Here is a 142407-nt window from a genome sequence, read left to right as displayed (position 1 = left end):
GTGATTTCAAATCTTTAGCTAACATAAAACTATACTAGTGAAATGCAACACAGATATTGAAAGGACACCTGATCAATTATTGCTGATTCGTCTGTGTCCTTATTGGGCGGACTGCCAGCGGGAGAGGTGGGGCTCTGAAACAAACAAACAAACAAACAAACAGGTTAACCCTCTGATGGTAAAGCTGCAGGTTGCCACGGGTTACAGAGACACTCACTGAGCTCGGGGAAAGGATGCCCACAGCCTGAACTTTGACTTTTCCTGAGATGCTGATGGTGTCAACACGCTCCAGCTCCACTCTGTGTTTGTACTCCAGCAGGTGGGCGCCATTCACAGCCACCTGAACACGCACGAAAACAACACATCGCTGGACACCAGTTTGACTTGCATTGAACAGTTAAACTCTGCCGTGCTGACTCTTCTCTGACACCTGATTGGTCGGCTCGTCTCTCACCTTGAACTGGTCTTGGAGGATGAGGATGATGAGCTCGAAGTCGACCTCGAGCCTGAAGGGCATCTCGTAGTGGATCTGTTCGCGGCCCCAGCACTCTTTCGTCAGCGTGTTGCACACGATGGACGACTTTTTGATCCTCGGGTTGAAATGGAACGCTACGTCGGCCCGCGGCTTCACGCTGCTGCCGCAGGTGAAGTCCACCTGGAACCTGTGAGACAGCGAACAGAGAGAGAAGATCCCGCTTTAAGAATCTGCACCCCGACTCTGACGTTTGTTTTTTTTTTAAATATCCGATTGATGATGAAGATCGGCATCCTCACCTGTCAGCACCAGACGGCACAGAGCCCTTGATTAGAACCATCTCACCTGGCAAGAACCCACCCAGGATCGTCCCAGCAAAGGGAATCGACTGTGGACAGAACACCACAAACATGAGGAGGGTCAGATGACCACAGAGAACACCTAGAAACACCTGAGAGGAGGGACTAGATCGGTGTGAATGAACCAGAGCTCAAAGCTCCGTCAGCAGCTGATCAGATTAGAATCTGAAATTAGAATGTAACAGGAGAATCACAGAAATTCTCCTGCTTTCACTTAGAGACGCTCAGAGAAAACCTCCACCTGTTTAAATATATGAAATTTGTAGATACGTGTAGAGGTTTTTCCAAAAGTTTGATTTGGCACAGATTTTATGCCGAATGTCCTCCCTGACACAACCCTCCTGTTTACCTGGGCTCTGACCCGGGGATGGGTGTGTCTCCCCTCCTGGGCTTGAATGTGTTACCCTGTATGCAGCACAGATCCACGTCTGTGGATTTGAAATAAAGTGAAATAAACGTGTCTAAACAGATTCAAGAAACGTGAAGAAGTGAAGTGAAGAAGCTTTTCCATGAGACGAGGTGAAACGTCTTCAAGAAACTTAAAGATGTCCAGTCGCGTTTCTTTCCAAGCTCCTTAGACTACCATGACCTGGATCACTGCGAACCTTCACAGACAGCTTTGATTTGATTATAAAAAGATAACTAAAATAAAAGCAGAGCAGTAAATAATCTGCTCTCAGGTCTTTGGACTGTCTGTCTGTATCAGGCCGTCAGTTCCGCTTTCAAGTCCAAAGTATTCTCATTAAGCTTGTTCCGCACTTGTAGTCAAACGATTCTGACTCCAGGTAAAGACACCTGCTAGCTCACTTGAGTCACCACAGTAAGACTGTGTGACGAGTCATGTGCAAAGGTGGCAAAAGTGCTCGCTCATCTTGGCTAACTAGATGCTGAAGTACAGCAAGCGCAGTTTACGGACACCTGCAGTGGTTCTGGTCTTCATGTGACATCCTCAGGGGACTAATAAACGAATAGGACTGCCTGTCATGTGTTTCTGTTCAGGCTCAGATAAGTTTGATGTTTGAGGCTCACAGTGATAAAATAATAACTCCCCCAAAGACGTCAAACCTGAAGTCCGTTCTGAAAATGTGAGGAGCAGAAGGTTCAGGTGTTTGTTTCAAATGTAGGGAGTGAAAATAAAAAGAAGTCAGAAAAAAAAAAAAAACTACTCAAGTACCAACAAAGTATTTGCACTTTACGTCCCACCTCTGGTCATGTGATCATTATTATTAAACTTCAAACAGTACTCCACCTGCAGGAGAATATATAAGTTTATAGGTGGATCTGAATTGGGTGACCTGTCCACCCAAAGACGACTGTAATTGTAAACTGGTGCTAAAGAAAGAAAGTTGAATTGAATTACAGTCCTCAAGTTACTTTACTTTTGCCCACAGCTCTGCTAACATCCCAACAAAGAATCTCTGTTGTTTCTCACATGTTTGAGCTGAATTCAAACCTTTTTCTTTTTGACTGTTAATAATCATATCAGCAGTTTTATGAAGGGCAGCTTTCAGCAGCTGAGTCACTGATTTAAAGCTGGTTTTGTTCTCTCAGCAGGTCGAGACTTCCTGCAGGTTTTATTTGTCTAGATCTGAAGGCCTGTTTTTACCTCCTCTTGTTCACTGTGAACATTTTCTTCCTGCTTTCATTAGTAGATTTTATCCTGGCGGGTGACTGAATTTTTTGCACGAATCACATGTTTTATTCATATTGGAGTTTTTTGCTTTTAGTTTGAATCATTTAAAAAAAAACTTCTCCATTCTCAATCTTCATGCACAAATATCTCCTCTACATTTCAGAAGAAGTTATAAAAAATGTAACAGAAAGACAGAGCAGATTTCTCCTATACTGACTTCCCTTCATTGGCACTCTGTTAAATACAGAATTCAAAATCCTGCTCCTCACATACAAGGTCTTAAACAATAAGGCCCCAACTTATCGTAATGACCTTATAGTACAATATGTACCATATATCACACTGTTCCTAGAGTATTTAAAAGTTGAATGAGAGGCAGAGCCTTCAGTTTTCAGATCCCTCTTCTTCTAAACCAGTTTTCAGTTTGAATTCAGGAAACAGACACCATTTCTACTTTTAAGTTCAGGCTTCAAACTTTCCTTTTTGCTAGTTACGGCTGGATCAGGTGACCCTGAATCCTCCCCTAGTTGTGCTGCAATAGGTGGAGGCTGCTGGGGGATTCCCACGATACACTGGGCATTTGTTCTTTGCTCACTATGTGTTAATAGACCTCTCTGCATTTAATTATTAGTTATTATTAATATCTGGCTCTCTTCCACAGCATGTCTTTGTCCTGTCTTCCCCCACAGAGCAGATAGCCGCCCCTCCCTGATCCTGATTCTGCTGGAGGTTTCTTCCTGTTAAAAGGGAGTTTTTCCTTCCCACTGTTGCCAAAGTCCTTGCTCATAGGGGGTCATATGATTGTTGGGTTTTTCTCTTTATGTATTATTGTAGGGTCTGCCTTACAATACAAAGTGCGAATGCCGTTGTAATTTGGCACTGTATAGACAAAATTGAATTGAAATTAATTGAACTCACTCCTTAAACTAGACGAAAACCCACTAAAATTTTTGCATATTTTAAATTTTCTATATATCCAACCCACCAGATCAGATCAAATCAAACTGTGCCGACCTGTTCTTTAATTCGGTCTAAAATAAAACACGAACAGGGTGACATGCGACTCTAAAAATGATGCTGGGCGGAGGCACTAATCTTTAACACAGTTTGTCCAAAAAGGTTGACGAAACAAAGTTTTCAGTGGATGACACTAAAGCCGGAATCCCAGGGGTCAGTTATTATATTTACACGATGTCACACGTGATGTAGAAGAACGATTCATGATAAATAATCAGTGTCAAACGAGCCAAAACACCGTCGCCAAACTGAATACAATTTTGAAGATATTTTACAAATTGTCTCAGATGTGTTCACATCTAAACTCAAACATACTTAAAATCACACTTTAAATACATGGTCTCTAATTCAACCTGAAAAAACAAAACAAAAACACGCTTAACCCACACAGCATCTCATGTGACCGAAACTCATGTCAAGCCAGCCTCTCTGAACGTGTGTTCCGCAGTGCGGCAGTACCAAAGGTTTCCTATAAATAAAGTTTTTAGCGGATGATATTGAATCCGAACTCTTTCCGTTGTTTGTCAGTGTATTTAAAACACTTCGAATATTTTTTAAAAGAATGTTTAACATAAGATAGTCATTGTTTAAGGCTGTTAGGTGAGCTAAAATGCTAACTGGTCCCTTCACAGAAGCATCGTCGATCAACAATCGATTTATCCTTGAAAATGAGAATGAAAACTGATGATAGAGATCAATTCGAAACCATAGGATATCTTACCGGGTTGTGGAACACCTGCCTCGGGTTGGAAATCGACATTTTTGCGCAGAATAGCGTCTCCGCAGCTCTTTCTGACTACTTCGTTTGTTTACTTCCGTTTATGACGTCACGCGGATCACGTGTTCAAAGATAAGACCAAAGACTACAGACCCGAAGATAAAATCAGAGCACACAGTAATGTCAACTGAATTCTCGTAGAAATATAGTTAAACCCACTTTAAACTAAAAAGCGTGTTTTTGGTCTAAACTGTTGTTATGTAAAACACGTTGTGGTCCTTGGTGATGACGTCACTGTCCTCTCCTTAGAGACTGCGGAGGTGGAAAAATCAGTCTCGTGGTTCCAATAAATGATTGATGGGAGACTGCGAGGTTTCCGATTGACCTCTGAGAAAAAAAACAAACAAAAAAAAAATATGAGGAAATCATCTCAGTGAACATTATTGTCAAAATGTGGTTTGCTGAGTGATTAACACTGAAAAACTTCTGGAAAATGTTTTTATTTATTTTGGAATAAAATGTATAACTGCTCAATTATCTCCAAACCTGCTGTCAGCCACCAGGACAAACAAGACATGAATATTATCATGTCTGAGTCACATGTTTATAACGTATGAACACTGAAGCGCCAGCCTTTGAATTTTATCCAGAACAGAGACAGGTTATATCCTTCCTTACATCCTCCTGTGAGTGACAAATTAAAGGAAAATCCTTAACCTTTGACCCTCCACATCACATGTTGCTGGCGGCCTTGACATCAACTTGATGCAGCCTGTTAGTTTAACAGATACAACACTGGACCTCAAAGTGTACACTGAGTACAAACTACATATCCCATGAGTACATCCAATTCTGTCTCACAAAGAGATGCCATCCCACCACTGGACTGCAGGGTTTTTGTTAAACTAGAAACACCAGTGCTGTCTTCATTATGAAAATAAAATATTCTCAAAAATGATCAATATCTGAAATATTTAAATGTGCAGATTACCGCTGTTGTTTTAGGACAAACTGCCACGGCTGTTGTTCCCTCTACAACTCATTGTGTAGAGAAGTCAGTGCATTGTCTTCATTTCAAGAGGCTGCAACCATGATGGGTAAAAACTTTGGGGACACTTGGGGAAACTTTTGTAGATTCTCGGAAAACTTGTTTAAGACTAAACAACCCCAAAAGTCTATTTATACACGGCTGTGGTTGCTCAGCCTCAGAGTCTTAATTCAGATCAGATGAGTTGTACAGAAATGAAGATCATCTCCATTTCTGTACAACACATCTGCAACTGTGACAGCAGCAGCACATCATTGGCTAGGCTGTCCAGTGCAAGTCGCTCACTTCCAGCCTTGTCCGGCCTGAAATGATGGGACTACGGTGATTTAGAAAGATGTTACAGATGTGAAACTGAAGAGTCTGCTTTTTACAAACAGTTGCTTTATTACAAAAATGTACATATTTAAAACTATAATAAGACTTAATAAAAACTCTACAAAGTCTATGTACAAAAAGAAAGAAAAAACAAACAAACAAACAAACGTTTGAACCCGACTGCAGTCCTGCCTGCAATCCAACTGGCTGAAGTCCAAAGAGCAGCCGCCGCCTCAGAAGTCAGCGTCCAACCGGAAGGTGTTGTCCGTGGGCGTCGCCATCACGCCCATCCTCTGGTACTCGCCCACCCGCTTCTCAAAGAAGTTGGTCTTTCCCTCCAGGGAGATGTTCTCCATGAAGTCAAAAGGGTTCTCCACCCGGTAGATCTGCACACAGAAACACCATGTCAGTCAGCTCCACCCACTGCCCCCACCCTGAGGTCACCCGCCCCCACCCATGGGCGAGTTCAGATAGGCGTCTGTGTCGCACTGCCGCTGCCCATCAGAGAACCACTCGTCCTCTGATCAGACTCTGCAGCAGCACTCAGCCCCCATCACTGGCTGAGGTCCGTACCCCTGCGCACTTCATCATCACTCACACCATCACTTTCATCATGTTGCTCTCTGAGGTCAAAGAGTTCCTGAAATGTGTCTGTGTGGAGAACTGATCATGTTTTATTTTAAGTTTAGCTTGTCACTGAGATGAGTGTTGTGATGCTGTTTTTCTGCCTTTAAGTCAGTCACATGATTACATGACCTGTGTGGGGCGTTACCTTGGAGAAGCCGAGCTCCAGCAACAGTCTGTCGGCCACGAACTCGATGTACCGTTTCATCATGTCGCAGTTCATCCCGATGAGCTTGACGGGCAGAGCGTCAGTCAGGAACTCCTGCACACAAACCAATAAACCCATTAAAGCCATCCTGAACCAGTAAATCCACCATGAACCAGTGGGCCCAGCAGAGCAGCTTCACCTGCAGCTGGGACTCACCTGCTCGATCTCCACGGCGTTCTTGATGATGCTGATGACAGTTTCCTTGGGCGGTTTGTTCACCAGGTGTTTGAACATCAGACAGGCAAAGTCACAGTGCAGACCCTAAACGCGGCAGGCACACAAACACACGTTAAGAGTGACATCATCACTGGATCAATACCTGCAATCTGACACCAACAGGGCGCCTCACCTCGTCTCTGCTGATGAGCTCGTTGGAGAAGGTCAGGCCGGGCATCAGGCCTCTCTTCTTCAGCCAGAAGATGGCGGCGAACGAACCCGAGAAGAAGATCCCCTCCACAGCGGCAAAGGCCACCACGCGCTCTCCTGCAGATCAATAAACAGACAATAATCAATGAAGCTGCTTGAGGTGGAACCATTGCGTCAGGTGGCCTAATGGGCAGCAGCTTATTTACCGTAGGTGGCGTTCTTGTTGCCGATCCAGTTGAGCGCCCAGTCAGCCTTCTTCTTCACGCACGGCAGCGTCTCGATGGCATTAAACAGGTACTCTCTGAGGGCGGGAACACATCGTGACTCACCAGTTAGATCAGTACAGGCCAGTTAAGCCACTACAGAACAGTATTTGGCCCCGCCTCCTGCGTACCTCTCTTTGGGGTCCTTGATGTACGTGTCGATCAGCAGGCTGTACATCTCTGAGTGGATGTTCTCCATGGCGATCTGGAAACCGTAGAAACACCGGGCCTCCGTTACCTGCACTTCCTGCATGAAGCGCTCCACCTGTTGGTCAAAGAGCGACAACAAGAGTGTTACAGCGGTCCGTGACCTCAAAACCATCTGTAAGAGCAGGCGCAGCGGCTCACCAGGTTCTCATTGACGATGCCGTCGCTGGCGGCAAAGAAGGCCAACACGTGGGAGATGAAGTAGCGCTCTTCGTCCTTCATGGCATCCCAGTGCTGCAGGTCCTTGGACAGATCCACCTGCACAGAAAGAGCACGTCAGCATCACGGCGTCCAGCATCAAGCCCCGCCCCATTACAGCTCTACCTACCTCCTCTGCCGTCCAGAAGGACGCCTCTGCCTTCTTGTACATCTGCCAGATATCGTGGTACTCGATGGGGAAGATGACGAAGCGGCGAGGGTTGTCCTTCAGCAGAGGCTCCTCCTCCTGCGAGCTGCTGCTCTTTTTCACTTTGGGCTGAAGACAAAGATCATTGCTCAGGATTATTGATTAGCTTATTCATCGATTCTGGAGCAAAAACAGTGAAAAGTTAAAGTTTGTGCAGATTTGCTGCCTGTATCGTTCACTGATCTGAAGGTGGTGGACAAAATAACAGAAACGGCATAAAACCTGAACACCACAGCAGCTCTTCCTAATAAACTAGAACCCTGAACCGACCTCAGCCCTGCCGCTCACTGTTGGCGCCACGGCCACAGTTTAGGCGCCACATCTGCTGCCGTCAGTGAGCTCAGCATCAACTCGGTCCGCTGATATGAGGAATCCGCTAAATGTGCGAAGCTTCCTGCGGCTTTTCTCTCACTTACCGCAGCAGCGTCGAAGATCCTCCGCGCGGTTTTGGACGCCAGGATGCGGCTGCTGTTCGGGCCCGGAGGCTGAAAGGAGACACAGACCGTCAGCACACACAGCGACTCTTTATCGATACCTGTAATTGTTCGGTGACGTTAAAGAATCGGCGGCCTCTGTGAGCGGGAACCTGAAGCAGCCTCACCGTGTTCTCTTTGTCCAGAGACATTTTGTCCAGCTGCCCGCTGAGGGTCTGCTCGTTCTTCATGGAGAGCGGGGAGCGCGCGGTCAGCATTGTGACTTTTCGGGTTCAAACGGACACAAAGAAAAAACACTAAGAAGCTAAAAGGAGCAGAAAGCTAAAGCTTAGTAGCTGCAGATAGACGGAGACAGTAGAGGGCTTCCGCTGCTCGCCCTTTTATTGGAATCTTGGCGCTAGAACTGCTGGCCAATGGGCACGCAGCTAAATGAGCCCCTTTAAACAGTCGGGAGGGACCGAGCCAATCAGGTCGCGAGAAGTGCTCTCGTGACCCCTAAACGATTGCGGGAAATTCAAACTCTTTGTTTGTGCGGGTTACAAAACCTTTCGTAACTGCTGTTTACAAAATGATTAAAACGAGTGCTTACGAAACCTTTCAGACTTTGATAAAAAATATTGCATTGGTTCATATTAAACATTTTATACTGTGATTCAAAAACACTTTAGAATGTTTCTCAAAGAAAAAACGCTTCTGTAATAATGAGACTTTAGCGCCTAAAGAATCAAGAATTACATCTATTTTCGTGCAGGTTAAGTTCAGCGGGTTGTTCTAAATCATGTGGCTGGATCCACACATATTAACGGATACTAACCGATTTCTGCTTTAAAGGGTCTACCATCAACTCGCCGTTATTTAACCTGAATCAGTCTTTATTTCTGCTGCCGCCATTTCTGATTTCCTCTCATCTAAATGAGCTGTCATATCAGAAAACAAACACTTGCATCAACAAAAAATGTAAAAGCGCCAAGAGGATTCTGGAGGAATGTCGGTCACTTGAGCAGAAAAAATGGATTTAAAAGGAGATTTATTGAGTCTTTCTGGCTCCCATCACCTGAATGTGTTGTAACTGCGGTCTGAGTAGCTGTCAGCCTCTGGAGACAAACTTTGAATTTCATTTTCCTCATGAATCCGATCTTATTAAACCTACATCTCCTTCCAGCTTGAGAGCTTCGTGTTACTGCTTCCGGGTTACATCTGACGAGATCGGGTCGCTCAGTTTCGCCCCCTGTTGTGCGGGATGGACTTAGTGACTCAGTTTTCCAGTTGTTGTCGGCAACAGTCATGATCCTTTTGATGCATTTTGTAATCAAACTGTAAACATATTTGACTATAACTAAATCTGTCTGGATGAGAAACCCTTATCTGACCCTTTATCTCCAAATAACAAAAATATCTTCAGTAATAATAAACAACTATGAATCAATGAATCAATGAAAGCTTTAATAAAAGACTTAAGTCCATGATTACACAAAGCACAACTTATAAAACCAAAATGAAAATATAAAAATATATTTAAACATTAAACCATATTACAAATATAATGAACACAGGCCCAATGCTACAAACAGTACAATTAAAAGAAATCAGTTTACACATAAAGTCTTAAACCAGCTTCCTCAGACTGGATAAATGATGGGAATAACTCACAGTAGGATTTGTGAGTGCTGAAATCATAGCGTTAGCCGGAGCATCCAAATACTCTACAAAAGTGAACATTAACTTCTTCAAAAGTACTTTAAAAGTACAAACACCCTAACCTAACATAAACATCTGACTGGCACTCCCTCCTCTAGGTAGATGGTAGGTAGGATTCTCATTGCATCATTGTAAGTGAAATGCAACTTCTGCATGCTATGAATGCTGAATGACCAACAAAACATTTTTTCTCTTTCATTTATGTCACACAATGCTGTATGAAACATTTCTCGCGGGCACTTCTCGTACTTATAGTACGCACCGTACGTAGTACGCGTAGTGCACGTACTTCAAGCATGCACATCCTGAATTGGGACACAGCCATAGTCTAGTAAAGTACCAGGAAGGGGTGGGGCTTCCTGAAAACTCCAGATACTTTATATTTAAAAAAGTTTTCTTTACTCTGCTAATGCATTTCTAAGTAATGTATAGTGGTTGTTTTTCATGTGGATGACTGTCTTCTGGCTGGATTTATAAATGGGTAGGCTATTAATAGAAATATTATGATTGTGCTGTTTTGTTTTTAAGACTCTAATGACTCATTTCATCACACTGATATTCGGACATTCCTTCTTGTTAAGCATGAAGGTGCTCCGTTTACACTTCACTCTGTCCGAGCATAAATGTATTTTTTATTGTTAATTGATTTGTGTTCATTTTATATTCAGTGTTTCACATGATGGTAAATGGCCTGCATTTGTATAGCGCTTTTCTAGTCCCTAAGGACCCCAAAGCGCTTCACACTACATTCAGTCATCCACCCATTCACACACTGGTGAAGGCAAGCTACATTGTAGCCACAGCTGCCCTGGGGCGCACTGACAGAGGCGAGTAATTGAATAATGATAATTGATAAATGTAATTGAATAATACTTTTAAGCTGGTCAGATTTCATAACTCATTCATTTGAGCAATAGTCATATGCAAATTAGTTATATTATATCTCCAACAACGATGAGGCGGGCTACATGGATGAAGTGAAGAATCTGGCATCGTGGTGCCAGGACAACCACCTCCAGCTGAACGTCGGCAAGACCAAGGAGCTGATGGTGGACTTCAGAAGGGGTCAGCAGGGACTACAAGCCCATTATCATTAATGGAGCTCCAGTGGAGAGAGTGCAGTCCTTCAAGTATCTCAGTGTCCACATCTCCTCAGACCTGACATGGTCTGCCCACATTCAGGTCCAGACCAAGAAGGCTAGGCAGCACCTGTACCACCTACAACAACTGAGGAAGTTCAGGGTCTCTCCAGTGATCCTCAGGACTTTCTATACAGGCGCTGTGGAGAGCATCCTCACACAGAACATCACATCCTGGCATAGCTGGACTGGCCATCGGGCATACCGGGCATTTGCTCGGTGGGCCGCTGGCGATTTTTTGTTTTTATGGGCCGATGGATTTTTTTTTTTTTTTTAGGAAGGGTATATATAATGAAAGGTGTTGGATTGGCCAATTGGTCATGATCGACTCTGGGCTGGACCAATTACAGCCGAGGAGGCCGGATGCACCCTCCCCCTTGTTTAGCAATCACGTGATTTTTGCGCATTGCATGCCGGGAACTCGTGGCAAAACAATCCAAACACCGCATCAAATGCAAGCATTTGCAGCACCGCAAAACGTTCATTCTCCGGTTCCAATACCTTCTTGTTTTTTTCTTTGCAGCACAAAAAAGGAATGTACAAAACAAAAGGAGAACAATGCCGGTCCGTACAAAGACAGACTCGACAAAAAGACAAAGAAAAGATACGAGGAAAAAATAAAAGGAGTGAAAGGGTCAGACCCTTAGGAGCACACAGAGTGGACAAAAGACGTTAGCGTGCTGCCCAACTTTCACCACGCTCAGATTTATAATTATACGGTTCTTGGAGTGAGTGCATACACTCATGAAGTTTAGTAACTTCAGGTCACTGCAACAAGCCCAGGTACAGTTTACCGACGGATGGGACAGGACCTTGAAATGCACCGTGTAGAACGAAAGACCATCGTACGAACAAAGGTAAGTTTACCAGTCTCACAAATCATCGTCATAAATACACATTCGTTAATCAAAGGAGCTTGTAAAGAAAGGTGTCTGGACTTCTTTAAGTTACTTGAAGACGTTTCACCTCTCATCCGAGAAGCTTCTTCAGTTCTAAGGTCAAATGGTGGAGAGTCCCAGATATAAACCTAGTGGGAGTAACCCCCCACAGAGGGACAAAAGGACCCCCTGATGATCCTCTAATCGCCTGAGCCAAGGTGTGAAACTGGGTGTGGGTCCCAATCAGCCAGAGTTTTGGGTGTGTTCATTGTGAAACCTGGCCCCACCTTATCATGCGAATTCCTGAGATCAGATGGCCCAGGATGTGAGTGGGCGTTAAGGCGTCTGGGAAGGGATCTCAAAACTGGATTATAGATGGCAGAGAGTTGGTGTCGTAAACCACCGCCTCTGTTCAAAGATGGTCGCTCACAGTGGACATAGATGGCTTCTTTCACTCCTCTTTCAAACCATCTGTCCTCTCTGTCCAAAATGTGAACATTGGCATCCTCGAAAGAGTGTCCTTTATCCTTAAGAAAGATGCAGATGGACAGCTGAGTCTTGTCCTGTGGAGGTGGCTCTTCTGTGTTGTGCCATGCGCTTGTGAAGTGGCTGTTTGGTCTCTCCAATGTAGAGGTCTGAGCATTCCTCGCTGCACTGTACAGCATACACCACATTGTTAAGTCTGTGTTTTGGCGTTTTGTCTTTCAGGTGAACCAGTTTTTGTCTGAGCGTGTTGCTGGGTCATGCTTGGAGAAAACTCTCCTGAGTTTTTCTGATACACCGGCTACATAGGGGATGACAATGTTGTTGCGTCTGTCTTTCTTATCCTCCCTCGCTGGTGTCTGGACTTCTTTTCTGTGCCTCTTTGCTGACTTTAAGAACGCCCATTTAGGATAGCCGCACGTTTTGAGTGCTTCCTTTACATGTGTGTGTTCCTTCTTTTTTCCTTCAGGCTTAGAGGGAACATGTTCTGCCCGGTGGTGTAGGGTCCTAATTACTCCAAGTTTGTGTTCCAGAGGGTGATGGGAGTCAAAGAGGAGGTACTGGTCCGTGTGTGTGGGCTTCCGGTAAACTTCGATGTTGAGGTTGCCGTTCTCTTCAATGTGTACAGCGCAGTCCAGGAAAGGCAAACAGTTGTCCTTTGTGTCTTCCCTGGTGAACTTGATGTTTTTATCCACCACGTTAATGTGCGCAGTGAAGGATTCCACTTCTTGTGTCTTGATTTTGACCCAGGTGTCGTCCACATATCTGTACCAGTGGCTGGGTACTCTTCCTTTGAACTTTCCACTTTCCTTTCCACTTCCTCCATGTAAAGGTTGGCTACAATAGGTGACACGGGGGAGCCCATGGCACAGCCATGTTTTTTTCTGTAAAAGCCTTCGTTGTACTTGAAATATGTAGTGGTGAGGCAGAGGTCTAACAGTGTGCAGATCTGATCGGGTGTGAAGTTGGTCCTGTCCTCTAAGGAGCTGTCTTCTTGTAGTCGTTTTCTGACAGTCTCCACGGCCTCCGTGGTGGGTATGCAAGTGAAGAGAGAGACTACATCAAAGGACACCATGGTTTCATCTGGATCCAGGGTAAGTTTCTGGACCTTGTCGGTGAAGTCGGTGGAGTTCTTGATGTGGTGTGGGGTGTTCCCCACAAGAGGAGCAAGGATGGTAGCAATTTTTGCCATTTCTCCACAACAGTTGCCCATAGTGGACCTCATCACAGCCACAGAATCTGTCATACGGATTAATAAATTATCACAGACAGAAGCAGAGCAAATCAGGATGAAAGTCTCAGCCACGCTCCCTCCATCCAACCTCACAATACAGGAAAAGAAGGCCGTCGCTTCCCTGAGCAAAGACCACAACATCACTGTTTTACCAGCTGATAAGGGAAGATGCACCGTGGTCCTAAACACTACAGATTACCATACAAAGATCACTACTCTCCTCAGTGACAACAATACCTACGAAGCCTTAAAGCGAGACCACAAGCAGCTACAAAAAGAAAGTTATAGCTTGCCTTCAAGACTTTGAAAAGGACAAAATTATTGACCACCTTACATATCACCGCCTTTACCCAAGCTCCTTTGACTACGATGACCTGGATGACTGAAAACCTTCACAGACATACACATTTGTTAACCGTTTATTAATATAACCTTTGAGCTCAACGGTAATTAGGGGGGCGATCGTGGCTCAAGAGTTGGGAGGTCGCCTTGTAATCGGAAGGTTGCCGGTTCGAGCCCCGGCTTGGACAGTCTCGGTCGTTGTGTCCTTGGGCAAGACACTTCACCCGTTGCCTACTGGTGGTGGTCAGAGGGCCCGGTGGCGCCAGTGTCCGGCAGCCTCGCCTCTGTCAGTGCGCCCCAGGGTGGCTGTGGCTACAATGTAGCTTGCCATCACCAGTGTGTGAATGTGTGTGTGAATGGGTGGATGACTGGATATGTAAAGCGCTTTGGGGTCCTTAATAATAATAATAATAATGGATTGGATTTATATAGCGCTTTTCAAGGCACCCAAAGCGCTTTACAATACCACTATTCATTCACTCTCACATTCATACACTGGTGGAGGCAAGCTACAGTTGTAGCCACAGCTGCCCTGGGGCAGACTGACAGAAGCGAGGCTGCCATATCGCGCCATCGGCCCCTCTGGCCAACACCAGTAGGCAAGTAGGGTAAAGTGTCTTGCCCAGGGACACAACGACCAGGACAGAGAGCCCAGGGATCGAACCGGCGACCTTCCGGTTACAGATGCGATTGAGCCACGGTCGCCCCCTTAGGGACTAGTAAAGCGCTATATAAATACAGGCCATTTACCATTTAATTAATTAGTAGTGGAAATAATTTCTGGTAGCATTACAGAAATGTAGCAGTGACAATAATATTGTATGTTGTAATCGCAATGGACAATTAGTGATACAAAACAACTGTTTTATCCTGTGAATAAAAGTATATGTTTTTGTCAATGTACCATAATAACAGAAGCGAAACGCAATATTGTGTCAGGACAATTCACTATTTATGCACAATAAATAAAGGAGCATAGCGCGACAATTTCTGTTCAGCGCCAGACTTGCTTGTAACCTATATCACCAATTATGTTAAGAAAAATGACGTATTAACTACTACAAAACTCTGACCTTTGTGGGAATGCTTGGAGCAGACTAACATGTGAGCTGGAGTGTTCTGAGACGTTATATTTGGTATATCCAGACCATCCGTCGCCTCTTTGTTACTTCGGAAACATGGCTCGAACAATTTCTCTTCAACGACGTAATCCGATAACAACCGATCTCTTTACCCGTCGGCTTCCCGTGGCTGTCATGCGACCGGCTATTGCAGTTAATAATACAACAGCTTCTTGCCATCTTTTGGGTTTCTTTTAAGCGCTGTGTAACTGAGTTCAATTGAAAGCCTGCGTGCGCTAGTACCTCTTGCCACAAGTTCCCAGAATCCTTTGCGGTTTTACCCCTGAATGACATCACATTTTCAATCTTTATCCTGGTGGGCCGGTCTCTAGTCAAAATGCCCGGGCCGATTTTTTGTCCCAGTCCAGCCTTGCATCCTGGTATGGAAACAGCTGTGTCAAGGATAAAAAAGCTCTTCAGAGAGTGATCCGTATGGCAGAATGCTGCTGCAGGACTGCTCTCCCTTCCCTACAGGTCATTTACTTCAGGAGATGCTGGACTAGAGCAGCTCAGATTTTGAAGGACCCATCACATCCCAGTAACGAAATGTTCCAGCTTCTGAAATCAGGCAGAAGGTTCCGCATCATCCGAACAAAAACAGAGAGGCTCAAGAGGAGTTTTTATCCTGAGGCCATTCGTGCGCTGAATCCCCAGGATATGGTGTCAGTGTGTATCGAGGGTAATTTAAGGAGAAGGCATTGCATTCCAGAACTGCAACATTAATATCAGTTAGGCAAGCATAAATTTAGATTTGTTTATAGATTGGTTTACTTAAATTTTTCTTTTGTTTGCAGATTTTTTTTTTGGTACATAATGACATAAAGATGTGGCTTAACATTTTAACTTCAGGAGGAGACAACACAGTGAATAGGTGGGGGTCTAGGAAGGACAAACAAACAGGTTTGTGCGTCTGTGTCATCAGGGTTATATAGTAGACCTTATTTTATGAGATGGTCATGCAAAGTTTGGAGCTTCAGAAAATCAACAGTTTGTTGTATGTATGTAAAATCCCTCGTATGTAATATGTGAGGTTTTCAAACAGAGAGGCAATACTTTGAAAACCTTGAAAGTCATAAAACTGTATGAAACTGTTCATTGTGTTCTTCTGGCTACAGTATTAGTACATATATATACTTTTGGTTGACATGAAAATCTGGAGTGCCCAGAAGACATTTTTTTCCTGTGTCCTCTATGCCTTCGCTGCCTGGTCCCTCATACCCTGGGTTGAGGATCGGGTCCTGACTGTCGTTTGAGTCCCCAGCCTTCCAGTCATTCAGTACCATCAGGCCAACCCTTCTGGATGATACGCTGACAGCGTTGCAGGTGGATGTGTCTCTCATGTCCCAGATTGTTGATTACCTGTCAGGAAGACCACAATGTGTGCATCTTCAACATTGTGTGTCTTACAAGGTGATCAGCAACACAGGGGAACCACAAGGGACCGTCCTCTCCCCCTTCCTCTTCACCCTCAGCACCACAGACTTTAGCTACTGCACAGAGAGCTGCCATCTTCAGAAATTTTCTGATGACTCTGCAGTGGGTGGATACATTAGTGAGGGTGTTGAGATGGAGTATTGGGCTGTGGTCAACTCCTTTGTCACATGGTGTGAGCAGTATCAGTGTGACAAATAACAAAGACTTGATTGTGGACTGTAGGAGGACCAGGAAACGTGTGACCCCTGTTTCAATTCAAGGGGTTGATGCGGACATTTTGGAGGACTATAAATACCTCGGGGTACACACAGATAATGAACTGAACTGGGTTAAAAACACCACCACAAAAAATATCAGTCTGTTACTGTTATTATTGTCTTGGAGCAACTGTAACCATATAATTTCCTTAGAAATTCATTGTGACACATGACCCACAGACGGACACTTCTGCGTTTGTCAGTTCAGTAGTGCTTTATTTACAACTGTGATTTTTTTTGGAAGGTCACTTCTCTGGTGGGGAAGGAGCCTGAGTTAGTGCATGAGGCTGAGAGGTACTAGATATAGTCAGGCTCACCTCAATGCATAGCTTGGGCTCTGGAACCATTCTCCTGGAGAGGGGTTGGACTCTATCTTAGTCTGGAGTTGCTCTTGGTGATAGGCGGTGGGCTGGGTTGGGTATCCTAGTATCCCCTTGGCTTGCTGCCTGTACTTTAGGGTTTCTCCCAGTGGACAAGAGGGTTTGTTCCCTGTGCCTTCGGGTTGGGGAACGGGTCCTGACTGTGCTCCACCAGGGGACTCTGTTGTCCTACTGGGAGACTTTAACACTAATGTGGGCAACAAGAGTGAGACCTGGAAGAATGGCCTTCCGGATCTGAACCCGAGCAGTGTTTTGTTCTGTCCAAACCACAATTTGTCCACACCATGTTCGAACATAAGAGTGTCCATAAGTGCATGTGGCACCAGGACACCCTAGGCTGCAGGTCGATGATTGATTTTGTAATTGTATCACCAGACCTGCGGCCATATGTTCTGGACACTCAGGTAAAGAAAGGGGCTGAGGGGTCAACTGTTCACCACCTGGTGGTGAGATACATTGGGTGGTGGTGAGTTGGATCGGGTGGTGGGGGTGGATGCTGGACAGACCTGGTGCACCTAAACGTATAGTATATACCTGGGAATGCCTGGCAGAGGCCCCAGTCCGCGAGATCTTCAACTCACACTTCCAGCAGAGCTTCAACAGCATTCTGAGGGAGAGTGGGGACATTGAGTGCACCATGTTCCACACCTTGTTTGCTGAAGCTGCTGACTTCGAATGAAAACATTGTTGGGCAGTGGGAGGAAAACTTCAAGGACCTCCTTAATCCCACTGGAACGTCTTCCGTGGAGTTAGCATAGTCTGGGGACGAGGGGGACGGCTCATCTATCTCTAGGGGTGAGGTGGCTGAGGCAGTTAAACAACTCCTTCGTGGCAGAGCACCAGGGGTGGATTAGGTCTGCCCTGGGTTCCTGAAGGCTCTGGATGTTGTAGGGCTGTCTTGGTTGACACGCCTCTACAATACTGTGTGGAGATCAGGGGTGGTACCTCTGGATTGGCAGACCGGGGTGGTGGTTCCTATCTTTAAGCAGGGGGACCGAGGGTGTGTTCCAGCTATAGGGGGATTACACTCCTCAGCCTCCCTGTGAAAGTCTATGCCAGTGTACTGGAAAGGAGAATCCATCCGTTAGTCCAACCTTGGATAGAGGAGAAACAATGCGGTTTTTGTTCTGGTCGTGGAACACTGGACCAGCTCTTTATCCTCTCGAGGATACTTGAGGGTGCATGGGAGTTTGCCCAACCAGTCTACATGTGTTTTGTGGACTTGGAGAAGACATTCGACTGTGTCCCTCGGAGTGTCCTATGGGAGGTGCTTCAAGAGTATGGGGTGTCTTGCTCATTGCTAGAGGCTATTCGATCCTTAAACAACCATTGTAAGAGCTTGGTCCACATAGCCGGCAATAAGTCGGACTCATTCCCGGTGGGTGATGGACTCTACCAGGGCTGCAATTTGTCACCAATTATGTTCATAATTGTATGGACAGAATATCTAGGCATAGCCAAGTTGCGGAAGGCTTTCATTTGGGTCTCAGAATGGGAATGAGAATCAGCACTTCCAAATCTGAGGCCATTGTCCTCAGCCAGAAAAGGGTGGAGTGCCAACTCCGGCTCAGGGACAAGTTCCTGCCCCAAGTGGAGGAGTTCAAGTATCTCCGGGTCTTGTTCACGAGTGATGCGATAAGGGAGCGGGAGATTGACAGATCAGAATCAGAATCGTGTTTATTGGCCAAGTATATGCACAGACACATACAGGGAATTTGGTTCTGGCAGATGGTGGCTCTCAAGCACAGCAATGTAAATCACACACACACACACACACACACACACACACACACACACACACACACACACACACACACACACACACACACACACACACACACGTGTCTATATACACACATTACACATACGTACACATACATACACAAAGCTGTGTAAACCAACTATAAATAACTAATCTAAACTTATATACATAAAATACAGAAATGAAATGAGGTGGAATGAATACTACAGAATGTACATAAGGTGCAGTTGCAGTCTGGCAGTGGGAGCAATGTGACAGGTCAACTGTTAAGAAGGGAGATGGCCAGGGGAAAGAAACTGTTCCTATGTCGGGTAGGCTTCTGTACCGTCTGCCAGAGGGCAGCAGATCAAAAAGTCTGTGTCCAGGGTGTGAGGGGTCTGTGATGATTTTCCCTGCCTGTTTCCTGGTTCTTGAGAGGTACAGATCCTGGATGGAGGGCAGGGGGGCACCGATGATCCTTTCTGCTGCCCGTACAGTCCGCTGCAGTCTGCTCCTGTCCTGTTTAGTGGCTGCTCCATACCAGACTGTGATGGAGGAGCACAGGACAGACTCAATGACCGCAGTGTAGAACTGGATCAGCAGCTCCTGTGGAAGACTGTACTTCCCCAGTTGTCTCAGGAAGTACATCCTCTGCTGGGTCTTTTTGAGGATGGAGTTGATGTTGGTCTCCCACTTCAAGTCCTGGGAGATGGTGGTACCCAGAAACTTGAAGATCTTCACAGTCGACACAGGGCTGTCTGATATGGTGAGGGGGAGCAGAGTTGAGGGATGTCTCCTGAAGTCCACTGTCATCTCTACAGTCTTCAGAGTGTTCAGCTCCAGATTGTGCTGACTGCACCAGAGTACCAGCCGCTCAACTTCCTGCCGATATGCAGACTCATCACCATCCTGAATGAGGCCAATGACAGTGGTGTCATCTGCAAACTTAAGGAGTTTAACAGCCGAGTTCTTGGAGGTGCAGTCGTTAGTGTAGAGGGAGAACAGTAGTGGTGAGAGAACACATCCTTGAGGGGCACCAATACTGAGGGACCGAGTTTCAGAGGTGATCTCCCCCAGCCTCACTTGTTGCTTTCTGTCTGTCAGGAAGCTGGTGATCCACTGACAGGTAGCTGGTGACACGCTGAGCTGGGAGAGTTTCGAGGAGAGAAGTTCAGGCACAATGGTGTTAAAAGCCGAACTAAAGTCCACAAACAGGACCCTGGCACAAGTTCCCGGGCGGTCAAGGTGTTGCAGGATGTAATGCAGCCCCATGTTCACTGCATCATCCACTGACCTGTTTGCCCGGTAGGCAAACTGCAGAGGGTCCAGCTGGTGGCCTGTAATGTCTTTCAGATGGGCTAACACCAGTCGATCGAAGGATTTCATGACCACAGACGTCAAGGCAACAGGTCTGTAGTCATTCAGTCCTGTGATGGTGGGTTTCTTGGGAACAGGGATGATGGTGGAGCGTTTGAAGCAGGAGGGAACTTCACACAGCTCCAGGGATCTGTTGAAGATGCGAGTAAAGGTGGGAGCCAGATGGATTGGTGCTGCAGCTGTAGTGATGCGGACGCTGTATTGGTCCGTTGTGGTGAAGAGAGAGTTGAGTGTAAAAGTGAAGCGTGCAATTTACCGGTCGATCTATGTCCCTACCCTCACCTATGGTCACGAGCTTTGGGTAGTGACTGGAACGAGATTGTGGATACATACTGTAGAAATGAGCTTTCTCTGAAGGATGGCTGGCCTCTCCCTCAGAGTAGAGCCGTTACTCCTCCTAGTGTAGGAGATGTATAAGCTGGAGGAGGTGGCCAGGGATAGGGAGGTGAATAAACTACACCAGCTTAATGTCAGTGATGCAGAGGAACAGAAACAAGCACCAGTACTCTGGATGTTGAATCTGTATCTTATAATTCACTGGACTTCAAACTTCAAAAAGTGTGTTTTGGGCAAACTTTCAGGACTCATCTTGGCTTGCTGCTCAGAATAGGTTAGAACATATGAAGGAAATACTTTTTACCTACATTTTATACCAGGATCATCTTGTAGCTGTGATTCCGTCTGGGTAAAAACAATTTTTGTATATATTGAAATTTTAAACATGGATGAATTTGGAGTCTTTAGTGCTTGTTTCCAGTCTTCTCTGACAGTGTTTTGTTCTTTTCCTGTCATCCTGGCTTCTATCATTATCTTATTTATTTCAGCTGCTCTACTTCTACTATCAGTCCATTAGATGGAGCCATGAAACTGCAGCATACATGATGCATTCATGGACACACACTGAGTCACTGTCACTGGAAACGTCAGTCCATTAATATTCAGTCAATTCAAAAGGATCAGCAGTGTTAAACCTTCACACCAAGTATTCTGGCTTCTGGTTTTCTTCTATACTGAATGTTTTCCCATCAAATATCAGTTAGAGGTTCCAGCAGCTGAATTCAGAGTCATCATTATGAAAATATTCAGTTTAGTATCATCAACAACAAATAAATCCATTAAACCCTGCCAGCACACAGCCTGTGTGAAGCACAAAATACAACCTGCAATCTGAATAATTAGGATTAATTTCCTGTCAATCAATTATCGAGTGACTCATCTGAAGGCTGCTGCTATACAGTCAGTCATCTATATTTCCTTCATATGTTCAGTAGGATGGAAAGCAGCCAGACAGTCACAGAAACACTGACAGAATCTTGGAACCATGTTAGCGAAACACTGTATATTAGGAAGAATGTAATAAACTGACAAGACACATTACAACTAACAACACAACTAACAAACATTGATGTCATCTTATTGCGTATAAATTTAATAGTGAGATGATGTTTTTCAAACAGTTTTCTTTCTAAAGAAATCAATAAAACATTAGCTATTCTTCAAACTGTTTGATTCCAGCCAATAAATAATCTACAGTTATCTGGATTTGTCTTCTAACACAGCAGTCCCCAACCTTTTTTGCGCCACGGACTGATTTATGCCCGACATTATTTTCACGGACCGGCCTTTAAGGTGTTGCGGATAAATACAACAAAATAAAACTAGTACCGGTACTGAATAAACGATTTATTCATAACACACGTGGAAAGACCCAGGAAAACCGAGTAAACGATAAAAACGATAACAAAATAACGCTGAAAACCGACAAAAACCCTGAAAACCATACATTTCACACCTGAGCCTCAACTCTCGCGGCACGGTACCAAACGACTCACGGACCGGTACCGGTCCGAGGCCCGGGGGTTTGGGACCGCTGTTCTAACACAACAGTGATATACATTTTGTCCTGAAATAAGATCTGAACATGAAACAAAAAAACTTTCTCAAAGGAGAGGAGTGAGAACATCACAAAGTCTGTGAGGGCCACCCAACATGGCGATCATCAGTGAGTCCATTTCTTCCCCTGCTGATGAAGACTCTGAAGGTGTCCTCACCAACCAACTGTTCAATTACTTTTATGGAAAGTTCTGAAAATGGGGACCATGAATAAAAATGGCTAAAATTCCAAAATAGCTAATGTAATACTTTTGTTAAACCCCTTAATTTAAAGCTGTCTTCATTTTCATTGCATCATTTTAGTTTTATTTAAAATCGACTATGGAGGTGAACAGAGGCAAAGTTTAAAAACTGTTTCTCATTGTCCAAAAACGTATCTTTAATCATGTGTTTTGTAGAATAAAGAGCACCCTCACCTGGTAGACTGAGATCAGTCAGAGAAGTTGTCACGCTTTTGTGATTGATATTTTTGCACAAGTCCTTTATCAGATCTGTTCTCTTGTTGCTTTTTAATTAGTGATGGATGATGACGACTTAAGTGCAAGATTGTGCATAACTGATAAACAGTATCTGAAAGTCCTGACCTTAAAAACTACTGAAACAGGAAAAAAAAAAAAAGACCTGAAACAGGACCCGAGAAATGATCTGAACCTTCAGCTGATCATCCACTGCTCACCGAAGCCTCTTCAGAAATGATCTCAGTGGAAGGACGCCTGTCAGGAAGCCGTTCTTAACGTAGGGGAACAGGAGGAAAGGCTGAGGTATGAAGATCAGAGGGACAGGTATGATGGAGAGATGGCTCCACATCATGGTCAGCGTGTATGAGGAGGTCAGGAGGAGGTCCAACACTGAGAGTCTGGCTTTTTTTTATGTGTATGTGATATTAAATTCATTTGATGATTTTATTATAGGACCATTTGGTGATTATTTTGGTTCTACAGCTTTGGAAAAGTGTGAAAATGAACTGAGTGTAAACTTGTTTTATTGGGTGGTTTATGTTGTATGAATAAAAGACAGGTTTGGTTCGTTGTCACTCCACACCACAAGCAAAGTTTTCCCAATGATTTAAAGGTGCTTTTTGTCATTATCCCCAAAAGCTTTCACCACCAGGGGGCAGCGTTTTACCAGCAGGTGTGTTTTTAGCTGTATCCCCATTTTCTCACAGACTTGACCTTTTACTTTGGTCGTCATTTTAAATAAAATTGTTCTTAACGACTTACTAGGTTAATTAAAGGTTTCCCTCAGGGACTGCACCATCATGTGGTAAGAGCTGGTATTACGTTAACACCCGGCCCAGCTAGCGTTCAGCTTGAGTTTACATCTCTTCAACACAACATATAAAGTCATACTGGCCATTTATTCGCCTAAAAACGAAGCAACTTTAAACGCAGGGATATCCAAAAAGCACCTGCAATCCTCGGCTGAACGTCTGGCAGTGTTGTTGCTTCCCTCCACTCAGATCTGCACAAGTTTTCCAGAAATTTCTTATCCTCAGAAATAAACATCTATATGGTAGGACAACATCTGCCTCAGCCAGTCAGTGTTCATGACAACACCCCTGTTATAAAAAGCTGCTGAGGATCGTCTTTGTGGCTTCTTAGCTCGTTCATTTGTACCATTTACTTGTCATGTGATAAACATCTGAGTAGGGATGGTACCGGTATCCGGTGCCATGATGGCACCAGTTCTGTCATAAACGGTAGTAACCAGACCGAAAAGCAGCGCACATTTCGGTGCTTTATTTCGGTGCTTTTTTTTCCTGAGCTGTGATACACTTTGAATTCTAGCCAATCATTTTACATTTCCGAGGATAGTAGGCGGGTCCAGGTACGTACGTTCTTTTAGAGCAGAGCTACAGATTAAAAATGCCCAAAGCGAAGCGGTCAAAAGTCTGGCTGTACTTCACAGCAAAAGATGCAAACTCAGCAGCAACAAGTGCTTTAAGGTGATACTGTGATACTGTCAAAGGAGGTAACACCTCAAATCCGATGAAACACCTGGCGACGCATAGCGGTTTTTTTTAAAAGCCGAAAAATGCGCCGTATTTGATAGCTTGCTGCGAGTCACACCGAGCGCATCTACTGCGGGTGTGGTCCCTGTTATCGGACCTGGAGTTAGCAACATCCCCCAAAAACACGAAGAGGAGAGTCCTGGCCCCTAGCCCTGCCAGTGTAGCAGAAATGATGACGGATGATGATGGCAGCAGCGTTCTTCTCTGCATGAGTAGCTTAATGTTGTCCGTGTGTAATTTACGTTGAGTAGGCTAACCACATTATTACATTAATGCATGTAAGGTGAACTAGCAAACACCGTCGTAGTTACGTGGCTGTCTTCTTGTTTGATGGCAGATTCTCCCTTCACCCTGGCTAAAAAGGCTAAAATGACCAAAGAAAAAGTGGGAAACAGTTAAACATGAGAGGTTTTTGGACAAAGTTTGTGTTTTTTCCATTATTTAAGCACTGCTTCCAGCCAAGAGTGATGCCATATGTGCCCTATAGCTGCAGAAAAGGCTAACATTGTTATCTTTTTACAAAATAAACAGCTGAACATGAGAGGTTTTTGGACCAATTTTGTGTTCTCCATTCTTTAAGTACCGGTTTGAGCACCGTTTGAGCACCGGCACCGTTTCAAAAGTACCGGTTTGGCACCGGTATCGGATAAAACCTAAACGATACCCATCCCTACATCTGAGTATAGCTTTTAATTGGAGGTTAATGGAATTTGTTAACTCATCCATGCAGCACACAGACGCCTACATGAAGACTCCACGTTGCTGTGGTGCATCTGGGCATCCTAACGCATGAATGTGTACTCAGGAAAAACACGCATGATGGATTCGTCCATCATTTAAACCAAACACTAAACCTTCAGTTTTCCTCTGACTCAGAAACATGATGACATGAAGACATTTGAATATCATCATGCAGCTCAAACTGATCTTTGAATTGGCTTTTTGTTTTTTATTTGTTGACATTGTATCACAAACATTGATTGGCTGAGGCAAATGCTGGTCTCAGAACACCAACCAGTTACCATCAGAACCAAAAAACAATCAAATATTATTTATTATATGTAATAAAATAAAAAGTCAGAGTTTGTAGTTTTGGTCCTGCTGCTGCTGCAGCTGAACGTTTGGCATTGAAGAAGCTTATTCTGGATTCAACGTTTTTAGCAGGAATTCAAAGAATGAAGGTTGGTCGAAGGATGAAACACGAACGGAAAGTGGACGAGGACCAAGTCCAGCTTTGGTCCTCAGACAGAAGTCCAAACAGAAAAGGTGCTTTTGTGCGAAAGTGTCTTGAGTTTACTAAAGTAATATTTAATACAGGACAAACGGGGCAGAACAGGTGGACTTTCTAAAAGCTGCCAAACAAAGTCACAAAAAATGTGAAATCGAGAAGCGTCAAAGACAAAAAGTCTAAAAGGGAGAAAGTGTCAGCGTTTCTCTGGCGTCTGGAGACAAGTCTTTGCTCTGAGGACAATCTTCACCCGAGACACCAGCCCATCAGCTGAGTTTGTGATCAGATGTTTTACTGAGGTGTGTTCGTTTTTATCATCACGATTTGGAAACAGTTTGTTTTATTTGTTTAGTTTTTTTTAACATAGACAGTAAAAATCTGTCCAACGGACGTCACATTCAGACGGAGCTGAGCTTCACTAGCCCCCTGACCGAGTCCTCGTGTAGAGCGTCCTGACTGGCAGGGTCGTACAGGGCAATGGGGGAGGGGATGGCAGGGTGGGGTTGGTGGTGGAGGTGCAGGTGGGCGGGGCAGGGCAGGGCACCCTGTGGCGTGGCACATGGCGTCTCCTCCGGACTCACAAAGTGGTGGTGGTGATGGTGGTGATGGAGGTGCAGGTGGTGGTGACAGCGGGAGTCGACAGCGGCGTCCCTCAGCGTCAGGACATCGCCTCCGCAGGATGGCAGGGACGGCTGGGCAGGGGCCAGGTAGGCGCAGGGGCCCCCCAGAGTGGTGGTCTTACCTGGCAGCGGGGCCAGCACGACGGGGTCGCTGTGCAGCAGAGGCGTGGTGGCAGCCTGCAGCACAAACTTAGTGCTCTGGATGCACTGATCCTGATCACACTGAGAGACATTCAACACCATAAAACTTTATTTACAACACATTCACCTGAATGGCCACAAAAGCTGCTCAAGTTTCCAGGATGAGTGAAAAGACCGAAACCAGCGCATCATCAGGGCTGAGCCCCCTGCTGGACCCAAGAAAGAATGCAGCTTTAAGCCAGGCCATCTTTAAATGAACAATCAGAGGTTTTTACTCTTTCGATGTTTACGTCATTCTGATCAGTTCATTCTGATCAATTTTGGAAGTTTAACATGTGCTGTATAATAATTAAAATAATTAAAATAAAGTCACATTTTACTGTTTTTTACTTATTTTTATCCCCTTTAACCTTTTATTATCAGTTTGTTTTATGTTACACCAGCCAAACAGCTTTAGCTTCTTTTCTACACCCAAGAAACGTAAAGAAAAACAAAAATCTACATTCAAACAGTTTTGAATACGTGCGTTTCAGATCCTTATGATGATTTTTCTCTGTGACGCATCAGTAACGGGCAGTATGACGGCGTCCTTCACCTACCATGTTGCTGTGGAGCTGAGTGGAGGCATAGCTGCTGTTGCTGGTGCCATTGGACTGGGAGACGGTCTGCGGCGTGCCGGACTGGATCAGACCTCTCCTGTCAATCAGACTGATAAAGAAGAATCACAAACAATCACATTCTGAGGAAATCAAAACCAGTAAAGAGACCAGGGGATCAGTTCAGCCTGGCCAGAAACGCACATCCCCGCCCTCCTGGGGGCCAAAACTGGCTTCAGGATCAAGTAATATCCTGTCTCTGGGGGGGTGGGGGAGCCTAGGCTAGAACATGAAGTTGAGAGACGTTGGGTCAAACACCCGGTCCAACATCATCCAGGCGACCTCGATCTGGTAGATTCAGCTAAATAAATCAGTCTGTGGCTGCAGGAAAAGTGAGTTTGACCTGAAACGTGTGTTTTTGTGTTTGTGAGCATGCAGATGGACGCCGCCACCTGTCGCCCTGTAAGCAGGTGGAGTCGACATGTTCAAACGCTGCGAGCAGCCAGCCATGAGTAAACAAGCAGACTGTATAATGAGGCTCCATATGCTCATCATCCTTTTACTTTGAAAATCCTCCTTGCATATCCTCCCAGAGGCAGCTCGCTGTTACACATCATCATCATTATTAATATTAATATTAAAGCTGGTGCCTCGTCAGAGAGCTCCTGCTGACCCGTCTGGACGCATCATCAGAGCCTCGTCTCCTCCGTCTGTGACCTCAGAGGACGAAACAACACGGACACAGAGGAAAACCCTTCGTCACTGTTTTCTTTTCACAGTTTTCTCTTTAACTGAATCTCCACAGAGGCACCGGGCTGCAAACACCAACACTTCTCTACACAACATTCTTCACTGACTGTTTAAAACACTCGAGACTCTTTTCAGTTGGATTCATTCAATAAACGATGTTTATTAAATAAGAGGCGTCCTTCAGTGAGCCGGATCAACGATCAAACCTGAAAAACCTGAAAAAATGTGAAAATATTACAAAACATTTTTCCTGGAGATAATTTCAAAAACATTCACAAAGATTAACGACAACAAAAAGAGAAATTTCATTTGCAAAAACAAACAGTCATTTTTTAAAAAGCAGCCGGATCACAGAGCGACTGAGAGACAAGAAAAGCTTCTGGCCGGCCGATCAACGTTTCCTTTGAGAGCTCCTGAAGAATGAAATTTACAGTCCGTGCACATTGCAGGGATCTGATCACTCAAGCTGCACACAGATACTTTCTGCTGCTCGGCTTAATTTTTTTCTTTTATCTAATTCTGTGTTGGACTAACTGTTTGCTGCTCTCTGTATGGATTAGTCCTGAATTAGGATATTAATGCAATCCTGTTCAAAGGATGAGTGATTTTAGTGCTAACCGTCGTGTCTTTTGGGGCTTACTGCAAAAATTCTCTGAAGAGTGCTCTGCAGGCCTGACTTAGTCCTGATTTCACCGGTTCATTTATTTCATTTAGACCACAAATCAGATCTTAGTCCTGCTAAGTGCTGAAGTCAGGTACTAGCATTCCTGACTGTAACCCTGATTAGTTTATTCTGTTTGGCTTTAGCTTCAGTGATGAATGCAGTCCTGAGCTAATGTTAAATGATTTCTACTTTTAGTTCCAACTTTAGTCCGGAATCAGTTTGATTCTGTTCAGATTATTTAATCTCTTAATCCTGTTTTTTGATTGTTTAGCTTTAAATTCACAGCAGAGAGACCTGATGTTAGCCCTGAAGTCAATAGAAGCTCATTGACCAGAGGTGAAATGATCAACAGCACAGAGAATAAAAGAAGGCGAGTATGCAGTATATATATCAGATAATTAAAAGCACTGGGATGCGGTCTGTGTCTGTTCCTGCGCTTAGTTAGAAACCAAAGCTTAACTTTGTGCTGAGCAAGACGTCATCGATCAGCTGCTTTGACAAACCGATAAAAAGTATCAGCAGCGTGTCGCAGAGTCCCAGCCCAGGTCTCCCGCTGTAATGATGATATACGGCAGGTGGGATGGAAACATAGGAGCTCATGGAAGCGGCGAGGAGGCGGTAACGATGAAGGAGAGCCATCGCTCGGCCGCTCTGATCGTTCTTTTGATTAATTCTGTGCAGAAGACGAGCCGACAGTCAGCTGAGAGACGGGAAGCCGTGAGGGCTGTAATTACTCTGTGCAAGGTCTCAGCTGAAGACTGTCCTCGTTAAACACAGAAACTTGGCGTCTGCGGAGAGGAGGGGGAAGAAGAGAGACCGCCTGAAGCACCTTTATGTTCAGAGACCGGCAGAGCGAAACATCAGCAGCTTCAGCAGGAGCAGCAAGGCAAAGTTTTCAGGCGTAAACCAAGAAAGAAAAGCTTGTTTGTTTCTTGGAGCTCCGACTTCCAGGAACAAACAACTGAGGCTGCAAAGCTCCAGCCATCGAATCCAACAACACGGCTGTTTGTTTATTACTGAAGTCATTTCAATCCTGACCTCAGTTCAGCTTTAAGCACAGATTACAGTGATTACAGGTCATTTCTAAATACAATGCAAAGTACTCCAGATTTTTTATTCCCAATTTTAGCTCAAAGTAAAGTCCTGAAGAACTCTCTTTAGTCCTGACTTTAGTTCTAAGCTTGGTGCTTAATTTAGTCATGGTTTCAGTGCTGATTTTAGTTCAAATGTTAATCCTGTTTTTAGTCCTAACTGTAGTCTAAATTTGAGCCCTGTTTTAGGACTAATGTCAGTGCACTTAAGTCTTTTATAATCCTGATCTATTTAATCCTTCTTAGACCGGGATTCATTTCATGTATTCCTGAAAACTATCAGTCGGTCCTGATTTTAGTAACACCTTCAGTGATCAGTGCAGAGCTCATGCTGGATTTCAGACTTTGATCAGTTTCACCTCAGAGCAGCCCAGAGTTACTCCTACTCTCAATTCTTCATTTAATCTCCTTTAGCCCTGCACATAACTCTCTGTATTCCTGGTTTTAGTCCTGATTATAAGCACAGAGTCTAGTCCTGTTTTTAGAGCTGGTTACTGACCTGGGAGGTAGAGGTCCACAGAGGGCAGCACAGCAGTTGGTCAGGATGTTCCCGTAGCTGTACGGGTTGTAGTTATCCTTCCCTCGTTTGGTGGACCAGGACCCTTTAATCTGGACCAGACAAGAGTATCAGAAACATTGCAGGCCCTTTTCACGTTTAGGTCCTCGAACCTCAGGTATACTCACGTCCTCGTTGGTGGTCTGGTTGGAGCTGATCAGGTAGGTGTGGAAGCCTGACAGGCCGACAATGGACCAAATGGAGAAGAAACACACCACCACCTCCAGGACGGTGCAGAGCAGGGTCAAGGACTGACTCGGGTCTTTGGATGGGGGATAAAGTGGAGCTACGGGAGGAATATCTGTGCGTCTGCATTAACGAACTGAAGTGATTTTATTTGCAGTAAAAACTGAAAATGGCAGAAACAGAAGATTTACTGTTTCTGGTGTGACAGGGTCAGCGAATTTGACCTTGGCAGTACATTGTGGGACATATTGACCAGTGGTCACAGCTGATGGTGACAGCAACAGACGGATTGATTTTGGAAGGAAGCCGTATGAGGGGTAATTAACGCCCGGGTTTGATTTTCTGTGGCGGCTGCAGGCAGACTCTACTCTTTATTTCTCCAACAAAACTGGAAAAATCACAACTGAGAAGCCGGAAGAACAATTACTGTAAGAAACACAAACTAACCTGATGTTAAATGTAATGCACGTCAGTGATGGAGGACCGGCTGGTGTCTTTATGGCTGCGCACCAAATGAATCAGACTGTAGATGCTTGAGGAGGTGAACGTGGCCATGACTGTGCTGATATTACAGAACCAAAACTAAATGCTTGCAATCATTTATGGAAAATGTAAAATGACTAAAGAGTACGAGTGCGTCCAAACCTTCCTGTAATACGAGGCATGTTTAAGTTCACAGTCTTCAAATGGAACCTGTTTTTATTTTTCTATGAAAATATCTGAATGTGTCCTCCATCAGCTCCTTACACACTTACAATGGAAAAGCACCGAGTGCTGCCCCTCAACAGGCTTCCAGAGGCTAGTAGAGAGTGGGCTGTCAGGGGGAGGAGCTACAACAGCTTGTTTCAGACAGAGGATGGTCTGAAGGGCTGCACCAAGATGGAGTAAAAGAAGAAGGAGGAATATTTTGCATGTGAACAATTGAAAGTTGTTTTCAGAATAAAAAGGAGCTGAAACTGTCCATGGGGAAGGATATCTGGCTGGGCTGTCTTTGAGCGCGCCCAGGAAACCCGTCTGGTTCGATCCTGCAGAACACAGAGAGAGAAAACCATCATCTGGGCTGAAGTGTTCAGTCCTCACTGCCTACAGTCTTGCTCTCATTATAAAGAACATTACAGCATCCAATCATTAAAGAGCCCTTTTCTACGTCCACATGAATACATTTCTGGGCTCAGTTGCTGCTGCGGATCTTCCTCTGCCTTGGTGTCAACCAACCCTCTGTTTTCCTGTGTATAGTGCATTTATGTTTGGGTGCGTCAGTGAGGATAGGCAACAACTGCTTATTCGGTCGTCATCTTAAAGATGTAAACTGCTGAAAACAGATGGCTAATGTCACAGCTCCCTGCATTTATATCAAAGTCACAACAGCCAAAAACAGAAAACCAGCGGCGCAGCCCTCAGAGGAAGCTGCGTCTTCATCTCAGCCAGTCTGCCAGTCATTAGTTTCAGACGGCGGCAGCTCGAGGCTTCGGGTTCCTGACGGTTTGGACCTGCAGGGCAGGAAAAAAACATCCGCAGCCTAAGTGCAAAATTAGGTCAGAGACAGAGAGAAATCAGCAGGCGCTTTTAGATCCAGAAACACAAAGTCAATGATCTGTGCTACAGTTCCTCCCAGGCAGCAACCAGTTTATGTGGATTTCCACAAAAACAGGAAAGAAGAGAATTCCACAAACATGGTTTCACAATCAAACATCTTTGTCGTCAAACAGGGATGAAGCTTAGCCTGAGAAACACCCACAGCAAAAAGACCACCAGGCAAGATTCAAACAAGGAAAATCACAATTAAGATCTGGACTAATCTTAATTTAAAGACTCACAAAACCAACACGAGACCCACAACACTGAAACAAGTCCGAGAACTCCTGCAAGGCCAGAATCAAAGTCACGACCAAACAAAGACTGGCACTAACCTGAGGACCCGGATTGAGACAAGAGGGACCAACGAGAATGAACCTATGATGAGACGACTGAACCTATTCAGACTGTTTGAGTCTATACGAGCCAGAAACAGAGACGGCAAAGAGAAGAACGACCTTTGGGTCAAAGTGAGGAAACGTTTAAATCAGCTGGTGAGTTTCTTCCAACAGGACTTTGATCTGCAGCTTTCTGAGCATAAAAAACTGGCCCAGTCTGTCTGACTCGCATTGATCAGCCTGTCAATCACAGGACAGTGGGTGGGGCTGAAGGTCACTGATGGGTGAGTTACATTACACAGATTAGAAACCGTTGCAGAGACACAGCGCTCGCTGGTCAACTGACCTCTTCCTGAACACTTCCTGATAGCTCTGCATATCCTGTCATCGTTAGCACAACAACAAAACCGTGTGCCCAGATATTTTATTTTATTTACTGTGGAGAATGATGATTACTTTCCTGTCTGATGGTTTTCTTCGGTTTCACTTGGTCACCAGGATCGTCTCTAAAAAGAACTTTGCTTTGGTTTGATCAGAGTCTTTATTTCGTCCACGTTTCTGCTTCTTCTCCTTTTTTCTTTGAAATATTTTCTCAGTTTTTACTTCCTGCCAAAAAGTATCAGAGGAGCTTCTATAAATAAAGTTTTTATGTCGTCTGAGCGCAAACATGCACAAATCTCTGCAGAACATTAACCTAACTAACAGAACTACGGTCGATGTAGAGACCACAGAGGAAAATGTGTGCGGGGGCGGTGCCGTTACTCACTGAGGATGACGTGTGTGATGACGAAGGCGAAGATGAAGACAGTGAGGAGGGACAGGGAGAGGATAAACAGGTAGAAAAAGCGATAATTCCTCCGCCCGACGCAGTTCCCCACCCACGGACAGTGATGGTCGAAGCGCTCTGTGGGAGGAAAATCATCAGAAAGTCTGATCTCATGTTTAATTTAAAGCTGGAATCAAGCAGCACAGCCAGCAGCTTTAGCACTGAGCTAAGGCTGTGACACACAGGGAGACACGCACTGACCCACACAGTTGTCGCACAGGCTGCAGTGCGATGCTCGGGGCGGCCTGAAGATCTTGCAGGTGAAGCAGTATTTCAGCTTGACCGCCTGCCCGTTGATGAGAACCTCTCGGGTCCGAGGAGGCGGCCTGGAGCATCCTGCAGAGTCTGAAAGCGCGCAGCAGATGGGTAATGTGACGACCCCGTACAGAGAGGCAGCCCGTGACATTTCGCCCTGACCTTTCAGATTCAGAACAGAATTATTTTTATTTTCTTTTTCAGTAAATCTGGAGTTTTGTTCTTCTTTCTAAGATAAAATCAGCTGATTTCACTCACACAGGAATGTATTTGGGCCTTTGTGGGGATTCTCATTAGTTTAATACCTTCCCGAGACCTTAATGGAAGTTTTTCCTTCCCACTGTCACCAAGTGCTCGCTCAAAGGGAGTCGTCTGATCGTGGGGCTTTCCTCTGTATATTGTAGGGCCTTTACCTTCAATATAAAACACTTTGAGACGACTGCTGCTGTGATTTGGTGCTTTGTTAACAGGACCTGAACAGTGTGCGACAGAAACGAGTGTGGGAGCCTTCAAACAGACTGTTAAAAGTCTGTCCCAAAGTGAGGATCTCACTTAATGCCCTCGTTTTCCAAACCAGTGTCCTAACTGGGCAGCAGTGGTCGCTCTTACTGATGACGCACATGTTTGATTTGGCAAAGATTTTATGCTGAATGGCTTTCCTGAAGCAACCCTCACTGGGACCAGCCTGTGGCCCTGCCTGGGAATTTCGAAGAAAATGGCCCCATTTTATGCAAAAAAACAAAAACAAACATGTTCCTCTCAGAAATGGGAGTGTTGACGATGCAACTGTCTTTCTCCATAAAGCAAAAGTTAAAAAATAATTCTGAATTTCCAAAAAATATCCCTGCCTTCCAGAAATGTCCTCATAGAGACTGAACACAAGTCTCCACAAAGACAGCTGTGCAGCAACACACACATAAAATTATACAAAATTATGAAATGCCTTTAAGTGTTTTTTAAATGATTTTCTGTGATGTTCCTGTAAATGTGCCAGAAAACCAAAAACCAGGAGCTAAAAGTGTCTAAAAGGGTTTAAAGATCAACGCCGTCTCTGTAAACAGTTGTTAAATTCACCTTTTTATTTTTCATATTGTAAAATTTTAAAGACTTCACCTTTGGTTTTTTTCCTGAAAAATGATGTTAGGATGTTGTTTTAAGTTGTGCGTCACAGAAAACACTCCTGACCTCTCTTTCTATTTCCATCCTTCTCTCATATTTCTCACACACTGAGCTGAGCGAGTTTTGCAGGCGATGCCTAAGTTTGGTCGTTCTGCGAGCACAGCGGCGGCATGCTGACCGGCAGCAGATTCTGGATCCAGCATGAAGGAAAAAAGTAAATAAATCAACCCAGAAAATTTAATAAAAGGCTTCTAAAAATATACAAGAGCTTCAGTTTCTGTGGAAACGCCTGAGACAGAGACGAGAGTGGAGACATGTGACTGAGCGCACACACACACACACACACACACACACACACACACACACACACACACACACACACACACACACACACACAGACAGACAGACAGACAGACAGACAGACAGACAGACACACACACACACACACACACACACACACACAGACAGACAGACAGACAGACAGACAGACAGACAGACAGACACACAGACAGACAGACAGACAGACACACACACACACACACACACACACACACACACACACACACACAGACAGACAGACAGACAGACAGACAGACACACACACACACACACACACACACACACAGACAGACAGACAGACACACACACACACACACACAGACCTGCAGTGACTCAGATAATTAGTGAGTCTGACAGACGCTGAACCTGTGAAGTTCTCATTATAATCATGAGAACTGTGATGAAGTGACTCGGCACATTCACCTTTATCTAATCCAAGCATTTTACTTTGAAAGGGTGCCGACTTTTATTTTGTTTTCAGCTCACCAGCTTTTTTATGGATGAACCAAACTAAAAATGTCCTCAAACACCAGCTCGTTCCATCATCCAGGAGCCGTCTGGTGATAGTCTGAGAATCGGCCAAAGACATCACTGAGAGGAGATCATCAAATCAGCAGTTTGGATTCACAGCCAGTAAAATGCCCAGATTTTAATCCTATCGAGAGTCTGTGATCAGTCCTTTTAATGATGAGGCGGGATCTCCATCAATCAGGATTTGGCCCAGAGGCTGCACACCACAGAGGACTGCACAAGTAACAAAGATGAGGACTGAAAATACAGACTGTTCACGTATGCCTCATTAAATTACCATAAACTGTAAAACTTATCGAATGTTTCTGATTGATCTTCACAGAAACATGTGAGAAAGCGAGCGAGCAGCAACTAAACCTCTGCATCAAGGTCACTTTCTAAAAATATTTTAATACAAATTTTTTTTGTGTCTTTTACAGAAAATTTCTTTCAGATTTTCATCCATTAATTTGTCTTCTTATAATCTTTAACATTTTTTCTTTCCTGTAACTTTATGCTGGGAAAGGTTCAGGAAAAACCTGTTAGCAAACTTTAAACAAATCTACAGTTTTTGTATGAATTCTGTTTTTTCTGTCAGAAACTGTTAAATGTTTATTAAATCAGACTTGTGAGTGTTGCAGAGGAACATGAACATATAACGACCATGTTTCTAACGTCTCGTAACGCCCGTCGCTCTTTGCTCACCAATCTGTCGCTCAAGGTCGGCGGCCTCGTCTGGTGTCGCTCGGGGTAAAATGCCGGGGTCGCTGAAACTTGCCCTGAACAGCATCCCCATCACGAAGATGAAGAGAACGCCGCCGACCGCCGGGATGGCCGGGGTCAGGTTGGACGCCAGGAAAGGACAGCTGAGGAAACACGGAGAGAAACATGAGAACAAATGTGAGTTCTTCAGGACACTTCAGGAGGCTTTTCTGTCTCTTCTTCGTTTTTTAGCTTCGAGGACAGAAACGGTTTTAAATCACATTTCTGGTGTTTTTTAAATTGAGTGAAAATGGTCGTGCCATTAGTATTTCACAGACTCTGTGGAATTGGGGCTTCTGGGTCATTCAGGAAGGTAAATGTGGGTATCAGCTGGATTTTGTTTTGGCCACAGTCTGGTGACATGGATCATGACATGAATCAGTACACTGTGATACTGGAAGGGAGGAAAGATACTCTTATTTTGTCCAATAAAGTGTTTAATAAATGTTTCAAATATATTGATAAAAACAACATATGCTGCTCTGCTGAAGCTTCTCAGTTACTACAGAGACTCGGTGCTTTTGTTATAGTCTGTTAGCAGTTTAAGCTAACTAACTGAGGCTAGCTGGTGAGGAGATAGAAGAAATGGGCTGTAGCCCAAAAATGGATCCCATGAGACAGTTTTCCTCTAAACTGATGTAAGAGTTTCTACAGCTGGGGACGAAGCTTCTTCCTGGTGGAGAAGAATAAAGTTCTGAAGGATGAACTGGAGGAAAAACTAATTTTCCTTTTTTATACAAACAGTCCCTGTACTCTGCAACACCACAGGACAACAGGAAACTTTGCAACTATTAGAATCAGTCATGGATGTAATCTACATTATTCTGATGATTGATTTATTCTTAAATAGGTGAAAAATGTAAATATTAAAAAGCAGAGGATCAATTTTCTGTTTGAAATGACTACAGGTAAGTTGTGTTCCCGGTACTTCAGCATCTAGCTAGTGCTGCAGAAGAGGAGTGAGCATAAAGGGAGTAACGTTTTTTTAGGTGTCAGGTAATCTGACACAGTGTGTTGCTAGGTAAAGATCCAGCTGCTGTATTTTACAGGGAGAGAAAAGAAAGAGAGCTTCACTCAGAGATGGAGAAAGATAAGAAAGACAGGACAGGAGAGGAAGAAGAGCGCTTAGATTTAAAGGGAAGGACTGCTCATTTACAGCTCACATGTAAGTCCTCGTGTTTTTAAATCTGTACATGTGACATGTGACAAACTGAGGCAGACTGTGTTATTTAAAGGCTGCATGAAAATCAGGTTAGTTTGCTGCACTGTGGTGGATTTACAGTAAAGAACAGTGTGTGACTGGTGCACAGTGGCTGTGGTTTCATGGTCACAGTTAGCTTATATCAAGTGTAGCAGAGATTCATATGAATTTCAGTTGATGATGGTTGTATAGTGTCTAATATAAAGACAGTACAAACAGTGTACTGTCAGAGTAGGACAACTCAGGAAACATCTGCTCACATCTGTTTGAATTCTGGTGTGTACATCCACAAAGAGAAGCAGGTCAGGTGATCACAGCCTGTACACTACAAAAACACACGCACACACACGCACACACACACACACACACACACACACACACACACACACACACACACACACACACACACACACACACACACACACACACCCCACCTGCTGAATCCACTTTAACCCATGAATGTACACATTTTCCTGTTTAGAGGTAAAGTCCCCCTCTACAGTGGAGGCACTAGAAAACATAAATATCTCTATTTTACTTTTCTTTTCTGCAGATTTAAGCTGAGTGTAATTAGCATCACAAGTTAAAGTAAAGTTTGTATTCCCATCTACTGATACTATTTTATTAGTACATTATTATAACACAAAGCTGTTAGCTTTTCCCAAAAACAGAAACGCCTTCCAAAGAGCTGCTTTTTTTCTTACTCTAAGTACATTTCAGAGCCAGTACTTTTTACTTTTACTCGAGTAAAGAAGTTGAATCAGTACTTCAACTTTTACTGCAGTATTTTTAACACTAGTATATGTACTTTAGTACTGAACCAAACACAGTGAACAAAAGTGACATGAATGATTTATTACATATATTTTACTCATTGGGTTACAGACTGGGGGCTGAGGGTTCATGTTTAAAATAAAGGATTATAAAGAGAATCTAGTCTACAGGCAGTGGAGAATTATTAGGCAAGTTGTATTTGTGAGGGATAATTTTATTATTGAACAACAACCATGTTCTCAATGAACCCAAAAAACTCATTAATATCAAAGCTGAATGTTTTTGGAAGTAGTTTTTAGTTTTAGCTATTTTAGGGGGATATCTGTGTGTGCAGGTGACTATTACTGTGCATAATTATTAGGCAACTTAACAAAAAACAAATATATACCCATTTCAATTATTTATTTTTACCAGTGACACCAATATAACATCTCCACATTCACAAATATACATTTCTGACATTCAAAAACAAAACAAAAACAAATCAGCGACCAATATAGCCACCTTTCTTTGCAAGGACACTCAAAAGCCTGCCATCCATGGATTCTGTCAGTGTTTTGATCTGTTCACCATCAACATTGCGTGCAGCAGCAACCACAGCCTCCCAGACACTGTTCAGAGAGGTGTACTGTTTTCCCTCCTTGTAAATCTCACATTTGATGATGGACCACAGGTTCTCAATGGGGTTCAGATCAGGTGAACAAGGTGGCCATGTCATTAGTTTTTCTTCTTTTATACCCTTTCTTGCCAGCCACGCTGTGGAGTACTTGGACGCGTGTGATGGAGCATTGTCCTGCATGAAAATCATGTTTTTCTTGAAGGATGCAGACTTCTTCCTGTACCACTGCTTGAAGAAGGTGTCTTCCAGAAACTGGCAGTAGGACTGGGAGTTGAGCTTGACTCCAACCTCAACCCGAAAAGGCCCCACAAGCTCATCTTTGATGATACCAGCCCAAACCAGTACTCCACCTCCACCTTGCTGGCGTCTGAGTCGGACTGGAGCTCTCTGCCCTTTACCAATCCAGCCACGGGCCCATCCATCTGGCCCATCAAGACTCACTCTCATTTCATCAGTCCATAAAACCTTAGAAAAACCAGTCTTGAGATATTTCTTGGCCCAGTCTTGACGTTTCAGCTTGTGTGTCTTGTTCAGTGGTGGTCGTCTTTCAGCCTTTCTTACCTTGGCCGTGTCTCTGAGTATTGCACACCTTGTGCTCTTGGGCACTCCAGTGATGTTGCAGCTCTGAAATATGGCCAAACTGGTGGCAAGTGGCATCTTGGCAGCTGCACGCTTGACTTTTCTCAGTTCATGGGCAGTTATTTTGTGCCTTGGTTTTTCCACACGCTTCTTGCGACCCTGTTGACTATTTTGAATGAAACGCTTGATTGTTCGATGATCACGCTTCAGAAGCTTTGCAGTTTTGAGACTGCTGCATCCCTCTGCAAGATATCTCACTATTTTTGACTTTTCTGAGCCTGTCAAGTCCTTCTTTTGACCCATTTTGCCAAAGGAAAGGACGTTGCCTAATAATTATGCACACCTGATATAGGGTGTTGATGTCATTAGACCACACCCCTTCTCATTACAGAGATGCACATCACCTAATATGCTTAATTGGTAGTAGGCTTTCGAGCCTATACAGCTTGGAGTAAGACAACATGCATGAAGAGGATGATGTGGACAAAATACTCATTTGCCTAATAATTCTGCACTCCCTGTAGAAGAGCCCCAAAAATAATTTGTTTTTTTCTTCACTTTTTACATTTCAGATCATTTAGGAAATTTAGTCTCGGTGTACTTTATATGGTAACGTATCAGTGCATGCGTATCTATACTGCCTATCAGCCTTGAATCTGGTTTGCAGACTTCTTTAGGTTTATATGTTTTTAAATTCATGTTACTCTCACCAAGCTTTTTCTTTCTTCGCTGGTACTTTGAGTCTTTGGCGGAGGCGTCAGAGACGTCTCAGGTTTACAACCCCCCCACCTCCCACCCCCATTCCATCTCCTGCTGTTACCGTAGTGACATGAGCTGCAGGAGACAGTTACCGTGGAAACGGGAAGCACGGGGATGCTGTTGAAGGGAAGTCACCAAGAGGAATGTGGGAGGAAGAAAAATAAAATAAAATTAACCCTCCAGACGTCCCTGAGGACTACTTTCTTTTCTTTTTTATTCACACTGTTATTAAATCAGGTCGGAGGTAAAACCCGGGATAATTAGCTCTGCATGAACCAAGGAACTAACCTGAAGGAGGATTTATTACAGCACCGCTTCATTTAGTTTGACTCTCATTTTCTACTAAAAAATAATTTATTATGAGCTGAAGCTGAACCTGAAACTGTTCACTGTTTTTACACAAAACCCAACAAAATCAGACACACAGGGCAAAGACCCAAAGCATCAAAGAGTCAAAGAGTGAAAGACTCAAAGCCCTTTTCAGTGTTTTCAGATTAACAGTCAGTAGGATTCGGTGTCTCCTTTTAGCTTTCATGAGTTCTAACATCAGGAAGAAACTGAAGATGACTTCAGCCTGATCTAGGTAAACACACCTGAGCTCAGAGACAAAACTGCTGCTCTTCTTCACCAAGCTGGACAAAAACTCCAAAATAAAAGCACCAGAATGATGGCTTCAAAATAAAAGAACATTCCTCCCACAACGATACATTAGACTTTAATCTTTCCGAACTACTTTGGTGAAATTATTGAAAACAGAACATTAAATTATTAAAATTATTAGGAAGTGCTGAAATTAACTTAGAAAATGTGAATTTAATCCCAGATTGATGACTCTGATCTGTTTATTTTAGTTCTTTTTAGTCATTCAGGAACAAAATATAATCCTCCCTGAAACTCTTAACCGGATATTTGAAGTTTTATTTTAGGGCCTTTTTATTTCTGTGACCTCACAGGGGCCTTCAGCTGGGGTCAAAGGTCACCTTCAAACCTTTACACGTTAGACTATAAGCTGTTGTTACTCACTCAAAGGTAAAGAAGAGGCCGCAGGTGAGCAGGATGAGGACCAGGGTCAGGTAGAAGACCCCGGTCTGCCGGGCCATCATGATCCTGCCGTCGCAGTAGAACCTGTTCCTGCCTGGGAACACCTGCCACTTCTTGCGGGGACTCCGGCTCCTGTGGCCGGGGCAGTGGGCCGGCTCGGAACCGTCTGCGGGGGGCGGGCAGCTGCCGCCACGGGTGCAGATCTGGTTGTACCGGCCCTGCTGGTCCAGAGCCGCGTGCTGGATCTGAGACATGCGTCCACACAGGTGAGCGCGCAGGTACAAAAGACTGAAACATAAACCGGAGGTGTACGCGCGCTGCCGGTGCCGCGTTCAGGGTCTCCGCGTGAATCTTTTAATAAGGAGTCGGAAAAAAGACAACGGATCCGTCATCTTAAAAGGAGAAACACGTTTTTTGTTTCGCGTTATTTTATAAACAAACACGAACTCGTGGTCAGACGCACGCGCGCTGGATCCACGTCCAAGAAGCTCCCCCAGCTCCCCCGCCTCGCACCCTGATCTGCCCCTCACAGGCTGCAGTCCAGGTTTAAATCCCGGGTTAAGGACGCGGGTCCGGGTCTGAGGACGGGAGAGGATCCAGGGTGTTGAATGGTCTGAGTCTGCGAGGAGGAGGAGGAAGAGGAGCAGCAGCAGGAGGAGGAGGAGGACATGGAGAGCATCCCGATCCTCCGCAGAGCTGCACAGATCCTCCACTGAGGTGATGATCCACTCTGACAGGAGAATAAACACGGAGGAGGTTCACCTCACAGACAAAGCAGAGGATTTAGCGAGCCCTCGATAATTAATAATAATTAATCATTGTTCTACTGTACTCTCTGGGCTTTGTCTTTCATGTTACTTAAACGCTGACTGGTGAGTTTCTATGAGTATCATTCGTATTTCCGGGTTCGCGATTTCTGAAAGTAACTGAAAGTGGTCGCTTAATAGACCCTATGCACGAGAAAATGCTAACTTCCTGGTTTGAGACCGGATGTGGGGTTGTACATTTCCGGTAGCTTTACTTTGCGGTCAATCGCTACTGCGAAGATATACTCCAAAATCATGTTCAAAAAAATTTGAAAACGGAAAGATCGTGTTAAGTTACAAAGAGCAGAAGGTGGGAACACTCACCAGTGTTGTGTCATAAAATATCTAATGATCAATTTTGACGTTTAAAGCATTTAGATCGATCAGTTGTTTACATCACTCAACACAAGCAGAACTGCATCACTACATGCAGAAGACACATCGTCCACATTCAGAAGCACATCTCTGTATAGTGACTGGTCTTATGATTTAAACAGGCAAATGTTCAGCATTCAAACTACAGGTGAAGAATAGTCAAACCAGATGTTTCCCGTTATGTCGAGATCAGCTAGTCAAGTACACACCTACACAGCATGTTAACAAACCGTGAAAAAAGCCACACAAAAAATGAATGATTGCTGGTAACGGTTTCTATACATTAGTATTTACAAAGGGTATTTTGTGACTTACCTTCAAAATTACAGCGGTCCCCCGCTATAACGCGGTTCACCTTTCACCTCACTGTTTCGCAGAATTTTCAGTGCAAGTTTGCATGCTTTTTTTTTTTACATCACATTGTGTCCTGCGTCCCGATTGCTGCAGACAATCTCCTCCGTGACGTCTCTCCTGTACAGTACAGAATCGCTGCATCGATCGCTAGCAGTGTGACTCTGAAGTGCAGTACTGTATGCTCACGATAAGGACGAAACGTTTTGCACCACAAAAAATAAAATTGGCTACTTGATTTCACCTATCGCTGGTTATTTTTAGAACATAACACCCGCGATAAACGAGGGACAGCTGAGAAATATAACATTTGAATCCCTTTTCTCTTTTGCTCTGAGGCGCGGGGGGAAAATATCGACAAGTCGATGAACATCATTTACAGATATATTGGGTAAATGCCCGAGACATCTATAGAAATGTAAATTGCCGCTTGATTCATTCATTTGCTTAACTTGTTTTGGACCGTAAACAGGGCACAAATAGGACACCGGAAACAAAGCTCCCCACAGGAGTTTCCGCACCGGAAGTAGCATATGCTAACGTGCACATTTTCTTTTAAATATTAAACTTTATTAAGAAATAGTATACAGAACATGTGTACAACCAGAACAAAATTATCATATACCAGGGGGTGTAATACAAAGAATTACAAACATTCAAATAATTGGTAATTACTACAAATAGTAATAGTTTTCATAGCCTTTTTGTTAAGTGATCCACTAATCAATTTTATGTAACATAAAACATCATTATAGTAATGTTTAAAATTAGGCTTTTTGTTACTGTATTTGCATTTGTGAAAATAAAATTTAGCTAAGATAACTAACAAGTTTATTATAAAGTAAACATCTTCTTTTTTTGCCTTCAAAAGAAACAAAATACAACATTTTCTCATTTCACAGTAAAGTCTTTATAGAGATGTCCAGCAATGAATCTACTGAAGTCTTTCCAAAATGTTCTAGCGTATGAACAGATCCAGAAGAGGTGTTGCACAGTCTCAGGATTGTGGTCGCTGTATCAGAATCATATCCGGACTACAGATTCCTTTTTGTGTCCTTTAAAATGTTTGGGAGTGAGACTTCCTGTATGAGCCCGACATCGAATCTTTTTTAAAAATAGACGATCTTTGGTTCGGGATTCCGTCTCTGTGGTTCTTTGCTCTGTGAAAAAAACAAAAACAAACTAAAAAATCATAAAATAAAGCTGTTGTACTATTTGTACATTTAAGTTTATTCTGTGTTCTCCTTTAACATAAACACACTTGTGTTCCTAGCTGCTTTGTTTCTGCTCGGACGTTTTACGGAAACGGACCGAAGCAACATGACAGCTGAGGAAGACCTGGATGTGACCGCGGGAGCAGAACGAGATGAAGAGGCCAAACTGCAGGTGTTAAAAGGTACCTGAGGGGGTCACCTGACCGGACTGCTGTCCACGCTGGCAGGAGGTGTTCGTAGGTTTCTGCTGTATGTTTTTCTGTTCGAGGCCACGACAATGTCGAGCTGCTGCGCCAGACTCCGCTGAAAAATCGGACATTTTCAGATTTGATTCGCTGTTAAAGGATTCCGCCGCATAGAAACACAAGATAAAGCATTTTTTCCTGAAGCTTAAATGTTTTCTGCTCAGTTCCGCTAAACAAAAAAGTCGAGTTGATTGGTTATTTCTGATGTAGTTACTAAATTATTTTCGTCTTCAGTCCCTTTCAGCAGATCAGACACTTGTTCTCAAATTCAAGTCAAATTATTTTAATGTCTAATCGAAAAGTAACTTCGGGTATCACGAGTTTTGGTGTTTTAGTACTTGTAATTAAAAATTGTAGAAATAAAGAACTTGCTTTGAGAGTTCTGCACAGAACAAATGTGATAGGGATTGTTGTCGTTGTTTTGAATTCACAGCAAGCCACCAGACCTCATTCAAAAAACATCAGTTTTCAGGAACGCCAGCATCGAGGACTCGTGTGTTCCTGCAAATAATATCTTTTTCTAGACGACGCCAGACTCAGTTCAGAACTATTGCATTTTAAGGGTTGTCTTTATAAAGGAGCATTTGAGAAATGTTATAAAGTTATTTTACTCAGGCTGTTTAATGAATTTTCTTTGGAACAAACAGTTATTTTAAGTCTGTGAAGGTTCTCAGTCATCCAGGTCATCGTAGTCAAAGGAGCTTGTAAAGAAGGGCGTCTGGACTGAAGAAGCTTCTCGGATGAGAGGTGAAACGTCTTCAAGTAACTTAAAGAAGTTACTTGAAGACGTTTCACCTCTCAGCCGAGAAGCTTCTTCAGTTCTAAGGTCAAATGGTGGAGAGTCCCAGATATAAACCTAGTGGGAGTATCCCCCCACAGAGGGACAAAAGGACCCCCTGATGATCCTCTAATCGCCTGAGCCAAGGTGTGAAACTGGGTGTGGGTCCCAATCAGCCAGAGTTTCGGGTGTGTTCATTGTGAAACCTGGCCCCACCTTATCATGCGAATTCCTGAGATCAGATGGCCCAGGATGTGAGTGGGCGTTAAGGCGTCTGGGAAGGGATCTCAAAACTGGATTATAAATGGCAGAGAGTTGGTGTCGTAAAACCACCGCCTCTGTTCAAAGATGGTCGCTCACAGTGGACATAGATGGCTTCTTTCACTCCTCTTTCAAACCATCTGTCCTCTCTGTCCAAAATGTGAACATTGGCATCTTCGAAAGAGTGTCCTTTATCCTTAAGATGCAGATGGACTGCTGAGTCTCTTCCTGTGGAGGTGGCTCTTCTGTGTTGTGCCATGCGCTTGTGAAGTGGCTGTTGGGTCTCTCCAATGTAGAGGTCTGAGCATTCCTCGCTGCACTGTACAGCATACACCACATTGTTAAGTCTGTGTTTTGGCGTTTTGTCTTTCGGGTGAACCAGTTTTTGTCTGAGCGTGTTGCTGGGTCTGAAATGCACCGGGATGTCATGCTTGGAGAAAACTCTCCTGAGTTTCTCTGATACACCGGCTACATAGGGGATGACAATGTTGTTGCATCTGTCCTTCTTATCCTCCCTCGCTGGTGTCTGGTCTTCTTTTCTGTGCCTCTTTGCTGACTTTAAGAACGCCCATTTAGGATAGCCGCACGTTTTGAGTGCTTCCTTTACATGTGTGTGTTCCTTCTTTTTTCCTTCAGGCTTAGAGGGAACATGTTCTGCCCAGTGGTGTAGGGTCCTAATTACTCCAAGTTTGTGTTCCAAAGGGTGATGGGAGTCAAAGAGGAGGTACTGGTCCGTGTGTGTGGGCTTCTGGTAAACTTCGATGTTGAGGTTGCCGTTCTCTTCAATGTGCACGGCGCAGTCCAGGAAAGGCAAACAGTTGTCCTTTGTGTCTTCCCTGGTGAACTTGATGTTTTTATCCACAGCGTTAATGTGCGCAGTGAAGGATTCCATTTCTTGTGTCTTGATTTTGACCCAGGTGTCGTCCACATATCTGTACCAGTGGCTGGGTACTCTTCCTTTGAAAGAGCCAAGAGCCTTCCTTTCCACTTCCTCCATGTAAAGGTTGGCTACAATAGGTGACATGATAAGGTGGGGCCAGGTTTCACAATGAACACACCCGAAACTCTGGCTGATTGGGACCCACACCCAGTTTCACACCTTGGCTCAGGCGATTAGAGGATCATCAGGGGGTCCTTTTGTCCCTCTGTGGGGGGATACTCCCACTAGGTTTATATCTGGGACTCTCCACCATTTGACCTTAGAACTGAAGAAGCTTCTCGGATGAGAGGTGAAACGTCTTCAAGCAACTTAAAGAAGTCCAGACGCTTTTCTTTGCAAGCTCCCTTGACAGTTATTTTAAATTTTTCATTTATTTAAGTAAACCTGCCAAAGCTCCTTTTTACAGTTCAGAACACTGACACTGAAATGGAACCTCGGTCATCTCACATCTCAGGTCTACACATTAAGCCTCTGTGTTTCCACCAGACTCGATTTATTAAGTCTAATTGTTGAATGTTGCCATTGTGTTTCTTAAATTTTTACAGTCTTAGTTCAAGCAGTAGGATCAAAGCCATTCCTTTGATCCTGACCACCTCTCCAACCACTCTGTGCTGGGGAAAGTTTAATTGTAGATACATCCTATCTGAAAGATCTGTTTCTTTTGATGTAGGCTTCCTGGGTTTACGACCCTTTGGTCAGCAGGAGGTCTGACACACACACACACACACACACACACACACACACACACACACACACACACACACACACACACACACATTCTTACAGAAGTTCACACACATATGCATACAAATGCCTTGTCTTAGGACCATGTGGGCGTGGCTTTGTTCTGACGTGTTTTGTGTGAACGGTCTCTCAATAAAAGGTAGCAGGAGGAGGTCAGATCTGGGGGTCATTTTCGTGGTGGACACAGACGAGGCCTCCCTTGCGCAAATAATCGATCGATCGACTGTCTTGTTTTCTTCATGATGAATAAGTCTAGAATTAGCGGGGTTTGTGGAAACACAGACCCAACACGATTCAAACTCTGTTCTATTTAAGGTTCTTGTGATTTCGGAAATACAGGGTGGGCCATTTATATGGATACACCGTAATAACATGGGAATGGTTGGTGATATTAAAGTCCTGTTTGTGGCACATTAGTATATGTGAGGGGGCAAACTCCTCAAGATGGGTGGTGACCATGGTGGCCATTTAGAAGTCGGCCATCTTGGATACAACTTTTGTTTTTTCAATAGGAAGAGGGCCATGTGACACATCAAACTTATTGGTAATGTCACAAGAAAAACAATGGTGTGCTTGGTTTCAACGTAACTTTATTCTTTCATGAGTTATTTACAAGTTTCTCTTTGTTCACAGCCATTGACATGTCGAAGAGGTTAACACGTGAGGAGCAGATCGAAATTGTGTTGATATCTGGTGAACGCAGTAACCGAGTCATTGCAGCAGATTTCAATGCAAGACACCCTACGAGACCACCCATCTCCCATGCTACAGTTAGCTTCACTCAGCAAGAACCCACAGCGTAGCACTCGCCGCATGTCACTGGAGAGTAGCATTAGTCGAAAATCCCTTTGGCAGATATTAGCTACTCACAAATGGCACCCTTACAAACTCCATCTACTGCAGCATCTCAGCGAGGATGACCCAGATCGGCGCACAGAATTTGCAGAATGGGCAAAACAAAAATTGGAACCGGACCCTCAGTTCACGCAGAAGATTTTGTTCAGTGATGAGGCAAACTTTTATGTGAATGGTGAAGTTAACAAACAAAACCACCACTATTGGTCTGACACTAACCCACATTGGATGTATCCCTCCAAGACTGTTGGAACAACAAAAGTGATGGTTTGGTGTGGTATATGGGGTACAACAATAGTGGGTCCATTCTTCATCAATAGAAACCTCAAGGCCACTGGATATTTGAAATTGCTACATGATGATGTTTTTCCCTCTTTATGCACTGAAGCTGGCACGTTCCCTGAGTTTTTCCAGCAAGATGGTGCACCACCACATTATGGGTGCCAGGTCCGAGCATTCCTAGATGAACAGTTTCCTGGAAAGTGGATTGGTCATCGTGGGCCAGTTGAAGGGCCCCCAAGGTCTCCCGATCTGACCCCCTTAGACTTTTATCTTTGGGGTCATCTGAAGGCAATTGTCTATGGTGTGAAGATACGAGATGTGCAGCACCTGAAACTACGGATACTGGATGGCTGTGCTGGCATTTCTCCTGCGGTGTTGCTATCAGTGTGTGAAGAGTGGGAGAAGAGGGTTGCACTGACAATCCAACACAATGGGCAGCACATTGAACACATTTTATAAGTGGTCAGAAACTTGTAAATAACTCATGAAAGAATAAAGTTACGTTGAAACCAAACACATCATTGTTTTTCTTGTGACATTACCAATAAGTTTGATGTGTCACATGGCCCTCTTCCTATTGAAAAAAACAAAAGTTGTATCCAAGGTGGCCGACTTCCAAATGGCCACCATGGTCACCACCCATCTTGAGGAGTTTGCCCCCTCACATATACTAATGTGCCACAAACAGGACTTTAATATCACCAACCATTCCCATTTTATTACGATGTATCCATATAAATGACCCACCCTGTACATCAGCAGCTGTGCAAAAAGATTCAGACTGTAAGGTGAAACTTCAGAGTGGCACCTGTTAGCCACTCTAACTCTTCCTCCTAAAGGTTTTTTGCTGTTTACATTTGAGAAGCTACATGTAGAAGCATGTCCTGTGTCTGCTTTAATGGAGTGGTTGTGAACTTGTGGCGATTTCTCACCTGAGTGAGATCACTTCCTGTGTGCAGGTGCAGCATTTCTGACTACGGTGGCGTCCGCAGGGATGATCGCAGGATTCGGCTCCACATTGGCGCTCGCCAAGAAGAAAAGCCCGGAGTGGTTCAACAAGGTAAACTTAACCTGAGCTCACAGTGCAGGTGTTTGTTTCTCTCTCAGAATCATAACTCAGTCAGAAACTCATTCATGAAGCACACATTTGTAGATTGTCATCACTAATAAACATCTATAAATCCTCTGAGAAACAGCAGGAAAACGTTCTAACTGCAGAACCTCACAGAGAATCTCCATATTTTTCACTTGTTAAAAGGTAGAAGGAGTAACGTTGTCACCCGGCGGGCGGGCGGCGTGGACACCAAAGTTTGTGAAAAACGAGGCGACATAGATTCTTCAAATTGTTACCTACTAAATTTCAAATCTCAGTGACCTCGACATCGACCTCAAGGTCAGACGTCAAGTTTCCCTAAAATGTTGTGAATGCGATACGATGATGCAGGATTTTGAAATTAATGCCGTAGGTATGTCTACTTGGAGGCAGCGCCGGCAGTATTTATAATTTTATTGAGCTGAGGCTAATCATCAGTCTTTGGAAACTTAAAAATTGTGGATATTTTAACTTGAAAATGTAGCTGGACTGAGGATCTGATGGATGGCACACACTACTTCCGGTCCTTTTCCCATCCATTCGGAGGTTTCAGCGGTGCTTGCGTGAGAAGCTACCGATGCTAACAGCAGCTTGTTTATGGCCTCAGCCTCCTGAAGACAATCGATGGCTGTCCGCACATCTGCGATGACGTCCGCCTTCCCTCCTGACTCGTCTCGACCTGAAAATAGACTTTCCGTGAAGTCCTGGCGCATGGCGGCCACAGCTGTTTGAGTTATTGGCGACTGGCGGGATCCGATTAATGCTGACGCACATGTGAGATAAATTTGGCGTGGAAGCACAGACGGATCTATTTCAGTCACAGACTCGTCTTTGTGGTCGTCTCTGAATCGAAGCCTCAGGCTGAGCTTCAGTTAGGAAATGTAAAATCTGATTAGAGGGTTGAGGTCATTAAAGTGCAGCTTTTACTCCGTTTCAGCTGAAAAGGAAAGACGTCAGCTGTGCTTCCTGTCCTCAAACATGGAGGTTGTAAATCCTTCAGGGAGGTGATGGAGGTGTGTAGAGAACATCTTGCACAGATGAGCTTTTATTTTTTCCTCAGATTTCCTTCTGAGGAAATAATGGCCACCAGCACCAAACTGTTGAAGAATTGGAGAACCCGAGCACTGGAGCATCCATTAAAACGAGATAAAGGTGTAACACTATTGCAGTTCATGGCGATTGTATGGGTCATTTTCACAATGAAGAAGTTAACCTGATGTCACTCAGAGCTTCAAGCACCTGTTAGCCATGAGTCACCAAAACACCTGAGTGAAGAGCTGAAGTTAGTTTTCGAGAACCCTTCAGGTTTGTCTGATTGGCGACCTTCAGCAGCAGCTCTTGGATTTTTTTTGCTCACTCTGAGGGTGAAAGTTACTTATTTTTCTATAAAGACAGGTTTTACAGATCTACTATAGTTTTTTTTTTTGCTTTACATTGCACTCTTGGCCCCAGAGAAGCTTAACGAGGAGATCGTGCTGCCACTCCTACTGCTAGGCCAGTTAGCCTCGAGGAGCTACAGAGATGTTTTTCTTTTAGAGCTGGAGCCGTCCAAGCGATCATCATGAGGTGTGAAGCGGATGAGCTCGGCGAGAGGGAGCACCGGGAGCTGATGCGTTAAAACGAGAGAGATTGCCACGCTCGGACCACATGTGATCGAACCGGGCTTCAGGATGCAGCAGGAAGTGATGTGGAGGGACGGCACAGACCGAGAGCTGACGCAGTCCAGGACATGCTGCAAAAACATTTCTGTGATTCTGTGATATTTATCTGTGAGCTGCTGGAAGGGGTTCATGTTTGTTGGAATTGTTCCAGTTTGGTTCAGCACAGTTCAGATTCCTCCATCATGTGACAGAGAGGATGACCTCACTCTGCTCCACCAACCGGACATGCAGCTGACACTTTAACGTCCGTTTCAGCTATTTGTTGAATTCCCTCATGTTTTTGGCTGTAAAAGTAATTTCACAGCTTCTGGGAGAAATAATTCCCGTAAGAAACGGGGAAACGTTTCTCCCACTGAAAACGCTACGTCCAGATGAACAGAATCAACTTTTGGAGAATTCCCGTAAGACCAAATGCAGCTGTAAAACCTGATGTCAGATTTTTTCCCTGCTTGTTTCCTGTTCAGGGCGTCACAGCGACGGCGGCAGTCCCGGAGAGCGGCGCATCTCTGGCCCTCAGAGCTCTGGGGTGGGGCTCGCTGTTCGCCTGGTGTGGAGTAGGCCTGCTCGGCTTCAGCGTGTGGAAAGTCCTCGGCGTTCACAGCGTATGTACCTGCAAATGGCTCAGTGCTGACTTTTATGTTTATTTCATAAATAATGAGCTTTATTCAGTCAGGATTTTATCACCTCTTTACCTGAACTTTTCTTTAAGGATTATAGTCTCTGAGAGGAAGAAAAATAAATTTTGTGAAATAAAGGCAATTTATTTATGAATAATTTCTACAATCCTACCAATAAAATTACAATTTGGACATAATGTTTGAAACATTTTCAGAAGAAAGTGTTGAACTAAAATTCTGAGAACGAATTTTAGTTGTTAAAGTAAAAAAAAAGGTCTAAAGAGAGAGTAGTTGATGTAGATGAGAAAGTTAGACTTCGTAAAACTAAACTAATTAAAACTTTCTTAATAAAGAAAAATCAAGTTGTAAAATTAAATTATTTAGAAAAATAAAATAATTGCACATTTTAATGTTATCAAATATTCAATTTACTGAAAGAATATGAAAAGTTCTCATTCTTGTCTTTATCTGTTTTTTCTTTTTTGTTGGTATAATGTTTCAGCTCCCAGAGTTCAGACAGAAGATGCAGTCCTTCTTCCCGTCCATCCCAAAGAGCGACATAGCTGGATCTGAACCTCTGGACTGGGATGCAGTCTTCAAGTCGAAGTGACTCAAATCATCAGTGGGGTGAAATCGAACGTGTACGCCGGCGTTTCTCAGACACTTGGCAGCTTTTTGTTTTTTTCTGGAAGCAGTGGAGGAGCCGAATGAACCTACGAACCACTTTGATCCCAGTTTGGTTCTAATTTGGTTCCAGCTTGTCGATAATGGATCAGCTGTAAGACGAACAGACTGAGTTCTGATTAGTTTTCCCCACCGATGGAAGCAGTTCTAGTAAAGACCATGGAAATGATATTTTTCTCTGAATGTGATTCTATAATTTCATTCTGAGTTGCTGCTTTCTTTGTGTTTTTTTTGCTGCTGGCAGTGTTCAAAGCTGTGAGATGAATGTAAAGAAGGTAGAACATTTCTGAAAATACTGTGTGAAAGGATCAAAATCAGGAATAAGAGGTTGAGAAAACGTTCAGTGGAGTTGAAATATTTAAGGAAAAGATAAATGCAGTTAATATTGAGCAGCTGCAGGCAGTTATTCTTTTACAACAGAAATCACTAATGAAATGTGCTCTTTGCACCTTTTTCTTTATGTATCGCTCTGATGCCTCAACTAATTTCTATTCAAAGTACTCAGGATGTTGACAGCGTCAATCAGCACGCTAAGGTTAGCTTAGCATACACAGCATGTATCTGACAGCAGCAGCTTCATCACATCCAAGTTATCTGTTTCTTCGTCATGCTGGTACTCCAGTATACAGTTTGTACATGCTGCATTCTCAGCTGCTGTATGAATTTATAACGTCTGCGTAGCCATGGATATCTGTTTTTCTAATAAAAGTAGAGGTCCCAGCACAGAGCCAAGGGGAACTCCACAGCTAACTTTTGTGGCTCCTTGTTCAACAAACTAAAATCTATCAGATGTACTGGTGTAATGTGGTTCTTTTAGGTCCTACATGAAAGTCAGCACCAAATTAAGGCCAAAGTAAACAAGCTCAGAGCTGCGCTCACAGTGCTCAACCAGAGTTCATGTACATTTATTCTTTAACATGTCGTGGAACATATAAAGATCTCATACTGAAGAAACAGCATCTGTCAAATCAAACAGGAGACGTTCTGGATGTAGAGATTTTCTTTTTTTCCTCTCTCTTTACATTTCTTATAACTGTTTTGATGTCAGCAACATGATACAAGTACAGTTCTGCCTGCCCTGCCCCAACTGACCCCCGTACCTCCTGTACATACAGTCTCTCAAATCAAACACACCCTGTCAGATCAGACCCCATGAAACATCCTGAAGATGAGTTTTTTTGTCCTTAAATACAGAAACTCGAATGTTCAGAGTTGTGATTATAAATTCATAGAGAGTCGGGACGCCATCTTCTGGAGCTCAATGCACATCAACTATTTACAGGAGGAGGATGACGGTGGAGGGATCTGATTGGTGGACAAAACAAAGTTCTTAAAAACCCATTGGCTGATACTGCTGTGGTTCGGCAAAAATACTGATGGTCAAACGGCAGATGGTCAAATAATTCACATTAAAAAAAAAACGCCCAAGCAAACATATTGCACCAGAACAAAGTACGTGACTGAACATCAGTATTTCCTCTGTCATACCACGTGAGAAAAAACAAAAAAGACCTATCTACAACACTATTTAAATAACCCCACCCCCCCCAAACAGCCTTGCAAACAGAAAGGAACAACCACAAATGTTTAAAAAAAAACATTGAAGAGAGCCGGAACCCGAGCCACCGTCACACTTTGGTTCAAACGAAACAAGAAACCGACGAAACAATTAGAAAATTAAAAATACAAGTATTAAATATTTTGTATTAAAATTACTTAAAAATTCCAAACAAACATTTGCAGATGGAGTCGGAGCTTTATAGATTCTATATATATTCATTTGTATGTAAAAACATTTCTTTTCTGTTCTTAAATAAAAATATAATAGGAGCCAGTTTGTCACACGGGCGGAGCTGCTTACAGTGCTACTGAGCACGCTCCGTGGTGGTGTTTGTGTCATGAGTGGCCGATTTTAAACAGTACTTCACACATGATGGCCGCCACAGAGGAGTTGAGTGCGGATGACAGTGAGATGTCGAGCAGCCGGCTCTCATATAGAACAAACTCCGTCCGGTTCTCCTCTACCCGTGCCATGGCCAGCAATGCTTTGGCGGCGCGGCACATCATGTTGATGCTGGGCGGCTCTGGCGGCACAGCAGTGTGCAGCAGGCTGTGCGGGTTCTGCTGGTACTGGGCCATGGCCACACAGTCCTCCAGGAAGCCAATGAGTGTGCCCACACTGCCTTTTTGTTGGGCAACCGCCCTTGCCGCCGTGGGGTCGCCCTGCGCAAGGTTGGACAGCACAGCCACTGCCATCTCCCGGCACACCTGACTCTTCCTTTCGCCCACCAAACGCACCAGTGTGGAGAAGAGCTTCTGCTGGCGAATAAAGGGCGGCGTGGCGAGCAGCAGGTCCACGTTGCAGTCCTTAATGCTCAGCTTGCACAAACACTCCAACACGAGTCTCTGTGGTGTGAGTGACGAGAAGCCGCCCATCGTGGAGAATGGGTCCTGCGCCTCGGCAGATGGGCACACGATCCAGTGCAGTAGCCCGTCCAGGATAGGCAGGCAGATGCTCTCTGGGTACAGCGACAGATCCAGCTGGCCCGAGATGTTGGCCAGCGTCACCAGTGTGTTCTCCCTAAGCGCCGCCAGGCAGTCCCACCACCACTCGTCCCGGCTGCATGCCAGACCTTGCTCCTCCTCCCGCTGGTAGGTGGGCGGAGTCCGTTTCCTGCGGGGGTGGCGGTGGTGCAGCAGCACAAGCCGGCCCAGGATCAGCACCAGCCCAGGATGCCGTGATAGCATGGCGTCGTTCCCGGGCACAAAGGAGAGGCCGCGCACGATGTTGGAGATGCAGACGCAGCGTTTGGCCAGCGCGTCCTGCCACGGCTCAGCGGTGGACAGCGGGGCCTCATCCCAGCAGCGAGGCTCATCCTCCAGCTGGCTGATGGGACTCTGAGCTTGTGAATCCTGACCTCTGACCTCTGAGCGGACAAAGAGAGCAGAGTGAGATTAAAGGGGCAACAGAGACACCTAGTGGTGGAACAAATTGTAGATTTTTAAAAATTAATTGAATTTTTTTTTTTAAATTGCAAAAAATGTAAATTTATAAATGTCAAAACATAATGTTCCATCAAATTAAAATTGAGAAACAAGTCATAACTTCATGATGTTAAGTACTAAAATTTTGCAATTAAAGAAAAATTCAAAAAATTTAAATACTGTGACATAAAAATTTTTAGAAATGTAAAATTTGTATTTAATGTAACTTTATTCCTCCGTCACTAAATTATATAATTTTATGTATTTTTTATTTATTGTAGATGTAAAATTGCAAAATGTAAGAAAGTTAGAGGATGCACAGTTTCAGGATTAAGGTGATAAAAAGTTTCCTTTAAAGTCTGACAATCAATAATCACTTGAATCATTTTATTGGTGATAATATTGATAAATGTCCATATCTCCTCTCTTCAGGTCTTACCTTCTCCTCCGTCTGGCTGGTTTTGCTCTTCTCCTCCGCCCAGCTCTTCCTTGCCTGTTTCACCCTCTTCCCACTCGGGTGGGTGCAGAGGGACAAAGTCTCCTGTGCGGGACTCGAAGTGTGTCAGGATGTGAGTGGTGGAGTCTCCTCCTCCGGCCTTCCAGTGGAGGAGGCCGCTGATGAAGCCATTGGGTCGGTTCAACTTGGCCCAGCGCTCCTCCACCTCCTCCCACCCATCGCCGGTCTCAACCCTGATTGGCAGCTTGTCGTACTTGCTGGCCTGCTGGAGGCGGGCCTCTGCTTCCTCCATGTGCTCCTCCTCCTTCACCTGTGCTTCTTCTTTGACCACAGGTTCTTTCACCTCCTCCTCAGAAGGCATGAGCAGCGGTGGCGGCATGTCTTCCGCCTGCTCAGCTGACCACCTCTGAATCTTCTGCTCCAACGCTGTCTGGCCGTTGGATTCTGACGCAGCGGCTAGCAGCTCCTCTGTCACCTCCTCCTCAGGGAGGGGCCCCAGCAGGGAACCCTGCCTCACAGTTCCCACTTCATATTCCTTGAGGATGCCGAAGATCTGGATCAGGCAGCGGCGGTAAAACTCCACAATGAGCTCCAGGAAGCCCGGCAGCTGCAGGAGGAAGAGGAGAAAGGTCAGACTGACAGACATCAGACACACGGACGATGAGCAGTGAGGAAGATGAGGCTCTGACCTGCGGGAGGCTAAAGGAGCCGACGGTGCTGTCATCGTACAGCAGGATGTTGATGGTGTCCAATGCCCATGTGCTCTCTGCTAACAAGCCAGACTTCAGTGACATCATCACCCGCCACGCCTCTGGGGTTCCTGACCAATAACAGCACAGAGTGAGTGTCAGCTGACCCCGGCTGCCTGCCGGCTGAATGAAAACCTGAAGAAGAAACAACTCCCTCTGATGTGTGTGTCTCTGTGTGTGTGCCGCACCTGTGTCCTTAGCGGTCAGTCGTCGCCGTGGTTTCAGTTTGGGGGGCGTGGCCTCCACAGAGCCATGGGGGAAACTGACCTCCCTGTTGATGAGTGAGACGGTTTGAGAGGTCAGCGGTCCCTGCGGCGCTCCCAGCACTGGTGGTTTCTTCATGGAGGGAAGGTAGGGTGCGCTGTTGGGTGACAGCGAGCTCCCCATGGGCCGGGGAAATGTGGAGGGGCTATGAGAGCGAGTCACGTGGTTGGGGATGGTGGGTGTGGCCTGGAAAGAAGCGGGAGGCTGTCTGGAGGGCAGAGGAGGAATGGAGGTGGCGCTGGCGGCTGAAGAGTGGGGGGGGTATGGAGTCTGGCGCTGGCTCGGGTGACCGGGGGCCCACTGGTCGTCCTGTGGAGCCCTGCTCTCCTGGTCATCCCCTCGATAGGCGGGTCCCTGACCCTGCCGGCTGTACGTATAGCCCATATCTGTCCTGGGGTGCCACATGTTGGCCTGCGGCACTTCCCCGGACCCCCCAGACACCGCCGCCGGCCCTGAGCTCATCATGCTGTGCTGCGGGGGGCCCTGGCGGTCGCGACTGTAAGGATACGGGTACTGGCCCTGGATGGGCCGGCGCTCAGGGCCCATGTAGCCCCCACCTCCTCCCCCATAGACGGGGAACATGTCGGGCTGCTGAGAGCCATACTGCTGCACGCCGAACGCCTCGCCCTCGTGACGCTTCGCTGGCGGGTACATCCCCTCCATTGGACGCTTGTATCCCTGCAGACAAACACCAGAAATGAATCCAGACCTGAAGTACCCCCAGACCCCTCAGTGACGTGATTTATCACACCAATCGGGACTCGTTTAGGAGGCGCTTACCTGCTGCTGAGGGTACAGGGACTGATGGGAACTGTAGGCCATGCCGTGAGGATACTGCTGCCCATAACCGTCATGGCCGTGCCTGAAGAGCCAACACAGGAAACTTAAATGATCCCATAATCATGTTAAACTGTTTAAACTTGGCCGGGTTTAGACTATGATCTGATATTTGGAGCAAATCTCCCGTGAACAGACAGTGTCACACAAATGACAAAGATGACATCACATGAAAGCTCTATAATTGAGGGCTGGTTACATCCACGCTCTCACCTCTGGTGGGGGAATCTGTTGGTGGGAAACATGCTGGCTTCGTTTGCAGACGGACCCATGCTGTTCTGGCCTCCGGGGGGCGCCATGCCTCCCTCAGGGCCCATCGCATGTTCCGGCCTGTGGGAAACAAACAGGTGAACTCCTGCAGTAGAGACACTTCAGCTGGTTTCCCGTGTTTAAAGTTGTCACCTAAGACTTTTTTAAAGCCTTGTTTGCACTTTGAGATTATTTCTTCTTCTAAAACATTTTTAATAATTGGTTCATAGAGTTGACAGTGCCATGATGATAAACAGTTACACGGCTAAACTTTTTAATACAAACAAAAAGAAACCAAACTGTGTGTGTACAAACAGCAGACGTGCTGCAGGGCAAAACTGAATCACTCACAGTTATGTGCACTTTTTCATTCATAGATTTTAAATACATTCAGAAAAACTGGACTCCTGTGAAACACGAAAGACATTTTTTTAGTCTAACTGGTGGGAATACAGTGGCTGAGTTCAGACAGACTCACATCTGTGTGGGGCTAACGCTTCTTTAAATCTTGAGCAGAATCTCACCTGCGCTCATAGCCGGGGCTGTAGGAGTACTGGGGTCTGGGGCCCATCCCTGCCAGCGGTCCAGAGGGTGGCCCACGGTGGTACATGTCCTGCATGGCTCCACCGCTGGGCATCTGACCGGGACTGAAGGCCTCGCCGGGACCCGGACCTGACGGCAGAATCAAAAACCTGCTGTGAACCCCAGAAAGACACACTGATCCTGAGCTATGTGTTAAACTATGAACCCTGATGTGAAACTGGCTCGGTGGTGATGTACGATAATGTGATGTAATCTGCAGCAGCTCCTGCAGTCAGACTGCAGTCAGACTGAAAGTTCAAGCTTCAACCACCAGGGGGAAGCAGTGGACTAAATACAGTAGAACTGCATGGATTACTGCTTCTTGAAAACACAAAGTGTTATCAGTGTTCCTGGTTCTCAAACAAACACGTCCTCCTCAGTTCTTCCCTCCTCACCCTTCCTCACTCCTCCATAAGGGTCTTTGTTGGCATCATACTGCATCCTCATAGGGTCTCCTGGACCACCTCCCTGCTGGTAGGGAGCACCGCCGGGTCCCAGGCCTCGTTTGCTGTGGAAGGCTGGATCGCTACCCTCAGAGAATGGGTCTTGCACACTGACTCCTCCCACGCTCCTAAACATAAAACACAGACATAAGAGTCACATGAAAGTGTTCGGGTTCACATCATTACCTCCACACGCAGCATAAAACCTGCAGATGGATGGTAACAGAGGCAGCTGTAACTGCTAGCTGTCTGCTAGCTTCACCTGAGCTGGTCCTTCTGGAGCCTTTTTAGTGACATCATGTGACCAATAACATGGCGCCTGTGAGGTTACTGCACCAACAGACTGAGCCTGATGTGTAATTCGGAGGCATCACAGTTGCAGCTGTGCAATCGTGATGCGAACGAAAACCTTTAAGTTCCACTCTGTTGTGGCTTCTTCATGTTCTTCATGTGCAGTTTGCTCAGGTGTGTTTAACACTGAAGCTCTGCCCCTACCTGTTTCCAGGCTGGGGGGCCATGTGGCTCTGCGGGGTGGAGGCGGGGGTCGGGGGCTTCAGGTCTCCGGGGGCATCGGTCAGGGAGCTGCTGCTGGACTGAGGGGTGTTTGGACCCTGCAGAGAGCCCGAGTTCGCTGCAGAGACACAGACCAGAGTTACATAATCATGTGACATCACACCGCACACCAGAGCTCAGACACGCCTTCTTCATCAGCTGCTGTCTAATCAATTGGCTGACCTACAAATTAGGGCTGAACGATATATCGCATTTGCGATAATATCGCGACATGATCAAGTGCAATTTTCTAACCGCAAAGGCTGCGATTATACTCTGGACATGTCCAAATTCATGGGCTGCATCCTCCTGAGGCCGCATTTGTAGACCGATTACGTCACAGCGACGCGCCGAAGGCTGTCCAAATTACTACCATATCCCAGAATTCATAGCGCGGCCCAGCCAAACTCCAGTTTCCAGCAATGGCGGCCGCTACTAAGTTTTAAAATTACTCATACTAATCTTTCTGGGTCACAAAATAAACTTTTAACATATTTTCAGGCGAGAAAGTAGTTGTGTAAACATCAAATATCTGCTCGGTTTATCAAGATATCCCATATTTGCAAAAGTGCTTCAACGTTTTCAGAGGCGTCTGCTACCCACCAGCTCGACAGCTAGCCGGGAGCTCGAGGATAACTGATGCGGCCGAGAACGGCACAACTCCCGGCACATCATTTTCAGATCACCGCGGAGTTTCGCTGCTCGGGTTAAACGTAATATATAAGTCACTTAGACAACCTAAAAATGTTATTGTTGGGCTTTTTTCAGTGTTTTGTTTGTTCGTGAGTAAATCGGTTTGGCTGAGATTAAAGTTATTAGATTAGATAAAATAAAACTTTATTAATCCCGCGGGTGGGTTCCTCCTTGGTTTTCACACAGCTGACTAAACGTCAAACAGAAAACTTATTAAACAGAAGTATGAGACAGTCGAGAATTTACACCAGTGTCTGGTTATATTTTAGATAGCAAGAAGCAGACGGCCGAGTTTATTAAACTCCACCGAGACAGCGGTGACGCTAATCAGAACTAGACCGTCCAATTTCACGCCTTTAAACTTTAAAGGCGTGTTTGTGTGTGTGTTTATACAATTGCTATTATGTTTGCACTTTATGTGTAATGTTACTGACTGCAGAGATCAGTAAGATGTGTGTATTTTTTATTTATTAGTTTTATTTATTTAATATTATTTTTTAATTGAATGACTGTCTAGTAGTTCACAGATGTCGAAAAACTGAGTGTGGTAAAGCCACTGATTTTGTTTATGTATATTTCTGCAATCTGCACATTGTACTGACTTTCATTTTAATGTTTACACCAGGGTTCCTTGTCAGCACTTTATGCTCAGATGTTTGTAAGCTAAAAATAAACTATTGTGTATGTTCAAATATACTGTTGTGATTGAAGAAGTTAAATAAAAATGTCAGTCATCAATTCATGCATCACCTCATGTTATCATAACAGAGGTCTGTCTTCCAGGAAAGAACAGTTTAAAATTAATGTAATATAGTATTGGCCATACTATATGATGTATTGCTTGTCTTTGTTTAATAATACAGAAGACAAAGACCTTAAAAAATAATCGCATATCGCATCGCAATCGCAATATTGGGGCAAAAAATCGCAATTAGATTATTTTCCATAATCGTTCAGCCCTACTACAAATCACTGAATTTTATATTTTCAAACAGTTTATAGGAACATTTTAGGTTTGTTTGCGTCTTGTAAGACAAAAATAAATAAAGTCGACTCAAACCTCATTTTACAAACCAAACATTTGATTGATTTGATAAGTGATGCGGCCGATAGCTGTGACCTTCACCACTCTGTGATAAATCAGTGCACAGGTTTCACTGTGCAGAGCTCTAAAAGTTACAACTAAAATTTTAAAATGAACCCTAAAATTTACAGGCAACCAATGAAGAGAAGCCAAAACTGGAGTAATGTGTGACCTCTTGTTTGTACCAGTTAAAAGTCTTGCCGCTGCATTCTGTACAGACTGAAGGCGATCCAGAGCTGATTTGTTGAGACACGTAAAAAGACCGTTACAATAATCCAAACGAGAAGAGATAAAAGCATGAAGAATCATCTCAAGTTCTGCCTTTGACACCAGTAGCCTGAGTTTAGAAATGTTTCTTAGATGATAAAAACAGTTCCGGGCAAGTTGTTTAGAGTGTTTCTCAAGAGACATTGAACTGTCAAATATAACACCTAAGTTTCTGAGACTCGACTGAAATGAAGGGTCTAAAAAACTGATATGCTGCCTAATTTCTGAGAGCATGTGATCAGGTGCAATAATCAAGGTTTCTGTTTTATCTGCATTTAACTGAAGGAAATTGTCATTTAACCATTGTTTGATTTCTGACAGACAATTATTTAAACAAGACAATTTATACAACTCAGAAGCTTTGAAAGAACAGTACAACTGAATGTCATCAGCATAGAGATGATAAGAAATATTATTGTAACGTCTGATAATGTGGCCTAGAGGGAGTATATACAGCAAAAAGAGAATAGGACCTAAAACAGATCCTTGAGGTACCCCAGAAGACAGAACTGATGTTTCCGACAGCACATGATTTATACAGACAGTAAAGGATCTCTCAGATAGATACGACATAAACCATTTTAAAACAACACCAGTAATCCCAAACAAGTCCTTCAGCCTATTTATCATGATGCTGTGATCAACAGTATCAAAAGCAGAGCTGAGATCCAACATAACCAGAACAGTGTACTCTCCAGAGTCTGCTGCCATCAGAATGTCACTAGACACCAGACTGGAAAATGTCCAGAACATTGTTCTTTTCCAAAAAGTTGTTAAGTTGTTCTGCAACTGTTTTTTCCAAGATCTTTGACACCAATGATAATTTTGATATCGGCCTGTAACTGCTTGGAAGAGATGGGTCCAAATTTGGTTTCTTTAATATTGGTTCAACAATAGCTTGTTTAAAATAGCTGGGAACTGAGCCAGTATAAAGAGAAGTATTAATTATTTCTCCGTCTCTGGGCTGGGGCCCTGGCCGGGCCTCGGGGGCTTGGGTCCTGGTTGGCCTGGGCCCCCTTTCCCTGGCGGGTCGCGGAGTATGGGGGTGCCTACTGGGGTCAGCAGGGGAGCTGGCCCCAGGGAGGGGTCACTTGCCCCTCCCTTCCTTCCCTCCCCATCTCCAGCAGCCTCCCTCTTCCCGCTCCACCACAACCACCCACACATGCAGGGCCTTGGAGTAGGGGTATGTCACCAGGGTGCAGAGGAGGCTACCCCCCGTCCCCTTCTGGCTGCCTCTGCCTCAATTTTATCCCACAACTTAGACATTCACATTACTCACACTCTCATTACACATACATATAGGATCTTGGGGGTGGGAACGCTACACGGACTCCAAAAGACCATCAGGGTGTACACCTCACCCCTGGCGTCGTTGCCCACCTCTCAATTTTAAATACATGTAGACATTGAGGGCTAGCAGGAGGGACTATGCGCTTACCTGCTGCTCTCTGGCAGGTAGCTCCATGCCCTCCTGGGTTTTAAATGCACCTTAGAACACACATGCATCAACACTACAATGGGTGTTGATGCATGTGTGGGTGGAGGGAGGTTTGGAGTCTTCTCTCACCCCCATTCTCTGCGACCTGCTGGAGCGGGGGGGCTAGGAGGAGTTGGCCGTCCGACTGCGGTCTGGAGTGTGGGGCCTCCCTGCTGCTGCGGAGTCGGGGCGGTCTGCCTCTCCCCACCGCAGGGAAAAGGGTAACACGGTCTGGGTGCAGTTCCCCCCTCCAGGGGCAAGGGTACCTAGACCCGGTTCGTAGAGTACGCTTGGGGAGTGTGATCGTGTGTACAGCGTCTCTTTATGTCTGTCTCCACGTTGGTTGAGTGTGGAGTAAGTGCATATGAGAGCATGAGGGTGGGAATGGATGTTTGTGTCTGTGTGTGCCTGTATGTCTGTGTCTATATGTCAGGTTGGGTGTCAGACGCCACCTCTCTGGGGACATCTCAGGCCCTCCAAGGTTTGGAGGTCTATCTCCCCCCCCCCACCACTTCCCCTGCCAGTGGCGGACTCCCTCAGACATCGGTGCGTTGGTGGTTCTTTGTGTCTGGGGATGGGCGTCCAGGTACACACCGGCTCACTCCTTGGCGGCCGCTTATCGGGGCCTGGAGCCTGGGGCTCGCTCGGGCCACTTCGGAGGTGGGGTGCCCCCGGCCTCTCGGCCTGGGGCTCGGTCACTCAGGCACGGCTGGCTGCCGGCGGAGCTCACGGGCGCATCACTGCAACCCCCCCTGGCTTCTGCTCCGCGGCTGCTGAGTGAGCCCTCATCTGGGACTCTCCTCAGCTCTTTCTGGGACAGTGGCGCGGCTGCCCCTCTGTTGGTCTTCCTTGGTCTCTTGTGTTCTGGGGGCCTCTGGATGTCTGGAGTTTTGATCTCCTCCATACCTGCTTCATGCCCTGGAGGACGGGGCTGTGGCCCCCCCACACCCTCTAGCAGATCATTACATGAAGGAACCTTTAAAAAAACAAGCGCGTCCATGCTCACAGGTGTACACACGGGTGATCACACCCACAAACTACACCCTTTTTGGCTCCTACCTCACTGTGTTCTGTTGATCTTATGTGCTGCACAATAATGTTTAATATTTAGTATTTACTGTCATATTCCCATATATCATTGTGATGTTGTTTATTCTATTACTCTTGTTCTCTTCTGCTTGTTTTCTTTTTTCTTTCTCAACAGGTGATCCAGGTGATCGATATATGCATTTTCTTTTCTTCTCTTTTTTTCTTTCTGCCCATTCTGTTGTTTTTTGCCCTTCTCCCCCGTCCCTCTTCTCAGCTGTTTTTCTTTCCCTCTTTCTTTCTCCCCTTCTTTCCTCCAGTCAAGTCTGTCCCGTATTCAGCAAGTGAAAATAAAATAAACAATAAAAGGTGAATCAAATGGACCATTATGGCAAGGCTGGGATGGTCAATTTGGTAAAGTAAATCTGTTGGGCATCTTTCTTTGCCTTTAGACAACAATTCTGATGGCAAAAGAGCCAAACGGGACAGGCAAAAAAAAAAAAAAAAAAAAAAATTATTCCCAGAATACAGGGGCCAATAGAGTCAAACACACTAATGAAAAATGATGGAGGAAGTACATCAAGGTGGCTTGAAGTCAGTTTCATTCAACCAAGCAGAGCACTGATGTCCTGTAAGGTAACAGGAGTAAAAGAGGACCAGGTATCAGAGGTAAGCAACGTGTCAGTGTGATACTGAGAGGATGATGGAGAAATATTAGACCTGACAGCAGCGACCTTATTAACAAAATAGTTTAAAAAGTCATTACAATCAGATTTAGTATAGACTGGTACATGAGGAATATCAGGAGAGACAATGTTTTTAATTGTATCAAACAATACTCTGGGATTTTTCTTTTTTGAAGCTTTTAGATTAGCAAAATATTCCGTTCTGGCATTTTTTATCATGTCGTTAAGTGAGAAAATTGATTCCTTGAGATGTACCCTATGGACCTCAAGCTTGGAAGCCTTCCATAAACGTTCTAATTTGCAACAATATCTCCTAAAATTTCGAATATTTTCATTTATCCAAGGACAGAAATTTGAAGAATGGACAACATTTAGTTTCAGAGGTGCCACCGTATCTAAAATAGATTTACATTGATTATTAAAAGACAAAATAAGTGAATCCATATCATTTTGAGCCATGCGAGGGACAAACATGGCAGAAAACCTTCTAGCAGCATCCTGGTTTATAATCCGCCTTTGGATCATCAATTTAGGAGGTGAAGGATCCACGTAAAATGACAAATTAAAGAATATACAACTATGGTCACTCACATGGACATCTTCCACACATACACACATACAAACCCAGGGAGAAAACAAGATCAAGAGTGTGGCCCTTTGTATGTGTGGGGCCAGAAACATGCTGCTTAAAGTTAACAGACTCAGTGATAGTGATGAGCTCAGCAACAGTGTTACAGGAAGCGTCATCAATATGAAGGTTTAAGTCTCCCAATATTACAACCTTCTCCAGTTTAATGATCGATGTCAGAAGGTCGTTAAATTCAGTTAGAAAGACCCCAGCAGGTCCAGGAGGTCGATAGATTAAAATACAGTAAAAGGTTTTCAGAGAACCGACCTTCATCATCTGTGACTCAAATGAAGAAAAGAAGTCCGAGGTCATCAGTTTGCATATGAGTCTGTCCTGGTAAACAGCAGCAAGTCCTCCACCACGTCCTAAACGACGCGGAGTTCCAATGACAGAACAGCCAGACGGGCAGATTTCATTCAAGTGGACATAATCCTTATTTTGCTGCCACGTCTCAGTCAGACACATAAAATCTATTAAAGAGTCACATAAAATCTAGAGACTCTTTAATAAAAAGATCAAATAGATCAAATAAATGATTTGTTTGCTATAGAGTAGAGATGGACCGATCCGATCCGATATTACGTATCGGTATCGGTCCGATACTGACCTAAATTACTGGATCGGATATCGGAGAAAAATAAAAAATGTAATCCGATCCATTAAATATCACGAAAGCACCTCACAAAACTTGCAACACGCCGTAACTCACCTCAGAACGTTAGCACGTCGGAGCAGTATGCATCACGTGATAGAGCGGCTGTGGCATGCTGGACCTGTCGGTGGTCTGGATAGCATTTGGAGCTTCGCTAGCAACCCGGCATTTCATCTCCGACAAAGTTATCCCGAGAGAAGTAAAGCAAGTGTGTAAGTCCATCTCTGAATGTTTGTAAAGCATTCCTGCGTTAAGCTTAACAAGCGACTGCCTCTTCTTGCTGCTACTTCAATCATGAAACTGCTTAACGATCAGCTGATCGGCTTTTCTGTCGCGAGTCCGTGTCTCTAGTTTGCTTTTGGCCCATTTTGCACCAGAAAGAGGAAACCAGCGGCTGAACAACAGCAGCACGTTTAAGCTTGATCAGCTATTGTTAGAATTTATTTAATATTACTTTCTACTCCAGGATCTTTTTCTACGTAGCTGACGCTGGTAACTGTGCAGGGGCGGATCTAGCAAAGTTTAGCCAGGGGGGCTGATAGGGCATTAACAGGGAAAAGGGGGCACAAAGACATACTTTTCTTTCTTATTCTCATTTAAAATGTCTAGCTTTTAATAAATAATTATCTGACACCCAAAGTTTTAATTTGATGTAGAGATGGACCGATCCGATATTACGTATCGGTATCGGTCCGATACTGACCTAAATTACTGGATCGGATATCGGAGAAAAATAAAAAATGTAATCCGATCCATTAAATATCACGAAAGCACCTCGCAAAACTTGCAACACGCCGTAACTCACCTCAGAACGTTAGCAGTCGGAGCAGTATGCATCACGTGATAGAGCAGCTGTGGCATGCCGGACCTGTTGGTGGTCTGGATAGCATGTGGAGCTTCGCTAGCAACCTGGCATTTCATCTCCGACAAAGTTATCCCCGAGAGAAGTAAAGCAAGTGTGTAAGTCCATCTCTGAATGTTTGTAAAGCATTCCCACGTTAAGCTTAACAAGCGACTGCCTCTCGCTCTCCGGCTGCTACTTCAATCGTGAAACTGCTTAAATGATCAGCTGATCGGCTTTTCTGTCGCGAGTCCGTCTCTCTTGTTTGTTTTTGACCCACTTTGCACCAGAAAGAGGAAACCAGTGGCTGAACAACAGCAGAACGTTTAAGCTTGATAAGCTGTTGTTAGAATTTATTTAATATTACTTTCTACTCCAGGATCTTTTTCTACGTAGCTGACGCTGGTAACTGTGCAGGGGCGGATCTAGCAAAGTTTAGCCAGGGGGGCCGATAGGGCATGAACAGGGAAAAGGGGGCACAAAGACATACTTTTCTTTCTTATTCTCATTTAAAATGTCGAGCTTTTAATAAATAATTATCTGACACCCAAAGTTTTAATTTGATGTAAAATGAATAGAAGTCAATTACTGTATATAGTAACTGTTAAGTCTAATATACCCTAGTAAGCTATAGTACTTTTTCCTTTGGGAAGGTACCATCTGTGCAGTCTGCAATTTTGTTGAAGAAAGATGTTGAATCTATTTAATATTTCTTGAAAAATAATTGATTTCTGTGCATTTTTTTTCACACTGCATCAAATTAAGGTTGATTACGTCGATTAAGCATCATGAGGTGGCGCGTGAGGGGTGGTTCCCTATTTTTTATTTATTTATTTTTGTTGATGCTGGGAGTTGGAACCCTATTAGTTAGGTTGCTTAATATTTACGCTAAGTACTCTTTAAAATACCAGAATAGGGAGGATGGTGTAGGTTTAAGTTTATTAGATTGATCAGTATTGCTGAACTATGAAATATTTTTTTTGTATACAGGTATAACAGAATAGCTTTAGTGTAGTTGTTGTTTTAAACTTGAGTATGAACTTGCAGACTTGCAAAATGCAGCAAGATATTTTAAAAAACAGTTTTGTTGATTAAAAAACACTATATCGGATTCATATCGGTATCGGCAGATATCCAAATTTATGGTATCGGTATCGGACATAAAAAAGTGGTATCGTGCCATCTCTAATTTGATGTAAAATGAATAGAAGTCAATTACTGTATATAGTAACTATTAAGTCTAATATATATACCCTAGTAAGCTATAGTACTTTTTCCTTTGGGAAGGTACCATCTGTGCAGTCTGCAATTTTGTTGAAGAAAGATGTTGAATCTATTTAATATTTCTTGAAAAATAATTGATTTCTGTGCATTTTTTTCCACACTGCATCAAATTAAGGTTGATTACGTCGATTAAGCATCATGAGGTGGAGCGTGAGGGGTGGTTCCCTATTTTTTATTTATTTATTTTTGTTGTTGCTGGGAGTTGGAACCCTATTAGTTAGGTTGCTTAATATTTATGCTAAGTACTCTTTAAAATACCAGAATAGGGAGGATGGTGTAGGTTTAAGTTTATTAGATTGATCAGTATTGCTGAACTATGAAATATTTTTTTTTTGCATACAGGTATAACAGAATAGCTTTAGTGTAGTTGTTGTTTTAAACTTGAGTATGAACTTATACAAAATGCAGCAAGATTTTTAAAAAACAGTTTTGTTGATTAAAAAACACTATATCGGATTCATATCGGTATCGGCAGATATCCAAATTTATGATATCGGTATCGGACATAAAAAAGTGGTACGTGCCATCTCTACTATAGAGTGAACGTTTAGCAGGGCGAACCGAATTGATGACGGTTTATCTGCAGAATCTACAGCTGACTGCAGCGGTACTTGAATTAAACCTGTGGACCTGCTGGGCAGGGCGGCGACTCCAGAGTTGGGAATACCCTTGATCGATGAGCAGACGTAGCTGTCACCAGCAAAACGGAAAATGGATGACAGACACAGAGTGAGCAAACTGCTTTCGAGCCATGGGGCTCGGGTCCCAGGCAAACTTCCCCAGCAAACGACAGAATATAAATATTCACTTACTCTAATATCATTTATTTATCATTCTGTGATTTGACAGTTAAATTTAAGATGTTCGAAATGTTTTCAGAGCGCTCTCATCAGTCTACAGTGTTTCTTTGGTGTTGGTGTGTCTGTGAAACCAAGGATAAAGAAGGAAACTGAGAGGACAAAGACAAAGAGACAACTCTGCAGTGAAGAGAGAGCAAGACCGGCATCGTGGGAAATTAGGTCAGTATGAGGTCACTGATGTTTACATTCACACTCTCCTCCAGCCTGCCTGACAGCTCGCAGTGTGTGTTACATAATTGGCTGTGTGTGTGTGTGTGTGTGTGTGTGTGTGTGATCCCTACAGCAGCATCAGTAACACCTCCTTTCTCACAGTCTCACTCTCGTTTCTGATTTTTACACTTTCAGCTGGAAACAGACACAAAGCTGAGTGTGAACCTCTCCGGTGTCAGAAGATCTGTCTTACCCGGGGAGGGCGGCTGGATCTTGGCCTGGAGTGACGGAGGTTTCTTGGCGTCTCCGGCGGGCCCTGCGGCCTCGGGTGGTGGCTCCTCGCCACGCTCCATCTTGCACTCATAGGCGAACAGGTACTGGATGTACTGCTTCTTCAGCGAGCTGGCTGAGCTGCTGGACGTCCCCACGTTTAGCAGGGATGACAGCTCCCTCCACTTCTTATTCTTATTCACCTGAGAGCCACAACGGGAACACGGATTCAGAGACAAGCAGATGGCAGGAACGCACAACCAAATTTATTTACCGATCGATCTCCACGACCTAATGAATGAGGCATTAGCTGAACCCTGACGGAGGAAGAAGAGGAAACAGAGACAGAGAGAGGATCAGTGCTGCCTCACCATGGCCAGTCCTCCAATGTCACGGACAGCCAGGTACAGCCTGCAGAGGTCTAGTGGCTTCTTCCCGACGGCGGGCAGGTTTGGGACAGGCGTGCCCCTCTCGTCCATGAAAGACAGGTATCGGTCCACCCACAGCTTCCTCTCTGGCTCAGAGCCCATCTCGTACAGCCGGGTGATCTTCTCGTTGGTCATGGTGGCCACACTGGGCTTCTGCAGAGACACAGACAGCACCTTCAGCTTTCCATATCACAGAGGCGGAGCCAACATGTCAGAGCTGCAAAGGAACCTCTAAATAAGACCGACACACCCACACCTGTCTACAGGTGACAGTTTGCAGCACGTCAGTCATGAGCGGCACTTTAAAACCACTCAGACAGATCTGTCCACGTTACTAATAAACATCCACCAGAAACTCCGAATCAGAGTTCAAGAGGTCAACATGGCAGCAGTCGCTGGCGTGGAGGGAGAAGCACCTCAACCCTCAGCTTTTTGCTGCTTCATCCTACGAAAATCTCAGATCTCCAGAAACAGGTAAAAAAAACAGGAAGTTCAGATGAGGTGGACGCCTGCATGACTGTGACATCACCTGCAGCCCGTTCAGAAGTGAACGTTAACCACAGAACGATCTTCTGTGACTTTTAATATAACTACCAACTGCCCCACCCCTCAGGTCTGTTTCTTTTGCTGCTCACATGCTACATTTCATGAAATTAAGCAAATGAACTCAATGAATGATAAAGAAATGGACACAAAATAACATCTGAACCACGCGGATTCATCTCATGCGGTTTGTGTCTGAAAAAAACCGTCTGCAAGTGACGGGATCCGGAGTCAGAGGTTTTTCATCCACGAGCAGCAGGAAGTGTCGATGTAATTAGTGCAAACTGTTGTTGTGTTTGTGCGTTGCGCTGCTTACCGGGCTGCTCGGCGTCCTGAGCCAGGCGGGGCTGCTGAGGCCATCGCTGTCCTCACCGTGACAGGACGACAGGCTGGCCGAGCTGGGGGACATGGGGCAGGGGGTGGGGGGCTGGGACACACACTGTGAGCTGTAGTCCTTTGATACAACACAAACACACACACACACACATATCAGAAGGAGTTGTTTCTTCCTCAGGTTTTCATTCTCACAGCCGGCAGCAGTCTAGGTTGGAGCACCTGCAGTTAGCCGACAGCAGAAACAACATGTCTGCCAACAGCTGGTTAAATGCAGAGAACCAGCCGCTGCTCTCTGGTTAATTACAGCGAACACGAAAGAGTGTGTGTGTGTGTGTGTGTGTGTGTGTGTGTGTGTGTGTGTGTCTGTCTTTGTTAGAGACGACAGGAAAGGAGTGAAGACACACACTTGTGTGGTTGGTTCTCCTTGGTTTTTGGTGTGTGCTGCTCTGGATGTGAAGCCTTTGTTAAACTAACCACATAGCCTGGTACGGTGGCCCTCAAGGACAAATCAGGGAAACGCACAAAAAAAGCAGCACGTTTGTAAGCAGAGTTGTTCCGGCGTCTCTTGTCATCATCCTGTATGTTCTCATTTCAGTGAAATGTGACTTTTAGCAGCTCTCTCCACCTGTCAGTGCTCATCAAGCATAAAACCCGTCCTGTATAAAATGTCACTCAACACAGATTCAATAAATGCTCACGCTGATGAAGCCGTCTCCTGTAGGTGGTGACGGTTTACGCCGATCGGGTTTCCTCTCGTTATCGAGGGAACAAGAACAGACGACTCGCTTCACTTTCCTCGTTTTCTCACATCTATTTTGAAGTTTCTCTGACAGTTGACATAAAAAACATCACCTAACTTGTGGAGTGTCAAACCGCTTCCGCATGAAACGCAAACTGGGAAAAATTAGCAGCGGCGGCGTCTAATGAGGAAGCCAAGCTGAGACTCTCCTGCAAACAAAGCAGCCTCCGCTCATCACCTGAACCGCCTCGCGTAACCCCGACTGCCACAAACAGCTCGGCAGCGGATGTGATCAAGGCCGACACTTCGCTGTTAGATAACGAGGTGAAGAGAGTCAGAGAGAGCAGTGAGGAGGAGGAGAAACTCTGCAGCTGCTAAGCCGAGTGAGGAAAACAAGAAGAAACAGACAAGAGAAAAGAGAGCGCCGCTCTCCGCCTCGTGTTGGTTATTTTGGGTTTCTGTTACTCTTCCAAACCAGCTGATGAAGCAAAGACGGGTTCAGGTGTAATGAGTGGCATGCTGCTAGGAGTAAACTGATCAGTGCTGTCAGCCATGATGAAGAGAACTGCCTGAGAGGAAGGGTGAAACTTGGGGGAATCGCTCTCCTACCCCCAGCTTCATTCTCACAAACACAAATAGATCCCGTTTGCACGTTAGCGTCAGCTCAGCATCTGCTGCCACACAGCCTTCACCTTCACGGCAGTAAGCCTTAAAGGCCGTCCACACATACAGACCGACAGAGAGCCTCAGAGATGCAGTGAAATAACCATTCTCAAGGTAAACTCTTTAAAGGATACCGCTGACTGTCAGGTGACAGGTTGGTAAGTATGTTAGAGTCCACAAGGAGCCAACCATCAGCACTGGGTGGGGCTTAAGGCACTGATGGTTCAGCAGTTCATTGGATCACTTCCTACAGGAACCGCCCACAGACCTGCCGTCCCCGACACGCTCAGACGGGTTTATCACTTTTTACAAATTCTCTGTGGATTATTTCCGTTTTAATCACATCAGTGTAAAAAACAGCAGTTAACTTGCTAGCATCGGACCTGCGGCAGGTGCAATTTAATGACATCATCAAATAAACTTCCGACTTAAACTGTGGTAAAATCAGAAGAACTTCAGTTACGAAGAGGCTAAGCTGCTCTCACGTTAGACTGGGCGCTCGTGCATCTGTCTGAGCGTGCTCAGAGAAGAAAGCTCTCTTTTATCCCTACTGCGTCTTGTCTCCTTAATGGCAAATAATTGTCCTTGAACTTTCTGTCATTATTATTGTTATTATTATTTTATAGTATTGTTCTGTTTATTTTTATCCTCCAGCTGCTAAACTAAACTAATTTCCCCTTGTGGGACAATAAAGACATTGAATTGAATTGAAAGCCAGAACCATGACCAAGCAGCTGCTGTAATTGGTTAGTAAAAAGCCAAAGAGGGGTTTGTTACAAGCAAAAAGATTAATCGCACTAAAATGGGAAAAGAACAAGGAAACCGAGTATCACACAGTGGAAAAAACAAATGATGGTGGCTTTGCCATTGGAGCGGATAACATGTATACTGAAAAGGAAATTGGATGGTTTTGAGAAGGTGTGGAGACCATTTGTGAATTTTGTAGAAGGATTTGTATTATCTGAGGAGGACGAGGACTGAGGGCAATGACATTTGATTTGGGATAATGATAAATTTAGGCCTTTAACGGAGTGACAAATCTGATTACTTTTTTGTTTTCTTTTTGCTGTCTGACTGTTTGTAAGTCATTAAAATGTAAAAAATAATAAAGATATTGTTGGGAAAAAAAAATCCAAAGAGAGAAACCTTGGGTTTGGGCTCTCCTACAGGACCAACACCCTCTTTGCTCAGCTCCACCCTTTGCTTGGCATCTGCGTGAGGACCCATCCCTTCAGCTGGCATCATCACGGGGCCTGAAAGACCAAGAGATCAGAATTCATAACCTCCGCAACGTCCAACCAGTCTCTGACAGGTGCTCAGGTCTGCGTTCCTACCTGATGGTGGGGCACTGTAGGGGGGTCCCTGTGGCGTCATCCTCCCAGAGTTACTCCCTGGCTGTTGACTGTAAGGACCTCCAGGACCTGCGTGGCCTCCTGGACCTCCAGGGCCCATTGCACCCAGCGGTGTCATGCCCGGGTAGCTGCCCTGCCTGGAGAGGAAAAAGGATAAATGACCATTACAAAGGCGTGGAACAGGCTGGAACTGTGTTGTTAGAGGAGCCAAAGAAGCAGAGCTGAGGGCTTAGCAGGTCAGAGCACTGACCCAAGCAGGTTTCCATCCAGAACAAATATTAATCCAGTGTCCAGTTTAAAACTGCTGTTGTTATATTAGAAATTTGCTTGGTGGGATAAATAGCAGGTGGCGCTGGTACCATTTAAGCATTGTAGAAGAAGAACATGATGTTTTTAAGAGAGCTTGAATCAAAGTTGAAACATGTTGTGACTGTTAGCTTCAGCTGTGGGTATAAAACAGCAGCAGCAGCAGCAGCAGCCAGCAGAACCACAGAAGAAGTAGTTAGTAAAACGTGTCATTAACCCTCTGTGAGCTATAGCAGACCCTCACAGCTGTCTGCTAACAAACCTACCCATAATGCTCAGAGGGGGCCTGCACAGCAGGCTGCTGGGGCTGAGCACTGGCACTGAGCTGCTGGGAGTGGTGTTGATGAGGGTGGGTAAGAGGGTGGGAGGGGTGGAGGGTGGGAGAGAGGGCAGGTCGACCGGTGTGCCAGGATGGGCTGTGGTAGATGGGTGAGCGAGCGAAGGGAGGTCTGGAAAAATGAAAGGAGGATGGAGGGAGAGAAGGAACAAACGTTCATCAGTCTGAGCCCAAAAATCAAAAACAAGCTTCATCACAATTCAGTCGGCTCCACAGGAGCGCCGGCTTCGTCCTCTGGGAGTTTTCCATGGACACACTGGGAGGTTTGAGCAGATTTAAACTGACTCTAGTTTTTAACCCCTCAATAAGAAAAGTTAGGATGAATTAAGAACTAACAGCATCATTTCACAGATTTATATTTAAAAGCTGCTGATGATTGTGAGGACCAGGCCACCTCACCGAACTGTAGCTAAAGCTCGGTGGGTCAACTCACCTGCTCTGATTGGCTGCTGTAGACGGTGCTGATGATGAGTTGGCACCGGGTCCGGTGGTTGGGACAACCTCAGGTGGCTTACAGCTGGTGTTGGGTCCCGGGGGCCCCATGCCCTGCCCGGTGGCCTGCGGCATGCTAGGTGAGGTCGGGGCCAATGTGCCTCCTCCTGCAGGGTAAGGCCGCCCACCCACACCGGGCCCGGGGCCAGGACCACGGCCCGCTGGGGTGGACGGGCCCTGGCCGTGCATGGGACTGCTGGCGTTCAAGCCCAGGCTGTTGGCCAGGCTGGAGCCCGCGCCCAGGCCCGGCCCGCCATAATGTGGGGGCCGCGGGTAGTTACCTGAGTAGGACCAGACAAGTTACCAGAGATGCAGTGAGAAGTTAGAAAACAAAGTGTTTTTGTGATTTAACCAACCTGGAGGGCCGTACTGCCCATAGGAGTGGCCGGCCTGCTGGTAGGAGCTGTGGTGCATCGGCCCCCCCGGCCCTGGGTGAGGGGTCATTGACGAAGAGGACTGCTGGGGCCCAAACTGAGACCCAGAGGTGCTGCGCTGCATGGTGGGTGGGAAACCTGGAGATGAAGATAAAGGTGGTGGGGGGAAGGGACAGGGTTAGCCTAGCAGTAGCTTAGCTAACATGACAGACTGTAAAAACTCAGAAACCATGAACCTTAAACCTCATTTAACCTCAGACGCTGACATACAAAGATTTAAAATGATTGGTTAATCTACAATAACTCAGTTGTACTGGTGACTTGTACCTCTGTCCTGAGTCATGGCAGACTGGGAGGAATGGGGACCAACATCTGGACCAGGACCTGAGACCTGAGGGGGCATCTGAGAGCCTGAAACAAACAGAGTTGTTACTCCACAGGAACATCAAACGCATCACAGGACCTTGTGATAACACTCATAACTGTGCTCCCACCTGGTCCGCTGGTGGCGGGGGAAAGAGGTCCGGATCGCGATTGGCTGCCAGAGGCAGCGGGGGACGGGGAGGGGGAGGGTCCGGTGCGAGGTGGCGGAGGGAGGCGAGGGGAGACGTGCGGGGAGAATGGAGAACGGGCTGGAGTCCCCTGGTCGCCCTGAGCACTGCCGGAGCCCGATCCCCCCGAACTCACCACCGCCTCTGTGCCAGTGGGCAAATCATCGATGGAGCCGGAGAGGTCCTGAAAGACAGCACAGAGCAGCAGATGATAAAACACCTGTTGGACATTTTTCACACTTGTTACCTGTTTGCATCAACTCAAGTGACTTCTAAGGACAGAAAATGGCCGAGTGCTTTAAACTGAAGACACAACCTCAGCTGACTTCTGTGATTTATGATCATAGTTTAGTCTTTTCCGACAAAACCTGCCACACAGTAAACTGACAGAAACTCATATGTACCTGAACTGAGTGAACCAACCACAACTAGCAGCTGTTCTGATGCACGTTGGACTTTAGCTTTCCGTTTTATTTCTTACTCGTCTTCTGGTGAATCGTTACAGCCGCTGCTGCTTGGTAAATGACATCAGTAACACCCTCACAGGAGGATCATTGACCGCTCTTTGGTGCCGGCTCGTAAACGCCTCCTTCAGCAGACGCCATAATAAGGCAAGGAGGTGGAAACGTCCCAGCTGTAGCACATTAACCTCAAAGCAGCAGAGCTGAGTGGAAACTGCTCTGAGTCTGCAGCTTCTGAAGGAGCGAACGTCACGGCAAACCTCGAACAGAGAGGTCACCATGGACCTTGGTGCAGAGAAAATGGATTTCTAGCTGCGCTTCATCTGTTTTTGATTAACAAGAGCTGACTGTAAGTCATGTACAGAGGTGGAAAAAACCTGAATATTCACTCGTTAGTGTACAAAATTGCAAAAACTACAAGGAGGAACTACTCGCCAAGAATTAAAGTTTTTTTTGGCTGACTAAAAAGAGGAAAAATCAAAAAGGCTGAACATGAACCTACAGCCAAACACAGCACTGAGGAAAGATTCAAATGGCTGCATCTGGGAGTCTGATTGGTTCAGAGCAATGTAACGGCTGTCATCTGTAAAAACGAGGGTTCATGTGCACACCAATGAAGGAACGTTACACCCCAGTTGAAACCTGCCGAGTCTCCTCATTTCAGTCCACCGAAAGAGTCATTTGGGGCTCAGCGGACAGGCGTCATTAACACTGGACACCCTCACCTGAGAAAGCACCTTTGGATGTGTCCCAAAGCCTGCTATGCTCTCTGGATAGTCGTAGAACACCTATTTTAAGGTTTTTCTTCTTATAAGGATTTATTATTAGTCCCAGTCTCTTATTACAAACCTTTGCTGCCATCAGCACGAATCATGCCAGCTAAAAGCAGGTGAACTGTGTTGTCTTAAATGCAATCTGGCCTCACAGCTCTGCTGTTTTCAGACTTTCATTAAGTTTTTCTTAAAACATGAAGGCTACGCCAACTCCTCCACTGTCTGTGCTCCACATCTCCACAGTTTCAAATTCAGCCTGGCTGTTTTTGTTTGTTCTTGGAGGAAAAATGTGAGTTCTTTGTGGAAAATGTAATTTATCAGGAGAGGCTGAGTCCGTAGAGTAAACAGAGGACTGGACTTTAAAGCAGAAACACATCAGTAACAGAAATAAAAGCAGAGCACCGAGCGGCTGAGAGAAAGAACAGGGAGGAGCAAGCGGAGGTGAAGGAGCCGCCACGGAGCGACGTGCTGCAGGTCGGTGATTTATGGCCGTAATTACCCTGTTTCATTAAAGCCTCGCAGGCTCTGATTGGATGAAGAGAATTTTCCGACCTCATCGCTCATTCGGAGTTTTCCTGCAGAGAGAACAACACGCTTCTCTTTGTTTCTCCAACAGGAGCGAGCCCTCTTCCTCCTCCTCCTCTAACAGACAGCACCTCCCTGAAACAGGTTCTCCATTAAACAGCGATGAACACCGCCGGCGTCATGTGATCACACACCAGAACAGAAAGAGTCAAACATGGAAAAGTGCAGAGGTGCGCTCCAATCATCTGATTGATCTATGGGGATCAATTTTAGAGCAGCTCACGTTTCATTTTTAAATCTAAGTACTTATTGATGATTGCAAGTTATGTTTTTATTGTTGATAATAAATCGGATTAATCACCCAGTCCTACTCAAAAGTTTAAACATTTTAAAACAGAAAGGGACCAGTTCGTGAGTTTGAACGACAAAAAAGATTAAAAACTGTGAAGCTATCTGGCAGAAACAAATCTGTAGACGTGGACCCGTCTCTTCTTCTCTGTCAGTGTTTCTGTCACGTATGTCTTTCCGAGAATTAGGGAAGCGTGTCCTTGTTCGCTGCTAGGTCAAACCCATTTACAGGCGTCAAGCGTTCTTTTCTTCATTTCAGACTGAGCAGACACGGAAAAATGAGCAACCGTCAGCAAAAAACAAACACATTTTGGATTTTTGTCACTGAAACATTGGGACTGAACATCGCCAACTCTGAACTGAAGTCAACTTATTAAAGAATCTGCGAGGCCTTCGGGTGCAGCTGATTTCTGCTGATTTTCTCCTCCTGCAACAGAGCCTTCATCTTTCCACCAGTAGTCGCCATGGCAACTGCATCAGCAGCACGACTTCAAAAGGAGGCTCCAGAAGATAAAGAGGAAAACAGCGAGAGAGGGGTGATGAGGCACAGCAACAGAGACAGAGAGGAGAAGGAGAGAAAAGGAAGGGAAGGAGGACAAGCGAGCGTGAAGGAAAGAGGCGAAGGCAGTGATGGAGATGGGTGGAGAGGTTGAAGCAGAGCTGCAGCTGAAGGTGGGGAAATTAACAGACTGAAATCATCGAGTGGGATGAAGGTGTGACGTGAACTGAAAGTCACACATTGGTGTTCCTCAAGGCTCCATTCTGGCCTCACTGATGTTTCATAATGAGTTTAATTAAAGATGATGAGCTGTGCCATTGTTCTAGATTCTCTCATGGTGACGTCTGTGTGAGAGAAATTTGAGTGCCAACTTTTTATTATTATAATATGATTAGATGGATTTATAATCTGGGTTTTAAATTCCCATGACCACTGAGATCTCTCTGTTTATACTGCAGACAGAGGTGGTGATGATGGTTAAATTGAAAACCTTTAATACACCTGGGCACTGTGAGAAGGTAACAACCCTAAACCCTCACAAACAGGTGAAATCGTTTCTTTCATTTGGGTAAAGTTTGTCCAACGGCGAGATCACACGTCTCTGTACAAACAGGAGAAACACGCAGAGCCAACAACTACAGCGACCAAAAAGTTTAGAAATATAAATGAAAATTAGCCCTGGCTGTTAGGGCTGGGCCATATCATACTGTTCACGGTAATACCGGTATAATTTTGGGCAACAATAGAAGAATGAAATATCGCGATAGAATATGGGTAAAACGCGCATGCGCAGCGCCTTTGTTTTCATACGCACATGGTGGAAAAAGCATGGCGGCGAAAGCAAATCGTTGATTGAAACGGATGAACCAGAACTGGTTTGTAAAAATGCTGCAACTTCAGTGGTGTGGAACTGGTTTAGCTTTCGTCCGTCAGATACACAACAAAGCACTATTTTTGGTAGAGCATGCTAGCGGGCCGTCATTATTACCGTGTTTTTGGGAAAATACAGCACACTTAAAATCAATCCTTTGATTTTTCTGAAAATCAACAGTGCCCCTTATAATCCAATGGGCCTTATGTATGAATTCTGGTTGTGTTTACTGACCTCGAAACGATTTTATGTGGTACACGGCGCTCGAAAATCTGTCAAATGTTTTAGTACAACTTTGCTAAGCTACGAAGCTGCACCACTTGATGGATTGTCGGAGAATTACGGCTATCGTAGGCAGGAGCCTCGAGGAGTGATACGTACTGCACTTCAACATAATATTACCGTATTGTGTGTGTATAACCTCTTTTTAAGTTTTGTGGATATTATGCATGGTTATGCTGAGGATATGTCGGCCAGTTTTCACTGGAAATGCCTTTTGGTTAAACTGTCAGCAAGGAATTTACATTTGCACTGTTAAATTTTTATATAACTTTAAAACAGCTGCTTGTTTAAGTGAAAATACATTGATTTTTTTTTTCGCACTAATAAAGCTGTGGAGTTGTAAAGTATTTTGTCTAGTGTCAATTATATCGTCAGTTATATCGTTATTGCAAATTTTCAAATGTATATCGTGATAAATATTTTTGGTCATATCGCCCTGCTCTACTGGCTGTCACGTCATCCTCCTCAAACACTCAGATATATGTTTCTGCTTCATACACTTTTATTCTTTTATGGTCTCTGCTGTTTTTTTAATCATCATCTTCCTGATTTTCTATGGTGTGTATTCTTGATTACAATCTTCTTGCTTCTGCATCCACTGGTTTTGCAGCTAACCTCTGTAGTAACTCAGGATTCAGCCTGAAGTGAAATGTGGTGAATAAAATCAGTCTGAACTGACTCGTGCTCATCCAGCAGCAGACGTGCTGGCTTGCTAATGGGCTGAGTCTTTTCGGGGTTAAACCTATTTCAAATGTAAATGGCGATTCCCTGCGAGAGCCGTCGCAGGTCGCCATCATTATTTCAGTCGTGTGTTTCTGAGTGGTGCAGCGACACAGGCTGAGGCGGCGGGGGGCCTCAGGCGCTCAGAGCGTGAAACCTGCGAGCTTCAACTCAGAGAAAAGAGGACGGCGTCATTATCGACAACAAGGCCGGCCTGCAGACAGTGGGGGGGCATGAAACGCGTTCAATATGTCACGCAGGCTGAATCACGAGCTATGAGCCTGACAACAAACAGCTCTTATTCTGCTAAAACCGAGCCTGCGGAATCAGAACAGGACAAGAAGTCGGGACTGAAGAAAGCCGACCCACCAGGAGGAAAACTGTCTGACCTCGGCCTCCAAACCTCATGAACAGAACTTTCCACAGATCAACAGAACACAGCCTTAGAACTGCATTCAAACTAAACATTTATTATTATCATTAATATTTATTTTATTACAATAATAATATTTTATATATAAAAACCAAGTCTGATGCAGGTCTGTCACCATATCCGATCATCACTACTCGATTATTATAGCCAAAAGCATTAATATTAGTTAATTATTAGTTAACTGAACACAGAGTCTGTCTGTGTGTAGTGAGGCACAGATGGTTCATCAGTTTTTTTAAGAAGTGGTGCAGGCAGATTAAGAAACTGCCCGTCCATACAGGAACGTGCCTGTTTGATAGAAAACTCCTCAGGTTGGGTTTGGTTTATTCTGCAGCAGGAGTTCGAGGAAGCTTTAACATAAAAACTAAACGGCTTTTTAGGCTGAATCCTGCTGTCCTTCAGATCCGCCATCAGTCAAAGACCAGGACAAGAACTCTGTGGTGTAGATGTGGTACTGACTGAGGATCAGTGTGTCAGCCCCACAGGATAAATTTCAGGTGAGTCTGATTTATGACCCAGGGTGACCACGACCATCACTCTACTCTTTGAACTCTGGCATGGTTTGACCAAACAGGGATGGGAACCATTCAGAGCATCCGTAATAATACTGGTATAAATTTTTATTGCTATTATTAAAGTATCATATTATGATATTAATGACATAGTGACATCATATTGTTATGTTGCCTATTGCAACAAGGAGTAGGAGATGCTAGCAGCTAGTAATGAGTGACCCACCGAGCACCGCTGCAGCGCTGGACTATTACAGTTACTGATCCACTCTTTGACCCAGAGACAGCTGCTCACTGGGACAGAAGGATGGAAAATGTCCTTGTTTCATTCGCAATAGTAAATCCTCCTGCCTGTGAGCTGCTTTTTTCCAATATCATCTGAAATATTATCACAACCTTCTGTGGAATATTGTGATAATATTCTGAGGTTATATCGTCCATTGCTAATGGAAACTCTGGCTTGTTGTTGGTGATGAACTTTGTGCGTGCGTGCGTGCGTGTGTAGGGTTGGGGGTCTTTGTGCCTGACCAGCAGAGAGCAGCTGTGTGTTCGAACTCACTGGCAGACTGGACGGCCTCTCCTGTTGACTCAGACTCATCTCCTCGTGGTTTGGTTTCCCAGGAGTCATAGCGGCAGACTGGCCCCGGCCCCCGTAAGCTTCCTGCGGCACCTCCTGCAGGGTGACAGACAGACAAAGCATTTAAATCTTACAGGAACGAACGGCAAAAAAAAACAAAAACAAAAAACAAAGTCGCTGAAAGTTAGCTGTGTTTCGGGCAGCTGAATTTTAGTTTTGTCTTCTTTGTACAGCTCAGGTCTTTCTGTGTGGAGCCTGCAGGTTTCCTCTGTGTGCTCTGTTGGGTTGATGGTGACTTTAGATATGGCCTCAGGCGTGAGGCAGATGAAGTACATGGGATAATGTTTTCTATCTAAATCCTGTCTGAAGCCCCATCGGTGGCATTTTTGTGTTGATCGTGCGGTTGAAGCATCATATTGGCCGGGACATTACGTCTTCCTCGGTGCATAAAAGTGGTTGTTCTTCACATTTGCTGATTTTGTTTAGTTGGATTTTTCATTATAGATGTGTTGCATAGGCCTAGTTAAGTGGTAAACATGGACACTGGCCACAGTAATATGTTGGTTTCCTAAAAGACCCAATCGCACCAATTTGTGTCAATTTACAATTGCTCATTTGGTTTGATTGAGCTGTAGTCGTCTCTACATGAAGTCTGGATAAAGGTTAGCACCAAGTTTTCTTCTGTTCTCCTTTTTTAACTTATAATTAATAAATGGACTTGGTGAAAACCCGAGCTGAGCGGGTCTCCCTTCTCTGACGTGTCCTGAATGAGCCAGACGCAACAACCCATTCAGAAAAAATGAAAGACATCCCACAATGCACTTGTAGCAGATCTCAGAGAAGTCCTGGACATCTCTCGGCTGCAGGTGGAGCTGTGGTAGCTGCTGGGAGTCTCAAAGCGCGGCTCCTGCTGCCTGCTGCAGGTCAGAGTCTCAGCTGCCGTCTTGAGGAAGATGAAGATGATAAAACAGCAGCTGGAGGTCGGGGTTTCCCCATTGCCTGCAGCCAACTCCTTTTAAACACCATGAACGTCTGACATGGTTGAAGTGATCAGATAAAAAACAGACTCGAGGAGATGCTCTCTCTCTCTCTGTTTCATGTCTTCACAAAACCTTGTGTAACACGATCCTCTGAAGACAAAGACAGCCATGTTTGTGGAGAAAGACCAAATGAAGTAACACTTTAGGACAGAAAAAGGACAGAAAGGATTGTCATTATCAGCAAATACAAACTAAATACTAAAGTTAATCTGGTCTTTTCAGAGAACTGAAGCTCAGCTCGATGCTTCCTTCATGGGAAAATTTCACAATAGAAGCTGATGAGGATTTACCTCGTCGCTGTTTAATCCCACCCAGCTATGAGCAGACCCCAGTGGACAGATCAGGTCTCTGGAATGGCGTGCTAAAGTCTCACTAACGTGCTATCCCGTGGCCTGGAGGAAATGGATGGATGGAATTTCTTTCTATTAAATTTATCTATTACTTCTAATGTCTGTGCTCTTTTAGTTTTTTCCTGCTTAATTCCAGTTTGGATACTGTTTTTTGACTTCTGTAGAACACTTCATGTCTTTTTTAAGTGCTACAGAGACAAAAGTAAGTGGAGCTTGCTAGCTGAAGGCATTTCAGGAGCCATTCTGAGATGTTTTGAACTTGTGAGGCTTGGAGAGTCTGGCAGCTTAAAGCTCTCTGGAGGCCTCGAGCCATTTCCCCTCCGAAACATCCACACAGAAGACAGCCACACATCCACAGCAGCATCACAACTTCTTTTATATTTGACAGCATTATCATACAACTTTTCGTTTTCTTATCTTCTGATTTCTGGTTATATGTTGAAGCCTCTTTCTTATTTTTCACAATAAGAATTGTCAAGAGGTTCATTCCCTTCCCTTTACTCCTATAAAAGGCTCTTATTGTGAAAAGATGTGCAGGAATTTGAGTGAATTAACAGTGAAATCAGAAAGACAAAATAAAGTTTAGGTTTGTAATCCCAGTCCTACCTGCTGTGGCAGTGGGCGGGGCTGCATGTACGGTGGCTGACTGGGGGCGGCGGGTTGCTGCTGTGGCGGGCTGAAGTACGGCGGCTGGCCCGGCTGGCAGTAACCGCTCATGTTCTGCTGTTGCTGCTGCTGGCTGTACTGAGAGCCCATCTGAGAAGAGACCACAGACATCAGAGACACAAGGCCAATCGATACTACCTTGTTAACACCACAAACACGAGGTTACGGCTTTGAATGGCCGATAGATTTCCACAGGCTAAACAGACAGAAAGACTCCAGGTCAGAAACATGAAGAGTGCAAAGAAATAAAACAAACTCAAATTTACAATTTGTATTCTTTAGCAACAAATCACGTCTTTCCTTTGTACTGTTACAGTAAGCATCAGCACTGCTTTAAAGTTGAATGACTCTTTATTTTGTGAAAAATCATCACCTGCATTAAATCCATGCATCCATGCAGTATGCAGCATGGATGTCGACATTTTACTTCTATTTTATTGAACAAAAGGACCAGAGCGGACAGTAAAGTGGGAACTGCATCCAGGACAGAAACATCAGCATTATGCTACGCAGTGTATGCAGAACCCAGTCCAGCAGCCAGAGCCCAAACTCATCGGGTAACACGCCGATGAGCAGTCAGGCTGCGTTTCTACCTGGTCATGTTTCTAAAGTAGAATCACTTGGTGACTGCTTCGATCACACAGTGATTTTACTAACTCTGGAAAAATAAAAATTCTGCAACCGGTTGGTGACTGATTGCTAAATATTGGAGAACTGTTGCTAGGTGACATTAGCTGCCAACAGGTATACAGCACTGCACTTGTGAGTACAGACTGCTGCAGTTTCCTACAGTTTATATGGAAAAGGCCGATTTGTTGTGTTTCTAGTTTGTGTTTCAGTGTTTCGTCATGTTTAGTGAGTGTTTGCAGACAAGTCAGTGTCTTCTTACAAGCTCTGAGCGACCAGAGCAATCATCAGGACGTTTTTAGCACAGCACCGTCTGTGTGAGCAGCTTAACCCGGCAACAGCCAGCAACCACCTGGGGAGGACAGATTTTTCCCTAGCAACCGAAGGTTACCAAGAGGTTGCTGAACAGTAGTTACTTCATATAAAGTTAAAATATAAAATTTAAAACACACGATCCTGTGTTACTATAGATGCAGCTGCTCAGCTGTACAGAAGTTATGAAACGCATATACATATTAATTAATCATAATTATAATAATAATAATATCAAATATGTTTCTGCATAATCAGTACTTATGCATAAACTTATATTATAGAAGCAGTACTGAGACTCAGACTTAAGCACAGAGTCTGAACACTTCCTTCAGTGGCTCTTCCTCACAGACGCTCTCAGTTTAACTCTTGTGCAGCCTCCTCAAGACGCCCCCAGCCTTCACTGCTTTAGCTAAAGAGTCAATTAAAAGCCAAACAAAAGCATCTCTGTTCCTCTAATGATAATAATAATCTGTTCTGCTCTACAGTGAAGCCGCTCAGGAATCACACACCGCCCTTTTCCTGGAAAGCGACCTCTAAATTTAATTTCCTGAATATCTCAGACTTCCTCTGTAGATCAGATCTGTTCTCATACTGGAGGAAGCTTCCTCCGGTCATAGACTTCTGACCCCTGACCTCGTGTTTTGCAGCATCACAGGAGAACCACATGATGACCGTCAGTATGAGCCACATTTCCGATCTTTAACACATTCCTCCTCTAAGACCCGATCTGTCTGCTTCCAGATACGCAGAGTGCAGAAGAGGAGGAGGCAGATGAAAAGACATAAATTCACTGATTCAAACTGATCATCTTAATTAGGGCTGGGCTACATCATACCGTTCACGGTAATACCGGTGTAATGTTGGGCAACGATAAGAAAATGAAATATCGCGATAGAATATGGGTAAAACGCGCATGCGCACTGCCTTTGTTTACATACGCACATGGCGGCGACGCAGAATGAGAAGAGCGAAAGTAGATCGTTAAATGAAACGGATGAACCAGAATTGCTTTGTAAAAATTCTGCAATTTCAGTGGTGTGGAACTGGTTTGGCTTTCATCCGTCAGATACACAACAAAGCACTATTTTTGGTAGAGCGTGCTAGCGGGTTGGCGGCCGTCGTTATTACCGTGTTTTTTGGAAAATACAGCACACTTAAAATCAATCCTTTGATTTTTCTGAAAATCAACAGTGCCCCTTATAATCCAATGGGCCTTATGTATGAATTCTGGTTGTGTTTACTGACCTCGAAACGATTTTATGTCATACACGGCGCTCAAAAATCTGTCAAATGTTTTAGTACGACTTTGCTACGCTACGAACCCGGACTGCTTGATGGATTGTCGGAGAATTACGGCTATCGTAGGCAGGAGCCTTGTGGAGTGATACGTACTGTGCTTCAACATAATATTACCGTATTGTGTGTGTATAACCTCTTTTTAAGTTTTGTGGATATTATACATGGTTATGCTGAGGATATGTCGGCCAGTTTCCAATGAAAATGCCTTTTGGTTAAACTGTCAGCAAGGAATTTGCATTTGCACTGTTAAATTTTTATATAACTTTAATGCACATAAAAAACAGCTGCTTGTTTAAGTGAAAATACATTGATGTTTTTTTTTTTGCACTAATAAAGTTGAGGAGTTGTAAAGTGTTTTGTCTAGTGTCAATTATATCGTCAGTTATATCGTTATCGCAGATTTTCAAATGTATATCGTGATAAATATTTTTGGTCATATCGCCCTGCTCTAATCTTAATACCAAACCAACCATCGTACTCCTCCTCATTAAAATTCATACCACCTTAAAAACCTGCTTTAAAATCAGATGTGTTGAAACTCATCCACACAGCTTCTCTCTCAGATTGTTATCTGGCTCGACACAGATGCCGCAAAATAGGGCTGCTCGATTATGGCAAAAATGATAATCACGATTATTTTCACTGAAATTGAGATCACGATTATTTGATGATATTTATTTAACCCTTTAAGACCTACTATAGAACCAAGTCCACCAGAGCTTATATTATTTTTATTTTTTACATGCTGTAGTGCCATTTGTGGGAGCATTTCAAGTTGCTATACATCAATACAACTGTTATAGCCCATATTTTAATAATATGTATGCATTAAGTGTATAGTAACTACATAAATTGCAAAAAAGTGCAATAAACTACCAAAAAAATTGAAAATCGCTTTTGTTTTGTTTACATATATTTCTACTTGGAGAAGTTTAAGAGGTTTATCCCTCAAAACTTTAAATACAATAAAGTTGCAAAAAATAGTTTCCCACCACAGGAAATTTATTTTGAGTGTCTTCATAGTTTTATTTTGGAGATACAGCAATTTTTATATACTGCAGGAAAAACAAAAAACAATCCTATGATGCAAATTTGCAAAGAAAACAGCAGGTGCATCATTTCACTGTGGGAAGTGTTACGAACAGCTGATAGGAACGGCAAAGCGTGTTTCTGGAATATTATGTTTTTGTTCCTGCAAGCGCTTTTTATGCAATTTTTGCAAAGCTATATGTGGAACGAAACCGTGACCGAGGACAAGCTGATGGCATCAGATGTAAGTACAACTCCTCTGGTTTCATATGCAAAACAAATTATTGCGCTAGCTTACACGGTTCAGGTTCTACAGGGATTTAAAAATAGTTACACAAAACGGAGCGTGCTGCTTTGACCGGCTTTAAAGGGTTAACAATGACTTTAAAAAAATAATATAAAATAGTGTGCAACACCACTGAAGTTTTTTTTTTTTTTTAAACTCTTTTCAACCAACGGCAGTCACTCTCCAAATAACTTCTGCTTAGCTTTCCGAGCTTCCCTCGGGTCCTCTTAATCAGCGGTCTCCACCCTTTTTTGCGCCACGGACCGGTTTATGCCCGACAATATTTTCATGGACCGGCCTTTAAGGTGTCGCGGATAAATGAGGGAGGGGCTAATAATCGGCTCAGTCATTTTTAATGATCGTTGAAAGCCCAGATCGTAATCGTGATTAAAATTCGATTAATTGAGCAGCCCTACCGCAAAATGCAATATAATGCAACCTCGGTGCAACCCGAGAGAGCTGCAGCTGCGGGATTAACCGCCCTGCTCGAGAGCACTAAAGTGGGACAGAAAGCCGGCAATGTCTGCATAAATATCAGGAAGACTCAGACAGACTTCAGGCTGCACGTGGACTCTGAAAGCCTGGACGGGCCTTTAAGCGACCTCACCTCCAGCACATTGTTTGATCGAGAGCATTTCCTCACCAGCATGTCCGTCAATACTGCAGCTTCACTGAAACAGAGATTACAGTCGGAGTTCATGCTCTAACAGTAACTCGGTAACCTCCTGAAACCAGGTTGAGTCTGCGGCGCTCAGACAGGGAAGCCAAGGGTCAAATTTTGTGTGGAATCAGAGAATAATAGTCCCGGGGCCACTTGGGCCTTGCGCTCCCATGAAACTCATTACTCTCTCTCTCTGCGTAATCAGACACAACAGCGGTGACACAAAATCCCTCAGGCTTAAACCATCTGCAACAATAATGACACCGTCCAGCCCGAGAGTCGGAGGGAGAAACACCTGCAGGTGCCTTCCTCACAGCTCTGAAACCAATCAGGTTCTTAGAGCTTGTAACAGAAAGGTGAGACGAAGCCTGAACTGAAAATTCACTGACTGAAGCTGAACATATATCTTATAAGGAAGAGAAACCCAACTCGAGAACACACAGGTTCAGATCGGAGCTCAACGGCCTGACAACAGCGCAGAGGCCGAACCACAAGATGTTTCCACCTTCTCCGCCTGCTAGAAGATTCAAACCAGCACAAACAGGTGCAGACTTCCAACAGCTGAACCACGGAGGACAATTTCAGACTCTTACTGTCCTCAGAATTAGATTCAGGCCCAACAGTGATGAAACCTGAAGAAAGGTTCTGTGGCTCACAGCAGCAGGTTCAGCCAGGCTACACTCCTCCTTGTCCTGCTCACAGCCACAGTTTCAAATTTTCAACTTTAATGTCAGAAAAAATAAAGTTCACACATGACTACACAGCAGCTCCAATCTTCATCAAAGACTGAAACAACTTCCCGTTGTAACTTTTCAAATTAAAAGTTCCTCATCTTCTGGGTGAAGACTGAATCACTGTCAGTCTAACAAAGCTACTTTTCTAAAAACTCTTCTGTTGACTGGGACTTTTTATCTCCTTATCAAATACCAGAAAACTACAGAGCTCACATGGACTCACTGCAAGTGTTAGGACCTGACATGTACAGATAAACACTTGCTGAGTGTTTTAGTTCTTTATTCTTCTCTGAAAGCTTTACAATCCACAGTATGTGTGGATGAATTCAGCGATGGCTGATTATTATTAACCCATCATCACTGGGACAGACAGATTTATTCTACCTCCTGATTCGTTCGCTGAGAAGAAGCTTCGCCGTCTGTTGCTCTCTGTGGCATTCGGCGGTGTTTACCCACCAAAGGATCCAGTCTGCTCTGAGCTGCAGCGTCAGACCCAAACTGGAGTCTAAAAATAGCCTGAGCCCAGGGTGTACCAGAAATAGCCTGACCCGGACCGGCCCGGCAGAAGCCGTGCGGTCTGACTGCATCAACAGAGGCCTTGTCCACAGTGACAAAACGGTGACGCTGCAGATGAATCAGCACCAAGGGAACGAAGGCCTTAGTTTCCATAAACCAGCTCAGAGGCTGCTGAAGACCAGCAGAGCAGGAGCAGGGACGGCAAACTCACAGGAGATGTTCTCATTAGTCATCCTGGGAGGACATTAACGAGCCAACAGTCTGCATGTTAATGAGTATCTGGTTAATGCTTCACACGTGTATCCTAATGTGGAGAGTTACAGGAAGCTCTCGGGTCCTCTGGCCTGTAGTAAAGCAACCTGATCTCTACAGAAATCAGAGTTTTACATATCAGCCTGATGCTGCTCTGCAAACATGTCTCACCGCTCTGCAGCCACAATGAAAGCACTGATTTGGGCACTGATCAGGTCTATTTTATCACCTACAGTAACCAACCCCAGACGAACACCACCACCCACCACATTGGGCTGCCTCGCACTCAGATTTAACAGTTTTCCAACATCACATAAAGTCATGAGAGTTATAATGACTGAAAGAGTGAGGTCACAAACACGAGCTCCTCCACAGAGGCAGGCTTAGGAGCTCAGAGGAGAGCTCCTGCTCCTCCATGTCGAGATGCTGCAGAGACAGACGTCTGCATTACCCGCTTAACTTCAGGCAGGTGGGAGATCAGGAAGGAGGGTGGAGTCAGATAACTGGCAGGTTTCACCCCAACATGAAGGTTTTTAATTGGGAACTTTTGTCTATACAAATTCTCCCACAGTGTGCAGCTCAGGATCCTTTCAGCGCCGTAGGTCAACCAAGCATCCTGGGTGGATTTAAGGAACCAGTTAAACTCTGCATAAACTCATCAAATCATTTAAATTTTAAATCCCATCTTAAATGTATTTTTATCACCTTTCCAGTAATTTCAGGGAAATTGTAGATTTCTATTTTTCATTATCTGAAGATGGTCTTGATGCTGTTATACAACTAAACTGCTTCTAACTGGCCAGTGCAGCCACAGAAAGAAATGAAAGCCTGTAAATTACTGATAAGCATCACTTATTTACTGTGACAATAAAAAAAGTAAAGCTGAAGACTTTCAGGTGTCTGATTTATGATCAGATTTATGGATGTTCAGTTTTATTGACGTCAGATCCTGTAACTGCAGAGTTTGAAATCCCACCCAGAACTAATTAAACTAAAGAATTATTTTACATTAATTTGTCCAAATGGAACCTTAAAGACACATCTGAGCGCCTCCTACCTGCTGCTGAGGATACTGCATCCCTCCCATTCCCACCTGCCCCCTGCTGGACATCCCCATTGGGTATCTGTGGGGGGTAGGGGAGCTGTAGGGCTGTCCAGGGTACGGCGCCCCCTGTTGCTGGGAGTACGGGTTGTTGCTCATCCCATATAGTTGAGAACGCTTCATCGCCATCGGGTCCATGGGCGACACCTGAGGAGGAGAACACGGTGGATAATTAGTGACGCCATGAACTTAACACCATGTTTAAAGACACAACACGTGACTCTGATTCATCAGTGTGACAAACCCTCTGATGACTACAGAGCAATGACATCATCAACATTCATATTAGTAAGACTGAGGAGGTACTGCATCTTTCTGTTTGTTTCCACTATGAGAAATCCAAACTGTCCGTTCATCAGTTTTCTTCCACCATTAGCTCAGTCTTCTATATCCATCAATATCCATCTATATATCCATCCGTCTGACTGAGCACGCTCACACTGATGGACCGATGGAAAGTTAAATATCTTTATATATAAGCTCCACTCTGTGTGTCTGCTTCGGGGCTTGGCCTACTGCCACCTGCTGCAGATAACACACCACACATTATCCTAGTAACTTACCCACTGATATGGTTTGTCTGTTTTCACTGAGGTTCATGGCATGTGCTCAGGTGTGAGGGGGTCAGGTGTGTCTCTGAGAGTGAACCCTCATCTGCGGCATGCTGAAGGCCTGCGAGGCCACTTTAAGCTGGAGTCAACAGTCACGCCTGGGTACACTTTAATATTCACACTCACTCTGTATTTGACACACTGACATAATAATAGTAGGTGAGAGGAGTGACTCAGAGAGAACAGATGTTTCACCGCCGCTCCGGCAGCTAAAAATAGAAACCGCTGACGGAGTTTACGCTTAAAACAAACTGATGCAGACTTTTAATCCTGTCCTTTAATCTCCTCTCACTACACAGCAGTCAGCTGAGCAGAGTAAATAAAGAGAAACCTCAGGCTGGAGCGCTGCCAAGCCCACACAGCTGCTTCAAGTCAGGCAGAGGATCCACAGACCGGATGAAAACAGGAGGACAGGAAGCTGCTGCGATCCATTTTCCTGAGTACTGCTATCATCACGATTCACGACCCTGGCCCAAACTGCAGAACGTGTGTTTTATTTGGACAAACCTGTGGTCAACGCAACATTTGTAATATTTAGTGTTTTACTGGCTGATTTCTTGTAATGGAGGCTGATGGGAATTGTTGGAAAAAGCAGGAAAAAGATTAAAACTCAATGGGGTGCTTCATCCTCCTCTGTTGCATTTGATCCAATATGGTGGCGGTTAGCCATTATAAATTTTAATCATCAAAAACCAGCAAATAAAATCACTGAACACAAGTTTCATTTCATATATCGTAGATTGGGACTGGCTAACAAACGGGTGTGTGTGGCCAAATCAAGTCAAAAAGAGACTACGAAAATAAAACGGCTGATAGTCAGCGTGTTTTACCACAAGGTGGCGCTCAAGTAAGATAACATTGCTCAGTACAAATCACATTAACTCAAATACCCTGCAGACCACAGGCATGTTTAATATAATGAATAATATGACCCAGAGATAGGCCACAGTAGTGCCACCATGTGGTGTGGTACAGAACTGCTTTAATCTCAGGAGGTTTGTCAGGAATCGCAATTTTCTACTGTTTTTTTTCTATTAAACATACAAAACTGCATCACATCGAGCCTGCACCTTTTTCCAGTCAAACAGCCCAATTTTACTCCCAGAACATCAAATTCTGCCGTTTCATCTGAGCCATCAGCATCTCACAGAAACACGCAGTCATTATGATTTATCGGGTTTATGTCGATAAATGTCGAGTCCCTCACTTCCACTTCATCATGTACCCACTGACGTCACATTTAAACACTATAGATCAGCATCATTAACACGCAGGGTTAATACTGCAGAGGCGCGTTTTAACCCAAACCACCTTTTCTAAAGCTAACCAAACAGTTTTTGGAGTCTACGATGCCGAGAACAAAGCAAACATAATAAGGGACAAACTGCAGCCTTCTCACTCACAAGCTTATAACCTACAACACCATCAACGTTCCATCCTTCTTACTGGGCCCGGGCCATATCATACTGTTCATGGTAATACCGGTATAATGTTAGGTAATGATAAGAAAATGAAAAATCGCGATAGGATATGGGTAAAACGCGCATGCGCAGCACTTTTGTTTTCATACGCACATGGCGGAAAAAGCATGGCAGCAACGGAGAATGAGAAGGGCGAAAGCGGATCGTTGAATGAAACAGATGAACCAGAAATGGTTTGTAAAAATGGTGCAACTTCAGTGATGTGGAACTGGTTTGGCTTTTGTCCATCAGATTCACACCAAAGCACATTTTTTGGTACAGCATACAAGCGGGCTGTTGTTATTACCGGTATTACCGAACCAATTTTATTGGTTTTATTTGGTGTTCTCCGTTACTAACAGAAGACCCAACAATTAAACTATTTTAAACTTTAATATCTGAAAACACAGCCAACGTGTGTGTGACTCCTGCATGTCAGTCATCCGATCACCAGCTCCATAAACCAACACATTAGCTCGACTACAGGAATAAACTCGTGTATGAAACGTGCAGGCTCTGAGGCGCTGCCCTAAAAGTCTTTATTTCAACTAGAAAACAAAATCATAAAATCATGCTCCACAAGGAGCGTCCACACAGGCCGAGGCCGGCAGTGAGGAGGCGGATAGAAACGACAAAGCAGAGCTGGCCGATCCACAGCAGAGATATTACAGTTTCTATTTTCCTTAGTATTTATTCTGATTTCAGTTTTTATATAAGTTTCGGGAGGTTTACAGAGTGAAAATGTTTAGAGTTTGTCCTCAGCTGACTCAGAGTCCCGTAGACGAGGACAAACACACAACATCTGCATTCATTTCATATTTCACCTCCTTTTAGTTGGGTTTATTGAGCTGCTGTAACAGTAATTTCACAACTTTTAAAATTTTTATTCTGCTAATTAAAATGCTGACTGCCACCTAGTACTAGTTTTAAGTTTAGTTATAATACGATATATGAACCTCGGCCCTTTTGAGACAACAAATGAGAGGAGAGGATTGTGCTGACTGCCATATGAAAGTCCAGTACACCAACTGAGAAGCAAAAAACCCAGATAGATTTTATTCCGGTTCACTAAATAACCTGGCCCTCTTTGTTCAGTCTTTGTGGGTGCAACGAATTCATTCTTTCTTTTTTGTGTAACACAGTGTGATTACACAAATCCTCATTTCTGTTCAGGGCATCAACACGTGGAATTAAAACTGAAACAAATTTAAAGAGGAATCAGTCTTGTTGCCTCGTGTCATCCTGTACACTGAGCTGTGCTCTCCCATCTGCCTGCAAGTTAGAGTTTCTTCATGTAAGCACGTATTGCATCATATTTTCCAATAAGCCAACACACAAGTTTAGCTAATTGAACCTGATCTCAGACACAGGAGCAGACAGTTTGCTGACAAAGATTTCTACCTGTGAAAAAAAAAAATTGTGCATGGTTCATCGTTTCTAACAAATAACTGTGTTCTTGTCCCCATTCGGAGGAGGTAACGGATGGTTAGTGAATGATAATTATTCACTAAAAACACATTTTATTAAAACAGAAGCTGATTTATTGAGTAGCTGAAAAATTCCTTGTTTGCATCCAGTCAAATGATCCTGAAAATAAATTAAGGGATCATAATTCCATTATTCAATGGTGACTTAATCACCTGCAGACCGGCATTTCCATTGTTTTCTGCTATTTTAAAGACCTGCTAATAATTCGAAATAATAACCTGTCGATTATTCCATAAAGAAATCATTTAAAAAAAAAAGATCTTGTGAGTCTATTAACTGCAGTTAAACCGTGACTCTGACGAGCTTCTACAGTGCACCGCCGGTCCAGGTAAAGTGACACTGACATGGAGTAGGGATGACCGGGGTTGAGGCCTCCTGCAGGCCGGGCTGCAGCGGCGGGTCAGCCAGTGTGTTAGCCCCAGTGTTGTGCCGGTGGTGATGGGCACATGGCTAATCTGCATGAGTGAAGGTCAGGGCTCCCGAGCGGAGATGGGGCTATTAATAGGCTGCCTGCCAAGAAAGTTGTGGCCGGAATCAGAAGCTGAAGTGGCCGCTGTTGCAGGAGGAAGCGTCACCTGATTAGACCCGAGTCCCCGCCACACTGTCTTCTCCCGGCGGGGTAGAGAAACAGATAAAATCCGAGGAAAGAGCTTTATTTACCGGTGACCCCTCAAAACACATCATTAGCATACGCGAACTGTCAGATTTGAGCGGAGCTGTCAACCGTCAACCCTGTCACCATTTAAACCGCGATCTTTTCAAGTGTAACAATAAAACTGATTACAACCACCCAGTTTACATTTTTATATATATTTATAACAAATTCGACCTCTTATAAAATCAGCAAGCTGCCTACTTTCACACACGAAGGCCTTTGCCGTTAACGACAGCTATATGCTAATGATAGCTTAGCCTAGCGGGCTAAAAGCGAAGTCACCTTGGACACAATCGAAAACTTCCCCAGCTTCTGTCATCACGAACAGTCGCCAATGCTTGTCATTTATAAAAGCAAGTAATAACACAATACAATTTGTTTGCTTTAGAGTCCTAAACGACTCACGTGGGTGCGGTGCTTAATTAATGAATCTGTCTGCAGTGAAAATTAAAAAAAAGAAAAACACACACCTAGCTTAGCAGCTAGCTGCCGTTAGCTATTTGGGTTAGCATCGCGGCTGTTAGCAGCTAGCAGGTTACCGGTGGTGCGATGTCCACCTGTCATTAGTCAGGTTATAAACGGTGTTAATAAGCTGTTATTCACCTGAGCCCTGCCGCCACCCTGCCCGGGATTCCCTGGGCTCATGGTCGGGTGATTTCTCTGCTGTCCTCCCCAGCCGTGAGCCCCGGAGCCGTACTGGGAGCCCATGTCTTTAGCCAGCCCCATGCTCGGCTGTTGCTGTGCGGGATTATTATAATCTGGATATCCACCTCCATAACCCCGCATCATCGGACTCGGAGAAGTTAATAACTGGTTCAAAGTTGGTGTAGCCCCTGACGGGTGCTGCTGTTGTGGCTGCTGCTGACCCTGTCCGGGAAACCGCTGAAACCCGCCGCCGCCTCCAGCCGGGGAGCTGCTAGCAGTCATCACCGCCTTGCTGTGATTAGCAGCGGTCGAGCCTGCGCCGCCACTGCCGGGGCCCAGCAGGTTGTTCCCCTGGCGTGACGGGCTCATCATGCCACCGTATCCACTGTTCCCGTACCCGGGCCGGTAGTTCGGGTAGTGGTTGTAGGGGCTGTTGTTGCTGTAGCCTTCGTGGGAGTTGTGGACCTGATCCATGGTGCTGAGTACGGAGCGCGCCGCTCTTACCCCAGTCCCTGGGCTTTGTTGTCCGCCATGTTGATCGAAGCTAGGCCCTCCTCTTCCATTCCCATAATAATGATTAAACTCGGAGCTGGTCCCAGTCGGAGGAGGGTTGTTGTCGGTGCTGCTGGTGGCTGATCCCAGCCTGGCATCCATCCGCTCCTCCTCCTCCTCCCTTTGATTCAGCTCCTGTGCTCGGCTGCTCCCCTCCTGCAGGATGTTTGCTGTGCATCCATGCTGCTGGACGCTGCTGCTGATGGTGCTGATGGTGTTGTTGTTGTTTGTGTTGTGGTGTGTTTGCAGTTGGAAGTGGAGCTGCTGGACAAGCTGGCTGAACGACGGAGGTGTTTGGTGGAATGAGGAGAATGATGATGACGATGATGAAGATGAAGGAGGAGGAGGCTGGGGTCCAGCACCACCGGTGGCACCACAGATACCTAACGTTTTCACTGGATGCCCACTGAACATCCCCGTCTCCCTGCTCACCGCAGCAGAGGCACGGCCGGCCTGGCCTTTTGTCCCCCCTCTCCGATCTCGTATCCCCCTCCAGGTTCTCCACTGACATCACTCATCCCAGTCCTTCACTTCTCCTCATCTCAGGGGGCTGATGCCACCTGCAAGGCCACAGGTGGAAAGAGGGCGGTCAGTGGCAGAAATTTCTCATAATAATAAAAAGCCCAAAAACCCACTCTTCAGGTCTCACACCTCCCATGACCTCTCTAATAACCCCGGTCAGATAAGCCTGCAACACTGATTGGTGTTTTTACCTTTTCACCCCCGAAATACCTGAGCCATCCATCAGCAGCTGCAGCGGTTCTTCTTCTCTGTGAGGAGGTGGAGGGCTGATGCCAGGACATTTTTTTTCCTTTAAAAAAGTCTGATAACCAGATGAGTTGGAGTCACTTTTTCATGTTTTGTGACTAATCTTATGACCGTGCTCCTCATCCTTCCTGTTTGCAGCCACAGAAAGAGCTGAGATGTTCCCGAGTGCTTAAAATTATTTAGAAACATATCTCTGTGCAAAGCTTGAAACATGAGCACAAATGATCTTTTTTACAGTCTGAGGGTTGGTCAGTAGAAATAAGCAGTTTATTTCCCCAAATAGAAAAACAAAACAAAAACATAATCATCCTGAATCTTCACCAGACAGAAACAACGAGAGGAAATCATCTTGGTGTTAAATCAGCAACAAGAAACACGAAAGCTGAGAATAATTATCTGAAAGCCGTGTGCACAGAAACAGCTTACATGTGAGTTTACGTTCTATTATTTAGAATCAAATAAAACACAAACATCACTGATCTTCAAACATCACCTCACCTTCTGACTAACGACAAACAAAATGGGTCCGATTTTTCAGCTTATATACTGAAACTAAAGATTTAAGGTTCTTCCTTTTGCTGGACATTAAATACGAACAAGCAGCAGAACATCAACATTTGACAATTGAAAGGAAAAACCTCTGACTCTAGTAAATGCAGTCCATCTACGTCCCCCACTGCTGCAGTATAGAAGAATCCAAGTTTAATTTTAGTGAATTGAAGGCCAACACAATTGAATCAGATGACTCATTTTCCCCACAAATTTCAGATTTTATCAAGTTCTCTCCATATTTTTACCCTCATCATCCACCTGCTGTAGTTCTGTCCCATCAGTGAGACCTGCTTCACAGTTTGAGAACCACTGCGCTGTAAGGTTGGGGGTGTGGGGGGTCTGTGGGTTCAAGTTGCTGCCGTGTTTTGGGTCTATTTGTCCTCTTAGAGCAACGAGTCACTGAGGGTCACCAGATCACAGCGGCCTCTCCGTCCATGAGTCCTCACTGAGGCTGATGAAGATGAGGATGAAGCGAATAAGAGGCCTTCACAATCAGCCAATCTCACCCAGTCTGAGATTTTAGCCGATCTCAAAACCATGAAAACACCAAGTGAGAAAAGCTTGGTGTTCATCCCTCCAGGAAAGAGTCTGACTGATGGCTCAAAACCTTCTTAGGATCCTTTTTGCAGGGTTTTTCTCTCATTTTAGTTTTTTCAGCTGTATTAAAATAATGTGAAGGCTGGGACTGAGAGAAGACGCTATGGTGACCCTTTTATTGTCAAAACTAAAAATACTCTCACAGCTCCACATCATGCTCAGCGTCCTGCTCTCTCCATGCTCTTAAACTTCACCGCCTGATAAACAGGGACCATTTCACCCTCCTGAAATCCCAGTTGAACTCAGACCTGTGTGCACATTTCCTCACTGCACTGTACTCTTCAGACGAGCAGCAGAGTTAAACCTTCTTTATTTTAATGACCAGAGGATATTAGTAAAAAGAGCACCAATGAGAAAGAAGCATCGTTTACATGTTTAAATATTTAAAAGGAGTAAATATATTTATGTATTTATGTATTATATTCATTTATTTATTTCAATAAAAAAGTCTGTGTATACGAGTCCAGCTCTGGATTATTCTGTTTGGAGATTAAGTTTTTATTATTCACCTTTAGGGCCAAACCTGCAGTTCCTCTGGTGTCCAACAGGGGCAGCAGTGAGTCAGTCCCCATGGTAAAGCTAACAGCAGAAACAAACATGTTTACATCCTGATACATTTTTACTGATTTTTTGGTCTCTGTAGACCATTTCCACCTTTACCTGTACGGGGGAGGATGTTTTTATAAGTCACCCATTTAAACTGAATTGAGGCTTAAAGTTTGTGTTAATAGGGGGCGTGGCCTCCTTAACCTGGATGGTGACGCAGGCGCCGGTACTAACTAGCTGTCTGCTAACCTTCACCTAGCTGAACTGGAGCTCTGGATCGTGTTTGTGCTGTTGCAGCTTCCTTTTAGTGAAACTATCTGAAGTGTGCGCCTCAGAGAAGAGAAGAAATCATCCACATGAAGGTTTCCCATGCACAGCTGCTGCTCTGCCCTCAATGAAACATCTGCCTCAGAGGACGTCTCCACCTCAGCGTGCAGAAATGCGAGCATGAAGGAGGTCCATCAGGGACCTTCCACCACAGCACTGGGAGCAGCCCAGTCAAGTAAAGCAGAGAAACTGGGTCAAAAAGCAGCAGCAGCTCTCAGGAACGCTGTGATGGAAACCAGCGCTCTGCTCTGCTGCTGGAAACACAACACCCAGAATCAAACTGACAACAACCTGAAAACATAACCATCACACACTCAGGTTAGAGATACAACAACCGACACACACACAGACAAGAGATACAACAACCGACACACACACACACACACACACACACACACACACAGACAAGAGATACAACAACCAAAACACACTCAGGTTAGAGATACAACAACCAGGTCAGAGGGCCCGGTGGCGCCAGTGTCCGGCAGCCTCACCTCTGTCAGTGCGCCCCAGGGTGGCTGTGGCTACAATGTAGCTTGCCATCACCAGTGTGTGAATGTGTGTGTGAATGGGTGGATGACTGGATATGTAAAGCGCTTTGGGGTCCTTAGGGACTAGTAAAGCGCTATATAAATACAGGCCATTTACCATTTACCATAACACACACAGGCTAGACATACAACAACCAACACACAGGCTAGACATACAACAACCAACACATGCACAGGTTAGATACAACACAGCACACATCAGTAATTATTAATCTGCATTTCCACTGGTCGATTGATTGATTAGGTTACTTTTAAAGACAGTTAGCAAATATTTAAGTGATGATTTTCATTCTTTCACTTTATAAAAAACATCAGGAGACATTTAATGATGTCACCTCAAGTTCAACCTGAGAGTGAGTGAAGCCGGTCCAGTTTAATGTATCACATTTAATGAATATTAAAGGTTTTGTGGACATAAACAGGTTATGCTCACATGCTTCAGTTACTAGTGATGGGACGTTCTGTATCGAGGCTTCGGAGCGTGTGTCGAGTAATGGAGGGGGCGTTTCCGCGAAGCGCGTATCGAGGCTTGCTTCATTTATGGGAGGAGCTGAAAATGATGACGTCCGAAGCCTCGCTGCCCGGCTGTACCACGTGACTGGTTCATGAAGTGGTTCGAACTTTGCCGCGAGATATGACAGCGATATAAACCCCTCAGACTTCATTCAAAAATGTGGGTGTTTGATGGAGAGTTGCGGTTAGTGAGAGTTTGGAAACCGTATGGAGGTTTATGAGAGTGAGGAAAGTCAGGAGAGAATGGAGCCAGCTAAGAAGAGGAGGATGTCCTCCCCTGTGTGGGAACATTTTGATCTTATTCCTCCCAACAAGGTATGTAAATTTCTACAGAAGATGTATTTTCATGATACTGATGGTGCAATACAATTTATGTTGAGCTGTCTTGACTTTTGTACAAGGTGAAGTGTTTGCTATGTGCCAGGGAGCTGAGATATAACAGCAACACCTCATCCATGCTTAGGCACTACAGAGCTTTGCATGAGAATAAGGGGGACACCGATCGTGGAGCAAGACCAGGTGAGCCATCAAATGCAATGATAATATAGGATGCAGTAATGTTACTAAATGATATAACAATATTATACAACTGTTATAAGTTACGTGTGTGATATTTATATTTGTGCTTTATCTTTATTGTCTTTCCTGAGGAGAACAATCTCAAATAGATGAAGACCTGGTCAGCATGGTGATTGAGGACTCCCAGCCATTTAGCATTGTGGAGGACAAAGGATTCAAAAGATTTGTTAAATCATTAAATCCTAGCTATGTTCTCCCCACTAAAAAGGTCATAAAAGCAGTGAAAATTTAGTTTTTACAGAATAAAATGTGAACAGGCAGGACTGAGTGTAGCTGTCCATACCTCAACGTTACAAAAGCACAACCACTGTCCACACCCCAACCACACCTCACCTCACAGTAAATGATCATTTCCATTTCAAGCATTTCCAAATAATCATTTCCCATACTGCCAGTATAAATATACACAGTATACTGCCATCACTACAATATACATGTTTTACACACTCCTTTTGTTGTTGACATTTACAGGCTGTGTGCAAAATGCCACACTCTTCAAATTCATGCCAGCTATTATTTTTACGTCCAGTAGGTGTCCTGCTAGAGCAAATGAAGCTTCATGAAGCTTCGCGTTGGGGTGAACCAATTGGATGAAAAGCTTCAGTGCTTCATGGGGCTTCATCTGCCCATCACTATCAGTTACTGACCTTAGCTCCGCATAAAGACTTTGTCTTGTGATGATGATTCACTGTAACAGGCTGGAAACACAGCTAATAACACACAACTGTGTTAAACCAGATTTCAATTTATTGGTCATAGCTAGGGATGGGTATCGTTTAGGTTTTATCCGATACCGGTGCCAAATCGGTACTTTTGAAACGGTGCCGGTGCTTAAACGGTGCTCAAACCGGTGCTTAAAGAATGGAGAACACAAACTTTGTCCAAAAACCTCTCATGTTCAGCTGTTTGTTTGTTTTTTTGTAAAAAGATAACAATGTTAGCCTTTTCTGCAGCTATGGGGCATATATGGTATCACTCTTGGCTGGAAGCAGTGCTTAAACAATGGAAAAAACACAAACTTTGTCCAAAAACCTCTCATGTTTAACTGTTTTCCACTTTTTCTTTGGTCATTTTAGCCTTTTTGGCCAGGGTGAAGGGAGTATCTGCCATCAAACAAGAGGACAGCCGCATGTAGCTATGATGATGTTTGCTAGTTCACCTTACATGCATTAATGTAATAACGTGGTTAGCCTACTCAACGTAAATTACACACGGACAACATTAAGCGACTCACGCAGAGAAGAACGGCTTCTGCTGCATCATCATCCGTCATCATTTCTGCTACACTGGCAGGGCTAGGGGCCAGGACTCTATTCTTCGGGTTTTTGGGGGATGTTGCTCCGGTCCGATAACTGGCAACCCACCCAACGTGCACAGTGTGAGGTCTTGCAGCAAGCTATCAAATACGGCGCATTTCTCGGCTTTAAAAAAAAAACGCTATGCGTCGCCAGGTGTTTCATCGGATTTGAGGTGTTACCTCCTTTGACAATATCACAGTATCAGCTTAAAGCACTTGTTGCTGCTGAGTTTGCATCTTTTGCTGTGAAGTACAGCCAGACTTTTGACCGCTTCGCCTTGGACATTTTTAATCTGTAGCTCTGCTCTAACTGAACGTACGTACCTGGCCCCGCCTACTATCCTGGGAAACGTAAAATGATTGGCTAGAAGTGTATCACAGCTCAGGAAAAAAAAAGCACCGAAATAAAGCACCGAAATGTGCGCTGCTTTTCGGTCTGGTTACTACCGTTTATGTCAGAACCGGTGCCATCATGGCACCGGACACCGGTACCCATCCATAGTCGTAGCTTTATGTTCATGTTAAATATGCCAACGTTGACCCTGTAATGTAAGATTATATTCAGTTATGTTGATGTAAATTGAATTATTTTTTGCAAAGATCTAATTCAAAAGGACCAATTTTTGAATGTAGACCTAAATCTGTTTTTGCAGTCCAGTCTCTGCAGACAAGAGTCAGTCTTCAGGTTTCTTGTTTGACCTTAATGCTCAAACACATTGCCTGAAGGCGTTTTGTTCTTTATTCTTTTTCCCCTGAGAATCAGAACGACTCTAAAGATTTCGGAAGGTTCAGACTTTATGTTTGTCTGTTATTCTTGTATTAAGCTCCTCAGGGTCTGGAGCGGGTTTTGGTCCATCACGGATGAATCTTTTGGGATGAAATCCTGAAATCCAGCAGCACCAAAAGGAAAGAGCAGAAAGTAAAAGCATGCTGCCCTCTGCTGGAGCTCTTTAGCAGCACACTAAGATCAAACTCACGACCTGCTGATTATTCAAAGTTCTTGTGAAACATTGCCTACATCGGTTGGTGGCACAGTTGGCGTGGGGCACCCACAGTTTTGTTGTACTTGTACAATGACAATAAAGAGATATTCTGTTCAAGAGAAAATTATTCTGGAATCTTTTACATGATTTTCAATTTTTTCAGACCCTGCCTCTGAACATGAGCACCAACTAACAGGAACTGTGGTACAGCATGAGCAAATATGTGAGGGTGGTGCAGGACATGCATGAGAACAGTGAGACAGTCAGAGAGGCTCATATGGTTTGGACATGTGCAGAGGAGGGAGGAAAGGAGGAAGACGTCAGAGGAGATCTATGGATGTGATGAAGGAGGATGCTGGTATAGGGGGAGATGTAGGCAGATGATTCAATGAGGAAAAATATTATGAATGACAACAAAGAAATGCATTACATAGAATGACTTCACATAAAAGTGAGACCATAAATGTGTGAAGTGAAGAAGTTTTCTCTGAGGGGTCCTGAAGACAAAAGCTAAAAAAACAAAAAAACAAAACACTTTTAGGTTTAAGGCTCAGCTGCTGTGATGCTGCAGACCCAGATGAGCTTTAAAGGCAAACCTTCTAATCATTTCTAACACATGCATGAGACAGTTTGTCTTTGAACAGAGAAGTAGAGAAAGCTAAAGCTGTGTAACCACAGGATGCACAGGGTGTGTACTCTTTCCTGTTTCCTGTGTTCTTGGTTTCGTTTTTGTGAGCTGGTAACAGTTCAGCAAGAACAATGATAAAACCAGCTCAGCAGACACAGCTTCATGTCAGCAGCTTTCATTCCTGAAACACAGGTGTGGTGTTTGAGTTCACAACAGCAAACAGCTTGACAGTTTCACATGTTCACTTACACATGACTGGACCCCTCCACAGGCACATATATACATACAGGTCAGTGCTGGAGTGCACTGTTGACACAACAGTGACTGTGAGAGTTTCTAATGTCTAAATTGTGAAGCTTCTCTCGGTGAAGAGTGAAAAATGTAAACCTGCTTGCTTCCAACTTCCTGTGCTGTTAAAGTCTGACTGAGCTGAGAACTGCAGATGAGTCATTCAGTCTCTGTCCTCCATCAGTGTCTGTAACTTCATCAGAACATCTCTGTTCAGAACTTCTCAGAGCTGCAGTTTTTGTGAGGCCCATTTTTAAAAAAATATTACTTTCTGTTCCTCCAAATTAAGGTCGTAACACGTTTCTCGCTCTATCTTCACTTTCCAATGAAGACATGAAATGAACTCAGAAATGACCTTTACAAAAAGGAGTCGTTTTTTATCAGCTTGTTGCAGCTTTATTAATGGATCAATAATGTTAAACATACAAACATTTTTTCTATCAAATTTAACACTAAGGTGTTCATTTCATTAAGTTGTGTTTACTCATCAGAGCAGAGGAAACATGTTTTAGACACCACACATACACTGAATACTAATGTCATATATAACTAAAAGCTGGGATCAAAAAGTTCAATATAAAAAAAGAATAAAAATGATTTGAGTTTGGCTCTCAGCTCTGTCCGAGTCATCATTTCATGCAGAACTGTGACTGCTCCTGGCACTAACAGCATCTTCATTACTGACACTGGATTGACCAATCAAATCTCTTAGCTTAACTGGCCCCTGCCCTACCTTTCCTGTGTGCTCATGCACCTTATTGAAAGAGGTTAGTGTGTGAAAGAGAAAAGGTGGGGCTAAAAAGCTTAGAAAGAATAAGAAACTAGAAATAAACTCAGTAAACTGAGAACATCTGGATTTAGGATTTGTTGAGAAAGTCATGTCCTCTTTCGATGATGCGTCTGAGGGCGTGCAGAATTAGAACATCAGCGCCATCCTTCAGGTCAGATTCTGAGTGGATGTTCTTCACTGGATAGATGTAGACAATGTTGATCCCCGTGTCTGCGCTGAACTTAGTAATCTACATATGAAAATCACAACACTTTAGTTTAGAAGTGAGAGATTGGACCAAACCAAAGCTTGCACTGAAATACTTAAACTAATCCACCTTTTCCTTTAGAGATACGCTTTTGTAGACGTTCCTGATATCTCTGCTGATCTTCGGACAGGCCTCATCAACTTTGGTGAAAAGGACTATTTGTGGGACCTCTGAGGAAACACAAAACATAAATATGGGTCGAGAAAAAAACGTGTGTTTAAATGATGTTTTTACAACAGCGAGTACAGGAGCTGCCTGACGTGCAGTGGAGACTGTGAAAGCCCTGTGACCTCTGAGTGAAAGAGTAAAAGCATCTGGTCTGCTGATCTGAGAGAGCGAGGCGGGACGTACGGGTGCAGTAGGTGAAATGGGCCACAACCATTAAAGATAAATAAAAGGATCTTAAAATGGATTTGGAAACAAACTGGAAGCCAGTGAAATGAGGCTGAAACTGGACTGAGGACTGAGTGGAGGCCTGGCTGAACCCGATAAAAAGCTCATTGCAGTAATCAAGATGGTTATAAAAGCATGTATTAATGTTTCGAGGTCACATGGTGGACAGAAGATGATTTTTCACAGCTGCCTCAACTGAAAAAAAACAGAATATTCCTGCTGTGCTTTCACGAACGTCGAGTGTCAGAGCAGAATCCATTTTCATCCTGGAATTCGTGACAATGAATTTCTCATGTAGGGCCAGAGAGGAAAGCTCAGCTCATGACCCATGAATACCTGTTATTAATCTCTGGCTCTCTTCCACAGCATGATTTTGTCCTGTCTTCCTTCTCTCACCCTAACCGGTCACAGCAGATGGCCGCCGCTTCCTGAGCCTTGTTCTGCTGGAGGTTTTTTCCTGCTAAAAGAGAGTTTTTCCTTCCCACTGTTGCTCATAGGAGGTCATATGATTGTTGGGCTTTTTCTCAGTATGTATTATTGTGAGTTCTACCTTACAATATAAAGTGCCTTGAGGCGACTGTTGTTGTGAATTGGCGTTGTATAAATAAAATTGAATTGAATGTTTTATAAATTTACTTCTAATTTCTATCTCTGACATGCAGAACATAGGATTAGATCCGTGTTAGTGCAGCATGACATTCAAACAGGGATGAGCTCTCCTGGAGGTCTCATCACTGTTTTACCTGAAGTTTCACTCAGAGTGAGCGTGAGCTGAGAGCAAACACAGGGTTGCTCAATGACTGCAGATCACTTCACTTCCACTGGTGTCACTAAAAACACTGATAATCCTGATTCTGTTTAAGGTGCTCTTACCCATTTCATCTGCTTCATCTCTGATGTCCTCGATTACCTCCATGTCCTCTTGCTTCATGTTAGGTATAGTGCTGGCATCAACGACAAAAACCAGAATGTGCACTTTGTCGCTGTCTGAAGGACTGCTGTTGTAGTGTGGGTCATCTTTGGACAGTTTACGTTCAGGATTGAACTGAAAAACAAACTGAATGTATCGATGTGTGACCAAATGAATGAATTCTTTAAACTCAATATCAGAAATACAGCAACTGTACCCTGTAACCTTCTTTGATGTGTCCCTTCAGGGCCCGTTTGACGTCCTTCACATGCAACTGTCTGATTTTTCTGCTGCTGGCGTTCAGTCCCGCCATGTCATTCAAGACAAAAGGGTAATAGCAGTTTGAGTCTCCCTTTTGGATCTTGAAGGCTTTATACTGTGGACCAGAATATCAGAGTCATTGAGTGTGGAGTAGTGCTGACCTGTAAGTCTTATTTTCATCATGACTGCAACAAAAACATTACCAACAATGTCCTGTAAGTTCACCTCAGCTAAAGGAGTCCCAGAAATGGACCTCTGCATGTGTTCGTGCAGTTGCTGGGTGCCTTTTTTACATTCTTTCTCTTTGGCTCTCGGAGGAGGCAGACACACTTTTTCTCCTCTCCCTTATCTTCCCTGCTTATGTCCTTGTCTAGTCTCGTGTTTTTTGTATTACTTTCCCTGGAACACTCTCTCACAGTCTGTTTCTAAAACCTAAAGAGAATTATGGATTTGATCAACTGGTCTCTGAATGCTATTGACACCCTTTTCTCAACGAGAAGTCTGGGCTCGGGAGAGCCCGAGTGCCCTGGAGGGACTTTCCCTGCCGGATACACGATGGACGGGTGGCAGGAATGGAGGGTCGTGTGCCTGGCGGGACTGTCGATCGAGGACGCTGAAGATATCTACCTATTCGGAACCATAATAACAGGGTTCTTGCTGATCTGAGCTGGCTTGGCCCTGACTTATCGGAGAATTAAGAAAGCGGAACCGGCTGTTCAAAACCCCCCAAGGCTGCCCACTGGGATTGAAACGATGGGACGAGGCGCGACTTCTGAGAACGGGCTCGAAAGCAGCATGGTTAAGACCTTGGAGACGTTTACAGCTGCCGTAAATACTCAGAATAACACCTCTGAACATATATTGGGATAGATCAAGGAGAGGCCTGCTCAAAATAACAGCCTTGAGCGAAAGTTGGATTACATTGCAGAACAGCTCACTGCAGTTGTGAGTTCTCAGATTCGGCTGTTTGGGCAAAAGAATGAAAACACCAGCAAGTTTGATACCATCATCGGGAAGCTCGCGGTTCTCCAACGGGAGATTGAGAGACCAGTGTCGGAGTGTTAAAGAACAGCTTTGAAATTCTCATGAGTTGTCACAAAAGAAAAATTACCATCATAATGCGGCTACCCCTTCGGCGCCAGCTGTGGGCTCAAGGCTGGAGCCGAACAAAAACTCCCTGTAAACGACTGTGTTGAGTCTGTTCCTTCCCATTCCCTACAAGGCCACCTGGGTTGGCTGGAAGACTGTTTACTTAGCCTGGCGGGGCGAAGGACACTGTCTCAGCTGAACTATGGACACGCACACACATACATATACTGATACTGATAAGCACTCACTGACGCATCACCCTCCCTACCCCGGATCCAACGCCACCTCCAACGCTTACCTCCCCTCTGATGTGGACATCGGGTCAGCTGGAGGCGCAGTCGAAAGATTGCAGCGGTCCCAGATCAGATGGACACACTGGAACTCTTTCCCATGTTGCTGTCTGTGTTTATTGTGCTATGGTGTGTTGATATCTGTGCATTCCTGCATTATCCTTCTGTGTTACACATTTCGATGTTTTTTTTTCCCTCGCTACCTAGCCTGACCTGTCTCCCCAATGTGATGTTTGTGTATTGTATGTACGGTCGGCAAGGTCTGTCATCTCGGTTGTGGGCAAAAGACCTGCAACTGACAAATGACAGCTATCTCTCATCTCATTTTTTAAAAATCATTTTGGTTTAAAATATGCAATAAAAACAAAATATATTCATTTACTTCGTTTTGGAACATTTTTTAATGGAATTATCTGACCTAGGTTATTATACACAACTAAAGCTGAAGTGAAACATCAAAACAAGTTTTGTGAAAAAACGTTTCAATCATTGATTGATGAATATAAATGATTAACACTTCCATTTTTGAAAGCATTCTTTGTTTACAGCATTTTTTCCTCACCTGCCTAAAACTTTTGCACAGTACTGAACATCACCCAGTGCTCCTCCCTCTTTTTGATGTACAGACTCACCACAGCCATTTCTCTCCATAACACTCAACCTACTCAGCACCTCCTCATCACCCATGTTCACTCCAGTCACCACTACCTATTCCTGGGGAAATCTCTACCACTTCATCTGATTTATTCTGGAATTCTTCTTAAGAAATCAGCTGACTATGAGAGAGTAAAGTGGGAAGCACTGACTACTTTTTTATTGAATGAGCCATCGCTGACAGCAACATCAATTTTTTTTTAAAACTCCGTACAGACTTTTAAACAATGGAAAAAAAGAACAATTTCTTACTCAGTCTTATCACCACAATCATGCTTCATACCTTTTTTGTGCAAGATGAATGGGAGGTGCTTCGGACAGGAGACCTGTCTGCATGCTCTGTTCTGTAGGACACTTTTAACAGAGTTGATGAAACTGGACTTTCCAGCTCCAACTGGGCCTTGTAGAAGAATCCTGAGCTGCTGTTCTTTAGTCTGAGGCTTGTAGCTGTTCACATACTGTAGATCGTCCTCTTTATTTCTGCTCAGAGGAGACAACAAAACATTACATCACATTCTGGACACTGAACAAGTGATGGGCTGAAACAGGAAGTGATAATCAACAATAACAAATGTTTCTCAGAGGCCTGTAAATGCTTACCCCCAGTTAAAGTGCTTCCTCCATGGTGCATCAAGCACTGACAACAGATGTTAAAGAAAGAATGACATCATTGGACAATAACTGATGTTCACTGGATGGAAAATAGCAGCTCTGACCAAACTTACATTTTACTGGAGGAGCTCTTGAAAACAATCCTCCCATAACTGGAACATAAAGCATTTATTTTTAGATTTAAAGGAATTATTTAATGTTTGCCTTAAATCAAAATAAATGACCAACAGCAAACAGACATCTGAAGGAGCGTACCTTTGCTGTGCTGATCTCTCCCCCCTCACTGAGATGTAGACAGTCTGCAGCCCAAATACCAAAGTGTGAAGTTACAGTCACCACATCCTAAAGCTCTTTTAACTTTCACTTTTCTTTCTTATGAAACAAGATTTTGAAACTGTACCTATAAAATCACTGGACACTTTATTAGGTACACCTTTCACACCCCCTTCTGCCTTAACTCTTTGTGGCACAGATTGATAAACAGTCTTTTTTCTTTTTTAGTAGTGTTTGAGGTATTAAGGTTTTTTTCCGTGTTAATCTTGACTCCAGTAAGAGTTTGACTCTGTGCCTTGTTCTTGTTTTGAACTCTTAGTTAACAGATTCAGCTTCTAGTTAGGTTTTCTAGTACTTAGAGTTTAGATCACTGTTGCATTAAAAGAATGTAAAGAGGAAAACAATGAATTGGGACATAGCAATGGTGTATGTATGCTGCAGCTCTCGGTTAGCTCCACACATGGAGAAAGTAATATTCAAAATTAGATTAACAGAAGAAACACGTAAGGAAGAAGATAGAGAATAAGATACTAAGGCCATAAAGGACTATTTAACCCCTCCTGGATGTCCGCTCACAAGGTTTGTGTACTTTAAATGTTTTTTTTTCTGTGATTAATAACTTTTTTATTGATTGACACAAAGTACAAGAATGCATTTCGATGTTATGTTTTTTATTATTATTTTCTTCCGTTAGCAGTTCTCATTGGTTGTCAAGACCAGAATAAACCTTGTTTTATTACTCTACATCTTGCCTACGTCAGTCCTTGAGGGTGCTACAGAATAGAATAGAATGTCTTTATTGGCATTGTCACAGGTACAACGAAATTGAAAGTGGTTTCCGATTAGTGCATCATCCATAAAATAAAAAGTTGTATTAAAATCAAAAATAAACATTTTAAAGTGCTAATAAGAATAATATACCTAGACAATGGCCGGAGCCCACATGCACAAAGACATCATACACCTCATTCATTTCACTAACAGTATAAACAGACGTTCACATACATTCACACACACATACCTCAGCCAGTGCATAGATCATTTCAAGAGCAGCGTGATGACCATTATTTTGTAGCAGCATTAAGACATGTTATTGCAGTTGGGTAAAAGCTGTGTTTGAGTCTATTTGTCCTTACACTGAGTGCTCTGTACCATCTGCCAGAGGCCAACAGTTCAAATAGGGAGTGGGCAGGATGTGAGGTATCTTTTATAATGTTCTGGGCTTTTTTAAGACAGCGGTTACTGTGTAGATCTTCCAGCGTGGGGAGAGGGCACCCAATGATCCTTTAGGCAGTGTTAATGACCCTCTGGAGTGCTTTCCTCTGAGCGACTGTGCAGCTAGTGTACCAGATGGTTAGAGTTTAACAGCTTCCGGTATGATGGCGCCTGTGTTTGGCTTTGCCGCTGCCGGCTGCAGTTTGTCTTGCTCTGCTCTAGTGCAGTTTTGTTTCGGCCTTTCTGTTCTCCTTTTTTGTCACTGATGTGTTGGCTCCCTTAGTCTATGATCGCCTGATGCTCCAATCTATTCGATCCTCTATGGATGGTCTGGATACCTTATCCTCCTGCGACGGCATTTTCCATCCTCCGCTGCCGGTGTATGGATCTTCATCAGACGTCACCAGTGGTACATTTTTGGGACAGCGCGATGGTGACTACTCATCCCTCATTGAACTTTGCCCAGGCGGGTACTCCTTCGTCAGTCAGCCTTGGATGTCCGGCCGAGGAGGAGGTCTCGCTGCGGTGTTTGAAAGCCGGTTTCACTGTTGCTCAGTAATGGTCGAACATTTTTCATCGTTTGAATTACAGCTGGTTAAAATTGGAAATAAAGATTTAGTGTGCTGTAATGTATCATCCACCTGGCCTAAATGGTCAACTTTTAAACAGTTCAGTGACTTTTTATCCTCCATCTTGAAGCTGTAGTCGGGGATTTTAATATACACAGTGATGATGACTCTGACCTCTTTCACAGAGGTCATGGATTCTTTTCATTTTACACAGCATGTGTCTGGCCCCACACACACACCAAAGGACACACACTGGACCTTGCTTTTACCTTAGGTTTAACCATTGATTTTATTAGTTCTGAGGACATTTTTATTTCGGACCATTGTTGTATTCTTTTTAACTTGTCTTTACATCTGTCCCTATCTCCTGTTCGATATGTGGTTAGCTCTCGCATCCTAAATTCCTCTATTGCTGCTAAATTTTCTGATGTTTTTAATTTTGCTTTACCTTTCTTTAATGATGTTGATCTATTAACATTTTTTTTAATAATCATTGTCTTTCTATCTTAGACAATGTTGGTCCTGTCAAAACCAGACTAGCTCCTGTTTCACAGATGTCCCCCTGGATAAATGACAGCATTTGTTGTTTAAAGCGTTCCTGTTGTAAAGTTGAGCATTTGTGGAGGAAAACTCGTTTATATGTTCATCTCTTTCATTTAAAGGACCTTTTAGTTTCTTTTAACACTTCAGTTTGAGATGTGAGGGCTGCCTATTTCTCAGACCTAGTCTCAAAGAGCAGAGGTAACCCCAAGGTACTATTTGACACCATTAGTGATATTGTTGCTCCTGCTCAATCTGCTGTCCCAATTTCATCAAATGAAGATTGTGAAAACTCTTTTTCTGTCTTTGTTGAAAAAGTTAGCAATGTGAGGAACAATATCTCTCCTTCTGTGTACCTGTTGTCTGCTCCAAATTCACTTAGGCCTGTTATTTTAGGAAGTTTTTTAACAGTGCTTTACCTGGGCTGGTCAAATTAGTTGATTCGATGAAATCATCCTCCTGCCCTCTTGATATTTTACCTGGATCTTTGTTTAAAAATGTCCTTCAGTCTATTGGTCCCTGTGTGCTTACAATTATCAATGTTTCTTTGGTTTCTGGTCAGGTCCCTGATTATTATAAGAATGCTGTCATTCACCCACTGTTAAAACCCCTTAAACTTGACGCTTCTCTGCTTAGCAGTTATAAACCAATTTCAAAACTAACATTGATCCCAAAGCAGACTGTACTTCCTCAGGAGCAGCACAGCACAGAAGGACTCATCCAGGCTGGAAAAACGAATCAGGAAGGCTGGCTCTGTGGTCGGCATGAAGCTGGACACTTTGGTGACAGTGGCAGAGAAAAGGACATTAAAGAAACTGCTGGACATTATAGACAATGCTGGGCATCCTCTGCACACTGTGGTAAATAATCAGAGGAGCCTGTTCAGCGACAGGTTGCTTCTCCCAAAGACAAGAACCAACAGGCTTAAAAACTCCTTTGTCTCACACGCCATCAAACTCCTCGTTGGACGGGAGAGGGAGGGGAAACAGGAGGACAAAGGAGGGCGGGAACAACTGAGCTGTAGTGCTTTCTTTTTTTTCAACTGTGCAATATTTGGAATATTTTTTTTATATTCGACCTTTTTTGTGGGGCAAATAATATTGACACCAGTCATTTTGTGTTTTTCTGAAATTATTCTGTTATTGTGTACAAAATATTAAAAAACATGAAGCTATAGGGAAATCCTCTAGTTGAAAATCCCGTTTAAAAAAAGCTGTCATGGTCCTGGGCCATGTGGGCCCAGTATTCTTAGTTTTCATGTATTTTTGTATTTTGTTCTTTATTTAGGCCATGCTTCCTGGGTTGATCTGTTACGTTGTTCCTTATGTGTTTTCCCGTTGTGACTCTCACCCCCTGTGTGCCCCTCTGTGTATCTGAGCCCTCGTCTCTCCTTATGTTTTATTCCATGTTTCCCCAGCCCGTTATGTCTGTGTTTTCCTCGTGCTCTCTCTCCTCCTGTCTGAACCTCTGTGCACTTCCTGTTTACTTTGTGACTCTCACGCCTGTACATGTCATGTTCAGTTCACCCCGCCCTGTCTCGTTATGATTATCAGCGTCACCTGTGTTCCCCGTGTGTTCAAACTTTCCTCGTTTACCCTCTGTGTATTTCTGTCTGCGTCTCCCTCTGTTCGGCGTCGCGTTCTCCCTCATGCCGTGTGTGGTTCTCCCCGTGTCTTCCGGTATATGTTACTTTAGCTTTTCCCAGTTTAGTGTAGTTTTGCATTGCTTTTGTATCATCGTTATTGTTTATCACCTGTCAGCAATAAAGCTGCATTTTGAGTTTATCCCCCGTGTCTGTGAGTTTGCAATTTGGGTCCTCATCCTGCCTGCCACACGGCCGAATCATGACAAAAGCACTTGGGACAATTGTGTTGGTGACAGCTTTTGTTATAATATCAATAATATTTATATGAATATGGGATACTGTTACATGTTTGCATAGACTTTTGTGGAATATGGAGACACCCCCGCATGAGCAAAGTGAGACTCATTTTTTAGGGTTGGTGGAGATGAGTGTGAAGATCCAAACAATCCCTGTCAGTGATGGAGAAGCTTTGATGAAAATATTTGGTAAAAAGTTCACCAGCATGAAGGAAATGAAGTTTCAAACTTTCCTTAGGAGGAGCCCAGCACGCCTGCTTAAAGAAAAGTAAGTGTGGCGATGTGGATGCTTGCAGCGACTGCTGTATAAAGGCCATCCTGCTACACATGAAACACATCAGAGTCATAATTGTTATTTTAGTCACGTGTTTGTTTATTATCCTTATTGTTTTATCTGGGACTGTTTGCAGACATCTCAGAGAGAGGAGACACCAGCATCTGAACAGAGACTCAAACCAGCAACCTGCAGCTCCCTGCTTGGCTGCTCCAGTTTTCTCCTCACTCATGTTGCCCACCAGTGATTTCTAGCTGCCCACCCACACAGCAGGCTAGAATATGCGCTGAGCCTCAGCACCCAATACTTGGACATGTTTTCTTTATCAAATAATGAACCAGACCCCAAAAAGTAAACAGCTGTTATTGCTAGGCAACGGGAGCAGCTTTTGGTGATGCAGCACCTGACCATGTGGGCGGAGCATGCATGAAATGGAATGTTTAGTAGAACTGTGCAACACAAGCACTTAGTTATAGCATTTTTCATTGTATTCAGACACAGCTAGAGACACATCTACAGCAGCATCTCTGTGCAGGACAAACAACAGTTGACGAAAAAACATCGAAAACTTCACTTCACTCCTCTACAATACGTTGGTGCCTTTGTTTAAAAGGCCAAAATGAATCAAGGGAGATCGAGAAGAGGATCGGCGAGTGCTTCACCATACAATACAGTACAGCTGATTAACCTGCAAGAAGAATTTCAAATGATACAGGCTGAAAATGTCAAATTTAAAGAAGAGGCAGAAAAATCAAGAGGAGAAGCTAAAAATTCACAGTTTGAAACTGAGGTAGTATTGCAGGAATTACTGCATGTGGGTCTAAAACTTAAAGGAGAGAAAATGGGAAAACAACAGGCAGAAAACAAGAATGAAAACATGAAGAAAGAACTGTTGGAAGCTCAAAAAGCATTGGAGGAACAGAAAACCACAGCACAAGAAGCCAAAAATAAATATCAAACTGCAAAGAAGGAGGCAGGAAATGTGATACAGGAATTACAGGAGGTGCAGGAAGCTTTTGAAGAGGAAAGAAGGAAAATGCAGTTGGCAACACAAGAAGCTGCAAATGTAATGGCTGAAGCCGAAATACTAAGGAAGGAATTACTGCATGTAAAGCAACAACTTGAAGAGGAGAAAAAACGTAAACATGAGGCAGAAAATGAGATTGAAAATATGAAGAAAGAATTGTTGGAAGCTCAAAAAGCATTGGAGGAAGAGAAAATGAAAATACAGGAAGCAAAGAAAGAAATGGAAGATATAAAGAGTTACACTCAAAACATGAAGAAGGAACTGATGAAAGTGCAAGAAGAACTTGCAGAAGAGAAAATTGAGGTGAAGGTATTCAAGAAAGAAATGACCGGCTCTGCGGTGACCAAGAAAGACTGCAAAGACGCACTTAAAGAAATACGAAAGCACAAAAAGAGCTCCTCAAACAGAAAGTGAAACTGGCCAAACAGCAGCTGAAAGAAAAATTTAAAAATGCCAAAGAGCAACTCAACAAAACCTTAAAAGAACTGAAGGCAAAAGAAAAAGAAAAGAAAGCCGAGGACAGGAGGGGATTCTGGAGCAGACTGCTGAGAAAGAACTGACCCAGCAGCATCGAGTTTGAGGACATCAATAGTTTCTTCCCCCTCTCTCCACCTTTCTTTCACCCCATCCTTCTTGGGATGTTTGTTTGTTTTTTAAAAACTCTAATCTAAATACATGTACTGAAATACACTAATAAAATTGCCATAACTTGACCTCATGTTGCCTGCTTCTTTTCTTGTGTGTCTGTGGATGTAAAACAGTAACACACTTCCTGCTCTGTGTCTTTAATTGTAAATAAATGCAATATGTTTTCATTTTAAAATGCAGTGCAAAAAACTTCTGCTCTAAATCTTGTTTTTTTTGCAAAAAGCTTTTTTTGCCTGTTGTGGAAGTTTTCCATTTAAATAAAGCCTGCAGACGAGCGGTGAGCGGTAGCTAACATTCTTTAATCAAAACACACAAAGACAACAGACAACCAAGCTTGATGAAGTCCCTGCATGACCGCGGGACAGACGGTCAGCAGAGTCTCTCTGAGCCTAGCATGGCTCTCAGTTAAATACCTTCTCCAGGAACAAAAGGCAGTACACAGCTGTTTCACACCTTAAGGTTCACACTCCCTTGCTACCTATCAGAGTCCTAAAGAGACAAAAGATTCTTCCTGTGGAGTTGTCTGCTTCCCCCAACTTCCCTACTAGACCCCCACCATTTGTCTTACTGTATGAGTGTGAGACATGTTAAAATCCAGTGGCACGAAGGCATTATACAATAAAATAATGTGATTAATACATAAGTAAAAGAAATTCCTATACAGTCCCACCCTTTGATTCTTAAATCAAAGAATCACATTAATACCAGAATTTCTTTCCTGACATTCTGTATATCACATCAACATTATTGTACACTTAAAGGAGTTTCACAGTGTATCCTCACTTCACTGTTCTCTCACCACCCTTTGTTCATCTTTAATCTTCCCCACAATCTAAGCTCTCACATGCAAATGGCAACAACAATGATACAGAGGAAAGGCCTTCTCCAGAGTGTCAAAGTACTTTTCATGGCAAAGTGAAACAGCATTAGGTGGTCATTCCCAGTCACGGTCATGGCTCCTGGTGTCTGTGCCATTTACAGAGTCATAATTCCAACTCTGATCTCCCTTTGCGGTGTCTCTTTTGGAGCTTGGCCTGCTCTTCTTCATCCCTCAGTTTCTGCTCCAACGCCGCGGACGAGCACGTCGTACACCTTAGTTGTCTTCCTCAACGTCAACACCGAATCTCTTTCACTTTATTTTAAGATTTTGCTGTTCACAATCTCATGACAATCTCCTGGAAGCCCAGTGGTGCAGCCCACTGTCGTTTGTCAGTTGTCCTGGAGATGGTCCCTGCTTCTCACTGGTCCTCTTGAAGCCTTCTCTCCTGCATCTGCACCTCACTCAATCCTTCCAGATCCCTCATGTCACGGTCTCTGCAATTTAAAAATGAAAGCTTCCCCGGAAAACCCTCTTTTGCCCTATGTCAGCTTATGTCAATTAGACATGAACAATAAAGTTGTGCATTGTTTCTTAAAAATTCCCAGAGCTTTTCCCCTGGAGTAGCTTCACTCCAAGCCCTGTAACCCTGTCATAAGAAAAAAAACATTAGCCAGCAGTGTGTCCTGCTGTAAATCATGTGATTAGATCCCACGATTAACCCTCTGCTGTGGAAAAAGTGATGTAGATGTTAGCGCAGCGCATCTGTATGCACACTTTCTCACAGTGACATTTGCATTGTAAACAATAAAAGGTCATAATAACACACCGCTGGTAAATTCACAAAGACACAGAAAGTGGCATTTAAAAGGTTAAGTCAGCACAGCCCAAAAGCCCATGCAACCTGTTGCTGTCACCTTTCTGCACCAGTAAAAAGAAACATACATACATACATCCACCCTTTTGTCACTGTCTAGGTGGAGGTGCAATCTTGCATACTGGTGTCAAGTCAGTCAAGCATTTGTCAGTCCAGTCAGTCCCCATTTTTTATTTGCTGACAGTAGAACCTCTTGTGACGCAATAAGTTTCTACTGCCAGCAATGACGCCATTTCAAAAAAGAAAACAAAAAGAATTTAGACTGGATTACCTCGCTGAATCCTTTTTGACAGGGACTTGTTTCCTGATTGTCCCAAATAAGTGGCTTTCTCCCAAGCCCATTTTAATTTTGGAGAAGCTCACTTGCGATTGTTCAACATGTTGTGTAGCGCTTTTGATTCCGATCTTGCAGGCCTGCTTGAAAAAGAGAAAATTGCCAAACAAAAAAGATCTCAGTGCACTGTTAAAATCAAAAAATATGAAGGCCTCTTTTTAGAAGTTGTCTAAGCATACTCTCTTAGAATGATAGATCAAAACAAAACTAATTGGCAGGTTCAAAGTGGTACCAAAAGAAAATGCATCAGCCAAGTAAATCCCCAAAACGTTCATCCACCAGTCACACACCTCACACAACAGCAATATTCTACTAGATGATGAGTTTCTTCCCATGTACCCAGATGTGTGCCATGATGAGACCTCCCTCACACATCAGAAACAAGAAACTCAATAATCTATTAGTTTCCACTCTTCTGACCCCCCTGCAACATTCTGTTCACCCCTGCTATGATTCAATCATCCTTCCCCAAAAACAATACTAGTTCACTAGTCTATGTATCACTTCTTAACAGGGACGTGCAGGGGGGGGGGGGGGGGCTAGAGGGGCTTGAGCACCCGCCCCTTTCCTGATGAGTGCCCAAAGTGCCCTTTTGTTGAGGCAACTTTTAAAATTTTTTTATTTATTTATTTATTTTTTTTATGTGTGTGTGCGTGCGGAGTCCTGTCTGTGCCCCTCAACAATAATATTTAACTATTAATCACAGTTTTGCTAAATAAAAGGATCTGGCTTGCATCAGTCACATGATCACATTTAACCAATGATCGCCCTCGACGGCAGAACGCGCTGGTTACGAGCCGGGAACGAGCTCACAAAGAGCACGCGCATTTTTTGCGGTCCGGAGCTGTAGGAGAAACACAAGTTAACTCAGAGACACAGACTGATGCGACAAAACCAGTAAGTAGGTGTACAGCGTACACTGTAGTGTGTAGCACCCAGGAGTATTAGCTTATTACGTACACGTTGGTAAGTTGTCTTGTTGCAACTGACGAACTGAAACAAACGAGCGTGCTGTGTGTGCAACAGCGCGACAAACATTACCTGTCCTTTTATTAACTGCACAGGTAGTGCTGGTCATAGCTGCTGGCTACCTGTGTAAGGCTGTCATGGGTCTGTAGCTCTGTCACCGTTTTAGGGAACATATTTAGTTTTAAAGTATTTAGAACATATTTAGTTTTAAAGTAAGTTTCTGGGCATTTCCTGCCTTTCTGGAGGGATTATATTTCACTAAAAAATGATCTAATATGCATGTCCACATAATAATAATTATAATTATAATATATTAAAAAACACACGCTGTATTTTAAAGAACATACATTAAGAAGCAGATTATATTAGATTTATATTTTAAATAAGACAAAATTTGGATTTTACAGCAGTAAAATTTATTGTATCTCTACAGTTTAAAAATGTAATAAGCTTTGCCCTGCACAGAGTGGATAGTGAAACAAATGGAATCATCATAAATACATTATTTCATATTTATTACTTCCCCCTCCTCATTGCTTTATTATTGTAGCTCTAGTAATAAATAATAATGTAAAGATGCCCATAGTATATACAGTATTCTGAAGAAGGTCTAAAATGTCACTGTGTGTGCGTGCATGTGTGTGTTTTATTTAGCTGGATTTAAAAAAATATTACTCATGATATAACATTGTGCAGACATGGCTGGTAAGGACATGAGGAGGAAACAGTAGGAGCTGTGTGAGGCTACTAAAGGCAGTGCTATAACATTTTTCTGTCATCATTTTATTATAGATTAAGTGCAAGAGTTGTTAGGTGTGGATAATTAGATTATAGTTTATTGCAATAGCAAGTTGTGCCTTGTTCTCAGGTAGACAGCAAGTGGAGAGTGATATATGAAATGATGGGAAGGAAGGAAGAAGAGAAGCAAAGAGTGATTCACAGGCAGAGCCTGAATTATTTCTCACAGTTTTTCGTTGCCTTATGGTTCCAAGCGCTGTCACCAATCTTTGCATTTTGTTATTATCTCATGACACTTGTTTAATCAGCTACCATCTCTCCTATGGACTTTTTAATGTCTACAGTCTCAGATCAACACAGCCCTGCCCTTCCCATATTAGATTCTTGATGAATGTGTGTTGTTGTTATTCAGCATGGTTCAATGTGCCCCTTTTTAACTTTGAGCACCCGCCCCTTTAAACCTCTCTGCACGTCCCTGCTTCTTAACCTACTAAGTGAACCGGACAAGATGATGGTAACAGAAATGCATGCTTAAAAATACTGTTTGATCTTCATGAGCTTCATTGCATGTGTGTTTGTGTTAGTAGGATTAATGCATTTTTCTGTTTGTGTAATTTTTGTGTACCTCTCCTCTTCGCAGTGGTCCAGACACTTTTCAATTCTCCACGTAAGGCAGTCGTTTTTTCTTCCCAGTTTCCTAAACCCAAATTTTATTTCCCACACTAAAACAGCCTTCCTCCATGTCCTCCCCTTGTCACGGCTGGGGGGAGTCGTGTGGTGTATTGAAAAAAGGATCCAAAATGCAGGTACTGGCTGGGGTGCGAGTGAGTGTTTATTTACAGCGGTGAGAAGGTGACAAAACAGGAAGAGCAGAGCGGGGAGTAAACAAACCTAAACTGGGAAAACTAAAGAACAAAACTTAAACCAGACACTCACGGGAGGAGGCGCAAAATGCACAAAGAGAGATGGCAGAGAGACGCAGAATGAATACCGGGTAACAGAATAATGCACACTGACATGGAACTAAACAGACAACGCAACAGAGAGCACAGGAAAACACAGGGCTTAAATACACGGGGAGTAATCAGGGAATGGGCCACAGGAGGGAGACACAGCTGGGAGCAATTAGGCTAACGAGACAGGGGAGAGGTAAAACTGAACACACTGACATGAGACATGAACTTTCAGAATAAAACAGGAAACTAACAGACACAGAGAACCAGACAGGACACTGAACTTGACAGGCAGACTCATGAGCAGACACAATAACACCATGGACAGACAGAGGGAACACAGAGAAGTGGGAGCAGGCAGGCAAAGAACAGAAACCTAACAAATGGCAAAATCACAACAGAATACACACTCGGAATGAACAAAAGCATAAGGAAACACAAAACACTGAGTCCTCAGACTCAGGACCATGACACCCCTGCTCCTTCCACTGTGCTATACACATTTAGAAACCACAAGGGTCTGGTGTAAGTTACGGTGGCTTGGAAGTGCAAAGCGCAACAAATTAAAAAACTGCAACAAATTAAAAAACCACAACAAATTAAAAATCCACAACAAATTAAAAATCTGCAACAAATTAAAGAACCGCAACAAATTAAAAATCCACAACAAATTAAAAAAGCGCAACAAATTAAAAATCCTTGACGGAAAGGGATTGTCTCAAATACCGGAAGTGACAAAACGATTAACCTAATAGGGCTTTTGGAGAGTAATGTCACAAGAGGGGGCATGGCCAGGATTTTTGGTTGAGGCGCCATGTTTCTGGGCCGAACAAAGCGCTATTGAATAGCGATGGGATTTCCAGCTCTTTTTAGAGAACCGGCTCTTTCGGTTCGGCTCACTAAAAAGAGCCGGCTCTTTCGGCTCCGAACCGGATCTTCAGGTTGTTTTGTTGCTTTAATTAATTTATTATTAACAATAATATAAAATTATGCACAAAAGGAATTACTAATGTAAAAAAAAAGGGTTTTTATTTATATATGTTTATATATAAATATATGCAGTGGCCCCTAGAGACAAAACACGTACAAACTCCAAAAAGCACGTACAAACTCCAAAACACATTTCTAGCATGAGCTGAACTCCCAAAACAGAGCTACCTAGATCACTTAAATTACACAATTGAAAGCATGAAAGCATATGTGAATTGTTTGTGTATTTATACACAAGCATTCATATATAGTCAAATAATTAAAAAAAAAAAAAGTTCATTTACCTGTTATTACCACACACCAAATCCGGTCCTTGGTACTTGCTGGCTTGTGTAGCCACTAGGTAACAAAAGCTCAACCCTAGCATCCTGGAGCACTTCTGTTGTCTTTTGTACGTGTTTTGGAGTTTGTACATGTACACAGCATCCTAACTCTTTAGCTAACTTAATAACTTTAGCTAAAGTGAATAGTTAGTGTAATTCACTAGTGCAGCATTACTGGATCACCTCTGTTTGAAGTGATATGTGACTATCACTGTGTTTAACTACCATAATAATTCTTAGGGTACTGAGTGCATGCTTAATTGGGGTTTTTTTTTACGTACTACTCCATTGCTATGTTTGACAGGCTGAAGTTGTCGGGTCACCTCCTAAATCGAACATTTTTTACAGGTGTTTTGTGCCAGAAATGGAGCGTCCACTGAAGACTGAAGATAGTGAATCTCTACGCCTTGCCATTGATCCCTCTTATGCCTTCATCTAGACAAGAGACATTAACTTATCCACTCTCACATGCTCTATACCTACATCACCTCCCCTGACAGTGGGCCTTTGTCATCACATGCTTAAACTCATCATATATTTTTCATATGCTGAACAGGCAGTCAGACATGCTGTAACTGTGGGGTAGAAAACTGCATGAACACCATACAGCAGGGGTCTCAAACTCCAATCCTCGAGGGCTGCTGTCCTGCAACTTTTCCACGTGTCCCTGTTGCAACACACCTAGTAGGTCATTAGCAAGACTATACAACTTGACTGCATGCTGAGTTAGCAATTCAGCCATTTGATTCATGTTACAGCAGCTCATGAGTGAATGAACATGGTGCAATAAAAGTTTTTTTTAGAAGGATATGTTTCCAAATACATACATTTACTTAAATTTACTTGAGTAGGGTTAGGGTTTGCCACCTCAGCATGCAGTCAAGTTCTATACTCTTGCTAATGACCTACTAATTGTATTCAGGTGTGTTGCACCAGGGACACATGGAAAAGTTGCATGACACCGGCCCTCGAGGACTGGAGTTTGAGACCCTGTCATATGGAATATGACAGGTGTGGTTGAACTGCATGAAGACTCTGAAGTTTCTCTTCTCTTCTGGCAGGACAGGAATGTGGCCTTGTCCTGTGAGGATGTACTTAGAGTAGAACTGGACTGTCACCGGCCTCAGGCTCTTCACCTTTTCAAAGACAAAGCAGTCATTTAGATAAAATATTAGATATCGTTTACCTGTAAATGCACAAAGAGAATTTAGAAATGTAATTATTTAATAATTATTTAATATAATTATTGTCAAGAGTGAACAAGCACTGATAGTGTAATCTACAGCTGTGGCCAAACGTTTAGAGAATGAGAAGTGTTGTTTGTTTTGTTTGTTTGTTTTAGTGATAGTTGTATATCATATCATATCACTTCAAACAGAAGTGATACAGTAATGCTGCACTAATGAATTAGACTAACTATTCACTTTAGCTAAAGTTATTAAGTTAGCTAAAGAGTTGGGATGCTGTGTAAGACATAAATAAAGCTAAAATACAAAGGTTTGGACACCGTTTTGCATGTTTCCCTACTGTAGGGGTCTCTGCAAGCATACAGGGCTCTGAGAGGGTACAAGATGACAACTTTGGAATTCTACTAGAAACAGTCGATCGTATTTGTTTGTCAAAGCTGAATCCAGGGCAAGCTCCGCTAAATTAGCGTTTATAGCTAACAGCTACAATAAGCATAAAAGTTACTGTATGGCTATCATTTGTTAACATGACGCTTGTTCTTATACATGTAATACATTTATTACCAACCTGAGAGTTTATCCGCTGGTCATTTGACATGACGAATGACTTCTGAAGTCTTAATTCAGCTCAAGATGCTGTAGATTCCCGTCAGTAACACTTTCGGTCCGCTAGTAAAACGTAGTTCTATTAATCAGCGCTCGACTACTCTAGAACCGGAACCGGATGCAAGTCCCAAAAAACTGAACTTTGGAACTGAAATTGAATTGCAGAACTGAAACTGAATGGTGAAAAGTGAATCTGAAATTATTCGAGAGCTAAAATTTTAAAGGTCAAAATACAGTTTCAAAGCAAATGAATTCATTTTCAAAATATAAAATTCAATTTCAATTTAGTGATGATCATTTTCAAACCAATAAATTTAATTAATTCATATTCAGTTTGTAAAAGCATTTATTGAAGTTACAATTCAGATTCAATCCGAGCAATTCAAATACGAATTTAACTTATTCAAATTCAGTTTCTGATGGCACAGATTTCTCCCCATAGATCCGGCTCTAAGAGCCATTTCGTTCGCAACCGACCCATCACTACTACCGAAAGAGGAGCGAAAGTACACGGATAACACCAGCTATGGTTCGTACTTGCTGTGCGGTCGGTTGTAAAGTTAGATCGCACGACCGGCAAGGGAATAAGATTGAAAATGGTTTATCTTTTCATTCTTTCTCCACCTGGAAGCAACATGAGGCAGCTTCAGCTGGATAGCAGCTGTGAGACGATATCCAGTTCTCTTCCATCTCCAAATATCTGTTGGTGTGCTCCAGACATTTTCATGTCGGTAAGTAATAAATATGTTCATCCTGGAAAATATTGTTCACACTCGGCTGATGGACTATCTAAATGATTTTCAAATTTCTGAAACTTTTCAGTCCAGCTTTAAGTCATTTCACAGCACAGAGACAGCTCTCAGTAAGTTATGAACAACATTTTGTTAGCAGCTGACTGTGGTAAACATGTAGTGCTTGTTTTATTGGATATGACTGCTGCATTTGACACAGTGGATCATGACCTGCTGAACTCTCGACTTCAGCATTGTGTAGGAATTTCCAGCTTGGCACTTTCATGGATAAAATCATATCTCTCTAACAGGAGCTTTTCTGTTAAGTTGGGTCTGGCTTCAGAAAAGAACCCGAAAAGGAGGGAAAAGTAACAGCAGCCATTAGATTTCTTTCAGGCTTCATCTGGATTTTGGACTCTGGAGTTGGAGAAACTGCCTTCAAATTTCTGTGGAAAGTATTAAAACTCATGTTTCTTTTATTAAAATAATGTTTTTCAAAAGACTCCGCATTTTTATTTAGAAAGAATTGTTAATTTATTTGTTAACTGGTCAGGAATATTTTGCTGACTCATTTTTTAAATAATCGTTATTTAGGTTTAACATGACTTAAGCTTTCCATTTTAGTTAATGTTAAAATAATTTTTACTGTGATACCACCAGTTTTGCCCTTCAGTGGCTGAACCAGTTTTCATAAATATTATAGTTAGCTGTCTGTGTCTCTCTGGGTATTACACAGCTGTGACTGCTAACTAGCTAATTAGCAAAAGTCAGCGATGTAGATAACTGGGAAAAGTGAGAACTTCATGGTTCTTCTAATCTGTATAGAGAGGAAGAAATTATTCTAGGACTCTAATAAGTACTATATCAATACCTGTGTTTTACAGTTGGCTCTACTGTACACTTTAAAGGGTTTCAGGCAAAGTTACACTAACCCTAGTTTTAGCCTCAGACCTTCCTGGCTGACGCTAGCAAATGTTAATGTTAGCCTGATTGGGCTGCTAAAGTAAAGACTTTTAGCTAGCTGACCAGCATAGATTATTTTGGTGGTTAACAGACTGTAGTGGTAATATTATTGAAAGTATAGTTTCACCTCAGCACATTTACAATTATGTCTGTTTTGTAGCACATAGATGTTTAGTTAATATTTGCAGACAGACACATTTTCCCTGTAGGCCTAACTGTGTTTTTAATCAGCAGCATTTCTAGTACAGGGAGTGCAGAATTATTAGGCAAGTTGTATTTTTGAGGAATAATTTTATTATTGAACAACAACCATGTTCTCAATGAACCCAAAAAACTCATTAATATCAAAGCTGAATGTTTTTGGAAGTAGTTTTTAGTTTTAGCTATTTTAGGGGGATATCTGTGTGTGCAGGTGACTATTACTGTGCATAATTATTAGGCAACTTAACAAAAAACAAATATATACCCATTTCAATTATTTATTTTTTACCAGTGACACCAATATAACATCTCCACATTCACAAATATACATTTCTGACATTCAAAAACAAAACAAAAACAAATCAGCGACCAATATAGCCACCTTTCTTTGCAAGGACACTCAAAAGCCTGCCATCCATGGATTCTGTCAGTGTTTTGATCTGGTCACCATCAACATTGAGTGCAGCAGCAACCACAGCCTCCCAGACACTGTTCAGAGAGGTGTACTGTTTTCCCTCCTTGTAAATCTCACATTTGATGATGGACCACAGGTTCTCAATGGGGTTCAGATCAGGTGAACAAGGTGGCCATGTCATTAGTTTTTCTTCTTTTATACCCTTTCTTGCCAGCCACGCTGTGGAGTACTTGGACGCGTGTGATGGAGCATTGTCCTGCATGAAAATCATGTTTTTCTTGAAGGATGCAGACTTCTTCCTGTACCGCTGCTTGAAGAAGGTGTCTTCCAGAAACTGGCAGTAGGACTTGGAGTTGAGCTTGACTCCAACCTCAACTCGAAAAGGCCCCACAAGCTCATCTTTGATGATACCAGCCCAAACCAGTACTTCACCTCCACCTTGCTGGCGTCTGAGTCGGACTGGAGCTCTCTGCCCTTTACCGATCCAGCCACGGGCCCATCCATCTGGCCCATCAAGACTCACTCTCATTTCATCAGTCCATAAAACCTTAGAAAAACCAGTCTTGAGATATTTCTTGGCCCAGTCTTGACGTTTCAGCTTGTGTGTCTTGTTCAGTGGTGGTCGTCTTTCAGCCTTTCTTACCTTGGCCATGTCTCTGAGTATTGCACACCTTGTGCTTTTGGGCACTCCAGTGATGTTGCAGCTCTGAAATATGGCCAAACTGGTGGCAAGTGGCATCTTGGCAGCTGCACGCTTGACTTTTCTCAGTTCATGGGCAGTTATTTTGCGCCTTGGTTTTTCCACATGCTTCTTGCGACCCTGTTGACTATTTTGAATGAAACGCTTGATTGTTCGATGATCACGCTTCAGAAGCTTTGCAATTTTGAGACTGCTGCATCCCTCTGCAAGAGATCTCACTATTTTTGACTTTTCTGAGCCTGTCAAGTCCTTCTTTTGACCCATTTTGCCAAAGGAAAGGACGTTGCCTAATAATTATGCACACCTGATATAGGGTGTTGATGTCATTAGACCACACCCCTTCTCATTACAGAGATGCACATCACCTAATATGCTTAATTGGTAGTAGGCTTTCGAGCCTATACAGCTTGGAGTAAGACAATATGCATGAAGAGGATGATGTGGACAAAATTCTCATTTGCCTAATAATTCTGCACTCCCTGTATGTGGAATATTTTTGTCACCCCACTGTGCTAATGTGATTAAATACTAATAATTATTACTAAAGAATTCAAAAATAAATCAATAATCACTATCACTATATCTTGATTGAAGCATACTGTAAGCGCAGTGCTGGTGTGCAGGGGCTTTATATGTCTTGTGGGGGATGCTGACATATTATAAACTGTTATGTCTGTATCAAGCTTTTAGCCAAATATAAGCAGAGATATTTGAATCTTTCTTAAAAATTCAGATCCTTAGAGATTATTTGAGAAATGGATCAACAGCTATCACTACTTGAAGCACTCTAAATCCTGCAGTGGAAAAATATCCCTTATTTCACCTTTGATCACACACTTTGGTTTTCCAGTGCAGAGCAATGGCCAAGAAAAGGAAAGACTTCCCCGAGTGGAAAAAAAAGATGAAGATAAAAGTTGGTGATGATCCAGAGCAGCTGGTCTCAGGAAATGAAGAAAAACCCTGATCACCTTCTCCACAGAAACAAGGTGAGTTTAATGTTGTGGTTGATTTAGTTTTTCAAGGTATGTATGTCACTTTGATTATAAACTGCTTTTGTTGCAACAGAATGCTGCTATGTGTATGCAACTCTACGTGAATTATAATCCTTTGTAGGGCTGTGTGATATGACCAAAATCTCATATCCCAATATAAGACATATCTCTCCTGATAACGATATATGTCACAAAATAGTGCATTTTCTGTAAATTCTGTGATTCTCGGGTAACTCGACTTATGTGAAGTGTTTTCAGTTGGGCGATGTGTACTTGGGGTCGAGTGTTTTGACCGATGCGTGAAACTATAGATTTTTAGACATGAGTTTAAACAGCCGCCATTTTCTTTCTGAGTATTTATTACACAGCGTGCTGCGAGGAAAAGCCTGTTCTAACATTTGAGTCTAAGTATTATTTTGAGCACCTGACAGCTCTTTTTTGCTTTTCATTCATAAACTCTCTTGAAACTTTTTCATGTGATTCTTCTGTAGGTGGTTAAAGAGGTTTGTCATGTTTGAGTGGTGGTGGGGACCAGTTTGTGGTAGAGCAGGGCGATATGACCAAAAATATTTATCACTATATACATTTGAAAATTTGCGATAACGACACTAGACAAAATACTTTACAACTCCACAACTTTATTAGTGCAAAAACCCCATCAATGTATTTTCACTTAAACAAGCAGCTGTTTTTTATGTGCATTAAAGTTATATAAAAATGTAACAGTGCAAATGCAAATTCCTTGCTGACAGTTTAACCAAAAGGCATTTTCATTGGAAACTGGCCGACATATCCTCAGCATAACCATGTATAATATCCACAAAACTTAAAAAGAGGTTATACACACACAATACGGTAATATTATGTTGAAGCACAGTACGTATCACTCCACAAGGCTCCTGCCTACGATAGCCGTAATTCTCCGACAATCCATCAAGCAGTGCGGGTTCGTAGCTTGGCAAAGTCGTACTAAAACATTTGACAGCCTTTCGAGTGCCGTGTACCACATAAAATCATTTCAAGGTCAGTAAACACAACCAGAATTCATACATAAGGCCCATTGGATTAAAAGGGGCACTGTTGATTTTCAGAAAAATCAAAGGATTGATTTTAAGTGTGCCGTATTTTCCAAAAAACACGGTAATAACGACGGCCCGCTAGCATGCTCTACCAAAAATAGTGCTTTGTTGTGTATCTGACGGACGAAAGCTAAACCAGTTCCACACCACTGAAGTTGCAGCATTTTTACAAAGCAATTCTGGTTCATCCGTTTCATTTAACGATCTGCTTTCGCTCTTCTCATTCTGCGTCGCCGCCATGTGCGTATGTAAACATAAGCACTGCGCATGCGCGTTTTACCCATATTCTATCGCGATATTTCATTTTCCTATCGTTGCCCAAAATTACACCGGTATTACCGTGAATGGTATGATATAGCCCAGCCCTAGTTTGTGGCATAATTTGCATAGTACAGTTTTCTGGGCTGTGTCAGACTTTTCATAACCAAACTGTCAGGTTTCAGTTAACGGACTCAGGCGCAGACCGGGACTCCTTACAGGATTTACAGATTTTATTTACACAACGACACCAGGTGATGCTATTTACAAAGTGCTGGAGGGAGGGGAGGGGTGTCCAGGGTTCCGGGGTATGTGAGGGAAAAGACGGGAATCTGACGTCCTCCAAAGGCTCTCTCTCTTCACTCCCCACACTGGGGAAACACCATCCACTCACTCGTCCACGGGATGACAGGCAGGCAGGGAAAGGTCCGGGATAGATCTGTACACAGAGATTATAGTTAGAGGCGAACAGACGGAACGAACTCACAGATCCTTATTTACAATCTACTGAGCGACTGACGTTGATAACTCAACGATCCAGCGACGAGTGACACAGTGCTGCTGTCTTAAATCGGCCTTGTGATTATCCCGATCGGCAGCAGGTGCGTGGGCCATAATGAGCATCGAGAGAGCGAGAGAGAGAGAGAGAGAGAGAGAGAGAGAGAGAGAGAGAAAATGTTGCCTAATACAGAATCAGCTGGTGAGGCACAGGGACCATGACAGTACCCCCCCCCCCCTCAACGGGAGCCCCCCGGCGACCCACCAGGCTTATCCGGATGCAGACGATGGAACGCCCGCAGCAGGCGCCGGTCCAGGATGGCCGCCCAAGGGACCCAGGACCGCTCCTCCAAGCCATAGCCCTCCCAATCCACCAGGTACTGGAAGCCACGCCCCCGCCGCCGAGAATCCATGATACGGGTGATCGAGTAAGCCGGCAGACCGTCCACGAGCCGGGGAGGAGGAGGGGGCCGGGAAGGCGGGCACAGAGGACTGGACCGGAGAGGTTTAACCTGAGACACATGGAAGACATCGTGTATCTTCATGTTGCGAGGCAGCTTGAGCTTAACAGACACAGGGTTAACCAAAGCCGAGATCTCGAACGGGCCGATATAGGCAGGAGAGAGCTTCCTGGATTCCGCCCGGATGGGAACGAAGCGTGTGGAAAGCCATACCTTCTGCCCAACAGTATAGGCGGGACCGGAGGTGCAGAACTCCCTCCACACACGGGACGTGAATTGAGGACCCCGGTCAGACACGATGTCATCTGGAATGCCGTGCAGGCGAAAGACATGGGTGGTGAGCAGGCGAGCAGTCTCCAATGCTGTAGGCAGCTTGGGCAGAGCAACAAAGTGAGCCGCCTTAGAAAAGCGGTCAATGATCGTGAGTATGACCGTATTACCTGCAGATGGCGGGAGGCCGGTCACAAAATCCAGAGAAACATGGGATCATGGTCTGGTAGGCGTGGGTAAGGGATGAAGCGGACCCGAGGGTGGCTGGTTTGGGGTCTTGTTTCGAGCGCAGGTTGTACACGCGGAGACGTATTCTTTGGCGTCCCGGCTCAGGGTGGGCCACCAAAAGTAGCGCTGCAGGAAAGTAATTGTGCGGTGTATTCCTGGGTGACAGGAGAAACGGGCTGTGTGTGCCCATTGTAATACCTGAGACCTGACAGGTTGGGGAACGAACAGGCGCCCCGCAGGGCCGCCTCCTGGATCCGGTTCGGCTCTCTGAGCCTCGCGAATGGCCGACTCGATCTCCCAGGAGACAGCCCCCACCACACAGGTGGCCGGGAGGATGGGAGCAGGGTCCGCCGGGTCTTCGGAGGTGGAGAACTGTCGAGACAGGGCGTCCGGCTTGATGTTGCGGGATCCTGGCCTGTAAGTGATTGAAAAGTGGAACCGTGTAAAAAACAGAGCCCACCTTGCTTGTCTGGCGTTAAGCCTCTTTGCGGTTTGCAGATATGCCAGATTCCTATGGTCTGTCCAAACGATGAACGGTTGGGCAGTGCCCTCCAGCCAGTGCCTCCACTCCTCCAAGGCGAGCTTGATGGCAAGAAGTTCCCGATCGCCAATGTCGTAGTTGCGTTCTGCGGGGGTGAGACGACGGGAGAAAAAGGCACACGGGTGGAGCTTACCATCCCTCTGTTGCGAGAGGACCGCTCCTACTCCCGTGTCAGATGCGTCCACCTCCACCACAAACTGCAGGGTTAGGTCGGGCTGGACCAGAATGGGTGCTGAGGCGAATCGCTCTTTCAGCTCCAGGAAGGCTGATTGGGCAGCATCGTTCCACTGAAAAGGAACCTTGGGAGAGGTCAATTGTGTTAAAGGCAGAGCTACCTTGCTATAGTCCCGGATGAACCTCCTATAGAAGTTAGCGAAGCCGAGGAACCACTGCAGCTGCCGTCGGTTGGGGGTTCAGGCCACTCCACCACGGCTTTCACCTTAGCTGGGTCAGGACGTAGGTCTCCCTGCTCGATGACGTAGCCTAAGAAGGCAACTGTGGACACGTGGAAGACACATTTCTCACCTTTTACGAACAACCGATTTTCCAGCAGGCGTTGCAGGACCTGTCTGACGTGGGTCTCATGCTCTGACAGTGATTTGGAGAAGATCAGGATGTCGTCGAGGTAGACGAAGACGAACCTGTTGATGAAATCCCTCAAAACATCATTAATGAGTGCTTGAAAAACTGCAGGAGCATTAGAGAGGCCGAACGGCATAACCAAGTATTCAAAGTGTCCAAGGTGAGTATTGAAGGCGGTCTTCCACTCGTCGCCCTCTCGGATCCGAACTAAGTGATATGCGCTCCTCAAGTCCAATTTGCTGAAAACTGTCGCCCCCTGGAGCAGCTCAAAAGCAGAGGTCAGAAGTGGGAGTGGATATTTGTTTTTGATGGTTATGTTATTTAATCCACGGTAGTCGATGCACGGGCGGAGAGACTTGTCTTTTTTCTCGACGAAGAAAAACCCTGCTGCTACTGGCGATGAGGATGCGCGGATCAAGCCGGCGGCGAGGGACTCTGAGATGTATGACTCCATAGCCTCTCGCTCCGGTAGAGAGATGCTGTAGAGACGGCTAGTAGGCAATGGCGCGCCAGGGAGTAAGTCGATAGCGCAATCGTACGGTCGGTGAGGAGGCAACGACTGGGCCCGGTCCTTGCGAAACACTTCGGCGAGATCATGATAAACAGGGGGCACTCCGGACAAATCGGAGGGCGCGGTCGACTTGGCGAGGGAGGCTGGTGTGTGAGGCGGATTTAAGGCAGGTCATATGGCATTCCTCTCCCCACCCCGTAATGCGTCCCGTAAGCCAATTAATGCACGGGTTGTGTTGACGAAGCCAGGGGTGCCCGAGAACGAGGGGCGTCCGAGTGGCCTTAAACACAAAAAAACATATTTCCTCAGTATGGTTGCCAGACAGAGTAAGAATAACGGGCTCAGTGACGTGAGTAATGTCAGGTAGGCGCTGGCCGGACAAAGCAGTGACATGCAAAGTGTGGGGAAGAGGTTCCTGCCCTAGCTGAAGGCGGTCTGCTAACTCAGAGTCAATAAAATTCTGTTCCGCCCCTGAATCTATTAAAACGGAGAGAGCATGACCTTTGGTGTTGACCGTGAGCTGGGCAGACAGCATTAACCGTGGAGGAGATTTGTCTTGGCTGAGACCGCCCACCAGCACTCCTACCGTCACTGGTGGGCGCGACCTTTTGCTCGAGATGGGCAAGAGGCGACCACATGTCCCTTGTGGCCACAATAGAGGCACTCACCGGCAGAGATACGGCGCTGGCGTTCCGCGGCGGAGAGATGCGAGCCTCCAATCTGCATGGGTTGCTCTCCTCCGTCTGCGCTCTCTGCCTGCCGGGAAGAGCTGGGCTCCGAGGTGGAGCCAGCCCTCCACTGCCCCGTGGCCTCCTGGGAATTGTAGTGCCGCGGCAGACGACGAGCTCGCAGCCGGTCATCCACCTTAATACATAAAGCCATTAACTCGGTGAGAGAGTGGGGGAGATCTCGCATAATGAGTTCATCTTTCACCTCTTCACGAACATTATTGAGCAGTGCACTCCGTAAGGCCTCCGGGCCCCAGCCTGTCTCTTCAGCCAAAATCCAAAAATCAATAGAATAGTCAGACATGCTCCGCTTCCCTTGTTTGTAGTTCAGCAGACGAAGCGCGGCGACTTCAGCGCCTGAGCCTTTATTGAACACGGTCTGGAATTTAGACAGGAAATCAGCATAGGCAATCCCGGGATCCGAGCTAAGCACGACCTGAGCCCACTTTAAAGCCCGGTCCCGCAGCAACTGGACAAAAAAGGTTATTTTGGCACCGTCGTTGTTATGGAAGCGCCGCTGCTCACGGAACACAAGAGTACATTGAGCCAGAAAACCAGCACACTTGTCCGACTCACCCGTAAAAGGTTCCGGCGTGGGCAGGGGTCCGTCCGAGGGTGGCAGAGGTGCCGGAGGTGCGCTCGCAGCGGCAGGCGCAGGCTCCTGGGGGGCGGGAGCCGCCGGCCGGGGATCACTCTCCAGAGGTGTTAAGCGAGCGACCGCCTGTGTAAGCGCCGCCATTTCGTGGTGGAGCCGCTCAAGCATTTGCTCATGTCGAGCCAGAGCAGCTCCCTGAGCGATGAGTGCCTGAGCAACAGGGTCCTGAGCGGCTGGGTCCCGACCTGCTGAGTCCATGATGGCTGGATCGTTCTGTCAGGTTTCAGTTAACGGACTCAGGCGCAGACCGGGACTCCTTACAGGATTTACAGATTTTATTTACACAACGACACCAGGTGATGCTATTTACAAAGTGCTGGAGGGAGGGGAGGGGGGTCCAGGGTTCCGGGGTATGTGAGGGAAAAGACGGGAATCTGACGTCCTCCAAAGGCTCTCTCTCTTCACTCCCCACACTGGGGAAACACCATCCACTCACTCGTCCACGGGATGACAGGCAGGCAGGGAAAGGTCCGGGATAGATCTGTACACAGAGATTATAGTTAGAGGCGAACAGACGGAACGAACTCACAGATCCTTATTTACAATCTACTGAGCGACTGACGCTGATAACTCAACGATCCAGCGACGAGTGACACAGTGCTGCTGTCTTAAATCGGCCTTGTGATTATCCCGATCGGCAGCAGGTGCGTGGGCCATAATGAGCATCGAGAGAGCGAGAGAGAGAGAGAGAGAGAGAGAGAGAGAGAGAGAGAGAGAGAGAGAGAGAGAAAACATGTTGCCTAATACAGAATCAGCTGGTGAGGCACAGGGACCATGACACAAACCATGTCCATGCTACAGAGATAGCCCCTCGTTTAGCAATAAGGTCCTCGATTTGTTTTGACTGGTCCTTCTTGTTTGGAGCTAGCTGGTTCTGCCTCATCCTTGCTGGCCATGCTGGTATTCTCTGTGCCTTCATCAGCGTGGTGACTGCAAGCGCCATTTATAGTTACTTGATGTTTTTATTTGAGGTCATTTGTTTGATGCATATTCTGAAATTTTATGTTTGAGAATAATGTATATCATTTCAGTTTATTTTAAAAAGTGTCAACAGAAACTTGAGCTTTATTGTGAAAGGTTTATGTGGAAAATAAACAAGCGGACAGCGGATGGTTTTACCGCCATTGTTGGTAATGAAAGTACGCGTAAGAGAAGGAGAGAACTTTAAGAAATAATATAGCAACTACAGTGATCATCAAAACCATGAAAAAAATATTGTTATATTTTGCAACACCATAAAATAAAAACAATAGCATATAATATGAAATGATAGACATTTTTATATCGTCATCTGATATATATCATCATATCGCACAGCCCTAATCCTTCTTTTGTTTATGTTGTTTATGTTCAAGGTAAAAATGTCTTGTTGTTTCTCTTTTTTTCCTCAGAATAAATTGCGACTAGTCTCAATGGCTGAGATGGAGGAGCAACACAGCGACACGTTAACCCCGACTGCTGCAGTTCCTGTATGAACTGAGCAACTCTGAAAATCCAAGGAAAAGCTGAGTGTATTTTATTTACACTATAACATGCAGGCTGCATTCAGGACTTTGTCACACTGGTATATGAAGAGTGGTAACAAGAGAAATTGTGCACTCACAACGTGTCACTTTATGCTTGCTCTTCTCCAGCCTCTCGTGTCACTTTGTAGTAATTTGTCTTACTATTGTCTTATTTGTTGTGATTTAGGGTGTGTGCGCACAAGCAGAGGTTTTTGTTTGTAACCTCGTCTTCAGAGCCTTGTCTAACATTTAATGGTCATGAAATATGTCAGACTTTTTCCTCTACTTAAACCGGTAAGAGCATTTGAACACAGTGGAGAGAAAAGGTGTGCATTAAGGATTTTGAACTATGATGTTTAAGTGTCACTGCTGAGGATTCGAGGACACAGATCCTTATTCACTACGCTGCTGTTTACAGTTTAACTTTTCATCAGAACAAGCACTTTTAATTGTACTTTGCTCCTCACTGACAAAACAAGTCCAGTAAATGCTCTTTTATCTTTAAGTTTGGAACAGTGATCTGTCTTAATTTATTTTGTGTTTTAGTTATCATATGGGGAAAAGTCCTGTGGTTATCCATCCGTCCTGTTCGAATAAACCCAAAGTTCAGGAACATCTTCTTTAGATCTGTTTAGTTTTATTCATGTAGCACCACTTAAACAGTCAACAAATTTTGACTCAAGTATGTTATATTGTAAGGTAAAGAGCCCAAAGAGTTAATCTCGGACAAATGTTCACACAAATGTGAATTACATTCACTTCATTAATGAAGTGAATGTAATTCAGTAATCAAAGGTGTTTGGCTGTAACTGACTACTGTATACTGTACCATAAGTGGACAGACATGGATGTAAACCACACCTTAACCATTTGGCTGAGGCAAAACTACCACAAGGCAGTGATTCTAACTAAAAGGTACTCTGGATATTATTAAGTGTGAACATATCGTTAAATATGACATTTTTTGTTTTTCAGGTGTCCTGTTTGAAGAGAACACTTGGTAGCCAGTGGTAGGCTCACTTAGCATGGGGGGGGGGGTCTAGCCTTAGGACCCTTACTGGATACAGACACCCCAAGCGGGAATCGAACTTGTGATCCTCAGCTCCAATAAATAAAAAGTAAGAAAACACAAGTTACAGAAAGTATTAACGAAAGTATTAAGAAACGATACAGACTATAAGTGACAAACTGAGCAGTGCGTAGTGCATATGTGAATAACAGCTATTGAAATAAATATTTGATGTTGCATATTAAAAGGCTTAATTATTTTCTGAATATTCAGTAAGTCCAATGTGCTGACACAAATTTGGGTGTAAAAACATCAATTCAGTCTAATATTTGCCAAATAACTAACAATATATTTAACTCGAAACAAGTTTTTAAATAGATTTCTATACAGTGGGGCAAAAAAAGCATTTGGCAGCCACCGATTGTACAAGTTGTCCCAGAGGTCTGTAATTTTCAGCGTAGGTTCACTTCAACTGTGAGAGACAGAAAGTAAAAAAGAAATCCAGGATTGTCATGTAGTTTCCCGCGGGCAGGAGCAAGAACCCAAATGCAGGACTCTCAGATGGCAAAAATTATACTCAAAGTGGCAGCTTTATTTGCTGGCAAAAACTCGAACATGAAACTAAAACTAGAAACTTAAAACACAAAGCACTAACTATAAAACTGGGGAAACTAGAAAACAAAACTGTGAACAGAGATTTAGAAAGCTACCAAAAACACAGAGGTAAAAACAGAACGGAGAGGGTACAAAACGAAAAAGAGCAAGGAAAACACAGGGCTCAAATACACAAGGGAGTAACCAGGGAATGGGACACAGGAGGGAAAAACAGCTTGGATCTAATTAGACGTGACGAGACAGGGAGGATGCAAAACAGAATACACTGACATAGGACCTGGACTTTCAAATTAAAACAAGAAACACACAAACACTGAGGCAAGGATGACAAAGAAGACACAGAGAACACAGAGATCTGAAACGTGGGACAGGAAGGCACAGAGTAGACATAACACAGAACACAGGGAAGGCACATAAACAAAACCTAAAAACTAGAAATCACGATATACTAAAGAACTAGGGAGTTAGAAATACTAAAAACCAAAACCAAGAGACTAGCAGTGAAAACTTATGATGAAATCAAAGATCAATAACAGCATAAAACTCAAAACACTGCGTCGTAGACCCAGGACCATGACAAGGATATCACATTGTATGATTTTTAAAGAATTTATTTGTATAATGGTGCAGAAAATAAGTATTTGGTCAATAACAGTTCACCTCAATATGTAATGTAAAATTGCTTCACCAGGTTTACACACACCATAGCTAGTATTTTGACCCATTCTTTCATGCAGATCTGGTCAAGAGCTGTGATGTTTTGAGCTGTCACTGGGCAACACAGACTTTCAACTCCCTCCACAGATTCTCTATTGGATTGAGGTCTAGAGACTGGCTAGGCCTCTCCAGAACCTTGAAATGCTTTTTATGTAGCCACTCTTTCGTTCCCTATAGGCGGTGTGGATCATTGTCATACTGGAAGATCCAGCCATGTTTCATCTTCAATGTTTATACCAAAGACTTCTATTTTGGTCTCATCTGACCACATGACATTCTCCCAATCCTGTACTGGATCATGCAGATGGTCTCTGGCAAACTTTAGACAGGACTGGACATGTGCTGGCTTAAGAAGGGGGACCTTTCAAGCACTGCCGGATTTTAATCCATGATAACGTAGTGTGTTACTAATATCATCATCATCATCATCATCATCATCATCGTTTATTTGTATAGCACTTTAAGAACACACCAGGCAGACCAAAGTGCTGAACAACACAGATCAAAACAACAACCAAATTAAAAATACCATAAAATCATTACATACAATAAAATAAATAAGAAGGTGTCAGTTTCCTACAGAGTTAAAAGCCAGGGAATAAAAATAGGTTTTCAATCTGGATTTAAAGACCTGCACTGATGACGCTTGTCTAATTTAGAGGGAAAGGTTATTCCAGAGCATCGGAGCCGCAATTGAAAAGGCACGTTCTCCTCTGCATTTCAGCCGCGACTTAGGGACCGACAGCAGCAGCTGCTCAGCTGAACGGAGCGAGCGAGGAGGAACATGTGGCTTCAGCAAGTCAGATAAGTACACAGGAGCCAGACCATTTAAAGATTTAAAAACCAATAACCTTACTGTGGCCCCAGCTCTCTTCAGGTCATTGACACTGTTGGGAAGGTTGCTTTTAAAATGTATTCCACTACAGATTACAGAATACATGACCCAAAATTTAGTTTGTAACGTATTCCGTTATGTTACTCAATGTGAGTAACGTACTCTGAATACTTTGGATTACTTATATAGTCACGCTTTTTACAGCTACATAAATGTATTATTGCTGCGTGATTTATTAGTATTGCTGAAGGCTACTCGCCACCGAGCTAACTTTATTAGCTGACGTTAGTTGAGGTTAGTTCATAGACTGCGGACTATTAGACTTGATGGATAGGATTAACAACCTGCAAATAATCATGTGCAGTTCTGCAGTTTTTTAAATCTTAATATAAAATGAGTAACAGTACGGTGGCCATTAGTAAGGCTGCACTTTTTGCAGTGATCTCGTATAGAAAACGATTTCTGCATCAGTAGTATGTTTTTTTTCTGCTTTCAGAACTGTACATCATTAATTGCAGCTAGTAGGCTGTAATGCAGCCTTCAGTAATAGTAATACATCACATAGCAATAGTATATCGAAGATACTGAAGCGGAAAATAACCCAGATTGGTGTACTTTGTGCAGAGAAATGCTAACAGTGTGGTAGAAACACACCTCACTCCCAGGTTGGTTATTGTTCTGTATGGTGTACTGAGAACTGAAAATCTTTGACATGTTCAAAATAATGAATAAAATGTATACTCTTTCTCTACAGTTATACAGCAGTAAGTATCCTGGTGTGACTTGTGTTGTGTTTTATCCAAGTTCTAGTAGTGCAGGAACTGTACATTAAGGATTTACACATATTTGTCCTTTATCTAAAGGTCAAATCATCCTCACTAACTAAGCCAACCACATTTTTCAGATATGGTTGTAATGTGATTGCACTGAGGGAGAAGCGCTGCTGTTTCAGCCTTTGTTTGCTGGGTTCTGATCTTTTCATGAATGTGTAATGTTTTCTTTATGAACTTGTTCCTCAAGGGTTTGACACTGAAATGCTTCTGCAGACAAATCGACAGCATGGGCGTTCAGCTCAGTGCTCTTTTCCTTGATGGGTGATCATGTGACTGACAGCTCACTCAGGTTAAAGGACACTTCGCCCACCAAATGCACATGAGACTGCGGAGCTTCCAGTCTCCATCAGGGTTTAATTTACATCCAGAAAATGACTTCATGTCTTTCTCATTCAGCTGACACGGGATGCTGTGGAGGGGGTCTGTGTGCTGTGTGCATCCATCCGTGGTGAGAGGATAATGGGAAAGCAAAGAGCATCATTACCTCTCTCCATGCTGCTGTGCACCTCTCACCTCCCCCCAAAACATCAGGAAAATGTGGAGTGGATGTTTTTGGGTAGATGCTTTGGATTTGGACTTTAAATCTACAAACACACTGAAATCAAGAAGCTCGTCATTGTTTTTATTGCTTCAGGCACAATCTGTTCAACAGCACCGTTCACTAACTTTAAACAGCAACTGAATCACTGACAGCATGAACTCAATCTGAAACCACAGCCTCTGACCAGCAGGGGGCACATGACCAGATGGAACTATGCACCTGATTTTCTTCTTTTTGGACACTGATATTATAGCAGTGCTTAACACTTTATTTTACTGGTGTCGCTAATCCTCCCAGAAAGATTTGCTGTGAATCACAGGATATTTCTCATGAAGTAAGGCAGCTTTTTTTGTGCATTACAGATTAAATCAACTCAAAAGTCTCAAATAATTAGATGGAAAATACAAATAAACTAAAATAAAATATTACTTAGGCAACAGTTTTTTAAAATAAACTTTTGTTTAATAATTTTATTCTCACCACATAGTTTTTAAAATTGTTCTTTAGCTCATCTGGCCGAAGGACCAGTGAGAACTCACAGCGATTCCTACGTCTTCTACAGTTTTGATATGATTTTAATGAAACTTGCACACAGTTATCAGTTAATGGGTATTTTCAGAAATTGTGCCAAAGGTGATGTTTGTGATGTTACAGACAATAATCTGTGAACTATGATGGACCATGAGCAGGGTGAGCTATGACATACATTTTTTTTAAACTCACCATCTCCTTGTGTTAAAGAAGAAAAAAGAGAAGGAACTAAACAAAACAAAAATCATTGTCCATCAAAATCAGAACCAGACTCATGGAAGATGCCATTCAATGACTTTTAGTCACTTTATTCACTTTATCATTGAATTCTAATAAAGTTTTATGGGTGACATTAGCTAACATGCTGTTATTTGCTAATTTCTTGTTAGGCGAGTCGACTGTTGCTAATATTGCTAATGCTGCTAACGTTCTGTGGCAGATTTCATTGTGGTTCACGGCTGTGCTGTTATCTAGCAAAACAGCTACAGTCAGCTTTATTAGCATAATTAGCTTAGCAGCTGGTATGAAGCAATTATCACACACAGTGATGAGCAAGAATGCTACTGACAAAATATTAAAATGAATATTGTTGCTGCATTTCATGCCATGATATACATGGAGGAAGTGTCTGTGTAACCAAGTAAAAATGAGTGAAGTGGATAAAATGAGTTACATTAAATTAAATTACAGATTTTCTGGGTTTGAACTTCGAGGACCTCAAAAATATACAAAGTAGCAAAATTCATCAAGTTTGTTCGGCTGTTTTTAGACGTTTTAAGGTGTTTTAAAATTCCCTTCATATGTTCCACAGTTTTAATATTCTGTGACTAAAAGTTCAGCCCTTTGAGAAACCTAGTGATTACTTTCTCAGTAATTATAAAAACACTGATAGAATCACTTGGACTTGTCAAAGTGTTTTTTCTGTGATAACAAACAGCTGATTTGGAATCAGCCTGTTTACTGGATATTACTGAAAACTAGCTGCAGATGATCCAATCCTGTTCTTACTCTTGTTTTTTTAAATGTGGATGTCATGGATCTGAAAGCACTCGGCGTGTTTCATTCACACTGAACAAACAGTGACAAGCAGGCGGAGCTGTTGCTGTGGTGATGAAACTGCTTAAAGCTTTTTTTGATCGGCTGCATGTTTTAAAATAAGATGATCCTGAACTGTTAGTGTGATCTTTTGATTTATTTCTGTTTTTTAGGAACATGCAGCACCACAGGGGGAAAAATATGTCATTTTGATGTTGATGGTTCTTAAGTTTGATCACCAATAATTATCACTTTGTGTGATATGTACAGCAAAATGAACGACTTAGACTTCACAGTATGAAGTGACAGGTGACTTTGAGCCTCACTCTGAGGTCAGGCTTTAGTTTAAATCTGCCAAACTAACAGCCTCAGCTGGATGTGCTGATTCAAACAAACAGGGTTTTTTTTCAACTTTTTGACATTATTTTAAAATTTTAGATTCACAATCCGATGATGTATCTGAACATCACATAAACATCATCTACACAGTATTATTAAAATGTATGGCCAACATTTCTTTCTGAAGTGTAATGCAGCGTTTGGTGTGTGTGTGGTGGGGGGTTTGGCTTTTAAAGTCCTGTCACGGCCCCAGAAAGCTTTGGGCCGGCCCTGTTAGTGCATGGCTGAGTGTATGAAGGCAGACTGCAGCTGCAGCTGGAAAATAAAGTCAAATGATGGCTTTTCCATTTCAGTCACAGCTTGAATGTCTGTTTTTTTTTTCTTTTCTCATAGTCAGCAGGTTCAGTATTTTTGCCTTTAGGCCTTTGGTATCAGAAAGCTGTGGCAGGCAGTTTTTAAAGGATTTACAGTCTGCAGATTTTTTCTCTCTGCTGCTGAGACTTTCGACTCAACCCACAATCTGTAATTTCCAACATTTGGTAATTTTCCCATGTACACACACCTCCCCCTCCAAACGAGCCAGAGCGCCTCAGCTTCAGCTCCACGTTTCAGTACAGCCGTGAGCTTCAGACGTACTCCTGCAGGCTGTAGCTGTCCTTGATGTCTGTTTGAGGGAGTTTGGATGGAGACGAGTGATGCTCCTGTCTCTTGCACGGCGTGGGTTTCTCCAGCTTCACGCTGTCTACCTGCAGCTGGACCGTCTTCTTTCTGTTTTTCGGCTGATTGCGTTCTACTTGCAGCCCCCGCCTCCTCCGCTCATCTGGGTGCAGCGTGAATCTGTCGGGGTCGGCGGGGGAAGCGCAATCCGGTCGCCTCGTTCTCTTTCCGGGACACGACAAACAAAAAATGACCCCCCCGGCCAGGAGGAATCCAGCAGAGATGAACGTGACGCACAGAGCTCCGCCGGGCTGATATTTACTGCTGTCCGGTAGGTCTGTGGTCAGGAAGGCAGTGATGACTTCGTTGGTGAACCAGGACGCGGGTACGAGGCAGAGGAGGCTGGCCAGGATGAAGCAGCCCCCCGCAGCGATGGCTGTGTGCCCCTTTGCTCTGTGGCTGCCCCCCCAGCGAGTACATTTGAGCCCCAAAGTGGCGAGACAGAGTCCGAACAGTGCCACTACGCAGGACAGGACCATGCCAGTCCGCGCGGCCTGCAGGTGCAGCGGCAGCGACAGCACCGAGTTCTTTACGGTACAGCTGAAGATGCCGGAGCTGTACCACACGCAATCCATCCACAGACCCTGCATCTGCGATATCGGGGTCATGATGCTGGTCCACACGTTGATGCTCACCTTCCAGTTGGGCATCAGGGTGGCCACGACAGCACCGAGGACGCCCAGGAGTGCCAGGGCGAACGCCAGGATCTGAATAGCGGCGGACAGCATGGCTCACCCCCCCTACTTCTGTCCCGGGCAGGTCCTGACAGCAGATAATTCCTCAGCTCAGGCTCCAGCGAGCTGCAACCAGAAGAGAAATGAGAATTGAAGTGAGCGTGGGAGCGTGACGGGCACACAGCTGAGGCTGCTGATGGGAATCTGTGTCTCTGTTTGGGGGTTGAGCTCGATGATTGCCTGCATTAGCTGATGTGGTGATCACTGACACTCAATTATGTCCCTTTAAAGCTGCAGCAGCGCTCCCTCTGCAAAGACACAGAGCAGAAACTCGGAACTCTGCTGGAGTGAAGTTGTCTCCTGGATGGAGTAAGCACCGGACCACGAACAGGAGTACTCCTCTGAAAAGTTCACCTGTGCCGGGCTCTGCCAGCGTCTCCTCAAGTGACTGCTGGAGATGAAGCAGGGAAGCGACGTGAATGAAAACAGAGGGCGTGTTGGTGAACAGCCTCTAACTACCCCTCTGCCTGCTGTCTCCTTGGCAACTGTACATACAGTTTCATCCCATTCTGCGTCCTGAAAGGAAACACAAGGCGTCCTCTCCGCAATCTCACTGTGAACAGAAGAAACTGTCCTTCTGAAAAAAGTCTGCTCCAGGAAATGTGTTTCCGCCTCCATCACCTGAAGGTCACTGGCTCGGCCGAAGGAGCTGCAGAGCGGCGTTCTTATCTGATGAGTTGATGGCGGGGTGCGTCAGCTCCACAACGCCGCTGAAATATTCTCCTCTGACTGCACGAAATCTGATTTTTACCTCAAAATGTTTGTTTCACTTTCTTTTCTTTACATTTTTGTCTCAGTTTGTTTTTTTTGGGACTTTCGCAGGCTTTTGAAAAAACACAGCACCCCCTCTGAAGCTGACAATAACCACGGAGGAAAATGTAATTACTGATTATCAGCGATCACATGTGATGTCTGAGTCCTCGCTTTTGAACATGCCACATTTTTAAAACAATCACGCTGCGGCGTTGAGTCATTTTCTCTGGTTTGGAGATAAAACCGTGGAGCAGTTTCTCTTTATGGGGCTGCATTGTGAGCCGAGGTGTCGCCCGTCACGTGACCACGTGAAGAATCGCCCACTGCAACACGCTGATAAGAGTCTGCAGCCCGCCCACCCGTTCTATAGTCAGTCAGTCGGTGGCAGCCTG

General features: G+C 44.1%; 7 protein-coding genes and 1 non-coding gene across 11 annotated transcripts in view; 1 reads left to right on the top strand and 7 right to left on the bottom strand.

Moving 5' to 3' along the window:
• The window catches only part of LOC113006619 (galectin-8-like), a 7548-nt gene extending 2144 nt beyond the window's left edge, over positions 1–5404 (bottom strand). The window contains exons 1-5 of the mRNA XM_026142690.2: positions 4206–5404; positions 775–863; positions 455–662; positions 218–340; positions 69–134 (exon numbers count right to left, since the gene is read on the bottom strand). Of these exons, the coding sequence (XP_025998475.2) occupies positions 69–134; positions 218–340; positions 455–662; positions 775–863; positions 4206–4244 (525 nt within the window). The 5' untranslated portion in view covers positions 4245–5404. The remainder of the gene's footprint in view (positions 1–68; positions 135–217; positions 341–454; positions 663–774; positions 864–4205) is intronic.
• A 210-nt stretch (positions 5405–5614) lies between these two features.
• On the bottom strand, positions 5615–9250 carry LOC113006617 (ribonucleoside-diphosphate reductase subunit M2). The gene is made up of 10 exons (XM_026142686.2): positions 8241–9250; positions 8056–8124; positions 7562–7708; positions 7375–7491; positions 7158–7291; positions 6970–7064; positions 6747–6880; positions 6554–6658; positions 6338–6451; positions 5615–5951 (listed from the first exon to the last, which is right to left on the bottom strand). The coding sequence occupies exons 1-10, from the start codon at positions 8328–8330 to the stop codon at positions 5799–5801; spliced, it is 1158 nt and encodes a 385-aa protein (XP_025998471.2). The 5' UTR covers positions 8331–9250; the 3' UTR covers positions 5615–5798.
• Positions 6027–6162, bottom strand: LOC113007213 (small nucleolar RNA SNORD94). Its single transcript, XR_003269891.1, has one exon. It is a non-coding gene; the product is annotated as a small nucleolar RNA SNORD94 (small nucleolar RNA).
• A 15739-nt stretch (positions 9251–24989) lies between the features above and the next one.
• LOC113006614 (palmitoyltransferase ZDHHC14-like) lies at positions 24990–41304 on the bottom strand. Its single transcript, XM_026142683.2, has 9 exons — positions 40573–41304; positions 35561–35721; positions 32834–32977; positions 32573–32710; positions 30870–30918; positions 29836–29938; positions 29651–29760; positions 26650–26758; positions 24990–26131 (listed from the first exon to the last, which is right to left on the bottom strand). The coding sequence occupies exons 1-9, from the start codon at positions 40842–40844 to the stop codon at positions 25688–25690; spliced, it is 1530 nt and encodes a 509-aa protein (XP_025998468.1). The 5' UTR covers positions 40845–41304; the 3' UTR covers positions 24990–25687.
• Positions 41305–43376: 2072 nt separating this feature from the next.
• tmem242 (transmembrane protein 242) lies at positions 43377–51665 on the top strand. Its single transcript, XM_026142692.2, has 4 exons — positions 43377–43518; positions 48401–48501; positions 50660–50797; positions 51315–51665. Exons 1-4 carry the CDS (start codon positions 43443–43445, stop codon positions 51420–51422), a joined length of 423 nt encoding a protein of 140 aa, XP_025998477.1. The 5' UTR covers positions 43377–43442; the 3' UTR covers positions 51423–51665.
• A 720-nt stretch (positions 51666–52385) lies between these two features.
• On the bottom strand, positions 52386–96016 carry arid1b (AT-rich interactive domain 1B). Of its 4 annotated transcripts, none has more exons than XM_080289462.1 (24): positions 94349–96016; positions 89487–89678; positions 88881–89045; positions 82651–82800; positions 80637–80750; positions 74597–74837; positions 74430–74513; positions 74085–74240; positions 73670–74009; positions 73166–73348; positions 72576–72730; positions 72388–72494; positions 69820–69930; positions 68904–69113; positions 68516–68735; positions 58558–58693; positions 58015–58190; positions 57562–57709; positions 57002–57118; positions 56732–56813; positions 55876–56629; positions 55628–55758; positions 54921–55545; positions 52386–54423 (listed from the first exon to the last, which is right to left on the bottom strand). In XM_080289462.1, the coding sequence occupies exons 1-24, from the start codon at positions 95354–95356 to the stop codon at positions 53393–53395; spliced, it is 6636 nt and encodes a 2211-aa protein (XP_080145588.1). In that variant the 5' UTR covers positions 95357–96016; the 3' UTR covers positions 52386–53392. The 4 variants fall into 4 exon arrangements, with proteins under 4 accessions (XP_080145588.1, XP_080145587.1, XP_080145589.1 ...); XM_080289461.1 differs by having other exon boundaries at positions 69820–69957; positions 94349–96015; XM_080289463.1 differs by lacking the exon at positions 73166–73348 and having other exon boundaries at positions 69820–69957; positions 94349–96013.
• A 6925-nt stretch (positions 96017–102941) lies between these two features.
• On the bottom strand, positions 102942–108149 carry LOC113037615 (interferon-induced protein 44-like). Its single transcript, XM_080289387.1, has 8 exons — positions 108073–108149; positions 107931–107969; positions 107806–107842; positions 107489–107685; positions 105129–105301; positions 104875–105046; positions 103678–103778; positions 102942–103590 (listed from the first exon to the last, which is right to left on the bottom strand). Exons 2-8 carry the CDS (start codon positions 107965–107967, stop codon positions 103429–103431), a joined length of 879 nt encoding a protein of 292 aa, XP_080145513.1. The 5' UTR covers positions 107968–107969; positions 108073–108149; the 3' UTR covers positions 102942–103428.
• A 29817-nt stretch (positions 108150–137966) lies between these two features.
• On the bottom strand, positions 137967–142110 carry LOC113006620 (claudin-20-like). The gene has a single exon (XM_026142691.2). It carries the CDS (start codon positions 141254–141256, stop codon positions 140438–140440), a length of 819 nt encoding a protein of 272 aa, XP_025998476.2. The 5' UTR covers positions 141257–142110; the 3' UTR covers positions 137967–140437.
• Positions 142111–142407: the final 297 nt, after the last annotated feature.

Source organism: Astatotilapia calliptera, chromosome 15, assembly GCF_964374335.1.
Source record: "Astatotilapia calliptera chromosome 15, fAstCal68.1, whole genome shotgun sequence".
Lineage (NCBI taxonomy): Eukaryota > Metazoa > Chordata > Actinopteri > Cichliformes > Cichlidae > Astatotilapia > Astatotilapia calliptera.
The sequence above is the reverse complement of the archived record's forward strand: the minus strand, read 5'-3'. Positions and strand labels throughout refer to the sequence as shown.

What these genes read in the sequence shown, in the direction of transcription:
- LOC113006617 (XM_026142686.2), bottom strand. Translation starts at nt 8,330, where the DNA reads ATGCTGACCGCGCGCTCCCCGCTCTCCATGAAGAACGAGCAGACCCTC. An exon ending in GGATCTTCGACGCTGCTGCG is followed by an intron (nt 7,709 to 8,055) that starts GTAAGTGAGAGA and finishes CTTTGTCTTCAG; the next exon opens with CCCAAAGTGAAAAAGAGCAG. An exon ending in ATCAAGGACCCCAAAGAGAG is followed by an intron (nt 7,065 to 7,157) that starts GTACGCAGGAGG and finishes TCCCGCCCTCAG; the next exon opens with AGAGTACCTGTTTAATGCCA.
- LOC113006614 (XM_026142683.2), bottom strand. Translation starts at nt 40,844, where the DNA reads ATGTCTCAGATCCAGCACGCGGCTCTGGACCAGCAGGGCCGGTACAAC. An exon ending in CGACCTTGAGCGACAGATTG is followed by an intron (nt 32,978 to 35,560) that starts GTGAGCAAAGAG and finishes GCGCGCTTTCAG; the next exon opens with ACTCTGCAGGATGCTCCAGG. An exon ending in CATCACACACGTCATCCTCA is followed by an intron (nt 30,919 to 32,572) that starts GTGAGTAACGGC and finishes TGTGTTCTGCAG; the next exon opens with GATCGAACCAGACGGGTTTC.
- tmem242 (XM_026142692.2), top strand. Translation starts at nt 43,443, where the DNA reads ATGACAGCTGAGGAAGACCTGGATGTGACCGCGGGAGCAGAACGAGAT. An exon ending in CAAACTGCAGGTGTTAAAAG is followed by an intron (nt 43,519 to 48,400) that starts GTACCTGAGGGG and finishes TCCTGTGTGCAG; the next exon opens with GTGCAGCATTTCTGACTACG. An exon ending in GCCCGGAGTGGTTCAACAAG is followed by an intron (nt 48,502 to 50,659) that starts GTAAACTTAACC and finishes TTTCCTGTTCAG; the next exon opens with GGCGTCACAGCGACGGCGGC.
- arid1b (XM_080289461.1), bottom strand. Translation starts at nt 95,356, where the DNA reads ATGTTCAGTGGGCATCCAGTGAAAACGTTAGGTATCTGTGGTGCCACC. An exon ending in CCCCGCCACCAGCGGACCAG is followed by an intron (nt 74,514 to 74,596) that starts GTGGGAGCACAG and finishes TGTTTGTTTCAG; the next exon opens with GCTCTCAGATGCCCCCTCAG. An exon ending in ACATTGGAGGACTGGCCATG is followed by an intron (nt 68,736 to 68,903) that starts GTGAGGCAGCAC and finishes TGTGGCTCTCAG; the next exon opens with GTGAATAAGAATAAGAAGTG.
- LOC113037615 (XM_080289387.1), bottom strand. Translation starts at nt 107,967, where the DNA reads ATGGGAGGATTGTTTTCAAGAGCTCCTCCAGTAAAAT. An exon ending in AGATGAAGCAGATGAAATGG is followed by an intron (nt 103,779 to 104,874) that starts GTAAGAGCACCT and finishes GTGTTTCCTCAG; the next exon opens with AGGTCCCACAAATAGTCCTT. An exon ending in GCGTATCTCTAAAGGAAAAG is followed by an intron (nt 103,591 to 103,677) that starts GTGGATTAGTTT and finishes TTTCATATGTAG; the next exon opens with ATTACTAAGTTCAGCGCAGA.
- LOC113006620 (XM_026142691.2), bottom strand. Translation starts at nt 141,256, where the DNA reads ATGCTGTCCGCCGCTATTCAGATCCTGGCGTTCGCCCTGGCACTCCTG.